Raw genomic sequence first — 144,179 nt, forward strand, 5'->3', positions numbered from 1 at the left:
CTCAATAGTGTGATCAAGAATGGTCTACCACCCAAAGGATATCCAGCCAACTTGACACAACTGTGGAAAGCTTTGGAGTCAACATGGGCCAGCATCCTTGTGGAACACTTGACACCTTGTAGAATCCATGCCCCGACCAATTGAGTCTGTTCTGAGGCCAAGAAAGGGGGTGCAACTCCATATTAGGAAGCTGTTCCTAATGTTTTTTACACTCAGTGTATTTTTCAGAGTCTTCCTGGATTTGCAATTGAGAGGCATGCAATTATGGGCTCCCGAGTGGCGCAGCAGTCTAAGGCACTGCATCTCGGTGCTTGAGGCGTCACTACAGACACCCTGGTTTGATTCCAGGCTGTATCACAACCGGCCGTGATTGTGAGTCCCATAGGGCGGCGCACACAAATGGCCCAGCGTCATCGGGGTTTGGCTGGCGTAGGCCGTCATTATAAATAAGAATGTTTCTTAACTGACTTGCCTAGTTAAATAAAGGTTTGTGATTGTAAGTAACAACATATTTTTTGTGAAATTATCTCATTGATACCAGCGCATCATTTGTACCCAAATTGTTTTGAATTAAACATTAAACATAAACAATTAGCCCTTACTGTCTAACCATGTCCAAGTGGCAAAATGGTCAATTTAATTCATCTGTAGAAAGAAAGTGGCTGAAACCTTGACATGGCACAGTGTGTAGACTATGTAAGATAAAACAGTGTTCGGCCACAACCTCATTCATCACCACTCTTTCCTCTCACTCCTCCTCCTTCTCCTCGAGAGTCCCACCATGGAATGATGGAGGGGGATGTCAATCGTGCTTCTGTCCCTCATTAGCGACAGGCCCTTTCTCTGTGGTGTGACAGACAGCTTGTTACACTCAACCTGAGGCTGAGGCTCGTTAACACGGCCTTCCTGGAATACACAGACATAATGAAAGAACCTGGCAACACATCTCACTTAGTCTATTAGCCTCTCAGTTTCCTCTCTGGGAAACTGCTCAGGGCCTCCTTTCAGACCAGGGCCAAACAAAGACCCCTCGTTCTTAAATGCCAGACAGCCCCACGGATGGACAGCTGGGTAGGAAATGTCACACCGTGTGCGGAATGCCCATTATCAGACAGTCATTTGTTCTCTCTGGCTCTCCACCCTCCACCCCCCACTCCATCAATCCCTGTGTCCCCCCCCCCCCCCCCCGCTTTACAACCTGATATGGAATTGACAAATCAAGTCCTGTGTCTGTGACAGAATATAATCAACTAGAAAGTGCATGGGATCCAAGTCCTCCAGCACCCATTCTGCTCAATCTAATTGGTTTTCGGCATCAAAGGTGTCACTCAACGAGAGACTACCCTTTTTTAGGCACTCTTCTCCCTCATTATGGCCCTGGGTCTGAGTCCCATTTACAGGGGGACCATCAGTTCTCCATACAGTGGGAAATCAAATTGGGAGGGGAAGGTTATAATTAGTAATTTCATTTGACGGAGCATTTCTGTCTCCATTTAATCCTTGACACCCCAGGCCACTTTTCTCACAGTCTCCGGTTGTCTCGATCTATGTGACCGCCACACCTGGCCTCATGGCACATGGCAGTGACATCACGTCATGGCTCCTCCAGAGGGTTGGGTGGGTGCTCAGCTCGCTCTATATTCATAGACAACCTCCATATGGACAATAGATACTCTGTTGCTTAAGAGTAGTAATGGTAAAAGCACATACATTAGTGTGTTTGATGTCATGGAACGCAATTTCAATGCATTAATATAACGTAATTTCAGATATATGATCATGTTCTCAGAGGCTTCAGGATTGGAGTTGTAGATTCAGGTCTGTGGGACAAAGACAAAAGACCCTACCCCCACTGAGTGAAGCCACAAAAGGCATGAAACAAATTAGTCCAACATTTTTTATTTGTCTTCTCAACATTTGAACTTGGTTCAAGCACTCCACAAGCAGCGAAAATAAATTCCATAAGAGTAATTTGCATTTTCAATTTACAACCCACCCACTAGCCATTGTCAGGTCAATAATATATATATAAACAGTATCTTTGGATATCACATCAGTATATAACTGAAAAATCTACCATAAGGCTTTTGGAGGATAAGCCTTATGACATGTTAGGAAAGGTCTTGAGGTTAAAGAATCATGAGCCATTTTTTTAATAGCATGTCACAAGGATCTATTGTAAGAAGCAGAAATAATATGAGATGTTGAAGATCAGTACATTATGTCTAGGTATGTGTAGTGGCAATAACATCACTATCAATTTCAAGCAAATAAAGAGAAACCGAATTGCAGGCTTACCAATGACTGAATATATTAGGGACTCACTCAGAACTTTTACATAGTATTGCAAATGGCAGCATAAAATATACTGTAACAACTTTAGAAAGATACAGTAAATTCCAAAGAATGATGGAAGGCATTCTGGAATGAAGAGACTAAACACAGCAAGCCCTGTTGTAAACAGGGTTTGACACCCAAGGTTCCATCGCTTCCATCCATTCGTCCCCTGCTGCTAGACTGAGGCACAGAAATCGCCCAACTGACAAATGGGGTATGAGAGAAAGGGAAGGGAGACACAATCAGTTGCTTTTTCAAGGGTAGCCTAAAACTACACTAGACCGAGGAAGAAAGGTGGGATTCAGTAGTCTCTGAGTTTCACAAGCCCTCTGGAAATAAGAAGGAGATAACGTCATACTGTTTTTATTTTGGCACCAAATTGAAGAGGTCCATTTATGGTTAGTGTAATGTGTATGTCAAGGTTATTAGTAAACCGAAATTGAAACTAAAAAGAAAACAAATCATGAAAAAACTATTTTGTAAACTGAAATAAAATAATGAACACACCCGTTTTGAAAAACAAACTATACTGAAACTCTGACTCCAAAACGAACTTTAAAAAAAAAAAAAAAAATTCTGAATGTGGTTTTCAAGCTTGTGAAGCTGGAGGGTAAATGCTGCCAGGAGAAGACGATGTTTCGAACAAATAGATGACGATGTTTCGATGTTCCCACCGTTATGGGGTATTTTTCAGCAGGGCACTGTGGAAGGTCTCCAGACCACCTGAGTTTTACCAAGAGAAAAGGGGTACATTAAACTGATTACATGGTCCGGAAGGTACTCTGTGGCCCTTAAATACAAACATAAACCCATACAAACACTACCCAGTTCATGTTTATGCCATGCTTACTGTAAATTCAGCTAATTTAGCCATCATCTTGTAAATATTTTTGCCAACTTACCTTCACCTTGTGCAGAGCTAGGGTTTGGAAGCACATGCCAGTGGAATCAGATTCTGTACCACCTACAACAAAACACACAACACACTATTTAACAACCCCACTAATTGTATTGATCTTTATTAGACTGGCTAGCTTTGCACACCTAACATGGTCATTTCAATATTGTCAGCTTGCTGTTAGCTAGCGTCACTAAATTGGCAGCAAGATTGCTAGCCAGCTGAGAACCAACTAAACAACCATAGATTTATACATACTCATCATTGCTACCAACACACAGAGAGTGAGTACGCTATATCGACAATTCTATTTTTAGTAACGGAGTGTTTTCCAGACAAGGGTGGAATAGATGGCTATCCGATTGAGCTACTCTTATTTGCTAACATTAGCTTAGCTGCTGAAGGTACCAGTCTAGCAGTGACTACCATGGCATAGGTCAAAATTGATTGACAGTGTGTATCCAAAATATAGCTTGTTAGCTATATGATTTAGCTGATGGCATTTAGAGTTCTATACAGGACTGTAACGCTAGCTAATTTACCTAGTCCAGCTAAGGTAGCTAATGTTATGTTCTGTCTAATAGAGAATCTTTCGTTTTGATGTGAAAGGAAAAAAACAATGGTATCGCATCACTTGTATAGATTCCCCATCAGATCAGCCTGAAAATCCCGCTGATAACATTTGGTCACTGTAAACATAATTCTTAATAGCCGCAAGCCATTGGCAGCATCGGGGTAAATCTCTGGTAGGTAGAACGGTGAAAGAAAACTCATTTTCACGCTTGTTCGTAATCAACACAGCCAGACACAGAACACCACATGGACATGAAGACAAATGTTAGTGAAAACAAATGTTTTCAAAAAAATTGTGTCTAGAGAAGTTCTGAGATTACTGAGTGTTGGTCGCCAGCATCCAAATTATGGGCACGCCCCATCTAGCTAGCAGGGTGGTATCTGCATGCGTTATGAGTGCCGGACCCTGTGGTTCACTATGAGCAGCCTAATACACAGGAGGTCGACACTTCTCGATTCGACCAGTGAAATGTAAATGGGCTCGTTCTATCTTGTGTTTTGGATAATTTTTATGACAAAAGTAATGTTGTTAATATAGCCATGACTATATGCCGTGGCAGAGCCAGGCTCGTTAATGTTTTAACCCTATCCCAAACCTTAACTTAAAAACACTTCGAAATGTGACGTTTGGATAAACGTGGATATGCGGCAGAATCTGAAGTATAATTGGGAGATTTTGGTGCTATATTTGTGCTTTAATGTAACACATACACATACATATTGTTTTAAGGGCTAATATCTTAGTCATCTGCTGATTTGAAAAAGGCTTTTCCATGGTAAGATCCTGGTGGGTCATATGGCCTACTGGACAGGATTTATGTGAGTGATGGAGCGGAGAGAAATTCACACATCACATAACCTATTGGAGGGTCCAAATTGCATGATGCATCACTCTGGGCCTAGGGTCAGTTGTCACTGCTAGCCAGGTCCTGGTGAAAGGCCAAACATCCTTCCTCCTTCCGGCTCCATCCCTCAGTTTGACCATCTCTCTGTCCAGCGAAACGAAAGCTCTCTCTTTCTCACACACACACACGCTACTGTATGAATGGAAACAAAGACATACCTTTTGGAGAGGAATTAGGACTGTGATCCATCATGTGACCATAATAACCGTACTCCTCCCCAACTTTCACAAGGTCAATAGCTGAATTCCCATTGTGGAATGCATGCAGATAAAGGCATACACTTTTAATGAATGAATCAATAAGCATTCTATAAGGGCTCAATTAAATCTGTTTCGTGGAAGTATAGCGCGATTCAAATGTAAAGGTAATTTCCAATTGAGCCGACATGTGCCGTGTTTACTGTGAATGCAGTTTATGCGAACATGGGAACATTGCCTTTAAATTTCAATTGCGCTATAGAGCAGATCTTATGAGATACGGATTGAATCGAGCCCTAAAATATCTCATATCAAAATGTATTTGGCACGCAACAGAATACAAATCAAAGACAACATACTGTATATCAAATAAAAAATTTGCTAAGCCATGTTTTCATAGTTTTTACATTTTTTATTTATTTTTTATTGGAGGTTAAAATCCCCCCAAAAGGAACTTCCTGCTCTCCTGTTGTTGGATGTTTCCCCCAGGAAGCAACAGGAAGCAGAGTGTATTATGGGACATGAATGTGCCTGTGTGCTCAGTACTGTAGCTCTATCTATCCGAGGCACCACCTGCTGTTTCTGTGCCTGTTTTCATTCAGTCTGTCATTCACAGTACAAGATATACAACATCAATAAATAAATAAATAAATAACCAGGGAATAAGTTCATTAAAATAATCATTTTACAAACTAGAAAAAGAGACTTTGTGTGTGTGTGTGTTATTGTAGATGTAGTGATTCAAATGGAAATCTAAAATCTTGACACTCTGACACATTCTTTTTTAAAGATCTTTTTCCATCTTCAGCGTTTTCCTGGTTCTGATTCTAGAGGCTCACAGCTGGACTTTTGTTATCTGCTGTTTCATTACATGTTTCATTTCCTTTTCTCATTACTGGGGGACTTGCAGTACACACTGATCGCAAATCAAAAGGCAGAATCTTTAAGATGTCAAATCCAATTCAAAGCTTGATTTATTTTATACAATAAAGAGATTCCAATCCCAAACCAGTGTGTCCAAAATGGCACCCTATTCTCTATAACATAAGTTCACAAATATAGTACATTTTATATGGAATAGTGTGTCATGTCAGAGCTGTTGACAGTTAAGAAGCTCCCCAGGAAAGATAACCCTGATGTGTCGATCTACCATCAACTAGCAGAGAAAGATGACAATAGGGTCTGTGTATAGGGAGGTCAGAGACCTAGCCGTGTGCTGCCAGGACAACAACCTCTCCCTCAACGTGATCAAGACAAAGGAGATGATTGTGGACTACAGGAAAAGGAGGACAGAGCACGCCCCCATTCTCATTGACGGGGCTGTAGTGGAGCAGGTTGAGAGCTTCAAGTTCCTTGGTGTCCACATCACCAAACTATCATGGTCCAAGCACACCAAGACATGAAGAGGGCACGACAAAACCTATTACCCCACAGGAGACTGAAAAGATTTGGCATGTGTCCTCAGATCCTCAAAAAGTTCTACAGCTGCACTATCGAGAGCATCCTGACTGGTTGCATCACTGCCTGGTATGGCAACTGCTCGGCCTCCGCAAGGCACTACAGAGGGTAGTGTGTACGGCCCAGTACATCACCGGGGCCAAGCTTCCTGCCATCCAGGACCTCTATACCAGGTGTCAGAGGAAGGCCCTAAAAATTGTCAGACTCCAGCCACCTTAGTCATAGACTGTTCTCTATGCTACCGCATAGCAAGCGGTACCGGAGTGCCAAGTCTAGGTCCAAGAGGCTTCTCAACAGCTTATACCCCCAAACCATTAGACTCCTGAACAGCTAATCAAATGGCTACCCAGACTATTTTCATTGCCCCCCTCTTTTAAGCTGGTTGTTGGTTAAGGGCTTGTAAGTTAGCGTTTCACTGTAAGGTCTACACCTGACTCTGGCTGGAAGCACTTTTGCTCTGTTAAGCACATAAGCCATTTAGTGGGTGTGAAATTGTGCTGCTTAGAAATAGTGCCATAAAGTCCAACTCTATGCCATGATCACAAATCAGCAAGGACTGAAACCAACCGGTGGTTTTATCAGGCATCCACTGTATATTGTAATTCCAAATAGTTTCCTTTTTTTATACTGCACATGTTTACATAATAACAAAGTCAGTTGGCTATATAGGTCAACCAAATATTCTACTTTAACCATTGTAAACGTACCGTGCTGTGTATACTGCAATTTCTTATACATTGTGTGTTGTTGGGTCAACCCTTGTCAGAGTGATATGATCTTACAGTGTATGGGTGGCTGTGGCCCCAACTGTGGCTGACTCTCAGTTGCCTGGTGAGTTACGCTGTGTGTGTGCATGCATGCCTTCATTCAGTACGTGCATGTGTGTATGCGTGCCTTCGTACAGTGTGTGTGTGTATGTGCATGTGTGCCTTTGTACAGTGTGTGTATGTGCATGTGTGCCTTTGTACAGTTCATGCATGTGCGCGTGGGCCTGGGTGTGTGTCAGCTGCTGTCCCACTGCGGAACACCCTCCAGAGACTGAGTGGCTGATGGTTGCTGTCCACATTCTGAACAGGCACCCACCTGACCTGAGCTGCCAATCCTCAGGGCATGAGTCCTGTTGACATGCTAACATGGCAGGCATGTAAGCAATGGCTCTAATATCCACACTAGCATAGCTATTAGAATGCATGTCCTGTGCTTCATTCTAGTTGGTAAGATAGTATAGATTTAACCTGTGATAGAAAAATTACATATTTACCTGGCTTATTTAATATTAATGGTTAACAATTAATAATTGACTAATAATAAGACATTTCTGTCTTGTTAGTGTCTGTATTTTCATGGGCTCCACTCTAGTTCCCCATCACAAACCCCGGACCGGACCAAATCTGAACCAATCATAGACGTCTATGTTTCACAAGTTTGGGCAGCACAGTTCAGTAGAGCACATTAGAGGACAGTACAGTAAAGACAAGTAGAGTATAGATAAGTATAGTAGTGTCTACTGTACAGTAGAGTGGTGTAGAGTTGAGTACTCCAACTCTACTGTATTCTACTGAGCTCGACTGTGTTGTACATTGTGTACCTATTTAGGATACAATGCCATGAATAGAATAACGTTCATAATTATGCATTTCTGTGTAGTACATATCAGGAACCCATAAGGAAATTCCGTTACCACAATTCTGTTACCAGGTGTAAATCCACTTCACTTAATGTAGTTCAATAACCAAAATAAATGTTTTAAAACTCAAGCTGTCATGTTATAGCGGACATCTTTCTGCAGAATTCTTTCAATCTTAATTCGGAGTAGACACTTCAGAGTTTTTGTAAACAAACAGAGGGAGATTTTACAAAAATTATTTTACCAAACTTTGCATCTCCACTGTTCTTCCAGTCAATGTGTTTTGTAGAATGTTCAGTGTACATTTTTTAAAAGTAGTCATTGAAATCAAACCATACAATTCTATGCACAAAGTTTAAATATGTTTTGTTTGTTTCACGCTATACTTCCATCTCAGCGCAATTCCGGGAACCATGGAATTGCCCTTCTTCCTAGACACCTGCACATTGTCACATTTTGCCACAGGGACTTCACAGGACCTGACAAAAGGGAATTGTGTTTTTCACATGTGGGTTTTCACATGTAGCATGTTTTTTTCACATATATATTTCTATACATTAATTTTTGTTTCCTACATAAAGGGCAGAGCTGTGATAGCTGTGTTTAAGGGATGGCATCTTGAGATGTAGGATGTGGGCTAAATTCTCAAGTGGTCTCAAACCTAAAAGAAGTCACATAGGTTGAGAGACAATATGGTGTATATAACAATGTATGGCCACATGATTATAAATGCTATGCAAACCACACAAGTTATATCATCTATAGATTCCTCTACAGTTTTGACCAGACTATCAATGTGCCAAACATGCATGAAGCCTTGCCTATTTTTGTTGGACATGCTGATTTAAAGAACCACATCTCTACAACCTTGCACATACATACTATAAAAGAGCATTCACCAATTGATTGTTCACTGTAGTTTGCTATGGAATGAATAAGTAAATGGCAGCTTCCAACCAAAAGAACAGAGCCTTTAAATGAACTAGGCAAACAGTGCCCCCTGTTGGAGAGGATGCCTCAGAGCAGAGCCACAGTGAGAGAACTGTCAGAAGAGGTTTGGGATTTTTGGATAATGCCTTTGGTCTCTACTTCTGCTAGACAAAATATAACAATTATGTAATCATGCTAAATAAGCATATTCAACGTCTAAACGGTCAAGAAACCAGTTTAGCCTACTATCTGATTTCTCTTAGAAATTCGATTGATAAAACAATGTATTATTATTGTTTTTACACTAGGCCTACAGGAGGATACCGTCCAAATAATGTTACTGTTTTTGTGCAAAATTAGGAATTAAGTATCTAGGTATGACCAGTTTAGTATGTAGGCATCACCAGTGGTCCTCTGTAGCTCAGTTGGTAGAGCATAACGCTTGCAACGACAAGATAGAGGGTTTGAATCCCGGGACCACCCACACGTAAAATGTCTTATGACCAAGTCGCTTTGGATAAAAGCGTCTGCTAAATGGCATATATTATTACCAGAGGAATGATAGAACGAAACCCACAGTAGTGTATGTGCTCTACAACAGACTGTAGGTGGCAGTGCAGAACACAAATTGAGCGACAGTCATTCACTATGGCTTATATATTTTTTTAAAGGATACAAAATCAAACCAAATTATTTGCAACGACAAAACACATGAATTAATGAAATTATTTTCCCCATTCATTTGATTAATTACTTTCTATTATCACTGAGTGGAATAAGAACTGGAACATCTAAAAGGGAACTAGAGACTCAGTTAAAGGTAGCTATCTTCTAAATAACATCTGTCTATCACAGTGTGGTGGAAGTATAGATGGTAAACAAGTTCAGGTGATTAACTCAGTCGAAAATGTCCCCAAAATACCCATTTTAGTTGTGTGGCGTGAGTCACTAATGGCTGGATGACTGAACCGTCAAATCCTGTCTGCTCTGTAGATGGAGCTTTCACAGGCATATAAATAGAATCCATTCTAATTCTATGGACAGAACTTTCTTCTTGGCTTGAACAAAGCTACATAGGCTACCAAATACCACTGTATCGTGCATGGCTTACCTAGGCGTAGCTATTTATGGTTGAACATGCAAATACTGGAATGAAACTGTAAATGATACACAAAGCCAAGGGTCAGTGGTTTTCATGAGCAGTGTGCAGTCAGTCATAAGTCTTTCCCTGTCTCCCTCAGACTCAGCCCCTACTAGACAGCTACTCTTACATTTTCAGACATCGGCTCATGAATTTTGGACAGTAATTAAGTTGCTCTATTTCCCCCCATTGTGTCATCCGAATGAAAAGCCCATGGAAGTTGCTTTAGGGCAAGAAGTGCGTTGTAAAGTAGACTGATGGAGGGAGGGAAGACTGGGGGATAAAAAGAGATGCAGCTTGCAGTATGAATTAAGGTTAGGCCAAGTCAAATACTCGGTTGAGATGCACTATATATACTAAAGTATGTAGACACCCCTTCAAATGAGTGGATTTGGCTATTTCCACCACACCCGTTGCTGAAAGGTGTATAAAATTGAGGACACAGCCATGCAATCTCCATAAACAAATATTGGAAGTAGAATGGCATAACTGAAGAGCGGATTCACTTTCAACGTGGCACCGTCATAGGATGTCACCTTTCCAACAAGTCAGTTTGTCAAATTTCTGCCCTGCTAGAGCTGCCCTGATCAACTAAATGCTGTTATTGTGAAGTGGAAACATCTAGGAGCATAAGCGGCTTAGCCACGAAGTGGTAGGCCACACAAGCTCATAGAACGGGACTGGCGAGTGCTGAAGCGCGTAGCGCGTAAAAATAGTCTCCTCGGTTGCAACACTCACTACCGAGTTCCAAACTGCCTCTGGAAGCAAAGTCAGCACAAGAACTGTTCGTCAGGAGCTTCATGAAATGGGTTTCCATGACCGAGCAGCCTAAGATCACCATGCGCAATGCCAAGTGTCGGCTGGAGTGGTGTAAAACTTGCTGCCATTGGACTCTGGAGCAGTGGAAACACGTTCTCTGGAGTGATGAATCACGCTTCACCAACTGGCAGTCCCACGGACGAATCTGGGTTTGGCGGATGCCAGGAGAATGTGATCTGCCCCAATGCATTGTGCCAACTGTAATGTTTGGTGGAGGAGGAATAATGGTCTGTGGCTCTTGTTCATGGTTCAGGCTAGGCACCTTAGTTCCAGTGAAGGGAAATTTTAACGCTATAGTATACAATGACATTCTAGACGATTCTGTGCTTCCAACTATGTGGAAGGGCCTTTCCTGCCCCTGTGCACAAAGCAAGGTCCATACAGAAATGGTTTGTCGAGATCGGTGTGGAAGAACTTGACTGGACTGCACAGAGCTCTGACCTCAACCCCATCGAACACCTTTGGGATGAATTGGAATGCCGACTACGAGCCAGGTCTAATCTCCCAACATCAGTGCCCGACCTCACTAATGCTCTTGTGGCTGAATGGCAGCAAGTCCGCGCAGCAATGTTCCAACATCTAGTGGAAAGCCTTCCCAGAAGAGTGGAGGTTGTTATAGCAGCAAAGGGGGGACCAACTCCATAATAATGCCCATGATTTTGGAATGAGATGTTCGATAAGCATGTGTCCACATACTTTTGGTCATGTAGTGTATCCTGGCTACTGAGCAGAAGAAATGCACATTTTTACATTTGACATTTTAGTTATTTAGCAGATGCTCTTATCCAGAGCGACTTACAGTAGTGAATGCACACATTTTGATACTTTCTTTTGTACTAGAAGCAACTTTGAAGCAACTTTATTAGTTAGTGTAACTATACCAGTTAGCAGTAGTGTAAAGTACTTAAGTAAAAATACTTTAAAGTACTACTTAGTAAGTCGTTTTTGGGGGTATCTGTACTTTTTACTCCCTACATTTTCCCTGACAAACAAAAGTACTCGTTACATTTTGAATGCTTAGCAGGACAGGAAAATGGTCAAATTCACAAACTTATTTTTCTTTATTTAACTAGGCAAGTCAATTAAGAACAAGTTCTTATTTTCAATGACGGCCTAGGAACAGTGGGCTAACTGCCTTGTTCAGGGGCAGAAAGACAGATTTTTACCTTGTCAGCTTGGGGATTTGATCTTGCAACCTTCCGGATACTAGTCCAATTGCTCTAACCACTGGGCTACCTGCCGCCCCGAGAGAACACAGGTCATCCCTACTGCCGCTGGCCTGGCGCACTCACTAAACACACATGCATCTTTTGTTAATAATGTCGGAGTGTGTCGGAGTGTGTCGGAGTGTGCCCTGGCTATCCATACATTTTAAAAACAAGAACGGTGCCGTCTGCTCTGCTTAATATAAGGACTTTTAACTGATGTATACTTTCTTTTACTTTTGATATTAAGGTATATTTTAGCAATTACATTTACTTTTGATACTTAAGTATATTTAAAACCAAATACTTTTAGACTTTTGTTCCAGTAGTATTTTACTGGTTGACTTTCACTTTTACTTGAGTAACTTTCTATTAAGGTAACTATACTTTTACTCAAGTATGACAATTGGATACTTTTTCCACCACTGCCAGTTAGTAGCTACAGTATGATGATGCTAGTAACAGACTTAGTCCAATATCAGTACTGCATCTTCATTTTGTCAGTATGCATATCAAGGAGGCAGGTATGGACATGCTATAGTTCATCTCACACTACCTCATCTAACAAGTCCATGAAAGCCTCAATACCACATGCACACTCTTGTGACAGGAAACAATAATTAAGCAAGCTAATTAGGTAACATGTAAATGTGCTCATGGTGGATAGTGATGCGCAGAGAGTGAGAGAGAGATCCTAAACATTCAAACTTGGTACTGACGACATACAAATTGTGAACACACACACACAGCCTTTAAAAGACAGGGAGCTGTTGTCATGGTAACGGAGGGAAAACACACTCCAGTCAGTCCACACACTACCGTGAGAGAGAGAGCCAGGCAGCCTTTGAGAGACACAGGCAGACTACTGCCGTCTGCCTGCCTGCAGGGTCAGAGTAGAATTTGTGATGATTTGACAAGAGCGCCACATTTGCAGTACATAGCACCCCTGTCGTTTACGTTTGACACCCAGCTGTCAGAAACAATCTCATGTTGCCTGACCTAAGGAACATCATCTACTGTCTACACTACAGATGTGTGACGTTCCGGCTAATGTGCCTTCCACTTAACTACTTCTCTCATTACCATTCTCACGTCACAGTTACCATGTAAGAGGGCTGGTGTGGCTGTTTTGAAACAACGGTCTTAAGTATATGAACGATGTCTCTACCGTCTTTTTTTATTAACTTGAAACACAATAAATCTGTGGGGTACACGTGTACAGGAGGACTGTTTATTGTACACAGGGATAGAAATGAAAGGAAAAATGTAATCTCTATAAACAGATTGATGGTGAAATGTGTTCTACAGGGAGCAGACCTGGGTTCAAATAGTAGGTCCTATTTGTTTTCTTTTAAATACTTTAGCTGTGCTTGATTGAGCTTGTCTAGCGCAATGGAACCAATGGAATAATCCCAAAAGTGCAAACCCAAACTCATCTGGCACTCCAGGCAGACTCACACTTTTTAAAAAAGAAAACCAAAACTATTTGAACCCAGGTCTGATTCATGGATGGCTGCACAGTTTCAGAGGAGCAGTCTGTCTGTTAGAGCCTACTGTGCCAAATGACCCTAGAACAAGGCACTAAGAACTGAACACTGAGCACTGCCATCACGTCCCAGTGTCACTCTGATGTCATTACAAACATACAACCACCTAGTATAGGTTGCAAAAAGGTTTTCCCAGCAATTGTGGTTGGAAGATTCCCAGAATCAGGAAGAAATAGTCAGGAAATCCTCCAAATATAATTTCTAGAAAACCTTAAAATTCAGGGAAAGTCAATGGAATTGTTTTACTCTAAAATCACCACATACAGTGAGCTCCAAAAGTATTGGGACAGTGACACGTTGTTTTGGCTCTGTACTCCAGCACTTCTGAAATGATACAATGACTATGAGGTTAATGTGCAGACCGTCAGCTTTAATTTGAGGTTATTTTCATCCATATCGGTTGAACCGTTTAGAAATTACACCACTTTTTGTACAAAAGTATTGGGCCAAATTCACTAATGTGTATTAAAATATTAAACAGTTTTGTATTTGGCCCCATAATCATAGCACGCACTGACTACATCAAGCTTGTGACTCTACACATTAGTTGGATGCATTTGCTGTTTGTTTTGGTTGTGTTTCAGGTTATTTTGTGCCCAATAGAAATTAATGGTAAATAGTGTATTTTAGGAGTCACTTTTATTGTAAATAAGAATAGAATATGTTTCTGAACACTTCTACATTAATGCGGAAGCTACCATGATTACAGATAATCTTGAATGAATTGAGAATAATGATGAGTGAGAAAGTTAGAGGCATAAATATAATTTCACATCCAAAGTGCTGGAGTACTGAGCCAAAACAACAACAAATGTGTCACTGTCTCAATACTTTTGGAGCTCACTGTACATCACCTTTCTACAAACACTGAGGCTGCACTGAGCAGGTATAGACCATTCAAGAAATACAACTGCTGGACATACAAAGGGCTCAATTCTATTGAACCAGGCCTACATCGTAGATTATCACATGTAGACTATCCAGTAGGTTGTAGACAAAGATAGAGACTGTAAGGTTGCATTAAATTCCAGCCCAAGCAGTCCAGAATGGACAAACCTACACCTCAACCCTATGTATCGTGTGGTGGTAATCACAGCAGGAAATACAAGCATCCAGAGTCATACATGAAATAGAATGATCAGGAGATGGTGCTGTAACAAGGTTCTCAAAGTGTCTATACTTCTTTGACTTGTTTCCGGATAAAACTGGTTTGATTCAACACAAACTGCAGTAAGTGTCGAAGGACCTCTCATCCTCGTTCGGTACCCTGTCTTGTTATGTCAAACACGTTACTGTTGCCAAAACCTGATTTACCAGCTTCATTACATTACATTACCTTCAACAGCGACATGTTTGTAAAAAAAAATAAAAATCTTCCTCTAGTTTCACATTTTCTCATGCCATCTGTTGAAATCACCAGGGGAAAGGAAAAAAAAGTTGTAAATGAACAAGTTTTCACGTGTTGATGGGGAAAGTGGCACAATTTTTAATTATACCTGGACGGGCGCTAATTCCAAATACTTAATATAACAAATGGCAAATGGGCTCTTGCCGGTTCCCTTGGTAATTGGGACTCTGTGTTCTTAGCATCTGCTACATTCATTAACGTTGCAACGAGCCCAGTTACAATATGTTCTTTATTTGTTCAAATTGATTCCCCTGAGTTTTGGGGAAAGGTGGGAAAACTGCTGTTGGTGGTGGTGATGTAAAACCAACCTGGTGCCTGGAGCACTTCATTAGGGGCTTAGTTAGCTTAGCTCCTCCCTGGCTGGCTAATGCCTATGGTACCAACACCACAGATAGCCCTGGGTTAAAATACTATTAGAAATCTTTCAAATACTTTGAGCATTTGCTATAGCATGCCTGGAGTGCAAGATGGGCGGGGTTTGCACTTTTGGGACTACTCTATTGAGCCATTAAGTCAGATAAGCTCAATCCAGCACATTTCAATTATTTGAAATGATTTCAAATAGTATTTGAACCCAGGTGTGGACCCCAGAACAGAACCAACATGATTGGATTCAACCCACACTCCCCAGTCTTCTGCTTTTACTTCATGCTCTTTGGGCAATGATGTTGCATGTTCTCTAATTACTAAAGGTGAGGACATGTGGATAGTCACATGTGAATATAACTAATAACAAACCTATCCAAAGAGTAAAAAGGAGAGGGGTAGTCTGTCTATATTTCACTTGCTCTACCATACACATACTGGCTTGTATGCAAGCTCACAGACACACACACACACTCACTCAGCGACACCTGGGATAATTACCCTGGTCTTTGGTACAGAGTATCCATGTATCTGCCAATCATATTCCCACTAATGGCCTCCACCACTCCCATACTCAAGAGTCTGTGCCTTTATTGAAATTAATTTCAGCTTACCTTTTCTTTCTCATCTCTTTTAAAAGAGGATTTCACAGAAATGCCTGCTGTCCTCCCACACAAAATATCTTCTCCCCCATCACTCTTTACAATGGGAAATAACGGTTCAGAGGTAGGGTTTTGAAATGAACGGCTAACATTAGATAAACACATTCACATGAGTTTGTGTGTATGTGAGAGAAATAGTGAGAGAGATATGGAGAAAGAAAGGGACGGAAAGAGAGGGAAGCGAGGAGGGAGCAGCATTAACCGCGCACGCGCACGCGCTTAGTACGATAGATGTGTTTTGAGATGTGTTTTGAGAGCTGTTTGTTTTTTTAGTACAAAGCCTCTGACTGTTTAGACATTTTGCCAATGAGCTTCTTCCAACACAAAAATATTAATGATACACTTGTTAATAACTGTCTAGATATACACTTTTACAAAGAAAACAGGCTTTTGTTGTCCGCATCTCTAATATTCATGAGGCTTGATTTCATTGTTTTCTAACATCCAGTCTGATTACCGTATTGGTTTTGTTCATAGAATGACAACGGCCGTATAGAATTAAAACATTTAATTATGAAGTTCCCTGCATTAAACGTGAGTCATGATTTTGTAAACATAGTAGTATTAGCTTCGCTATTTCTTGGCATGAATACGATTTAGCCCGATCGCATATGTCTGAAATGGCTTGACCCTATCAATGAGCAGTAGTCTCCTTTTGTCTAATTCAGTCTATGCTCCCAGCAGTGTCGGTTACCATGCACCACCAAGCCTCGTAGATGTGTTGTCTTACGTGTTACAACGTAGGCTCGCTGACTTTCTGTGCAAACTGAGGTGTTAAGTACATCATGCACTTGCATTGGTCAAATTCATCTCATTAACAAAACTCTAAATGGACACAACTGCCAAACAAAGAAAAAAAGAGCTGTAAAAGACACGCAGGCCAGGAATAATAAGTTATCCCTCCTGGATGGTGTTATAGACAAAAAGGAAGTATCCGTGATTGATCAAGCTGTTTGAGATGTGGAGAGATCAAACCTGTCTGTCCGTATGTCTGTTTTGTTCGTCTACAAGGCCCTATATCTGCGAACACATGTTCCATCACTCACCCAGCTGTGTAGCCTAGAGATGTTTGTGTCGAGACCGATGTCTTTCGATTCACATGGCGTTACTCTACACCCACACATTGTCAATGTAGCAGCACTTTATTGATAAACAAGAACTTAGTTTGGTCATTAAATGATCTGTGGGCGTGTCGCTGTACTGAAGACAGCCTTGGTAAAAAAAAAACTTCAGGAGTGCCCTACTGTGGCTCCTTTAAAAACAAAACAAATACCCTTCTCTTCTGTCTCTGTGGCGGGCGGTGGTGGAGCCAGGCAGTTTTAGACACTTGAAGCCAAACGCCCTTTTGTTATTTACTGCAGCTATTTTCATTCTACACTTGCTCGCCTGATGCTGGAGTGGTAAAATAGCAGTAATTGCTGGATCGTTTGCAGGTTGTTTAGCTTTTGCGCCACGCCAGATGAGAACCGCTAATGAGCACAGCTTCCAGCAGCAATTAGTGAAGCAGTCGTGTACATCACAGATGATTTGTAATTAATCAGATACATCTCATACTGTATATGTGTTTGTGTGCCGGCTGTTTGAAGGGCGGTGGGTTACAGAACGGAGGGGAGGGAGGAAGGTGGTGAGATGGGCACGTGTTCCATTGAGGAGAATTTACATGATACATAACCGTGTGCGTCTCACCTAAGGGTTAGGTTTCTGTTGTCTTAGACCCAGTGCGGTTTTGATCACATGGGCTCGAAGTACTTTCATCAATAGCTCCATCTATGAATTTGAGAGCGGTTACATTTTCCCAAGCCCCTTGCCTTTGGCTGGGGCTGCCGTTTAGCTGAGATACAAACTCAGGATTGTGACTTTAAGTGGACAGACCAGTGGAGGAGAAACAATACATCATATGATATCAGAGTGACTGAGGCTCATGGACGGTAGTCATGACCGATGCATGTGTTACTGCTGTGAGTGACACCTGAGAGACCATCAGATCAGACAGCTTTCTCTCTCCACTGCACACCTCCTCTATCTTACGTTGCTAGAGTAGACACAGTAGCAGCCAGTGGCCTAACAACACCATTAGAAAATCTCTGTCAGGATACTGCACCTGATTGTTACTATTACAGGTTGCCATGGCAACAGGACCAACCACAAGGGCAACATCCAATCAACAAAGGACAAGCAGACCCTGACTCATGGTCCAGCTGCCAACCCATTCATTTGGCTGGTTTATCACAGTAAATATCCTCTCTACCGCAACTTGCATTTACGTTACTACATGCTTCAGTTCAATGTGTCTGGATCAGTTGGTTGATTGTTTCTCGACTAAAAATGACAGACACAATACAATGCAACATTTTTGTAACTATATGGTTTAGGAAAGATCAGAGAAAAGACAGTGTATTACTTCTTGCAACCTTTCTAAAAGGAACCCTTTGCTAGCATTATAAATGGCTTAAATTATAAAAGCTCTGTAGAGACCTCCTCCCTCCAGTGCACAGGAGTTCAATTAGCAGGTTTGAAACTGTAGATTGATATAGCGTGTCCCATAGGGGTCTATTATCAAGTTTGCTGGCCCATGCACTGATGGCGGCTTCCACGCACCCACCACCAACACCCCTCCTGTAGCCACACCCAGGCAGCATAGCATCCAATTAATGTTCTCAGTAGCTCTGGGCAGAGTGCGTCTGCCTGCCTGTTGGGGCCTGGCCTCAGCGAACAAGAGGGGTGACAACAGGGTCATTAGCCGCCTGCGACTATGCAGTCACAGAAAAGACCCGTTAGGGGACAGTAGCAGTCCTTTAAAATCCCTAATGAACACAAGCCAGTGCGTTGGCAGTCCCTCCCCTGCCTTCTCCAACCCAATTTAAGTTGTTTGTGGGAGACACAAAATAATTAAAGGTGCACTTTGTTGTTTTTTATTTGGGTTGAATGGGGGCTGCCTCTGCACTCACTGTTGCAATATGTTTTGTGCTGTTTGCTATTCAATTCCCCTCTTAAGTATCAAAAATAGGCTTCTAGCATTCACTGCCTTCCATTATGAAAGCTGGAGAGTTTGTTGTTATTCCTCGTGTGAGAGAGAGGTGCAATTATTTACATTTACACCAATCACATTTCATCATACACTTGTTTATGGTGGGGGATAAACAAGGCATAATGTTTATAAATATCTATGTAGAAGTAGGATGCGATAGCAATATTCTTATGTTTTACAACTGTCATTCAGTAAACAGTGATGAGTGTGTAGTTCGGAAGCAAGATGATATGTGTGCTGTTTTACTTCATTTTTTTACCCCGTTTTCCTGGTATCCAATTGGTAGTCTTGTCTCATCGCTGCAACTCCCGTACGGACTCGAGAGAGGCGAAGGTCGAGATCCGTGCATCCTCCAAAACACAACCCAACCAAGCCGCGCTGCGGGACATCCCCGCCGGCCAAACCCTCCCCTAACCCAGACGATGCTGGGCCAATTGTGCGCCACCCGTGGGTTTCCCGGTCGCGGCCGGTTGTGATAGAGCCTGGACTCGAACCCAGAATCTCTAGTGTCACAGCTAGCACTGCGATGCAGTGCCTTAGACCACTGCGCCACTCGGGAGGGCCTATGTGCTGTTTTTAACGGCACTGTCAGCTGTCAGGAAACGGCAGGTTGCTTTCTACACTCATTTTGAATCTGGGACTTCTGTACATTTACCTTAATTAAGGTTGAGAGTGCTCCCTTAATTTGTTAAATTGTGGTAATATTATTCACATATCTCAAAGTAAGAGGAACATTTTGAATCTTGTTAATTTTGTGTACCACTATCCAATCTCTCAACCAACGTCTGCACATGTAATAGCAATGAGTTATAACAAGTTTTATGATCGTTTTGAACAGATCTGTGTTTTTTTTTACATGACGGAAATGTCACCCTTAATGTAATATTTTTTACACATTTCTGTGCTCAGAAAAAGCTACATTAGCCACATATCCACTTTGTAGCTGAGCAATGTACCAGTGTTAATGAAACCAAAGTATAAGTTTCAACATCCCTTGTTCTATTCTTACCGCCACCAATTTAACTCCACAATAACACGTTAACGTCCTTAGTCGTGTGGATCAAACCGGTTTGCGCCATAATAATAAACAGTGTCTGTGTTTGAGTATGCCGTTTTACTACTGATCTTATTAAGAGAGATATGTGGCATCAGCCATGGATGGAGGAGAAATTCATTGTTGTGGTTCATCTCAGAGAAGGATTCCCAGCGCAGCAAATGAAGTCAGCCAACAGTTCCAAACAGGCACATATGTGACTGGGCTGGAAGGATATGCACCATACGGAAGCATCAGGCTTCTAGTCCCACACAAGTCACAAGAGCACACTAAAGCTGTCTCATTTTTTGGTGGTTGATGTTGAGCATTAGTCTGCTACAAAAGTAGTGTTATCTTCATGGGACCATGATCTGAGATGGAGAATACACGGATATCGCGTATTGTGTTCCTCACTACTGTGCTGCCCTTTGCTTCTTGTGTGAATTGATGACAAAAAGTAAACAAACTTCACCCAAAACATTTTTCCTACAACATGGCATCAAGTGCTGTGACATTTTTACACCTACATGCATGTATCGCATTGTGATTTGAAAATCACCCAGGGTAGGAATAACAATGGCAGACAGTGATAACTTACAAACAGGAACTGTTTGCGCTGTTACCACCAATGTGTCATAACAGATAATGTGTCTTCACCATAGGGATTTAAAGTAGAGCCAAAATGTAGCCATATAAGGAGGATACAATACTGTACAGTACATACCATGCAGGCTAAAGTCATTTCAACATCAGCCTTGCAATAACAGGGTATCGCCGAAGGAGGCAAACGCTGATTACCTCTGACTTTCTCCACTGTTGTCATCTTATAGTAATCCGAGCCTGTGAATGGCAGTTGCTGTATTGGGTATTGTAGTTGTAATATATTTCTGGGTCCAGATCTTAGCTACCTTCCTGTCCATGGGTTACCTACCCCATGCCATGGTTCTAATCAGTATGTGTTAATTAAATACATTGGCAGATTTCCAAAATTAGTAAGGGGGCTGATGTATACTTTCAACTAATCTACTAACAACCTTGAAATGTTGGCATCGTCTACAATGATGGCATAAACTTTCCAATAGATTTTCGCAGCAGCAGACTGGCTACAGATGTAGGATCTTAATTTGAGCCAGTTTTCTACAGCATGAAAATAAACCAGCAGCAACAGGAAATGTGAATTATTATGTGGATTATAATTAATGGACTTGTTTTGTAGGGGTTGATACATTTTTCATAAGGGCAAATCAAGTCTGACATTTTAAAGTGGAAATTACAAACTTTAGAAGCCTTTTTAAACTTCAAATACACTTCAAGTTTTCATTTCCTGCTGTGCAGGAAAATTCTCAGCAACAAAATACTGATCGAATTAGGATCCTACATCTGTACATGTCTTCTCTCCTCCGATGTACAATGTAGAGATTACCTTGTCAATTCTGACCATGCTTATTAATGAGAGAGCCAAGTTAATTGCGGAGTGAGAGGAGTGTAGTCCTACTGCTACAGAACACTGAAAAAAAAGGAGGCGCTTAACTGAAAACTGTCATACCTGACAAGCCATAATAATTTCTTCTCCTTTTCTACATGCTTCCAAAACTCTCTCCTGGTTATTATATAAATTGCAATTAGGAGTCATCATGACATGCAAGAGGGGGTCTTGACCTGTAATATCTCATACTTAGAGAGGCCTTATTATCCTCTGAGAGGTGCTTTGACAAATGTTGGTGATTGACATCGCATTTGGTTCCTGTGTGACATGCAAAGATAATCTTTTGACTCTGATCTACTGTAATTTAGACATATTTGAAAAAAAATTATTTTCCGGATTTATGAGTGGAATAATTTTGGTTCCCTTTGTTGGGCTAATTACAGAGACTTTTGGAGTCAAACATGAAATGATGTACAGTCATTTCAAAGGTTACCCACCTTTGAAATGGAAACATGTTGTTTACTTGGATAAAACTAAATGATATATTGTTTAATGTCCACGAAATGTATAAAAACCAATGAGCAAAGACGGGAAAATAGAACTGAACTACACAAAATTATAGATAAATAACAAACTTTATTCACCAGACAAACAGAAAGAACAACGATCCTTTTCTGTTTGGCAGAGGTTAATATGGCCGAAAATAACACACAGCTATAACTAGAAACAGATTAGAAACGTCCATCTCTTGAAATAGGTACGATTGCTCTGTGTAAAGTGCAAGGGCTGAAAAACATTGAACATAACAGCAGATCGCTGGTCTCTTTTACTATCTTCTGGCGTAATCTATTTCAATAAGGGGATCCATAAATATAATCCAAATGCATTTGTGATTATGAAGCTGAAGAAATTATTATTTCATCTTTCCATTAGATCAGGGTACACTTAGAAAAAAGGATTCCAAAATGTTTTTTTTTGGCGTTGTCCCCTTTTAGGTTCCAGGTAGAACCCTTTCCAACAGAGGGTTCTACATGGAACACAAAAGGGTTCTACCTGAAACAAAAAAGGGTTATCCTATGGAACTTAAAATGGTACTTCAAAGGGTTATCCTATGGGGACAGCCGAAGAACCCTTTAAGAGTGTAGGTAGACATTTTCTTTGGACATTTGCATGTAAGAAGGGACACCAGGGTCAGCATCATGTACAGATATAGGGTCTTAATTTGAGCCAGTTTGCTACAGCAGGAAAATAATCCTACAGCAACAGGAAATGTTGATTATAATAAATGGACATTATTTGTAGGGGTTGATACATTTGTCTCTAGGTCAAATCAAGTCTGACATTTTAATGTGTAAATTACAAACTTTTTAAACCTTGAATACACTATGTTTACATTTCCTGCTGTGCAGGAAAATTCTCAGCAACAAAATAGTGATCAAATTAAGATCCTACATCTGAGCAGTGAGTCAACTTTAGCGACCTGTTGATTGAAATATTTACACAGGTATGCATGAGATCAATATGTTTTCTAGCTAACTGTTCCCTGTTTTCCCTTTTTTGTGAACAATTTTTGTTAAACATATAAATAGATGCTGGGATTCAAACAGACAATAGACTTTACAGGCAACAGACTTTACAGATTTATACACTGACAGAATATATTTCCATCAAAAAGAAGACAGTCTCACACCGTATCAGCCTTCCATACAAACACACAGAAACACATCTTCTAAAAGGATTCATAATGGTTCTCTCCTATTTTTTCCAAAGGCTTAAAATAATCTGAGTAATTTGCTGCCACTGTCAGGAGCAGGCCTGGAAGGATGGAACCCACCCACCCATCCATCCACCCACCCACTCATCTATCCATCCATCTCAATGAGAGTCCAGCAGGGCTTTCATATGACATATTTCACGTATTAAATTTGACATGATGGTGGAAACAGGACTTTGTAACAGGACTTTGTCTTCTGTTATATACTGTACGGTGTATACTTTAGTTAGTTAGATCTCCTTATGTTATATATTATTATGCATTATATAAGCTATTAAATAATGTAATGCTACAAATTTCTATACAGCTTGACCATGAAAATGGGTTGAGGTTCAAACTGTGACTGTGGATACAGCGCATATACCTAGATTCTATCAACATATTGATTGCACTACACAATCAATATTGATTGCACTAGGGTAATACACACGACCACTGCTACTCTAACTTCCGCGATGCATACAAAGCCCTCCCTTCGGCAAATCCGACTACGACACCATCTTGCTCCAACCGTCTTATAGGCAGAAACTCAAACAGGATGTACCAGTGATTAGAACCATTCAACGCTGGTCTGACCAATCGGAATCCACGCTTCAAGATTGTTTTGATCACGCGGACTGGGATATGTTCTGGTCAGCCTCAGAGAATAACATCGATCTATACGCTGACTCTGAGAGTGAATTTATAAGGAAGTGCATTGGAGATGTTGTACCCACTGTGACTATTAAAACCTACCCTAACCAGAAACCGTGGATGGATGGCGACATTCGCACAAAACTGAAAGAACGAACCAGTGCATTTAACCATGGAAAGAGGTCTGGGAATATGGCTGAATATAAACAGTGTAGTTATTCCCTCCGCAAGGCAATCAAACAAGCAAAATGCCGGTACAGGGACAAAGTGGAGTTGCAATTCAATGACTCAGACACGAGACATATATGGCAGAGTCTACAGGAAATCAGACTACAAAAAGAAAACCAGCCAATTCACAGACACCGTTTCCAGACAAACTAAACGGACACCGCTTCCAGACAAACTAAACACCTTCTTTATCCGCTTTGAGGATTATACAGTGCCATCGTCGCGGCCCGCTAACAAGAACTGCACCCCACCCCTCTCCGTGGCCGACGTGAGTAAAACATTTAAACGTGTTAACCCTCGCAAGGCTGCTGGCCCAGACGGCATCCCTAGCCGGCGTCCTCAGAGCATGCGCACATGTGTTTACGGACATATTCAATCTCTCCCTATCCCATTCTGCTGTCCCCACATGCTTCAAGATGGCCACCATTGTTCCTGTACCCAGAAGGCAAAGATAACCGTTCAAAATTACTATCGCCCCATAGCACTCACTTCTGTCATCATGAAGTTCTTTGAGAGACTAGTCAAGGATCATATCACCTCCACCTTACCGGCCACCCTAGACCCACTTCAGTTTGCATACCGCCCTAACAGGTCCACAGATGATGCAATCACCATCACACTGGACACTTCCCTATCGCATCTGGACAAGAGGAATACCTATGTAAGAATGCTGTTCATTGACTACAGCTCAGCATTCAACACCATAGTACCCTCCAAGCTCATCATCAAGCTGGAGGCCCTGGGCCTCAACCCCACCCTGTGCAATTGGGTCCTGGACTTTCTGACGGGCCGCCCCCAGGTGGTGAATGTAGAAAACAACATCTCCACCTCTCTGACCCTCAACACTGTGGCCCCACAAGGGTGCGTGCTCAGCCCCCTCCTGTACTCCCTGTTCACCCACAACTGTGTGGCCATGCACGCCTCCAACTCAATCATCAAGTTTGCAGACGACACAACAGTATTGGGCTTGATTACCAACAACGACGAGACAGCCTACGGGGAGGAGGTGAGGGCACTCAGAGTGTGGTGTCAGGAAAACAACCTCTCACTCAACGTCAACAAAACAGATGATCGTTGACTTCAGGAAACAGCAGAGGGAGCAACCCTCTATCCACATCGAAGGGACAGCAGTGGAGAAAGTGAAAGTTAAGTTCCTCGGTGTAGACATCAACGACAAACTGAAATAGTCCACCCACACAGACATTGTGGTGAAGAAGGCGCAACAGTGCCTCTTCAACCTCAGGAGGCTGAAGCAATTTGGCTCGTCACACAAAACGACTAACTTTTACAGATCCACAGCAACTGCTCCACCCTCAACCACAAGGCTCTCCAGTAGGGCTGGGCGTTATACTGTAGTTTACTATACACCAGTATTGATGCACAGACCGGTTTGGGTTTTTACTTTACCTTCTATAACGGTATTTGAATGTTTTGTTTGTTAAATGTGATACGCTGTGTGTAACGTCCATTTTTATATTTTACTACCCTACTTGATCCATCCTTCTCCTCTCTCTCTATCTCTCTCTCCATGCCGCTTTCCACACAGACCTAGTCCCACCCTGTCACTCAAGAAGCGCATTTGTTGTTGCTTGACCACGAGACACTTTCGTTCAGTCTGCATGGTCAATGCAGCACATCCAACAATGTTGATGACATAGATGTTGTTCCCAATTTGATCTTAATATAAATCCACAAGCGTTCTATAATTACAATATTAGTTTGTGTTTCTTACATCTACAGCCACTAATGCTAATCGCTAGTTAGCTAATAAAAGTACTGAGTCAGAGCCAAAAGGTAGCATGTTGTTTGTGCAACAGTATCTTCTAAATCAAAAGAGTAATAGGCGAAGCATGAATATGTTGGCTGCATGAATAAAGATGTAATTTTAGGGTCCCCTAGGAAACACTGAACATCACTTTGGTTCCTACCCTGTCACAATAACTCGTTCATGGCATTTTCATTCGTTGTCATGTCAAACAACACTGTGTTCAAAGTGCCCACTATTATTTATATTCTAACTATAGAAATTAGAATAAAGATTCTATTTCCATGACTCCAAAAGTTAACCCAAGTGTTTGATCTAAATCGCAATTGCAACATTTGGTTAAAAATAAGGCCTAGGGGCCTCCCGGATGGCGCAGTGGTCTAGGGCACTGCATCGCAGCGCTAGCTGTGCCACCAGAGACTCTGGGTTCGCGCCCAGGCTCTGTTGCAGCCGGCCGCAACCGGGAGGTCCGTGGGGCGACGTACAATTGGCCTAGCGTCGTCCGGGTTAGGGAGGGTTTGGCCGGTAGGAATATCCTTGTCTCATCGCGCACCAGCGACTCCTGTGGCGGGCCGGGCGCAGTGCGCGCTAACCAAGGTCGCCAGGTGCACGGTGTTTCCTCCGACACATTGGTGCGGCTGGCTTCCGGGTTGGAGGCGCGCTGTGTTAAGAAGCAGTGCGGCTTGGTTAGGTTGTGTTTCGGGGGACGCATGGCTTTCGACCTTCGTCTCTCCCGAGCCCGTACGGGAGTCGTAGCGATGAGACAAGATAGTAATTACTATATTACTATAATTAATAAATTTAAAAAAATAAATAAGGCCTAGTATTTTCCCCCCATATCGTGGCAGTGTGGAAAGGATCTCAAATGAGTGCAGGAAATGCAGAAATTGATGGAAATGCAGGAAATTATTTTAGGTTGAAGTTGAATTGAACAGTATAAAACAATCAGAATGGAGAATATATGTGATGCCACCCTAGGGTCACGCACTACTCATAAAGCAAATTTAGAACTTTTATTAATCAAAAACATAAAATACCGTCAAACCGTCAACAATTTGAAAAATACCATATGATATGATATTTTGGCCATATCGCCCAGCATTGTGCAGACCCTCTCCAGAGGGTGGTGCGGTCTGCACAAGGCATCACCGGGGGCAAACCACCTGCCCTCCATGACACCTACAGCACCCGATGTCACAGGAAGGCAAAAAACATGAAAGACAACAACCACCCAAGCCACGGCCTGTTCACACCGCTACCATCCAGAAGGCGAGGTCAGTACAGGTGCATCAAGGCTGGGACTGAGAGACTGAAGAACAGCTTCTATCTCAATGCCATCAGACTGCTAAACAGCAATCACTAACTCAGAGAGGCTGCTGCCTACATGGAGACCCAATCACTAGCCACTTTAACAAATTGATCACTAGTCACTTTAAACAATGCCACTTTAAATAATGCTACTTTAATAATGTTTACATATCTTACATTACTCAAATCATATGCACAGTCGTGGCCAAAAGTTGAGAATGACACAAATATTAATTTTCACAAAGTCTGCTGCCTCAGTTTGTATGATGGCAATTTGCATATACTCCAGAATGTTATGAAGAGTGATCAGATTAATTGCGATTAATTGCAAAGTCCCTCTTTGCCATGCAAATGAACTGAATCTCCAAAAAACATTTCCACTGTATTTCAGCCCTGCCACAAAAGGACCAGCTGACATGTCAGTGATTCTCTCGATAACACAGGTGTGTGTTGACGGGGACAAGGCTGGAGATCACTCTGTCATGCTGATTGAGTTCGAATAACAGACTGGAATCTTCAAAAGAAGGGTTGTGCTTGGAATCATTGTTCTTCCTCTGTCAACCATGGTTACCTGCAAGGAAACACGTGCCGTCATCATTGCTTTGCACAAAAAGGGCTTCACAGGCAAGGATATTGCTGCCAGTAAGATTGCACCTAAATCAACCATTTATTGGATCATCAAGAACTTCAAGGAGAGTGGTTCAATTGTTGTGAAGAAGGCTTCAGGGCACCCAAGAAAGTCCAGCAAGCACCAGGACTGTGTCCTAAAGTTTATTCAGCTGCGGGATCGGGGCACCACCAGTACAGAGTTTGCTCAGGAATGGCAGCAGGCAGGTGTGAGTGCATCTGCACGCACAGTGAGGCAAAGACTTTTGGAGGATGGCCTGGGGTCAAGAAGGGCAGCAAGAAGCCACTTCTCTCCAGGAAAAACATTAGGGACAGACTGATATTCTGCAAAAGGTACAGGGATTGGACTGCTGAGGACTGGGGTAAATTCATTTTCTCTGATGAATCCCCTTTCCGATTGTTTGGGGCATCCGGAAAAAAGCTTGTCCAGAGAAGACAATGTGAGCGCTACCATCAGTCCTGTGTCATGCCAACAGTAAAGCATCCTCAGACAATTCATGTGTGGGGTTGCTTCACAGCCAAGGGAGTGGGCTCACTCACAATTTTGCCTAAGAACACAGCCATGAATAAAGAATGGTACCAACACATCCTCAGAGAGCAACTTCTCCCAACCATCCAGAAACAGTTTGGTGACGAACAATGCCTTTTCCAGCATGATGGAGCACCTTGCCATAAGGCAAAAGTGAAAACTAAGTGGCTCGGGGAACAAAACATTGATATTTTGGGTCCATGGCCATAAGTTTCCATGGGAAACTCCCCAGACCTTAATCCCATTGAGAACTTGTGGTCAATCCTCAAGAGGCGGGTGGACAAAAAAATTATAATTCTGACAAACTCCAAGCATTGATCAGTCAGGATGTGGCCCAGAAGTTAATTGACAGCATGCCAGGGCGGATTGCAGAGGTCTTGAAAAAGAAGGGTCAACACTGCAAATATTGACTCTGCATCAACTTCATGTAATTGTCAATAAAAGCCTTTGACACTTATGAAATGCTTGTAATTATACTTCAGTATTCCATAGTAACATCTGACAAAAATATCTGAAGACCTCTAGGCAGCAGACTTTGTGAAAATTAATATTTGTCTCATTCTCAAAACTTTTGGCCACAACTGTATATACTGTATTTTATACCATGTATCGCACCTTGCCTATGCCGCTCGGCCATCGCTCATCCATATATTTATATGTACATATTCTCATTCACCCCTTTTAGATTTGTGTGTATTAAGTAGTTGTTGGGGAATTGTTAGATTACTTGCTAGATATTAACGCTCTGTCGGAACCAGAAGCACAAGCATTTCGCTACACTCGCATTAACATCTGCTAACCATGTGTATGTGACCAATACAATTGGATTTGATTTAAGTGTGAGAATTATACCTTGACATTCAGGGGGGGTCTCAATTTTTTTCACAGGACCTCCTATGGGTGCACATCTTTTATGGGCTGAATAGAAAGGGACATCTGTTACAAAACACCAAAAAGTGTAATGACATTCGGCAATTATCATTGGGTCTCCAGTCTACACTCTTGAATTAATTGATGCGTCTTCCTGACCCACTTGTCATCTCCCCAGCCACATGAATAATACAAAAAAGTAAAAAACATGACACAGAGGTGGGGAGGTTTGTTTCATTTGGTATAAGCTTTTAATTGTTTTATTTTACCACTGTAGCCATACAGATTGCATTTTAAACATATAGGAGAATGATTAAATGTGCATTATTTAGAGACCCGATAGAGCTACACAAAAAAATTGGGAATTAAGTAAATCTATCTGTTGTGATTTCTTTATGCCTTAATCAGGTACGGTACGAGCTGTCCCCAAAATACCTCAAACTGATATGTTGTAAAAGCAGATATCTGCTGTTGTAAATGTATTGCAGCTGAAGCATTCATGTGTACAAGGTTGAAGCGTAGGAGGAAAAGCATCAGCTGTCCTCTCGCTCTCCTAGCAACCACTCGTCTTGAGCACTCCCAGCCTGTTACCAACATGCCAGCACACATGCTGTTCTAGGAACACTGTTTAGCAAACCCACAGAATGTATTACTTACTCTTCTTGGAACACTGTTTAGCAAACCCACAGAATGTATTACTTACTCTTCTTGGAACACTGTTTAGCAAACCCACAGAATGTATTACTCTTCTAAGAATACTGTTTAGCAAACCCACAGAATGTATTACTTACTCTTCTTGGAACACTGTTTAGCAAACCCACAGAATGTAATACTCTTCTAAGAATACTGTTTAGCAAACCCACAGAATGTATTACTTACTCTTCTTGGAACACTGTTTAGCAAACCCACAGAATGTATTACTTACTCTTCTTGGAACACTGTTTAGCAAACCCACAGAATGTATTACTTACTCTTCTTGGAACACTGTTTAGCAAACCCACAGAATGTATTACTCTTCTAAGAATACTGTTTAGCAAACCCACAGTATAAAAATAAATAATGTCACACACTCTAGCCTTTACAGTATATGCTCCCAACAATTGAATGGGTAAACATAATAACCAATGTTTCGGCAACAGTGTCATCTTCAGGGTTGAAACCCACAGTATAACATGATATAACTAACAACTGTCTTTTTTATTTTGTAATTGCACAAATCACAGAAATGGTGTAAAACATGATAGACCTACCGGTAGATGAAATTTCACAGGAAAGATTGAACACTGTAGGCCTAATCTGTCATGGCTAATTATAGTTGCAGCATCCAATGTATTATATAAATATATATATATATATTTACTATAATGCTGTTAACTGAGATCAGTTTCCCCCTCTACAATCACTCATATAGGAACAGCAAGGACCATCTACAGGTGTTGTTGCAGACTGAACAGGTCAGAGGTTTGGTATTTTACGTAAATCTTTGCAGCAATAAGTAAATCTTACGTTTGGTATGGTTACTAGAGACAGGTTACTTCAGCCTCCTGTTGCGCCTTCTTCACCACGCTGTCTGTGTGACGGGACCATTTCAGGTTATCAGGGATGTGCACGCCGAGGAACTTGAAGATTTTGATGATAAATTACGTCATCCAATTCGTATGCTATTGTACAGATAGGATAAGACATATGATAGTCTACTACTATACATCTTAATTCGTATGATATTATACGACCGCTATTCCATTCCTGATATACCCTAATGCAACGCAATGTATCATACTAATGCCATGTACAAAAATGGATGGAATTCTGTTCGCCATATGTCTTTTTTACGCAGTGTTGACCCACTACTGGTTGGACAAGTGTGTCTAACGCAGATTGGGGAGAGCCTCTCTCTCATCAGAGATCACATTTATTTGGGGATATAACCTTTTCATTCAAAACATGAGAAACATTATTTCAGGTGATAATAAAACATGCTTTGTTTAGTTACTTTTTCCTCAACTTGTTTGTCTTACTTCCTAGCTTACTTCCTTCCCAACTCAAGCTAGTTTACACAGAGCAGCTAACGTTAGCTAGCTAGCTGAAAGCTAGGCTGAACCCACTGGGGACACACTGGTTGAATCAACGTTGTTTCCAATTCATTTCAATGAAATGGCGTTGCACCAACATGGACTAGTTAAATTGACGTCTGTGCCCAGTGGGAAGTTACTGTAGCCACACCTAATAATTACCATCACAATAAACTTTTCAGAATTAAAACCATATGCTACAGTCATATAATATAATTGTCTTGACATCCAAAGTTGTATTATTCAACATTATTATTAGAAATAGTAGCCTACTCATTTATAGTAGGCTACATTCTGTGGTTTGGTAGCCTAACTTTCTCTTCTATTGATGGACTCTGGCCAGATGGAAGACAATGCAGAGTTTGGAAAAATTCTAAGTATGCTGCATCCGTTTCGCAATGGAGCCTCGGACCAAGGGGGAGCAGCGATGCCACTCTGTTGCCGAAATTGATGACATCTGGCGCAATGCAACAGACTGCAAAGTTGGGATGCGAATGGGACATTAAATACCAAATTTACGTACCAATTGAAACGTAATGCCCTGGGACCAGGTTGGTTGAATTGCTCTTCTGATCACTTGAGCCTACTTTTTTAAACGTATACAATTAGGTTTAGGGTGTGTTCGTAAATTCAATCTGGAGAGAGTTCTGGGCGTTCCTCTATTCAGAACGTTGTCAGATTGTCCGTTCGTAAATGCAGTGTTTCGCTCTCTGAGCGCACACTGGACGCTCTGGCCAAGGAGTAGGGTTGATCCGAGCGTTCTGACCTCACAACAGAAGTCAAGCACCCAAGCTAACTGGCTAATGTTGGCTAGCTACTTCCAGACACAAATGAGAGTACACCTCACTCTGTCCATTTTACTCCGCCTAGCAGAGCTGGTTAGGCTGTTTTCATGTTATCTAGAGCATTGGTGACTAACTGTGTAGCTGGCAACAATTTAATTACACCTTTTCCCAGACGTTTAATGATACCGGCCATATTCTGTGGTTGAGCGTTCGTAAATTCGTCAGCAATACTGCGCTCAGGCACACTCAGACGAGAGTGCTCTGAAATCGGAGTAGATTGCCAGTTCGAATTTACGAACGCACACTCAATTAGCCATACTTTGAATCTTGAGCTTTTTGGTGAATTCCTAAACGAGGTTGTCCAATTGCCTTATCCATAAAATGTACTTCTGTATTTGTCTCTAACAGAATGGAAGTCTATTTGGTGGGAAATTATAATTTAATTGAGTCAATATTTCGAATGTTTGGCAGGATAGCCCAGTGGTACCCAAGCTTAATAAACTTTCGATAAGAAAGCATGAGGGGTAGGCCTACCCTCAATTTCGCTTCTCGTCACCGCTCAGCTGTCCATTCTTCCTCCCGTCACCCTGTCTCAATGATGAGAGCTATTGCCACGTTAACGTCCTAGTAGGAACTACGTAACTCAAAACATGTATGACTTGCTAACTGGTGGAACAACGCAAGTGTACCACCAGTTAGCAAGTAGGACATTCAGAGTTCCGACTAGCACATGAACGCCGCATAACATCAGCCATCCAGGCTGGAGGCGGGCTCTGATTACATCCGAACGTTCAAACGTAACTGACGTATATGGCTTCATCATTATCGTATTTCACCGTTCAAAATATGTTATTTTTCAAAATTTCTTTGGTTTCTATCATTCGTTTTATTAGGCTAATAATCTCTCGTCATAATTTTCATTCATGACACGATCGGAGATTTGAAGTTGTGGTTTGATATTCAAAACAGGCGGCTGTTTTGCGGTTAGACAAGTAGATTTACTCACCTACAGTATGTCGAGTCGGTATTGTTTTGACTCCCGAGAGATTAATATGAGTGCTCCGCCGGTGATCCGACCGCCGAGTCCCCTGTCCTCGGTGTCCAATGGCATCTCTTTCCAGATCCAGATCGGGCTGAGCCGCGAGCCCGTTCTGTTGGACTCTGTCGACTTCAGTCTCGCTCAAGTCCGGGAGATGGCATGTTACATCGTGGACCAGAAGGTAACTACAGTATATCCTATCACTTCTGTAATCCCATCCTTATGATTTAATTCGTTTAAATTAAGCACAGATATAGTTCTTAGTGATTTATAAACTTTTGCACACGTTTGCATTCGGGTATTCAGTTTACTGTATGGCGTGACACAATCCATATGGGATTAATAATTAGGCTATGTCTGACCCATACAGTAAATGAGGTCTGAACTAAACATTTTCAATCGCTGTCGGTTCCATTTTGATGTTGCACGCAATTAGCAACTCAGAAAAGTCCTTGATGTCACATTCAATAATTTGTGCCAACAAGCAGGACAACAGTTCTATAAATTACTGTATTTATTGACAATGGAAAGATGTAGGCCTAACAAATATCGTATCATGTAGAGAAAGGAAAAGTTCAACATAAACTAATGAAATAGAGAATCCACATATTTAATAAAGTTGTAGTTGATCACTTATCAACAACATGGAAACTACACCACCTCCTTTCCCTATAATCATTAGGCCTGTAGCCTATACTGTGTATGCATGACCATCTATAAAAAATAAAAACGGATGTTTTATTGGCACACACTAGATAGGTGCAGTGAAATTTGTTGTTTTACAGGGTCAGCCATAGTAGTAAGTGCCTTGATCAAGGGCACATCGACAGATTTTTCGAACTAGCGACTTTTTGGTTACTGGCCGAACGCTCTAACCCTTAGGCTGTGGCTGGTGGCCTAGAGGCAGGTAGCGTATCAGTTAGGATAGTTGGGCCAGTTACCGAAAGGTCGCTGGTTTGAATCCCCAAGCCAACTAGGTGAAAAATCTGTCTGTTCCCTTGAGCAAGGCACTAAACCCTAATTGCGCTTGTAAGTTGGTCTGAATAGGAGTGTCTGCTAAATAACTAAAATGTATTTGCAAAATGTAAGTCTTAGGTAATATTATTAACCCCTTTTATATCTAAACATAAACCTGTCTTCTTTACCATTCCGTCTTCCTTATACTGAATTTTGTTCATAACTGAAAGGGGCAAGGGGTAAAAAACACAGTACATTAAAACCAAAATGTAAAATTATATCTCAGACAGTTTTATGTAGGCTTACATATGTTGTAACTTCATAGTTTCATTTGGGGATAACATCTTTATAGTCTCACTTCATTTGTTTATTTCCGTTTCAACATGATCATGTTTCCACAGGCCCCCCCAGGTTATTCTAATTGGTATTATACGTTTTGGGTGATACATACAAAGTGCCAGGGTTGTACTTCTGTCATCCTCTGAACAGTAGGAATACTGGCATGATACTAGATAGCAGAAACGCCTTCTGTCCCAGGGTTATTGGTGTGTGAGGGTAAATGAGATTGTTCTTAATTAAGTAACGAACAGCTCCTATATGAACTACAGGTATAGGAGGCTATACCTCAACACCTTGTAGACACATTTTATCACAGAGAGAGGATATCTTGTGCATAGCTGCTCAGAACACTTAACACTTTAAATAGTACAAAGTGAAATCTTTAATTTGTGTGTGGGTGTGTTTGTTTGCGTATATGCTGTGTAAAGTGAGAAAGCTATACTGTGAGGATGACGAGAAAATTAGTTTGATTTATACAGCAGCATATCCTGGATGGAATGAGTCAACTTGATAGAAGTTAGGATTTGTCCCTAAACCTTATGATAAAGTGGCTAGAATTAGATTAGTCATCTAATTGCAACTTTACTGAAAGCTAGTTTGGCATGATGATTGCACTTTCTAGGCTAAATTAACTCTTTGAATATGCAGTAGTTACATCACGTTTGACAGCTTCAATGTCCAATCAAAGTGTAGAGTACTACTCAGAGTTCTCTGGGTCTTCTTTGCCAACATAGAGGAGTATGGTGTGCTGATTAGAATTCCTGTTTTAGATCAAAGTCAGCGGCGGCCAGCCCATTAAGGCATTAGTAACGGCGCCCCAATTGTGATTGGTCAACAAAAAACACTTGTGATTGGTCCTGATATTTTTTTCTTTGTATATATAATCACTACCATTAAAAAGTATGGGGTCACTTAGAAATGTCCTCGTTTTTGAATGAAAAGCAATTTTTTTGTCCATTTAAAATAACATCAAATTGATCAGAAATACAGTGTAGACATTGTTAATGTTGTAAATTACTATTGTAGCTGGAATATCTACATAGGCGTACAGGCCCATTATCAGCAACCATCACTCCTGTGTTCCAATGGCACATTGTCATTTTAAAAGTTTATCATTTTAAAAGACTAATTGATCATGAGTAAACCCTTTGGCAATTATGTTAGCACAGCTGAAAACTTTTGTGTTACTTAAAGAAGCAATAAAACTGGCCTTCTTTAGAAGTATCTGGAGCATCAGCATTTGTGGGTTCGATTACAGGCTCAAAATGGCCAGACTGGTGTTTGTCAGCTGCCAGTTGAGGACTTGTGAGGCATCTGTTTCTCAAACTAGACCCTCTAATGTGCTTGTCCTCTTCCTCAGTTGTGCACCGGAGCATCCCACTCCCACTAAGTTGATTGTGCCTTTAAACAGCTTGGAAAATTCCAGAAAATTATGTCATGGCTTTAGAAGCTTCTGATAGGCTAATTGACATCATTTGAGTCAATTGGAGGTGTACCTGTGGATGTATTTCAAGGCCTACCTTCAAACCCAGTGCCTATTTGCTTGACATCATGGGAAAATCAAAAGAAATCTGCCAAGACCTTAGAAAACACATTGTAGACCTCGACAAGTCTGGTTCATCCTTGGGAGCACGCCTGAAGGTACCACGCTCATCTGTATAAACAATAGTACGCAAGTATAAACACCATGGGACCACACAGCCATCATACCGCTCAGGAAGGGGACGCATTCTGTCTCCTAAAGATGAACATGCTTTGGTATGAAAAGTGCAAATCAATCCCAGAACAACTGCAAAGGACCATGTGAAGCTGCTGGAGGAAATGGGTACAAAAGTATCTATATCCACAATTAAACGAGTCCTATATCGACATAACCTGAAAGGCCGCTCAGCAAGGAAGAAGCCACTGCTCCAAAACTGCAATAAAAAATCCAGACTACGGTTTGCAACTGCACATGGGGACAAAGATCGTACTTTTTGGAGAAATATCTTCTGGTCTGATGAAACAAAAATAGAACTGTTTGGCCATAATGACCATCGTTATGTTTGGAGGAAAAAGGGGGAGGCTTGCAAGCCAAAGAACACCATCCCAACCGTGAAGCATGGTGGTGGAGGCATCATGTTGTGGGGGTGCTTTGCTGCAGGAGAGACTGGTTTCACTTCACAAAATAGATGGCATCATGAGGCAGGAAAATTATGTGGATATACTGAAGCAACATCTCAAGACATCAGTCAGGAAGTTAAAGCTTGGTCACAAATGGGTCTTCTAAATGGACATCACAAAGCCCTGACGTCAATCCTATAGAAAATTTGTGGGCAGAACTGAAAAAGCATGTGCGAGCAAGGAGAAACATTTGACCCAAGTTAAACAATTTAAAGGCAATGCAACCAAATTCTAATTGAATGTATGTACACTTCTGACCCACTGGGAATGTGATGAAAGAAATAAATTCTGAAATAAATCATTCTCTCTACTATTATTCTGACATATCACATTCTTAAAATAAAGTGGTGATCCTAACTGACCTAAGACGGGGAATCTTTACTAGGATTAAATGTCAGGAATTGTTTAACTGAGTTTAAATGTATTTGGCTAAGGTGTATGTAAACTTCTGACTTCAACTGTAGATATTCCATAAATGTCGTTTCCAGCTACAATAGTAATTTACAGCATTAACTATGTCTACACTGTATTTCTGAGCGGTAGTGTACGTACAGTCACTGTGGGGACGACGTCATCGACGCACTTATTGATGAAGCCAGTGACTGATGTGGTGTACTCCTCAATGCCATTGGAAAAATCCCGGAACATATTCAAATGTCTGTGCTAGCAAACAGTCTTGTAGCTTAGCATCTGCTTCATCTGACCACATTTTTTATTGACCGAGTCACTGGTGCTTCCTGCTTTAGTTTTTGCTTGTAATCAGGAAACAGGAGGATAGAATTATGGTCAGATTTGCAAAATGGAGGGCGAGGGAGAGCTTTGTATGCGTCTCTGTGTGTGGAGTAAAGGTGGTCTAGAGATTTTATCCCTTTGGTTGCACATTTAACATGCTGGTAGAAATGAGGTAAAACTGATTTAAGTTTCCCTGGATTAATGTCCACAGCCGCTAGGAGCGCCGCCTCTGGATGAGCGTTTTCCTGTTTGCTTATGGCCGTATACAGCTCATTGAGTGTGGCTTTAGTGCCAGCATCGGTTTGGTATTGGTATTCATTTTGGGGTATTTTATTAGGATCCCCATTAGCTGTTGCAAAAGCAGCAGCTACTCTTCCTGGGGTCCACACGAAACATGAAACATAATGACATAATACAGACAAGAACAGCTCAAGGACAGAACTACATACATTTATAAAAAGGCACATGTAGCCTACATATCAATGCATACACACAAACTATCTAATAGGTCAAATAGGGGAGAGGCGTTGTGCCGTGAGGTGTTGCTTTATCTGTTTTTTGAAACCAGGTTTGCTGTTTATTTGAGCAATATGAGATGGAATGAAGTTCCATGCAATAAGGGCTCTATATAATACTGTACGTTTTCTTGAATTTGTTCTGGATTTGGGGACTGTGAAAAGACCCCTGGTGGCATGTCAGGTGAGATATGTGTGTTTGTCAGAGCTGTGTGTAAGTTGACTATGCAAACAATTTGGTATTTTCAACACAATGTTTCTTATAAAAAGAAGTGATGCAGTCAGTCTCTCCTCAACTCTTAGCCAAGAGAGACTGGCATGGATAGTATTAATATCAGCCCTCTGATTACAATGAAGAGCAGAACGTGCCGCTCTGTTCTGGGCCAGCTGCAGCTTAACTAGGTCTTTCCTTGCAGCGCTGGACCACACGACTGGACAATAATCAAGATTAGACAACTAGAGCCTGCAGAAATTGCTTTTTGGAGTGTGGTGTCAAAAAAAGCAGAGCGTCTCTTTATTACGGACAGACCTCTCCCCATCTTTATAACCATTGAATCTATATGTTTAGACCATGACAGTTTACAATCTAAGGTAACGCCAAGTAATTTAGTCTCCTCAACTTGTTCAACAGCCACAACCTTCATTACCAGATTCAGCTGAGGTCTAGAACTTAAGGAAGGATTTGTACCAAATACAAAGCTCTTTTAGAGATGTTCAGGACCAGTTTATTCCTGGCTGTCACAGGTCAGGGTTTCTTCCTGGAGTGTACTACCTGTGGTTGCCACTGGAGAGCACCCTTGGGTTTCCTATAGTATCCAGGTGACCCTAATTGGACTTATTGGGATCACCTGCTGGATGACTATTTTGGTTCCTCTGTGGACTGGGCCAGTTGCTCAGGTCTCATGTTTTGTTCAGTGTTCTCATGTGCCCTTGCTTTGTTGTTTTGTAATGAAGACCTTAAGTAAATATTCTGGATTTACCCTTACCTCTGCCTGCTGTGTTTCTCTGCGCCTGGGTCCAAGTTCGTACTAGCACTATTGTCACACTGGCCACCCATTCCAGAACAGACTGCAACTCTTTGTTAAGGGTTTCAGTGACTTCATTAGCTGTGGTTGCTGATGCGTATACGGTTGAATCATCATCATACATGGACGCACATGCTGTGTTTAATGCCAGTGGCAGCTCATTGGTTAAAAATAGAAAAGAGTTGAGGGCCCAGAGAGTTGCCTTGCGATACACCACAATTTACATGTTTGACATTAGAGAAGCTTCCATTAGAGAAGCTTCCATTAAAGAAAACCCTTTGATTACTATTAGATAGATAGCTCTGAATCCACGATATGGCAGAGGTTGAAAAGCAATAACACAAGTTTTTTCAACAACAGGTTATGGTCAATAATATCAAAGGCTGCACTGAAATCTAACAGTACAGCTCTCACAATCTTCTTATTATCAATTTCTTTCAACCAATCATCAGTCATTTGTGTCAGTGCAGTACATGTTGAGTGCCCTTCTCTATAAGCATGCTGAAAGTCTGTTGTTAATTTGTTTACAGAGAAATAGCATTGTATTTGGTCAAACACAATTTTTTCCAACAGTTTGCTAAGAGCTGGCAGCAAGCTTATAGGTCTGCTGTTAAAACCAGTAAAGACTGCTTTACGACTCTTGGGTAGCGGACTTACTTTGGCTTACCTCCAGGGAGGTAAATAGTCAGCTACGAAGAAAATAGAAGAAAACTCTCTTGGTAAATAGTGTGGTCTACAGCTTATCATGAGATTCTCTACCTCAGGTGAGCAAAACCTCGAGACTTCCTTAGATATCGTGCACCAGCTGTTGTTTACATATATACATAGACCTCCACCCCATGTCTTACCAGAGGCTACTGTTCTATCCTGCCGATACAGTGTATAACCCGCCAGCTGTATGTTATTCATGTCGTCGTTCAGCCACGACTCAGTGAAACATAAGATATTACAGTTTTTAATGTCCTGTTGGTAGGATATGCGTGCTTGTAGTTCGTCTATTTTATTATCCAGTGATTGTACTTTGGCTAATAGGACCGATGGTAAAGGAAAATTACCCACTCGCCGCCGGATCCTCACAAGGCACCCTGACCTTCGTCCTCAATATCGGCCTTGTCGGGTGTCTGGAGTAAATCCCTCTCATCCGACTCTTTAAAGAAAACATCTTCTTTCAATATGAGGTGAGTAATCGCTGTGCTGATTTATAGCAGCTCTTTTAGGTCATAAGAGACGGTGGGCAGAAACATTATGTACAAAATAAGTTGCGAAAAAACACACACAATAGCACAATTGGTTAGAGTCTGTAAAATGGCAGCCATTCTCCCCAGCGCCATTTTCAAACAAGAATACGACCCCTACCTTGTCACAACACAACTGATTGGCTCAAACTCATTAAGAAGGAAATAAATTCCACAAATTAACTTTTAACAAGGCACACCTGTTAATTGAAACGCATTCCAGTTGACTACCTCATGAATATGGTTGAGAGAATGCTAAGAGTGTGCAAGCTGTCATCATGGCAAAGGGTGGCTACTTTGAAGAATCTCAAATATAAAATATATTTAGATTTGTTTAACAGTTTTTTTTGGTTACTACATGATTTCATATGTGTTATTTTATAGTTTTGATGTCTTCACTACCAATCTCCCGAGGGGTCTAAGGCCCTGCTTCTTAGTGCAAGAGACGTCACTACAGTCCCTGGTTCGAATCCAGGTTGTATCCCATCCGGCCGTGATTGGGAGTCCCATAGGGCGGTGCACAATTGGCCCAGGTTTGGCCAGGGACTTGGCCGTAGGTGGACTTTCCAACAAGACAATGACCCGAAACATACCTCAAGATCCACACAGAAATGGTTCTGTGACAACAAAATCAATGTTCTGCCATGGCCATCTCAGTCGCCGGACCTCAATCGAAAACCTGTGGGCTGAGTGGAAGAGGGCAATTGATAAGCGCAAACCCAAGAATGTGAAGGATCTTGAAAGGATCTGCATAGAGGAATGGTCCAAAATTCCTCCAAATGTGTTCCTTAACCTTGTCAAACATTACAGGAAATGCTGTTATCCTTGCGGTTGCACTAAGTACCAAATGAGGAGTGACAATAATTAAGAAACCTTGATTTTGGTTATATTTATTTTGTATTAAATAATTGTATGATTTTGGTTGGTTCCATTTAAACATTAATAAAGTACAGTATTTCTCACATGTTGGTATTTTGAGTTTATCTCTAATTATATTGTTTATATTTTTTAAAGTATTGTTTGTGCATTGCCAGTCAGGGGTACCAGTAATTTTGGAGCCCACTGTATATATATTGTGCATAACATTTTGACTGGTACTGTACATAGTGTGTATATATATGTGTGTGTGTGTGTGTAATATATATATATATATATATATATATAATTAATGGATTATGTTTTAAATTCTCATTAAAGTGTGGTAAATGTGTATATTTTCTAAACAAGCTGTTCAATAATTTACTAATCACTACATATTCGTCGCTGGCTCCAGGTCATCTATAAGTCTATGCTAGGTAAAGCCCTGCCTTATCTCAGCTCACTGGTCACCATAGCAACACCCACCTGTAGCACGCGCTCCAGCAGGTATATTTCACTGGTCACCCCCAAAGCCAACACTTCCTTTGGCCGCCTTTCCTTCCAGTTCTCTGCTGCCAATGACTGGAACGAATTGCAAAAATCACTGAAGCTGGAGCCTTCTATCTCCTTCTCTAACTTTAAGCATCAGCTGTCAGAGCAGTTTAACGATCACTGTACCTGTACACAGCCAATCTGTAAATAGCACACTCAACTACCTCATCCCCATATTGTTACTTATCCTCTTGCTTTTTTGCACCCCAGTATCTCTACTTGCACATCTATCACTCCAGTGTTAATGCTAAATTGTAATTATTTCACCACAATGGCCTATTTATTGCCTTACCTCCCTACTCTTCTACATTTGCACACACTGTACATAGATGTTTCTATTGTGTTATTGGCTGTATGTTTGTTTATGTGTAACTCTGTGTTGTTTTTGTCGCTCTGCTTTATCTTGGCCAGGTCGCAGTTGTAAATGAGAACTCGTTCTCAACTGGCCTACCTGGTTTAATAAACGTGAAATAAAAAATAAATAAATCTGCCCCTCAGTGACTGCCAGCAGCAGCAGTTCCGCTTCCACGAACATTGATGGGATTGTTTTTCCAGCTATTTCACTAGGAGGAGGAACTGTCCTTCGACTCTTGTTGGTGTGAATTATATAATATATATACACTAGCTAGAACCTTTTCATCGCTGATCTGGTAGGACAAAAAAGCATGACGGTGGCTTATCCCCCCGTGTTTTTCATCATGTTCTACTGCAGGTGACAGGGCGACATGTTGTGTTGACTAAAACAGCATTACACCGGTGTATCACAAAGCATGATCAAATTAATTAGCCAGCTGCAGTAATACATTGAGAAATAGTTTAGTTGATTTGTTTGGGTCAAATTAACCAGTTATCTACCTTTTGATAAGCAACTAGCATGCCAAATTTCAAGTCTTTTAAAACTAATATCTGACTAACGTTAACTCGAAAATATGAAGTTATTTCAAAATGAACATTAACTGGCTAGCGCATCATGCTTTGTGACATGTTAGCTAGCTATACCCAGTTAGATAATGTGTTTTCACTTATTGTGTCTGAATGCTTGTTGTGTTCTCCCTTTTACGATCGTTCGTGAGCTGGCTGCATGTTCTAAATAGTAGAATCTAATCTGTTCAAAACAGTGCCAGTATGTGCAGCAGTTGTCATTCGGTTTTTGACATACAAAAGTGAAATAGGTGTATTTATACTGTTCAATTGCACAGATCACTTCATATATCTTCTTAAAGAAACTGCCTGTAGTTTGAAAACTTGGAATCATATTTCTGTCATGCTGCTTTGTTGACTCCAACCACCTCGCGCCCCCGGGTATTCAGCCAATCAGCGGCCGCCACAGACCAATTTATAGAGGATCTTACTGTGGCAAAGAGAGAATTAGATCATCAAAGGGCAATGATGACATTGTTAGCCATGTCCTATGAGGAGTTCCTGGAAAGGGTCTTATTATAGAACATAGATGGATGTCTCTGTCTGATGCTGATACTGTCAAACTGTGCCTTTTCAATTATGTACAGTGATAATTACAGGTACGCAATTACATGCTGAACAAAGATTTAGGGTAGTTATCTGTTGTTAAACAAATCGATACAACATGCAGGTATATGTGCGCATAGTAGATAGATAGTCGTGTCATCCTCCATTTGACATTCAAGTCCTGATCCAAATAAGATCTTGCAACCATGAACCAGCATAACCATAACTATTGACATGTACAGTATGTATGAGTTTTGAACAGTCCTTTAATACATTTGCCTGATTTTGGACAATGACACGAGGACGGGCGGCTGTGTGCAGTCAACCCCTTGACATCTTTATCACTTCTTCAACCACAGTCCTGGTTCCCATCAAAATGCTGTTTTATAGATCTAACAGACTGTGAACAGGCCATCTCATTGGAATCCATTAGAGCCAAGCGTTATAAGGACTAATTAAAAGCATGGCGCCTTTGTTTGAAGTTTTACCACCTTTTTGCATTACCACTCTTTACCGCTCTTTTCTTTCAAGTGTCCTTATTAATCAGTTGGAAACACTTTGGTTTGTCACAGAGTGCTAACCTCCTTGTTCAGTCAGTGTCAGTCCATAAGTAGAGCTGTGACGTGAGCAGGGTTAGGATCACTTATGGCGCTTTTCCACTGTAGGGCCGTGCCCTGCCGGACCGTGAATATCACGCTTCCTATTTATTTTCCATTTGCTCATGGCCAGCTTGATTCCTTGAACCAAGTGAGATATTCAGTGATAGCTCCCCTGGCTGAGCCATAGGCTACACATCCATCCCACAAGTCCTTCAACCAACCGCATCCTTCCACCACCATTTCTTCTTCTTCTTCATACCAATCCTTTCTTTATTTCGTCACCCACTATAAAGTTGAATCATATTCAAGACTGGGATGCTTTCATACATTCATAGTGTCGTGGATACAGATGACTGCTGAGAAACAGACATAATGTATGTGATATATATATATGAAGATATAGATGGTAAATTATATATCATGATAATAACCAGTTATATTTCCTTTTTTCGCCATGGCTGTGTACGGTATATGTTTGGATAGTTCTGAAGGTTTATCCCATGTGTTTTTACAAATGACAAACATTAGACAAACATGATCAAGTTATAGTTTACTGTACGTCTCCCCAAGGTATTAAAAATGAATTAGCGGATATTAAATTCTGTGGTCAGCTCCCCAACGTTTGCCTCCTAGTTATAGAATGGTGCCCCAGTTGCTTGGCAACTGATTATGATTGCCCGTGAAGTATCCATTTGAGTGCCATTATCCTGACGAGAGCCATGTGTGGTAGGGTCACGTACTAACACGCACGCACTCACGCACGCACGCACGCACACACATACCCCCCCCCCCCTTGGGCAGAACAGCAGATGAATGCTGTACAATGTGCATAGGCCATTGTGGTGCAGCTGTTTTGGAAAGCATTCAGAGCACCATGCACCTTCATTAGCATAAGATAAATGTTGTAGAGGATCACCATTCCCTTTCAGGATCATGGCCCTTTTCTGCCCCAGCACTCCGTGTGCTCTCTCCTTAGTGTCAGCACCATAAAAAACATCTTTGGTCTCATCTGCTAATCAACTAGTAGGATGTATAAACCTATAAGGTCGACTTTGTCCAAAAATAGATGTACCAATCCCGGATTGCCCCTTTAAAAGAGTTGCTATCAGAGATGCAAGAGTCACCCTCATTACAGAGCATTGTACTGATCCTCACCACAGAGAACAGGTAGAGATAGACAACAAAAGAATCTGCCTCTGCCTGTTAATTACTTTAGTGATTAAGTAAACACTGCACAGCTCAATTATTGAAATGACAAAAAATTTGCTGTGGTTTCTGTCGGTGTTAACGTGGTGAGCTGAAAGGTTAGCTCATTATGATGTCTGTGGAAAGCAAAAGCTCTGAAAACACAATTATCTTTTCCTACGTGGCAACGATGTTGCCACTGCTGCCATTCCAAATATAAATACAGTGCGATGCTGTGAATGTTTTCTCACAAACAACATCCTCGTAAAAAATCAAAAGTGAAGTTTTCATGTTTGCAAAAGTCAAGCGCTGTAAACAAACACGAATCAAGGTGAAACCTCTTTTAGATTAGAAAAATAGGTAGAAAACATTGCTAATTGGAAATACAATTTTTTTTAAAATATGTAATACTTTTTTTATTCATGTGTTTCTTGTGTTGTGGTGGTAAACCCTCTTTTGTACTACATGTTAGGTGTTAGTACAACTAGATTATGTATAATAACTAGGGTTGCACATTTTGTGGAAAATTCAGAAGTGGAAACTTTCCGTGGGAATTAACAGGAATATATGCACATTAATATTAATACCATTTAAATGTAGATGTTTTTTGCATATATATACAGTATATATATATTTACCATATCATATGGAGACAGAAACATAAACCTTTTACCTTATCATAAGTAAACACAATTGCAAATGATTAAATCCTTCCAATATAAATAAAACAATTTAGTTATGAATTAAACTTTAATTAAATGAGTTGACTCTTCACATGGATTAATTCACTGAACGACAAAAGAAAGGGAATTTTGAATGATCCCCAATGATCCATCGCATCTCCCCAAAAATCTGTAAAATGATAGTCTAGAAACTAAAGCTTTTGTTGTCTTCCTCTTCACTGTCACTTTCCAACCTTGTTGAGGATGGCTCGTTGTCAGGCTCAAAAAGCCAGAAATTTTTCAACCCTTGTATTGGTCAGCCTGTTGCGTGCTTTGGTGTGTGTGTCCCCAAACAAGGACCAGTTGCACTCGGAGGCGGCTGATGTTGGTGGGATTTGGAGGATGATGGAGGTAACAGGGGAAAGAGCCTCAGATCCACAAAGTCCCTTCCACCAGGTGGCTGATGAGATATGTTGGCACGACTGCCATATTGCATCTCCATCCCAAAGCCCTTGCTTGGATTTGTACTTCGCCAGACTGCCAAGAACCTTGCCCTCATCCAGGGCAAGGTGGCGAGACATGGTAGTGATGACACCATAGGCCTTGTTGATTTCTGCAACAGACAGGATGCTCTTGCCAGCATACTTGGGGTCCAACAGGTATGCTGCGGCGTGTATGGGCTTCAGGCAGAAGTCTTCACGCTTTTTAATGTATTTCAGAACTGTTGTTTCCTCTGCCTGGAGCAACAGTGAAGTGGGCAGGGCAGTACGGATTTCTTCTCTTACATCTGCAAGCAGAGTCTGAACATCAGACAGGATGGCATTGTCTCCCTCAATCCGTGCAATGGCTATTGTTATAGGTTTCAGGAGTTTCAGGCTGCTTACCACTCCCTCCCAAAATACATCATCCAGGATCCTCTTGATGGGGCTGTCCATATCGGCAGACTGTGATATGGCAATTTTTTTGGAGAGACTCCTTCCCCTCCAGGAGACTGTCAAACATGATGACAACACCACCCCAACGGGTGTTGCTGGGCAGCGGGTGTTCAATGTGGTGCTCTTATTCTTCTCACTTTGCTTGGTGAGGTAGATTGCTGCTATAACCTAACCATTTCCTTGGCTCTCTTGTTGAGTGTATCCATTGTTTTCAGTGGCATGATGTCCTTGAGTAGCAGATTCAATGCATGAGCAGCACAGCCAATGGGTGTGATGTGAGGGTAGGACTCCTCCACTTTAGAACAAGCAGCCTTCATGTTTGCAGCATTGTCTGTCACCAGTGCAAATACCTTCTGTGGTCCAAGGTCATTGATGACTGCATTCAGCTCATCTGCAATGTAAAGACCGGTGTGTCTGTGCTCTTGTAGAATACTGGTTGAATGGTGGAGATTATGTAGTTAATTATTCCTTGCCCACGAACATTCGACCACCCATCAGAGATGATTGCAATATAGTCTGCTTTCTCTATGATTTGCTTGACCTTCACTTCAACTCTGTTGAACTCTGCATCCAGCAAATGAGTAGATAAAGCATGTCTGGTTGGAGGGGTGTATGCTGTGCGAAGAACATTCAGAAATCTTGTTTGATACACATTGCCTGTGAGCATCAGAGATGAACCAGTTGCATACACAGCTTGAGCAAGACATTCATCAGCATTTCTCTGACTACGTTCCTCCATTGAGTCAAAAAAAAACTTCTGATTCCAGGAGGACCATGAGCTGTTGCTATCGATAAGGTGTTTGATTCATAATTTTCACCTTGAATAGAGAGGGACTTTTGTCAGAGGTTGCTTGTTGTGAGCGCTGAGGGAACTTTATGCACTTGGCCAGATGATTCTGCATTTTTGTTGCATTCTTCACAAATGATTTGGCACAGTATTTGCAAATGTACACAGGTTTTCCTTCTACGTTAGCTGCAGTGAAATGTCTCCACACATCAGATAGTGCCCGTGGCATTTTCTTGTAAAGATTAGAAAAAAATTCGTAAAAAAAACTCCTTTGTAAGATTAACTCCTTTGTAAGATAAAAAAAAAATGAAACATGTATGGAAACAGGTGAATTAACACTCCTCAGTTAGCAGGCTCAAGCAAGCTAAAACCCACATGGTAGCAAAAACTAACTAGCAGAAATTGTTAACAAGTTAGAAATGATTTAAACACACTTTGCTGTAGGCTGCTATTTACTAGTTAACAAAAATCATGTGTGTCATGTAAATATATTCACCCCACCCAGTATTGTAATTAAATCTTACCAGAACGCATGTAGTCCTTGGCTCAGACAGTGTAGTAGTGTGGGCTCAATAGCATCTCATTAGTGTGCAAGATCTTGAGAATCAGCTGGTCACGTGATAGAAGAGTGCACTGCACTGTGCATGCAGAGGGTTGCAATTCCATTGAATTGGGGATAGTTTAACCAAAATATGCCACAAGACCTGGAATCGCCTTATGTGTATACCACAAAAAAGGTTCACTGTTAAAAGCTAACTTTTTTGATGAATTTAAATTCCCGGGCTTAACTTCCCATGGAAGAATTCTGGAAATTTACCGGAAAGTTTACGACCCTTTGCAACCATAAAAATAACGTCAATAGTTTTATAACACTCTAATCACTTCCTTGATATTTTCTAAAGATCACCACATTTAGTAAAATGTAATGGTATATAATTGTCTTGTTATTCAAAACTATACTACAATGTCAGTGATCTCTGTGCATATTTCCGGTTGATCATGAATATGACATTCTGTGAGAAGGAAGGCACTATAATTCTTCACCATTCTCACAATCAGTGGTGTGTATTCATGGATGCCAAGGGCCAGGCTTCACCCCAAAAACTGAACAATAAAAAAATGAAATAACTTATTTAGTCTCTCTGTGTTTCATAATCTTCTTTCAATTTGCAAGGCTCAAAGTATCTCACCGGAGAAAACATCAGAGCGAGCAAAACAGTGCCCCGCTGTCTCTGAAGGCCATCTATCTGATGCTGACTTGTTCAAAAGAGTATGACATTTTTGCCGCCTGTAGCATTGAATGCAAGAGAAGCCAGCGAGCATCTGGCCTCCCTTGATTAAAAAAGTAACATTATCGCCAATCAGCATTGAGCTAAACTGAGTGAGCTCAACAGTGAATGGTTCTGGTGCACCAAAAGAAAGTGTCAAGGGAAGCCAGTTTGGATTTGGCGTCACTCCTATCAAATCGCATCGAGAGCATACATCATTGACAGAAACAACTTGAATTGTTGCATCTCGTTGTGTTGTTGTCCTCCATTGGCTAGCTAAAATTGCCCCTTTCTTAAATTGGCCATGGATGGAGATAGGGATTTGGACTTGTGGCAAGCATTTTAGCCAGGTAGCCTAGGACAACAAAACATAAAAGTGTGTACTGTATGACAGAGTGATTGACCGTTTCGTCAACATGAAAGAGAGGAGGATGGCATTGGCGTTTCTCTACAAGTAGGGTGAGTCAACATGTTTTTTCTACTTGCACGAACACACAGACACAGACACACACACACACACAGACAGAAATCAGAAACATGGACAGCCACATCAGATTTAGCTTACGTTGATTGGACTAAATAGTTTTTGGTATCTTTTCATTGTATTAGACTAAGCATAGGTGATTTGATGTTGAAATGTTGATGTTGAAATGGTGCTGGAATAGTGCAGGCAGCTCCTGTTTTCTTTGCGACTAGCGGTAACTCTCCGTGGTTCTAAGTCAGTAGTTTTTTAGTGTTCCTAAATTGTCAGAAACATTAACACGATTTTAGGTCATGGCTGTAGGTCATGTACAGTTGAAGTCAAAGTTTACATACACTTAGGTTGGAGTCATTAAAACTTGTTTTTTAACCACTCCACAAATTTCTTGTTAACAAACTATAGTTTTGGCAAGTCGGTTAGGACATCCATTTTGTGCATGACACAAGTAATTTTCCCAACAATTGTTTACAGACCAGATTATTTCACTTATAATTCACTGTATATTCCAGTGGGTCAGAGGTTTACACACACTAAGTTGACTGTGCCTTCAAACAGCTTGGAAAATTCCAGAAAATGATGTCATGGCTTTAGAAGCTTCTGATAGGCTAATTGGAGGTGTACCTGTGGATGTATTTCAAGGCCTACCTTCAAACTCAGTGCCTATTTGCTTGACATCATGGGAAAATCAAAAGAAATCAGCAAAGACCTCAGAAGAAAAATTGTAGACTTCTACAAGTCTGGTTCATCCTTGGGAGCAATTTCCAAACGCCTGAAGGTACCACGTTCATCTGTACAAACAATAGTGCGCTAGTATAAACACCATGGGACCACGCAGCCGTCATACCACTCAGGAAGGAGACGCGTTCGGTCTCCTAGAGATGAACGTACTTTGTTGCGAAAGATGCAAATCAATCCCAGAACATCCGCAAAGGACCTTTTGAAGATGCTGGAGGAAACGTGTACAAAACAGTAAAACGAGTCCTATATCGACATAACCTGAAAGGCCGCTCAGCAAGGAAGAATCCACCGCTCCAAAACCGCCATAAAAAAGCCAGACTACAATTTGCAACTGCACATGGGGACAAAGATCGTACCTTTTGGAGAAATGTCCTCTGGTCTGATGAAACAAAAATATGACTGTTTGGCCATAATGACCATTGTTATGTTTGGAGGAAAAAGGGGGATGCTTGCAAGCCGAAAAACACCATCCAAACCGTGAAGCACAGGGGTGGCAGCATCATGTTGTGGGGGTGCTTTGCTGCAGGAGGGACTGGTGCACTTCACAAAATAGATGGCATCATGAGGCAGGAAAATAATGTGGGCATATTGAAGCAACATCTCAAGACATCAGTCAGGAAGTTAAAGCTTGGTCGCAAATGGGTCTTCCAAATGGAGACCCCAAGCATACTTACAAAGTTGTGGCAAAATGGCTTAAGGACAACAAAGTCAAGGTATTGGACTGGCCATCACAAAGCCCTGACCTCAATCCTATAGAAAATGTGTGGGCAGAACTGAAAAACCGTGTGCGAGCATGGAGGCCTACAAACCTGACTCAGTTACACCAGCTCTGCCAGGAGGAATGGGCCAAAATTCACCCAACTTATTGTGGGAAGCTTGTGGAAGGCTACCCGAAACGTTTGACCCAAGTTAAACAATTTAGAGGCAATGCAACCAAATACTAATTGAGTGTATGTAATTTCTGACCCACTGGCAATGTGATGAAATAAATAAAAGCTGAAATAAACCATTTTCTCTACTATTATTCTGACATTTCACTTTCTTAAAATAAGGTGGTGATCCTAACTGACCTAAGACATGGCATTTTTACTAGGATTAAATGTCAGGAATTGTGAAAAACTGAGTTGAAATGTATTTGGCTAAGGTGTATGTAAACATCCGACTTCAACTGTAACTGTTACATGCAATATTTTTTGTGGACTTTACTGGACAGAGGTTGTTCTCTAGTTTTGTGATAAACAGAGTTGCGGTTGAATTTATTCTGCCACTGTGTCTTCTTATTGTCTCGGCCTATAAATCACGGTCACAAGGTATATGAACGAACAGTTTATAGAGCAAACAATGCAATTATCTCAACACAATTATCTTTTCTGGCTTCCCCAGTGATTTTTACCCACGTACCACAACTGCTCACAACACACCCTATGAGCCCTGGTCAAAAGTAGAACACTATATAGGTAATAGGTTGCAATTTGGGACGCATCCAAAGGTTACAGTACAGAACTTTTTTATACAAACCTTCTTCACAGTTAGAACTTAAACGTCCCTCTCTCTGTGGCCACCATTTTTAATTAGCACACTGTGGACTAGAGCCTACCAGAGCCAGTGTAGAGTAGAGTTACTGCGAGACTGCACTGGGGTGGTGTGGGCATGCCAGCAGTACTCAAAGAGCTGCAAAATAGTTTCTAATAAAGTGTGAACATACAGCAATTAAGGTAACGATGAGAAACTTAACAGTCCTAAAATAAAATTATAATTAAATATAGTGCACAAGTCAAATTATTGAAAAAGAGCCTATTCTCTTTGTCGACTCTAGGTGTGAGAGTGAGAGCTGGTCAAGAATACAGTACATTAGAGTACAGTAAATGTCAGATTCAGGTGTTAAACATCTCAAATGCTTGTTAATGAGTAGAGTATACTGCATAAGATCAGTTTCGTATGCATACAGTATACGTACTTGTTTAGCTAAGTGAGTGAGCACTCCATACCATGGTTATTCCCTGTAAACTGAGGTGCAAGTACAGTATGGTAACAGTTAGGAATTTGAGTTACAGTGAAACACGTTAATTGATTTTGTTCCAGTAATTAGTATTCACAAACAATTATTTACTTTCTTTACTGGCCATGAACGCCCACCCATTATACCCCATGGTACCAATTATTTCCCAGCTCATTAATAGAAGAATCATTTCTAGCTTTCATACGAGACATTCTCTTTTAATGCATGCGTCCAATTCTAGGGTTGTAAAACTTTACCAAAATCCACAGGTTTTCCAGAAATCCTGGTTGGAGGATTCTGGATTTCCTGCTTATTCCCTCCTGATTCCAGGAATCCTCCAACTGGGATTTCTGGAAAACCTAGGAATTTTGGGAAGGTTACCGGAATGTTGCAACTCTATTCAATACACCAGTATCCCTGACACTTTCAATAAATCGCATCCATTATTTTGCAAGTTAGCAATATGAACTGTGGTAGGGTTAGTCTAGACTAGAGCCTTCGGCTTACAATTGTGTGTTTTGTGAGCATTTAACTGTACTGTATACCGTTCTGAAGGCTACAAGAATAGCAATAGCTGCAGCAAAAGCTCTTCTATGGCCGTGTGTGTGTGCGTGCGTGCGTGCGTGCGTGCGTGCGTGCGTGTGTGTGTGCGCAGAGTGAGGCAAAAAAACAAAAGCATGGTCGTCTAACAGTATTGACCAGTGGTTGTCTGTCACACCACAGCCAGCTACAGCCAGCCTGCAGAATGCACTGTGAGAAACAGTTTGGAGTGGTAGACATGTGAGAAACCGGTGCTCATACCACGCAGGGATAATACCCTGGCTGGAGACTAGAGGCTCATTGACAGAAATGCACAATTTTGGTTTTACTATAACAGCAGAAGTATGCTGCATGGTTATGGGCCTAGAGCAGATGTAGCCTGCATGGATAGGGGCCTAGAGCAGAAGTAGGCTGCATGGATATGGGTCTAGAGCAGAAGTAGGCTGCATGGATATGGGCCTAGAGCAGAAGTAGGCTGCATGGATATGGGCCTAGAGCAGAAGTAGGCTGTATGGATATGGGCCTAGAGCAGATGTAGGCTGCATGGATATGGGCCTAGAGCAGAAGTAGGCTGCATGGATATGGGCCTAGAGCAGAAGTAGGCTGCATGGATAGGGGCCTAGAGCAGAAGTAGGCTGCATGGATATGGGCCTAGAGCAGATGTAGGCTGCATGGAGGTTGTCTGCTAATTATTTACGTAAAATGTTCTGTTTGCTTTGAGTGTTCATGCGAAGTGGTGACTTAGGGTTTGAATAATCCAGATTAATAAAGCAAAACTTATTCTTAACAAAGTGTATTAGTTTACTCTTGGAACATAATGTTACTGAACTTAGTTTTTTATCAAAATTAAGCTTGAATTTCCTCTGTGAATTCTGCTACTTTTTTCACAAGTCAATGTGACTTTAGGCATGGTCCAAGCAGTGTAATTTAAAAACGAATTTCCCATCACCTCACAATATTTTTGTACAGCACTGTTCTGGCTACACACTAATTGAAGCAAAACACAATTTCAAGGTTGACCTTTTTGTGTGGATAAGATGTTTAAAAATGTATATGAAGAAACATAATACAATTTTCCTGTTAATGTGTGGTTAGCCTTGGAATTCATCTTTCATAGTTTTTAATTCCTCATGCATTCAACACTAAATGTAGTTGATGAATTTATGAAAACAACAAATTCACATCCCCACTAGCAACAAAGGACCAGAATATTCTTCTCTCAGTCCACCTCTGACAGTATACCGTTGTTTTACTACTGGAGCGTTTTGGTACCCTGATCCTCGCCATAAAGCATGTGTGAAATGCAAACAAACCCTGTCTGAAACGAATCCTGGACCTGCATGAGAAGTGGGTCCAACATCCAGGACCAGAGTACCATGTATTGTGACGCTGATCGCGTGGAACCTTTTTGCCTGTTGTAAAGAATCTAGCTCGCTAACATCATGTAGAATGTGTGTCTTGCTAATCGCACCCTGAAACGGTTATTTTCAGGTCTTGTGAAAGCAAAATGTATTCGGTAGAATTCTCACAAACGCTCCAGGAAACCGAACCAGGGTACCGAATTTCAAATGTGAAAACGCCCTAAGACACTTGTTGTTCAGCTGTAGCTGCTCGTGCTACTGATGTTTTTACATGTTTCTCTGTTCATGTAATTTTATCAGGCACATACGTATTACATTTTAAAATAAAGTTACCTGGCCATGAGAATACTTGCACTTTGAACTCGACGGAGACACTTATAGTATGGGGTCACTCAGACAGGGGTCACTCAGTCAGGAATCACTGACAATGTAGACCTTTACAGTGTCGATGCTGCAGCCATCAGGGTGAAAGCAAAGAAGAGGTTGATGTTCCAGAATGGAAGGAAGGAAGGGCACCACAACGAGATTGTAGTGTATAGCGTAGGCGTGAAAGGACAGAACAGCAGTTACAGCTGTATCGGGGATTCACACAGGCTGAAGCGCTTTCAGAGGCTATTTCCCCCTCAGCCAACAGACCAAGCCACAGCTGCTTCTAGCAGTGTTAAAAGCAGTAACTTGTTACACCATCCATGACACAACGTCAGCTAGCTACGACACTGACTGTGCCTATTGTTTGAGGGAAAAGATGGCCTTCAAATTGATGTTCTTTGTACATCGCACTTATCCATAAAAAACATATACATGTATTGCAGGAAAATAAGTGTTGAAAGGCCATCTTAGTTGAAAGTGCCTCATCAGTCTCCCCCGAGAGGCAATATAACTAGTAACTAATGCCTATGGAATTCCTGTGCTTTTAAAGTAGCATATCTTCCCCATAGGGGGGTAAATGACAAGGATCAGCGTCTCTCTGCTTTTCTGGTGCTGGAAATGACATTCAGCAGATATATGTGCATCCATTGTGTCAAGTAAATGAATAGCGTTCAATCAGGAAAAAAGCCTTGGGTTCCGCTGCCATGACAACCCTACTGTTACATTGGGGCTGCTGTCATGGTGACCTAAGAGTCAGTACCACATTTAGGCCTATGTCTGTATATGTTTTTGTACAGACCTCATTAGAGGCTGACAAGGCAGAAATCTACTGCTATTAACTAGGTCGAGAATATTGAGATATACCTGTTCCTGGAGCTGTTTGAATTTCAACTTGACCAACATATTACTGCATTGCTATTAAGGTGTATCATTCAACACAGGATTCAGTTGGAATGCTCCATACACCAAGATAATATTAGATTTATAGTACAATTGTGAGATGTTTTGCTTAATTTTTTTTTTTTTACAATCAGTTCAAACTAATAATATGTCATCCATGTTTTGATTACAAACTACAATCAATAAATAGGAATTAGAGCTGAGCCTTCTCAATGTCAATAAAAATACAGATCCACAACACTCTGACAACCTTTCCTCCTGCAATAATTATTCCATTAGTCCTACTGAGTGTTAGTGTTCATTTGCTGTCAGACACAGCGTCATGTGTGATCTGTATTGACTGAATGGAGCAGAGCAAAGGCTCATGGGGATTTAGAGCATGTGACTTAACAGATCAATTACTGTCTCATTTATTAGTGGATGGAGTCATTGCTGACAGACTATTACAGAGCTAAGCTAGCAAAACTACATGAGGCCTGCACTGCAATACATCAGCTTTGATAGAGCTATGTTCATTTTCATGCCACTTGAAGTTTGTTTTCTTTTTGCCTTAGACAATATTTGGTAGGGATTATCATTGCTCATTCTCATAGATTTGTAAAAAATGTGTTAGGTCTTCTCCTCCTCTAGCTGTTTCTATTGCTTTCTTATCCTCAGGTGCTACCTTTTGTAAAACCAGGAATTATCTCTGAGTTATTACAATAATAATATTATACAAATCAATTCAGTGTTACTAACGAGTTCTAATTTGATTAACAGACGAAAAATGACAATGTCAAACGTGTGGTGTGTGTGTGTGTGCGCACAGCTGCGGGAAGTTGCAGAATTTGTATTTTATTTTTTTATTTTTTATTTTTTAAGTATTGCACTGGTCCTTTACTAGTCCTGTATTAGCAGACCGGTATAGCCGTCTGTAGCGTGGGCAATTTCTTTCTTTCTTCTTCTGCACCCCCTCCCTGCCCCAACCATTTTCTGGCGTGTGTGTGTGATGTGAGCTTAACTAGATGGTGAAATAGTGGGATTGGCTACATGTTGTTGTAACCAAGCTCAGCAGAGTAGATCAATAGCGGGTGAAGCACAGCAGTGGTTCCCTCACCATAGTACACAGGTCAGTCAATATGTTGCTCTTTTCTTTGACATTGGATTGATAAGGGGGATGTTATTCCTGAAACTGTTTAGTAACCACGTACATCATTTTTAGACGTATAGTGCAAGTTAGGGCTGGGCGATTTGGCCCAGAATATCATATCACAATATTTTTTGAATGTTTGACTGTATGACATATTTGAAGGCAATTTTACACTACCGTTCAAAAGTTTAGGGTCACTTAGAAATGTCCTTGTTTTTGAAAGAAAAACCAATTTTTTGTCGATTTTAAAATAACATCAAATTGATCAGAAATACAGTGTAGACATTGTTAATGTTGTAAATGACTATTGTTGCTGGAAACGGCAGATTTAAAAAAATATATATATGAATATCTACATAGGCGTACAGAGGCCCATTATCAGCAACCATCACTCCTGTGTTCCAATGGCACGTTGTGTTAGCTAATCCAAGTTTATAATTTTAAAAGGCTAATTGATCATTAGAAAACCCTTTTGCAATTATGTTAGCACATCTGAAAACTGTTGTTCTGATTAAAGAAGCAATAAAACTGGCCTTCTTTAGACTAGTTGAGTATCTGGAGCATCAGCATTTGTGGGTTTGACTACAGGCTCAAAATGGCCAGAAACAAAGAGCTTTCTTCTGAAACTCGTCAGTCTATTCTTGTTCTGATAAATGAAGGCTATTCCATGTGAGAAATTGCCAAGAAACTGAAGATCTCGTACAACGCTGTGTACTACTCCCTTCACAGTATAGCGCAAACTGGCCCTAACCAGAATAGAAAGAGGAATGGGAGGCCTTTTAATGGACAAAAAATGTGCTTTTCTTTCAAAAACAAGGAAATGTCTAAGTGACCCCAAACTTTTGAACGGTAGGTTATGTTTTTGAATAATAAAAACTCTAAATATGCTTCATTAGTAGTGGGGCGCTTTTCTGTTTTCTGATTTGTTTTATACTATTCAATTACATTTCAAACCCGGTTTATAATTGTTTTTGGGGGTGGTGGCATTTTCATCAATTTCGGAATCTCCTGCACACTGTTATCATTTCCACACAGAGCCACATTTGTTTTTTGTCTTTGTATGCCTTAATTTAGTCAAAAAGTTACTTTTTCTTTATCAGAATAATTCTTCTCCTATATGACCATGTATTTTCAACATGATATCATAGGAAAACGTCATCATGGCACGTTATTGCAAAAAGGGTAAATGGTCCCTTGTAGCTGACATTTTTCTTAATACAGTCAATGAGAAAAGATGTGTCACAGGGTTGATGTATTTCTAATTTATCTCATGTCTGTCATTCATTCTCTACCTCCTCTTTATCTCCTCATTCTCTTCTTTCTCCCCGTTATTTCACCCTCTCTACACTCTCCCCCTCCCTCACCCTTTCTGTCTCTCTCACCCCCTCCCTCACTATCCCCCTTCTCTCTCCCTCCTTCTTTCCCTCCCTCCACCTCCTCTCTTCTCTCTCCCTCTCCCTCTACTCTCTCCCCATTCCTCCTTTACCCTCTCCCCTCCTTACTCTCTCAGCCATCCCTCCTTGACCCTCTCCCCTCTTTCCCCTTTCTCCCCCTCCCTCACTATCCCCCTTCTCTCTCCCTTCCCCTTTCCCTCCCTCCACCTCCTCTCATCTCTCTCTCTCTCTCTCCCTCTGCTCTCTCCCCATTCCTCCTTCACCCTCTCCCCCTCCCTACTGTCTCTCAGCCATCCCTCCTTCACCCTCTCACCTCTTTCCCCTTTCTCCCCCTTGATACTCTCTCCATTTTCTCTCTCTCCTCCCTCCTCATCCTCTCTTCCACAGACAGGTTGACAGATAGGCAGGCACAGACAGGCTGACAGGCAGGCTGACAGACACAGACAGTTTCAAGTCAATCAACAACAAAAAAAGATCAATATCCTCTTCAGTATTAATTCAAGAATTCATAAAAAGGCTCTTAGTTTCTAGAACTGTAAGACCATTGTGTCCAATCGAGGGCAAAAATGCTTTGGGTTGGTTGACTTCAAATTTTATATGTCGGGTTCCCCGGTCACTCATATGTAAAATCTGTGAAGATTAAACCTTTTTAAACCTTCAAAACCAGCCCTATTACCCAAAATTAAGTCACTTCCTGTAATCGCAGGAAGCTGAAATTCAATGTACTGTAGGTCCTCCCGGGGACACTCTTTAATGAGTTTCAAGCCTTTACGTTAAGAATTGACTGTTCCACAAAAGATGGAAGACGACATCGAATGTTCCTGAGTGGCCTAGTTACAGTTTTGACTAAAATCGGCTTGAAAATCTATGGCAAGACTTGAAAATGGCTGTCTAGCAATGATCAACAATCAACAGACCGAGCTTGAAGAATGTTTTAAAGTATAATGGGCAAATATTGTACAATCCAGGTGTGCAAAGCTCTTAGAGACTTACCCAGAAAGACTCACAGCTGTAATCGCCTCCAAAGGTGCTTCTACAATGTATTGACTTAGGGGTGCAAATACTTATGTCAATTAGATTTCTGTATTTCATTTTCAAGAAATCTGCTTAATTTCTAAAAACATGTCTTCACTTTGTCATTATAGGGTATTGTGGATAGATGGGTGAGGGGAAAAAAAGATGTAATCAATGTCTGAATTCAAGCTGTAACACAACAAAATGTGGGATAAGTCAAGGGGTATGGATGCTTTCTGAAGGCAGTGTATGTTAGCAAATGTTGTATGCAAAAATACAATTAAACATCACACAAAATGTATAAACATATTACAAGTGGAACAGGCCAACCATGATTCAACTTATCAAATCTAATGAGTTGATAATCAAGTGTGATATTGCTGGGTTGGAATAGAAGTCTGCTCTCCCAGTAAATCAGGGATCAGTGGAGCAAGGTTGGCAACATTTCACCTGAAATGATGCTTTAGTAATAACAGCATACTTGTTACTACTCAATTATCTATTGTTGTTTAGACTAAGAAGTCTAATCTTTACATATGAGTTAGCTTATTTGTACATTTTGAAGTCATGAAGTGTTGATTATTTGAATTGAAGCGTTTGAACTTGTTGTTAAACTATTATTCAAAATGAACTAGTGTTGATGTTGATCAATCACATATCACAGTCCTGCAATAAAGAGGGGAAGGGGTTCTGTCTCTGTGCCTGTGTTGTATTCTCAAATGAACATTTGTAAGATCTCCAATCTGTTTTATTTGATTGTCACGCTCTCTGTGTATCAGCTACGTGAATCCATTTAGCAGCTTATCACATGGCAGGCATCGCCAATACAGCCATAGGCCTACAGCATGATGGAATTACTGGCCTTATGGTCATCTGAGGCAGACAATAGCTAAACTCACATATTGTTTACATGTTGAGCTGAATGTTCTCAATTTAAAATGATACCAGTAGACAATGTATATGAGGCAAACCATATACCAGATGTTGCTGACATTAAAATGGTTCAGTGGCAATTCAACCCTTGTAATTTAGGTACGGCATACAAATAAGGAGATGACAATTAGGCTGCAAGAGCATTACAGGTAACTCTTTGAGGTTCATTTTATTTTAGTTAGTTCGTTTTAGAAATGTTGCTTGCTAAATGATTGCAGTTGTTTCCATATATAGACAGTACATGCTTCTATGTAGTATCACTGACCCTGGATAAGCTAGCGACTGGTCTAACACAGCTAACCTTTTAGTTCAGTAATATGCTGTTTTTATTAACATTTATTTGGCTTTATAATTGTGAGAGAACTCGCTCGTAAAAAATATTGATATGGCCAGCATTGTAGACCATTTCTCCCCTGTTGCTGACGCTTTAGTTCATCTTAACCTTATAAAATGTTATGTCACCAGTGCTTGTTTTATTCACATTTTTATTCCTCATGCACCGTTGCTCCTACGTCACTAATCCGGTGATCACCTTTGGAGCTCCGGCCAAGCAAGGCATTTGATTGGTTTGATGTGTTGCGAGGCGTAACTGATTTACAACGGGTTCCCGACCCCTCTTTAGCTGATTTCTGCCATGGAACTTGCAACGAGGCTTCCCTAACCCTAACCCTTTATGTCCACATCCCGGCTCAAACCTAAACCTCAACCCTATCCCTAGCTTCATGTCCACATCCCGGCTCAACCCTAAACCTCAACCCTATCCCTAACCCTAGCTTCATAGCAACTCCTGGCTCAACCCTAAACCTCAACCTTAACCCTAGCTTCATGTCCACATCCCGGCTCAAACCTAAACCTCAACCCTATCCCTAACCCTAGCTTCATATCAACTCCCGGCTCAACCCTAAACCTCAACCCTAACCCTAGCTTCGTATCAACTCCTGGCTCAACCCTAAACCTCAACCCTATCCCTAACCCTAGCTTCGTATCAACTCCTGGCTCAAACCTAAACCTCAACCCTAGCTTCGTATAAACTCCCGGCTCAACCCTAAACCTAGCCTTAACCCTATCCCTAACCCTAGCTTCATATCAACTCCCGGCTCAACCCTAAACCTCAACCCTATCCCTAAACCTAGCTTCATATCAACTCCCGGCTCAACCCTAAACCTAAACCTCAACCCTATCCCTAACCCTAGCTTCGTATCAACTCCCGGCTCAACCCTAAACCTAGCCTTAACCCTATCCCTAACCCTAGCTTCATATCAACTCCCGGCTCAAACCTAAACCTCAACCCTATCCCTAACCCTAGCTTCGTATCAACTCCCGGCTCAACCCTAAACCTAGCCTTAACCCTATCCCTAACCCTAGCTTCATATCAACTCCTGGCTCAACCCTAAACCTAGCCTTAACCCTATCCCTAACCCTAGCTTCATATCAACTACCGGCTCAACCCTAAACCTAGCATCAATCCTATCCCTAACCCTAGTTTCATATCAACTCCCTGCTCAACCCTAAACCTAGCCTTAACCCTATCCCTAACCCTAGCTTCATATCAACTCCTGGCTCAACCCTAAACCTAGCGTCAATCCTATCCCTAACCCTAGTTTCATATCAACTCCTGGCTCAACCCTAAACCTAGCGCCACCCTATCCCTAACCCTAGCTTCATATCAACTCCTGGCTCAACCCTAAACCTAGCGCCACCCTATCCCTAACCCTAGTTTCATTTCCACATCCCGGCTCAAAATCATTTTGTGATCTAATCGCCCCCTATTGATGCAATGTATTCACTTAGGCATCAACCCTGTGACACTCATCTTTTCCCATTTACTGGAATTTATTGACATAAGATTAATTTGATTGATGCTTATCTTTTCCCATTGACTGCGATGTATTGAGATAAAATCAGCTATTGTGACATTTAACCTTTTTAATTAAACGTGCCAGGATCACGTTTTCAGGCTGATAATTGGCAGTTCATAATTTCACCACAAGGGCAGTGTGCAGATTTCTAGGGTCCTTTTGGCACCTACTCTGCTTGTTCGAGTTTTATCTTTCAATTATTACATTTAACAAAGCAAACATTGGAATACTGTTATGTAAGGTATAAAAAGAATCCAAACCGGTATAGCAAAACACATTTTACCGCCCAGCCCTGGCATTGTGCTTGTTGACATAAAGCACACCATACTTTGACCTCAGACTTTACTTAGATTAGTGAAACGGAGAGTTAAAAATCCAATGATGTTCTACAACAGAACATGGTGAAACAGACCATTCTTCTTTTACTGTTTCTAAATAGCATGGGTGCAACGTGACAGAATGTGCTGCTCTATCCGATATGTTTCTATCTGAAACATTCTGAATGTTTAACCTCACTAAATACACCACAGGTTTGTTTTGTATCTTTGCTCTGGGCTGTTTTCTAGTATCCTGGGTTTTTAATTTAATTAAGCACAATACATGTTCTAACTCCATTAAAATAGAGTAATGGGCCCCTAGTCTGCATCTGTTAATGTGGGCTCTTTTGCAACGAACTGTGTTGCCTGTTTGGTTAAACACCTACCTTACATTTACCAGAGAAGAACAATTGTCAAGTCTGTTTGTAGGCTATAGGCTTCTGCATCTTGGTAAAGACTGTACAGTTTAAGTCGGAAGTTTACATACACCTTAGCCAAATACATTTCAACTCAGTTTTTCACAATACCTGACATTTTATCCTAGTAGAAATTCCCTGTCTTAGGTACGTTAGGATCACCAATTTATTTTAAGAATTTGAAATGTCAGAATAATAGTAGAGAGAATGATTTATTTCAGCATTTATTTATTTCATCACATTCCCAGTGGGTCAGAAGTTTACATACACTTAATTAGTATTTGCTAGCATTGCCTTTAAATTGTTTAACTTGAGTCAAACGTTTTGGGTAGCCTTCCACAAGTTTCCCACAATAAGTTGGGTGAATTTTGGCCCATTCCTCCTGACAGAGCTGGTGTAACTGAGTCAGGTTTGTAGGCCTCCTTGCTCGCACACACTTTTTCAGTTCCGCCCACAAAATTTCTATAGGATTGAGGTCAGGGCTTTGTGATGGCCACTCCAATACCTTGACTTTGTTGTCCTTAAGCAATTTTGCCAGAACTTTGGAAGTATGCTTGGGGTCATTGTCCATTTGGAAGACCCATTTGCGACCAAGCTTTCTTCCTGACTGATGTCTTGAGATGTTGCTTCAATATATCCACATAATTTCCCCTCCCTCATGATGCCATGTATTTTGTGAAGTGCACCAGTCCCTCCTGCAGCAAAGCACCCCCACAACATGATGCTGCCACCCCCGTGCTTCACGGTTGGGATGGTGTTCTTCAGCTTGCAAGCCTCCCCCTTTTCCTCCAAACATAACAATGGTCATTATGGCCAAACAGTTCTATTTTTGTTTCATCAGGCCAGAGGACATTTCTCCAAAAGGTACGATCTTTGTCCCAATGTGCAGTTGCAAACCGTAGTCTGGCTTTTTTATGGAGGTTTTGGTGCAGTGGCTTCTACCTTGCTGGGCGGCCTTTCAGGTTATGTCGATATAGGACTTGTTTTCCTGTGGATATAGATACCTTTGTACCTGTTTCCTCCAGCATATTCACAAGGTCCTTTGCGGTTGTTCTGGGATTGATTTGCACTTTTCGCACCAAAGTACGTTCCTCTCTAGGAGACAGAGTCTCTCTAGTCTCCTTCCTGAGCAGTATGACGACTGCGTGGTCCCATGGTGTTTATACTTGCGTACTATTGTTTGTAGAGATGAACGTGGTACCTTCAGGCGTTTGGAAATTGCTCCCAAGGATGAACCAGACTTGTGGAAGTCTACAATTTATTTTCTGAGGTCTGGTCTGATAACTTTTGATTTTCCCATGATGTCAAACAAAGAGGCACTGAGTTTGAAGGTAGGCCTTGAAATACATCCACATCCAATTGACAAAAAAAGAAGGTTCTAAATCCATGACATAATTTTCTTGAATTTTCCAAGCTGTTGAAAGGCACAGTCAACTTAGTGTATGTAAACTTCTGACCCACTGGAATTGTGATACAGTGAATTATAAGTGAAATAATCTGTCTTTAAACAATTGTTGGGAAAATTACTTGTGTCATGCACAAAGTAGACGTCCTAACCAACTTGCCAAAACTATAGTTTGTTAACAATACATTTGTGGAGTGATTGAAAAATTAGTTTTAATGACCCCAACCTAAGTGTATGTAAACTTCCGACTTCAACTGTATATAACATTTAAGCTGTAAAATAAGACAGCATAAGTGCTATTAACAGTCTGCATCATTATGGGGCTCCTTAATCAGCATCATAGCACCAATGCAATTCCATTTGAAGAGGCATATTACTTTGCTGTAACTTATATTGTTACTGAATGGGGCTGTGATGAACAGCTTTGTAAATATCTCTGAAGCTGATCCTTTGGAGCTATATTATCAATGGGCAGTTGGGTATCAGTACAGTGTCATCATTTGTGAAAGGTTGAACCCTGGGCTCTGTAAATTGAATTTCGAGACAACATCATTGTTTCTCTAAATGTTATTAGGTTAATCTGCCCTAGTCTGCTGTGTGAGATGCCTCCAGAAGGGTCTCTATGGAGACAGATTTCTTCTTGTGTTGCCTGAAAAAAAATGCAGAGAAGGACATCTTTAATTTGACTATTAAGATATTGTTTTAAATTGTCTGAAAGGAAATGATCGTACATTTCGTTCCACTTAATCAACAAGCAATAGAACAATAAATCTGTTTTGGACAGAACTATAGTCAACCAATCAAGATAACCAATCAAATGTTAACCAATGCCTGCTACTCTTTTGTTCTCTCCCACACAGTTACCTGAGTGTGGCTTCTATGGAATGTATGATAAGATCCTGCTGTTCCGCCATGTCCCAGACTCAGAGAACATCCTCCAGCTGGTGAAATGTGCTACAGACATCACAGAGGGAGACCTGGTCGAGGTGGTGTTATCAGGTAAGATCAGTACTCACTACATGTTACACACTACCTGGTTGAGATGGTGCGATCAGGTTAAACCAGTGCTCACTACACACTACATGTTACACACTACCTGTTTGAGGTGGTGCTATCAGGAAAAACCAGTGCTCACTTCACACTACATGTTACACACTACACACTACCTGGTTGAGGTAAGGTAAGGTAAGGTAAGACTATAGTACACACTAGAACAGGGCTGTGTTTGTTAGGCATCAAACAGAAGAAAATAAACTGCAATGGGGAGGAACTACCCAAACTTGTCCAATAAGAAACATTAATTGTGGTTTTCTGTTGCAAAATGTTTCAAAACATTTTGTTACGGCTGCCATGATTGAAAACGACCCAGGGCCTCCTTAGGTCACACATGGCACAATGTCTTTCTCTGGATTGAGGTGTTTCTATCCATGCCCTACGCATTTGAATATGTAACGTGCTCCTGTTTGAAGGTGAGTTCTGTTCACCTGTGTTCTGTTTCCATATAGTCTACTCTCTGTTTGCATATGTCGTATACATTCATATGACCTTTTTCCACACAGTGTTTTAATGCAATAGAACATAGGCCTATTGCATTCAGTGCTTCTCTTCAGCAGTTTTTTCTGTTAGTTATGTAGCCAATAAAATATACCATTTGATATAGGGAAGAGGGGTGAACTCTCCTATGAACCCTTGATTTTGAATAATAGCAGGAAGTGGAAGATTCCTTTTGTTTTTGTTCTAAATGCAGAACGTGTTCAAGCTTCATACAGATTGTGAACAGAGTACAAAGCATCTCCATAATAGCAGCTTGAAAAGGAGGAGAGAGATACAATGTTACCCAGCGTAATGGACTAATCAGACGACACAATGATAATAGTGAGGACGTAATGTTACATTTCATAGTCTCTAAATGGCATAAGCGTGTATATTTTCTTTGTGCTTAGCTAATAGCTACTGTATGGTTAATTTTACTCAGTCATCACAACAGACAAGAACATGGATAACTGGCTGCATGACAAATACAGAGCTAGAGGGCATGTTGGTGTCTAGCTGATATAGCCAGCTACAAAAGATCATTCATTCAGATAATATCTTAAAACCACCATAGGGTTAGCTGCCAATCAGAAACACCAACACACAAGTCAGGATCTGGAAATTTGGAACTATGCCAATATGCAAATTAACCAATTACTGTAAGTTCTATCTTAGATGCCCATCTCTTGTGAAGTAATAAAGCATTTATTAAAATAACCAAATAGTAAGTTGTCACACAAATCTTTAATCATCTTTGTGTATTGAACCAGTGATGTCGCTCTGCTTTGTTTTGGCAGTTTTCTTTCCCCCTCCAGTTGTGTGGCTGCTGCACCCGGCAAAAAATCAGGGGTGTGCTTATCCTAGCCCAGGAGTAGGAAGTGATCGAAGTATCGCGTTTGACACTGCTAAAGTGTTTTTACAAACGCTTGGCAGGCTTTCTCTTCCCCCTCTGTGTGTTACAGTATGGCAGGTAATTTAGTTGTGGCTGTGGTACAGAGACAGGGGGAGATATTGGGTAGATTGACACCTCCACTACCCCCTGGCTGCATCCCTCGCTGGGAAGGAGAGGGCTCAGGTGATTTAGTGATTTACATGCCCAGATGAACACATTCTCATGACACTTTTTAATGACACACTCGACAGCTGAGAGAGCAGTGAGCACAGAGTAAAAGTAACACAGGAAGAACCGTACAACTGTCAGAAAGAAGCAGTGAAGGCTAGACTGTCTGTGATTATTAATTGTGATCATTCCCACTGTGCGGCTGCTCTGAACAAAATGTGTCCTCTGTTGACTGTGGTGTGTAAATTGTTGTCTAGTTCTGTTACTGTTTCAGCATCAGAGGCTGCGCGAAGTGAATCATAACAGAGAACTGCATGGATTCTAATGTGTGGCTATTGTGTTACATTACAAGAGGTCACATGTTGTAAAGGTTCACATGGGTATGTCTTACTGCACAGATGCCGCTAACACTGTCTGTGTCTGTCTGTCTGTGGTATTATTTTGTACTACTCTCGTTGTTCATCTCAGCTTATGCTAGCACTCACATTTGAGGTAGAAGATCAAAACAAGTTATAACCTTGTTCTGTTCTTGACTCTTGATAAGCTGAGGAAGTATGAGTGGAGAGAGCATCATGCTAACATAGAGCAGCTACTATAGGAGGTTCACCACAGGGGCAAAATGCCATAACACTTGTGGTCCACTGAACTCATCAATAAAATCATCAATTCCCTTCACAGAAAGAAAAATGGTAATGGTTGGTAAATGAACATTACGGTGTGTTACACTATCCCAGAGAGTTGTTTTCACCAGCCAGTCTTCCTGTCAAAGATCTCACGATTTGTCTTTCCTCGTTTGATCTTTTTCGACTTCTGGAGCAACGTAATGAGTGTGAAGGTGGATGGGATGCCAAGAACACTTTTGCTGTTACCAGCATGAGGGTGTGAACAACGTCAATTTGTTACGCTGGAGCAGGATGGATGCTACTTGATGCAAAACGGGTGTGCACCCCAATCTGTAAACAGAAAAATGGGAGTGAGGAAGAAGGCAACTTTAACTCTATCCAATGATTTGTACACTGAACCGGTTTGTACACTGAAATGTAATACTCTAACACCATTTGCCATTGTTAAACAGTAAAATGATCAATACCGTGCCGTGCTGGAATGCAGATATACTGTGTATCATGTGAGCTGTCTTTACCACCGCAGTGTATCTTTATATTCATCAGTGTTTGTTTTCTTTTAGTGTTTAAAGTTGTGTAGCGGTAAAAGCAGAACTCAGCAAGCGGAAATGTCACTAGAACCACTTATTAGACATAGGTGTTTATTTGGATTAAGCCTACCTAGGTACCACATTCACATCCACACACTCATCTTCTGAAATAGGTCATGACAGTTACAGGTTGTTCAACTTACAACCATAGTTTTGCTTTTAAACAAAAGGCAAAACAATCATTTGAATAAATGTAACTCATTTACCAAGCAGAATGGCTAATCAGAATGTATTCAGCGTGCTGAGACAAGAATGTTGGTGGGAAGATGTGTGAGTTTGATGAGGCAGTCTCATGCTGAGCTCTCCACTCTATCCCATTTGCCCAATGCAGCCTAACAGCGTCAGCCAAAAACCACAACTCTAACTGCAGCAAAAAGCCCAAAAACCTCAAAATATACAAATACTGTACCAGCCAGTGGCCAATCATTTTTTGTATTCTACATTCATTGTAAACATGGTGCCACTACACTACTTCACTAATGGGTCACTATTCACAGAATACAACTCAGCTATTGAGTACTGATTACATCTGGGGAATGTGAGGAACTGTTGAAATTGAGCCATTGACTATTGTTGTTGACCTGTTCTAGCCTCTGCAACAGTGGAGGACTTCCAGATCCGTCCCCATGCCTTGTTTGTCCACTCCTACCGGGCCCCTGCCTTCTGTGACCACTGTGGAGAGATGCTGTGGGGCCTGGTGAGACAGGGCCTCAAGTGTGAAGGTAGGTACTGTACAGTAGGAGCCCTGGACTGCATCTCGAATGGCACCCTATTCCTTATATAGTGCACTACTTTTGACCAGAGCTCTGGTCAAAAGTAGTGCACTTTGTAGTGTAATAGGGTTCAATTTGGGATTTCTTTAAGTTCCAGCCACTCCAACACTGTTAAGGAACTCTGTAAGAGAGAATTAGGGTACATGGGATACAGGCCACCCAGGTGTACTCTAGTCTGAAGAGGTCTCCTCAGGGTTCATGATGAGCAGCAAAGCCCCTGCTTGAGAACAATGTGTCTTCTGTCAGGCTGAAGTGGTAGTTGGAAAGGAGTTGGATAGGTAGTGCATAGAGTGGATGGAAACAGACACAATAGCCTAGCATGTATAAAAGTTAGCAAGTACTTCTGTCTGACTGGAATGGTGGCCAGCTCATGAAGGAAACTCTCCCAAAGTTTCAACAATCCATGAATGACTTGGTCCATCAGATGATTCCTACTTAGTTCCATAAAAACAGTCTCTCACCAGTTTGATGCAAGTATAAAAATGACCACATTACACGTGAACTCACCTTTGCTCTGAAAACCGTCTGTTTTTCGCTGAAGGTTGTGGTCTGAACTATCACAAGCGCTGTGCGTTTAAAATCCCAAATAACTGCAGTGGTATCCGCAAGCGGAGGTTGTCCAATGTCTCTCTGACCGGCTTGACCACCCTGACCACCACGCGGTCCAATGAGCCTTCACCTTTCACCTCCGACGAGGCCTTACTGGTGAGTTTACCCCTGGTTACTGTTGGTCATCAGGAAGAGCCACTCACACATGTCCAAGCTCACACGGGCACGACAGCAGATACACACACACACACACACACACACACACACACACACACACACACACACACACACACACACACACACACACACACACACACACACACACACACACACACACACACACACACACACACACACCACAGATTACTACATGCCCTATGCATTCCCAACCTCCCAATGACAAATTGTTGGATTACAATGAGAGTCATGTTCCTACTATAAAGGACTTGATGTGATTCTGCAAGGCCTGTTGCTTGTTGTGTTCGTGATGAATTCTGTAGGAGCAGCTCTTTACTCAAGCAGCAGTCAGTCATGTGTGTGAATATCTGTTAAATTTAACTCTGAACTCTCTGCTCCCTGTGTGTGTCCCTGTCCTCTCCTCGCTGCATGCTCAGTCTTCTGTCAATTCCGGCATGGAGGTAGGTACCCCAATACCCTGTCCCCATTTACTCCTGTATTAAACCCAGCCATCACCTACTGCAGTGTCAATACGCCTATTCTCACCAGAAGCACTCTTTCTCTGTTTTTCCCTAAAGTGTCATATGCCCAAATAAGACAAAGAAGACAAAGAAAGGGGATTGAATAATATAATTGTAGTTTACGTAGTTGTTGCTTGTCATCTGTTACCTCCATGCCTACCATGTGCCTTGCCCTGCTACCCTCCGCAGCAGAAGGCACAGTCAGACATCTTTCCCGGCAGAGAGAGAAGGTCCTCTTCCTACACCGGCCGGCCCATAGAGTTAGACAAAATCCTCCTGTCCAAAGTCAAGGTGCCTCATACCTTCGTCGTCCACTCCTACACACGCCCCACCGTCTGCCAGCACTGCAAGAAGCTACTCAAGGGCCTGTTCCGTCAAGGCCTGCAATGCAAAGGTACAGTAGGGCCTGGAGAGAGAGACTTGAGATCATGAGAGGTTGACTGGTGGTGGAGGAGGTGGTGATGCTGTAATACTGTGTGACTCACTTGTGGGCTTTTAGCAGCTCAATATTTTCAGGTGGTATTATTTTGGGATATGTCGAGACTTGGTTGTCACAGAGTTGGCAAAGCTAACAGATTTTCAGATGTTTCTCCCTCAAGCTTTATTTGTGACATCTTGAATAACGATTGTGGTCTGATTTTTAGATAGCCCTGTAACTGTATAATTACATGGTAATCACAAATGCAGCAACAGTGTTGTTACTACCGTAGAGATTCCATAATTCACAGATACTCTGTACTGTAATTCTATGGTTACTACAGTGTAGACAAGCAGTCATGTTGCTTTTATTTCTTTTGCGGCCAAAAACATTTGTCCCTGAAATGATGGCTGGGGGGGAAAAACATTTCTTTAGCAGCCGTTGTTCGTGTATGTGTAGAGCTGTACTGTATATATACGACAGAACAGGGTGTAATAGTATCATATGAGAGACGGTTCATTAGGTACTCTAGCTGACAGATAACATGTTGTTTTTAGTCACAGTGCTATTATACAGGTTTCATGTGGATGTGCCAGCTATCTCTCTCTCCTTTATCTCTTTCCCTCCCCTCTTGCACACTCTCTGTCTCTCTCTCTCTCACACACACACTCTCACACTCTCTCTGTTTCTCTCTCACGGTTACAGATTGCAAATTCAACTGTCATAAACGATGTGCGCCCAAAGTGCCAAACAACTGCCTTGGAGAAGTGTCTAAAAATGGAGGCAAGTCTCACTTTAGATAGTCATTATTTTGCTTTAAGTGTGGCAGATCTTTCCAATTAAGTGGTAGTCCATCTCATACATTTTTTACAGAAATGTCATAGGATTGAGATGTTTTTCTTTCAATTCTGCAGCATTTACTTCAGTTGTCAAAGACTGTAGAACGTCAATCAAATAGAATACCAGCTGAATTCTTGGAAGTACCAGAATGTTCCTTGTAAATATTGACCAAATTATGACTGTGAAATAACTTCACTGTTTTATTTTTAAATCTCTTCTACTCTACCATTCTGATATTATTAGTATTTTCCTCTTTTGGTTCCTTCTTCTTTCTTCTTTAAAAAACAGGTATTCTTTGGCATACTTCATTTTCAACTTTTTCCTAATTCCTTGTGTGTGTTTCCACTTGCTCCTCCTCCTCCAGAACTACTGAGCCCAGGGGCGGAGTCTGATTTGGTGATGGGGCAGGGTTGTGACGACCACGACAGTGACAGGAACAGTGGTCTCATGGATGACATGGAGGAGGCCATGGTGACTGACTCTGGCCTGCTGGAGGCTGGCCAAGGGGAAATGGGAGAGCTCCACGACCCAGAGGACGACTCCAACAGGGCTATAAGGTGATTGACTGGGCCTAGGACTAGGTTTAGGACAGATGGACACCCCAATGGTCATAGTTCCTCTTACAATATCTACTCTAGCATACTGCTTAGAATGAAGCAATGTATTGGGAATTAGTATGATGGTATGGGCATTGGAAAGTACCTTACTCTCAGGAGTGGTAGGATAATCATCTATCCTCAACCACAACTCTAACCCTAGCTTCAACCACATCCTGGTTCAACCCTAGCCTCAACCACAACTCTAACCCTATCTTCAACCACATCCCGGTTCAACCCTAGCCTCAACCACAACTCTAACCCTAGCTTCATGTCCACATCCCGGTTCAACCCTAGCCTCAACCACAATTTTAACCCTTGCTTCATGTTTACATCCCGGTTCAACCCTAACCTTAGCCTCAATCACAACCCTAACCCTTGGTTCATGTCCACATCCCGGTTCTATCCTTACCTTCGCTTCATGTCCACATCCCGGTTCTATCCTTACCTTCGCTTCATGTCCACATCCCGGTTCTATCCTTACCTTCGCTTCATGTCCACACCACGGCTTAACCATAACCATAACCAATGTTCCCTCTAAGCTGCGCGCAGTAGCCCCGTGACTGCCGTGCAACTCCCCGGGACTTCCGATCAGAAGAGATGTCAGTCCGCAGAGAGAAGCACGAGATTGAAGTTCACTCAACTTTTTAGAGCAGTGGTAACCAACCGGTCGTTTGCGATCGACTTGTCGATCTCCAAACATTTCTGTAAAAATGACAACTATAAAACATTTTTTTTTTTTTGTCTCGGGCTGTCAGTGGTAGGTGCACCCAATTCAGCTGCCCTACGCACCGGGTAGGCGGGCCCGGAGACAAAATCAGGTGCACTATAGGCCTACCGCTGGCCAATCGGATGGTTCAGATTACCGTGTTTGCAGTAACGTAGCAGGCATAAAAGAAAGCTACAGAAAAGTTGATACTATGAGATTTCAAAACGTTTAAAACCATGACTAGACTGTCAACGAATACAGCAAAGAGATGCTGTTTTTATGACTGCGTTCATGTTTAAGTTCTTACTCAGCCATGTCAACACTTTGTATTCAACACTTTTATAAACCATAAAATACGTGTTCTTCCTATTTCCACTCAGCGCTACAACAAGCAGTAATGAATGAGTAGGAAAGTGTATCGATTGGTTTGCATTGTTATTATAAATGGCTTGGGTCTTTTTTAATATTGAGGAATATTTCACTTTCACTTTTCATAGGAGTAACAACATGAATTTGTACATGAGGCAGAAATAATGAGGTGCGACTCGAGTTTCACTATCAGCTGGAAGACACTGACATTTTTGGTCAGTGTCAGTGGAGGGAAATGAGAGCGGAGGGATGTTGAAAGACGCACCCTCAGTCTGCTGCTGCTCATCAGCCCAGTAAAATAAAAATAAAAAGCTAATTATTTACATTTTCACTCACTCCGCTGTGCCTCACAAGTAATACAACAACGGATCTATTACCGGTGTGATCATATAGCCTACCTCAAATTTTGAAATACATTTAAAAAAATGTCCCGAACAACAATGCATTGGCAGGGCAATTCAAGCAAAGCCAATATGCCCTGGTAATATATTGGGCCTATAGCATACTGCACAAACCTCATTGCTACAGTACTGTTTTTAATTGGTTAATGTTGCATAGGCTTACGTTTATTAAGTAATGTAAATAAAATAAAAAAATTGAGCAGTAGCTCTCGTCTTGCATTTTGACTCAGAAAGTGATCTTGACTCTTTACTGTGATAATTGTGATCGAATCAACACAATATTAGCCACTTTCAATGCAACATACCGAAACAAAACAAACAATGCAAGAGATTTTGTTGTAGGCAGAACGCATCAGAGTAGGAATTTATTGCATTGACATACATGACTCATACTCTATGCAGACCGGTGTGACATAACCAATCAGAGCTGCAGTAGGCCTATATGCAAATAAACCATTGCCATATATGGATCTGCACCATTTACTTTGAGCTGGACTGTGTTTACAGCATGAGCGGTCGTGAGTAGATGCGCTTGTTTGGAGATAAAAGCAAGAGCTGCATGTAGCCACGTGTACACATTTTGTTAATATCTTTTGCTAGTTAGTGAGTTATCAGCCCAGTTATAGATAATTTGTAGTCAGCAGTAGGGGAGTGATTGCTTCCTACAATAGCACAAAATATGTACATTTCTAGACATCTTTGAAAAGCGAGTGAGGTAAAGAGCTTTTTTTTGTCTTAAATGAGCAGTGTTGTATTTTGAGACAAGCTTGAATAATTTAACCGTTACTTAACTAGGCAAGCCAGTTAAGAACAAATTATTATTTTACAATGACGGCCTACCCCGGCCAAACCCTCCCCAAACCCGGACGAAGCTGGACCAGTTGTGTGGCGCCCTATAGGACTCCCGATCACAGCCGGTTGTGATACAGCCCGGGATCGAACCAGGGTCTGTAGTGACGCCTTTAGCACTGAGATGCAGTACCTTAGACCGCTGCGCCACTCGGGAGCCCAAGTTCCCCTTTAATCCCAAGCTCCCGAGTGTTAAGTAGCCAATAGTCAGAGGGTAGCATCATTTGTCTGATTCTCTGTAATAATGGGAATAAAAATGCATTTTATTTTATAAAGCGGTTTCTTGCATCAAACAACACAACAACATGTTCAGTCACCTCTTTGTCTGAAGGACAAGTGGATGAACAGTTTAATCTCAAACCCTGCATGTTTTTTTCAATGTAGGCCTACATTGAACACCACACATTGGCTGCTACTGTAGGCTGAATGATAGAACAGCCATTTCCATGTTAAAATGTTGTCACGCTGGTATAAAGGATTTGGAGACAGGCGCAGGAATACACAATAGGGGTTTTTAATACTCCCAAAACAAACACGTATACAAAAACACTGGGCTGTACCCAAACAAAAGAGCGAGGGTAAACCTCGTTGAATGACACGGGACGACACCCGTAATACACAATATATAAAGCATGCAGCATAACAGCTGCACCAACACATAGGTATTCACACCACCAACGGACATGGGAACAATAACCGACAAAGACAGAGGGAACAGAGGGCACATATATAACATACTAATCAGGGGAAATGGGAACCAGGTGTGTGTAATCAGGCAAGACAGTCCGGGGTTGATGATAATGAATCCCGTTCAGTGAAGCCTAGAAAGCCGGTGACATAGACCTCCGGAACTGGTGAACAGAATGAGCAGCAGTACCGGGGGGATCCGTGACAAATGTTATGTGATGCATTTTCTCCATTGTTTTTTTATGGTAGGCCACTCTGGTAGGTCCTACATTATGATCAAATAGCCACAGTAGCCTACTTGGCCGCTGATAAAACTGTAACTTAAAGCGGGTACAGCCTCAGTGTTCACAGTTAAACTGTAACCTAAAGCAGGTACAGCCTCAGTGTTCACAGTTAAACTGTAACCTAAAGCAGGTACAGCCTCAGTGATCACAGTAAACGCACAGTTTGTGCTTATCAGACCTGAAATTTGCTCAGTGCTGAATTTTTTTTAGGGAACATTGGCCATAACCCTACCTGAGTCCTAATGTTAAGAAAAGCATTCACACTGCCAGAGTTTTATGTTTGACTCCCTTCATTCCAAAGCCCATCTACTAGCAACAATATCCCGCTGATGCGAGTGGTCCAGTCAGTCAAACACACCAAGAGGAAAAGCAGTAATGTCATGAAGGAAGGTTGGCTAGTGCACTTCACCAGTAAAGACACTCTGGTAAGTCTGATTGTCTTCATGTATTTTTGTCACATCAACTAATCAATCTGCTGTAGAGTGGCAAAATTCCAGGATTTCTGGAAAACCAGAATTTGGGGGAAATGACTGGAATTTTGCAACACTAATCTGACACATTTTATAGACTTGATAATCTTTTCTGTGCTGTTTTTCTTTAATGTCTTGTATGTTTTGTGTATGTGTATTTTGTGAATGTCGATTGAATTTTCCCGCTGTTTGAATGATAGACTTTACTTGTTACAGGGTTATTAAGACAGTGTTATTACTGGGAGCCAACACTGTGGTACTTGTTACAGGGTTATTCACAAGACAGTATTAGTACTGTGAGCCAACGCTGTGGTACTTGTTACAGCAGCGTTTCTTAAAGTATTGGTAGCTACCCAAAGTGGGTTGCGGACCTGTTAAGGGTGGGCGACGTAAATGTATAATTATTTCATTAATTACTGGAATTTATTTGGCCAAGTGCAACTGCGCTCTCTGCTTAGCAGCGGTCTCTGCTCAGTTTGGCAGCTGCGCGAGTGGGAGAGGTAGAGGGAGATGCCCGTGTGCTTCGCAGTTGACCGGATATTTTTTCTGCAGTTTTGTTGAAGATCACTCCGCGACCCACACGCTGCAGCGCTGTCGTTCATGCAACTGACTTATTATTCCCACTCGCCATCACTCACCGCTGTCACGAAATGGACTCATGATAGCCACAAGTTCTGACTGAGCTCAATCACCATGAAACGCAAATACAGTGATGAATTTTTATCTCTTGCATACAAACTTTGAGAAATAACGAGGAGCGCCCACAATGTGTTTTGTGTGGGGAAGTGCTTAGAAATGAGTCTCTCATAACGAACAAATTAATAAAACGACACGACTAAACATCCAGGCACAACATGACGGTAAACCCAGGGAGTTCTTTCAAAAAAGGGCAGAATGCTTCAGGAAACAGTGCTTCGAAAGTGGAAAAGTAAGTCAACTAGCAAGGCATTGTTGTCATTTTATAACAGGTGATGATATGCAGAAATAAGCGAGTACTATCTCTCATGGTAGTAGATGTGAGTTTCTCTTTCAAACAATCCCCTGGCCTTGTAATGTTACATAGCTAACGTTAGCCAAAGCAAGCTAACTAGCTACTGATAGTGCAACCCTTAGAAACAGTACAGATGAAGATTTGTAAAAATATCAGGCCTACTGTACATTTTACTGTAGAAATTATTGAAAACAAGTCTAGGTTGGAACTGTTGCTGTTAAAATACAATAATAATTGTTATTCTTAACTGGAATAAAACTGATTGAAGCAAGATGCTTTTTGAGGCAAACACTCACAGTTCTGGGTTGCTCATCTACAGCAGGAAGCAATCTCCTGCCTGACTGAGAAAGCAGTAGATGTTCTGATCCAGTTTGGCACCACATACCTATGCAAGTCAGGGTTCTCAAGTACAGAAACAGTGTCAATGCTGAGCATGACCTCATGTTGCACTATCAAAAACTGAGCCCAGAATAGGCATGCTTGTTGAAAACTTCAACCAGCCACACACCTCATTAGGATTGTGTGTTTTCTGGTCTACATCTGTGTGATGTGATCAATCAGTTTATTCCAGTTCAGAATTAAAAAAAATGTATTTTAACAGCAACAGTTCCAACCTAGACTTTCTATCAACAATAATTTATACAGTAAGATGTACAGTAGGCCAGAATTTATCTGTACTGTTACTTAGGGATGCACGATCAAAAAGCCTGCGTGTGTGTGTGTGTTCTGTTATACATCTGTGGGATGTGATCAATCTGTTTATTCCAGTTCAGAATGAAATTAGTTATTGTATTTTAACAGCAACAGTTTCAACCTAGACAGGTATATAAGTGTTTTTAATGGGGAAAAATAAACATGAAAATATATTTATGGGTATTTCATAGTTATTTGTTTTTGTCTATATTGCTTTTTTTTTAGGCATAAAGGCAATGAAATGTACCGATATTTACGTATAGTTGCATACTTTCCTAAGCTTGGATCCTAGGAAACCACAGAATTTCTCTTTTGGGTCCCAGTCTGAAAAAGTTTAAGAACCCCTATGTTACAGGGTTATTAAGATTACTGTGAGCCAACACTGTGTTACTTGTTACAGGGTTATTAAGACAGTGTTATTACTGTGAGCCAACACTGTTACTTGTTACAGGGTTATTAAGACAGTGTTATTACTGGGAGCCAACACTGTGGTACTTGTTACAGGGTTATTAAGACAGTGTTATTACTGTGAGCCAACACTGTTACTTGTTACAGGGTTATTAAGACAGTGTTATTACTGGGAGCCAACACTGTGGTACTTGTTACAGGGTTATTCACAAGACAGTATTTGTACTGTGAGCCAACACTGTGTTACTGTAGGTCTATAGAGTACTGCACAGTATGTGCCAACCAACAGCCCATGTTTAATACATGCTCCATTAGTGTGTGTGATTGTTAGATAAATAATGACCAGTAAAGTGTCAAATTCAGTTGTAGTACAAGAACACGGGCACCTCTCAAATCTGTTGTTCATGCTCCCAGGTGATTTTATTGATACAAAGTTTCGACCATTTGGTCTTCACCAGGCATCCATGTTTTTCACGGGTTTACCTGTAACTCTAGTTCCTCTGCAAAAAAAGTTCCTCCAATCTGCTATGGGCACTGACCTACGGCATAATAGATGCTTATGAGTAGATGGGAACCCCCAGAGATGGAACACACCATGAACATATGGAATGTTGTCCCAGTCTGTGACAGCGGTAGTTAACAACGCTCTCGATCTGTTTCCACTACAGAGGAAAAGACACTACTGGAGACTGGACAGCAAATGCATCACGCTTTTCCAGAATGACACAGGAAGCAAATACTACAAGGTTGGAAATCAACTGTTTTGAAATCGATCAATTGAAATTGTATGTTGTATAGATTATTATGGGTAAGGAGTGAATGAAATTCAAGAACTGAAGTTTATGCAACCAAATTTACTGTCATTTAGGGTATGAATAAGACAAGGTTAACATGCACAAGCGCATGCAGTTTTACACTGTACTCCCTACAGATAAGCAGGTTGCAATCACTTTGTCATATAAACATTGATGGAGAATTGATTTACGTTTATAATGTCATTTGTAGTGGCAAGAAATAGGCAGCCTGTACCATCAACACATTGATCAGATTGAAATATAAGTACTCTGACCACTACTGTTAAGTGTCTACATCAATCAGTCACATTTATTTCAAAAAGCCCTTTTTACAACCGCTGTTGTCACGAAGCTCTTTACAGTAACTTGACCTAGACCTCAAACAGCAAGGAGCAATACTACCTCTGCTGTGTGGCAGGAAATTCCATTGTCAGAGGTGTTGTCTCTGGACCCAGCCAAGACCTTCAACCTGCTGTCTGAGGGCTCCAACGCCCACTGCTTTGAGATCGCTACAGCCAGTCTGGTCTACTACGTAGGGGAGAACCTGGCGAGGCCGGAGGGCCCGGGGAGCATGTCGGTCCACGGCAGTATGCTGGTCAGTGGGGTCGGGCCGGACGTGGCCCGTATGTGGGAGATCGCCATCCAGCACGCCCTCATGCCCGCAATCTCAAAAGGACTGTCGCACGGGTCACGCCACGGTGGCCACAGTACGTATAAGCAGAATGAATTGACTAGATTCTGGGATAGATTAAAGCTAATAGAAATGAATGGATTTGAATGGAAGCAACCTTGTCTTACTCAGCACTAGGGTTGCAAAATTATGGTAACTTTCTCAAAAAAACTGGATTTCCGCAAAGACTGGTAATTTTGAGAAAGTTCCCCAAATTTGGCAAACCTACTCAGCACTAGGGAGGAACACTCTCAAGGTAGTATGGAATACTCTTAAAGATATGATTAACATCTCTCACACCACAGATGATGTTTCCATCAGCATTTCAGTGTCCAACTGCCAGATTCAAGAGAACGTGGTAAGTAGGATTTGGTCTTACATTATTTGAACGAGCCTTTGGATTTATTTTAATTTTCACTCAGATTTAGTGTGTATAATATTGCAGTAATGGAAGATACATTTATAGTCACATTGGCTCCACATCTAGTTCATGTCTGCTCCTCGTGCATAGTTAGATTTCTGAGTTGAGATCATCCCCTAAGTAGCTCAAATGGTGATTATTTTGATTACCCACTCAGCGAAGCAGTTGCCATAGCTACTGTCAATAATTAGTCACAGTACCACTGGTTATAATTGTATTTCTGGGAAAGTCTTCCAGACGTGTATGGGATTAGTGGGTATTAAGTTGCCAGATGAGAAGAGATAAAAGTGATTGTAGACAAATATTTCTGACAGTATACATTTGAAGCTTTCATTTAAACCATTGACTGAATTTTTACACCTACAGGATATCAGCTCAGTGTATCAGATATTCCCGGATGAAGTCCTAGGATCGGGGCAATTTGGGATAGTTTATGGAGGTGATGCATTTGTACCACCTTGTCACACCGATAACCTGTAAAAAAAAAAAAAAAAAAGAAAAGAAAAAGAAGAGGGACACATCCTTGATATCAATTCTCTCCTGATCTTATCCTAGCAAAATATTTGCATGACCAAGGAGGTGTGTTTTGTATTGAGTCATACATATAGTGCATTGCTATTAATCAGATTAAATGTAATCTTTTTAAAAAGTATTTGAGATAATCATTAATTATAAGAAGTCACACCTGTATAAACATGTAACTTGGCTTTGATTTCTCCATAATATAATGTCTCCATACTACAGGAAAGCACCGAAAAACTGGCCGGGATGTAGCAATTAAGATCATTGACAAGTTACGCTTCCCCACCAAGCAGGAGAGCCAGCTACGCAATGAAGTCGCCATCCTTCAGGTAAACACACATCAGCACGCATGTGTGCTCCTATGAAACATTTTTATTAGAAACATTACTATTTTTATCAGATGTTGCCAGACACAGGTTATGTTGAGCACATGACAAAACAACACCTAAAGACAAAAATAGAGCGAGGCTCTTGATATTTTGTCAGTACGTAGATAATGTAAATAATGAGGTAGTTATCATGACATCACAGTGGGTGTTTGGAGAACTTGTCAAGCTCTCGGCCTGCTGCCTTTAAAAGGTTCCTGTGTTTCCTTACTAGAACCTGCATCACCCTGGGGTAGTCAACCTGGAGTGCATGTTTGAGACGCCGGAGCGCGTCTTCGTTGTCATGGAGAAGCTCCATGGAGACATGCTGGAGATGATCCTGTCCAGTGAGAAGGGGAGGCTGCCTGAACGCATCACCAAATTCTTTGTCTCACAGGTAAGCCTGGCTGACAAGTGTTGTTGCTTGCAGACAATGGACACTCGTGCAGTAGCAGTGACACATACTGTATACAAACACAGTCAGTGAAGTGCGGCAGGTAGCCTAGCAGTTAAGAGCGTTGGGCCAATAACTGAAAGGTCGCTGATTCTAATCCCAGAGTGAAAAATGTGTTGATGTGCCCTTGAGCAAGGCACTTAACCACAATTGCTCCTGTAAATTGCTCTGGATAAATGACTATAATGTATGTGGCTTACAGGAATGCTGAACTTCTTATGGCTGCAGGGGCAGTATTGAGTAGCTTGGATGAAAGGTGCCCAGAGTAAACGGCCTGCTCCTCAGTCATAGCTGCTAATATATGCCTATTATTATTAGTATTGGATAGAAAACACTCTGAAGTTTGTCAAATTGTTTGAATTATGTCTGTGAGTATAAAGGAACTCATATGGCAGGCAAAAACCTGAGAAAAATCCAAACAGGAAGTGGAAATTCTGAGGCTAGTCAATTTTCAACCAAGATCCTATTGAAATCACAGCGAGATATGGATGAGTTTGCACTTCCTACGGCTTCCACTAGATGTCAACAGTCTGTAGAACCTTGTCTGATGCCTCTACTGTGAAGGGGGGCCGAATGAGAGGGGAATTAGTCAGGTCTGCCATGACCTGACCATTCTTTGACCATGCGCGTTCACATGAGAGGGAGCTCTGTTCCATCACTCATCTGAAGTCAATGTAATTCTCCGGTTGGAACGTTATTCAAGATTTATGTTAAAAAAAACATTCTAAAGATTGATTCAATACATCGTTTGACATGTTTCTACGGACTGTTACGGAACTTTTGGACATTTCGTCAGGTTTTAGTGAACGCGCTTCCCTGACGTTGGATTTGTTTACCAAACACGCTACAAAAATAGCTATTTGGACATAAATGATGGACATTACCGAACAAAACGAACATTTCTTGTGGGAGTCCTGGGAGTGCATTCCGACGAAGATCAGCAAAGGTAAGTGAAGATTTATAATGCTTTTTATGAGTTTTGTTGACTGCACAATTTGGCGGGTAACTGTATGGCTTGCTTTTGTGGCTGAACGCTGTTTTCAGATTATTGAATATTGTGTTTTGCCGTAAAGCTTTTTGAAATCTGACACAGCGGTTGCATTAAGAACAAGTGTATCTTTAATTCTATGTAAAACATGTATCTTTCATCAAAGTTTATGATGAGTATTTCTGTTATTTGACGTGGCTCTCTGCAATTTCTCAGGATATTTTGGAGGCATTTCTGAACATGGCGCCAATGTATACTGAGGTTTTTGGATATAAATATGAACTTAATCGAACAAGACATATATGTATTGTGTAACATGAAGTCCTATGAGTGTCATCTGATGAAGATCATCAAAGGTTAGTGATACATTTTATCTCTATTTCTGCCTTTAGTGACTCCTCTCTTTGGCTGGAAAAATGGCTGAATTTTTCTGTGAGTTGGTGGTGACCTAACATAATCGTTTGTGGTGCTTTCGCTGAAAAGCCTATTTGAAATCGGACACTTTGGTGGGATTAACAACAAGATTACTTTTAAAATGGTATAAGATAAATGTATGTTTGAGGAATTTTAATTATGAGATTTCTGTTGTTTGAATTTGGCGCCCTGCACTTTCACTGGCTGTTGTCATATCATCTCGTTAACGGGATTGCAGCCATAAGAAGTCAATGTATTTTTCTGATGATAATATGTGTTTAATCATGTGTTGTTGCACATTTAATTATGATATGTAATGTATATATTTGTATTCATGTTTTGTGGTATATAATTGCAAATTACCAGATTATATTTTTTCTTTTTTATAATCCCTTATATATAAAAAAAAAAAAATAACAAGCCAAATAAATAATTTAGTTTCACCTCTTTTTTTAGATTCTTCAGGCTCTTCATCATCTCCACTTCAAGAACATCGTCCACTGTGACCTCAAACCAGAGAACGTCTTACTGGCGTCTTCTGACGCTTTTCCACAAGTAAGAAAACCTCCAGCTCAGCCTCCAAACAAGCCAAAACAGAAACATCAATTTCACAGACATAAACAGACGTAATCTCTCCTCTAAGATAAAGTGGCTGATTATGGCTACTGCACGCTCAGTGCCTCTACAGTGTTCTATCCTCTTGATTTTAATGATACACTTCCAATGATGGTCCCCTTCTCTCCATAGTCCTGTACTGTACTGTACTGTATCCTCCCTGCCAGGCGGAAATTGACTATGAGTCACTGCCCTTTAGGAATTTCCAGGCATCTGATGGGTATTAAAAAATATATGACATTTGTGTTATTTACAGCAAATATTTTCTGAAAAGGAAGGAGTCAGTTCTTGTATATCTGTTGTTCATTTCCCAAAATATGCTCTGCCAACATCACTGGCATCATCACACTGCTAAGAACTGCCATCTTGTGCAGTCTTGCCGAAGTCACTGTTTTGGTAACCTTCTGATGACATTCTGTAGCAACAGTAAATCGGATGTAGACCATATCATGTCCATGTCAAACAGACAGTGATAATTTGCCTTTTGCGTAAACCTTGCCAGCTGATCATTATAATGTCTGGAACAAACTGTGTAGGTGGATAAAATACAGGATGTTATGAATTAGCTTTCTGTAACAAGTACAAGTTTGGCTAGACAACTACAGTACTGTTCCTCTAGTATGGAACCTAGGATTACTACCGTGTTTGAGTGAATACTGTGGCAGCGTAAGATTGACTAGCGGGAGGTTGTGTTGTAGTCGACCTTCAAACATGGCCGTGTCTCAAACTGCACCTTATTCCAAATAGAGTGGGGACGCACCTCATTTGAGGCGCACCTTATCTGTGTCTCAGGTGAAGTTGTGCGACTTTGGCTTTGCCCGCATCATTGGAGAGAAGTCTTTCCGTCGGTCAGTGGTGGGCACTCCGGCCTACCTGGCCCCTGAGGTCCTAAGGAACAAAGGCTACAACCGCTCCCTGGACATGTGGTCTGTGGGGGTCATCATCTACGTCAGCCTCAGCGGTACCTTCCCATTCAACGAGGACGAGGACATTCACGACCAGATCCAGAACGCTGACTTCATGTACCCACCCAACCCCTGGAAGAAGGTGTCCCAGGAAGGTGGGTGTCTGTCGAGCAGCAATGACTCATGCATTACTGTGATAACTGCATTACTGTACACTAACATTTTATATAGTTGTATGAGAGAGAGAGAAAGAGAGAGACTCTTTGACTTTTTGTCTTTCTTTAATGAAACATTCTCATTTCATTAAAACCTCACCCCCCAAAAACAAAAAACAAAAATATCTCCTGTACTGCATACCATACTCACCTTACAAAACAACACCACACATCACAATGACCAAAAACCTCGCCACTTCTACAACCGTATATCCAAGCCATCTTCCCCAGCTGTACAGACGCACCCCCCCCAACACACCATATCTCCTGAAACATCTCCACACTGTTTATCATTTTATAGAACTCAAATTCCACCCTAAGGCATGAAGAGACCATCCCATTAAATAGTAAAGGGTCTGTTATCCCTCCACCTTTGACCCTGTTCCTCCTTGTTAGCCAAATAGCCAACTTTGCCTGAGCAAACAGAAAATTCAACAAAACACATTTGGCCTTCTCCTTATTTGAATACCAGTATCTCATTATAAACATCGCGACAGTAAAACCCACCCCTAAACCTCTCACACAGATATTAATGGCATTAACCTGGCTCACACAGAAAACACATGAATCACAGTTTCACTCATAACACAGAAAGGACATCCCTGTCCAACTCCCGGTTTAAACCTGTGCCACCCAGCTGTTAATGGCCAGGGCTCCATGTAGAACCCTCCACTGGAGGTCCCCTGACCTCTTTGGTACTGGGGGTTTGTAGAGCTCCCTCCATCTAAAACCCACCATACTCTCCACCCCACATACCCCCTGCCACTGATGTGCCTTCACTCCTGTTAGGCTGCTAATGTTCCTTACCTTAATGCAGAGGTTGTAGAGGACTTTATCTCCCACCCCCTCAAATTCCCCCAGGTTCGGAGTGTTAAAATCTAACAAGTCCTCCAGACCCCCTTGCCAGTCCCCAGTCTCTGCCGTCACCTGCAGTGCCGGAAACATTGGTGGCCCCTCCCCCTTTAGCCGCTCAAACACCCCCCCCCCCTTACCGGCTTAAACAGTGCCTCCTGGACCTCCTCCAGGAATCTCTCCAGCAGCCTAAGAGACTTTATTCTTGTTTGTTGTGCCAGGACTTCCGGGGTTTTCCACCCCTCCTCTCCCAGCAGTCGCAGGTCACCCAGCCTTGGTAAACCCGCTGCCATCAGTTGCCTCTGCAGGGTGGCCGACTGAACCAATCTCAAAGGGATGGCTGGGTTGTGGAAGATAGGCTCCTCCCATACCCACAGCCCAGGCTCCACACCCTCTTCTCGTGTGAGCCTTAATAGCTCCCAGGCCCTCAGCACTGCAGAGTAAAAGTCTGAGAGACCTGCTGTACTCAGCCTTTCCAGCTCCATGAGGAACAGCTGCCAGTCCAACCCTAATCCGCCAGCTCTCCTCAGCAGCGCGCATGCTGGTTCCCTCCAGCCGTCATCAGTATGGTACAGCAGTCTCTGTGCTGCCTTTAGTCGGAATGTAGCCACCCTGCTCTCCAGTTCCACCAGGCCCTGTCCTTCTTCATGGACGGACATGTACACTACCGTTCAGAAGTTTGGGGTCACTTAGAAATGTCCTTGTTTTTGAAAGGAAAGCAAAAAAAATTGTCCGTTAAAATAACATCAAATTGATCAGAAATACAGTGTAGACATTGTTAATGTTGTAAATGACTTTTGTAGCTGGAAACAGCAGATTTTTTTAAATGGAATATCTACATAGGCGTACAGAAGCCCATTATCAGCAACCATCACTCCTGTGTTCCAATGGCACGCTGTGTTAGCTATCCAAGTTTATCATTTTAAACGGCTAATTGATCATGAGAAAACCCTTTTGCAATTATGTTAGCACAGCTGAAAACTATTGTGCTGATTAAAGAAGCAACTGGCCTTCTTTAGACTAGTTGAGTATCTGAAGCAACAACATTTGTGGGTTCGATTACAGGGTCAAAATGTCCAGAAACAAAGAACTTTCTTCTGAAACTCGTCGGTCTATTCTTGTTCTGAGAAATTAAGGCTATTCCATGCGAGCAATTGCAAAGAAACTGACGATCTCGTACACCGCTGTGTACTACTCCCTTCACAGAACAGTGCAAACTGGCTCTAACCAGAATAGAAAGAGGAGTGGGAGGCCCTGGTGCACAACTGAGCAAGAGGACAAGTACATTAGAGTGTCAAGTTTGAGAAACAGGCCTCACAAGTCCTCAACTGGCAGCTTCATTAAATAGTACCCACAAAACACCAGTCTCAACGTCAACAGTGAAGAGGCGACTCCGGTATGCTGGCCTTCTAGGCAGAGTTCCTCGGTCCAGTGTCTGTGTTCTTATGTCCATCTTAATCTTTTATTTTTATTGGCAAGTCTGAGATATGGCTTTTTCTTTGCAACTCGCCTCTTCACTGTTGACTTTGAGACTTGTGTTTTGCGGAGGCATAAAAGCCAAGGCTCTTATGTCCCAAATCCCCACACTCAAAGCACCGTAGACTATCTGTGCTGGCAAACCATGCGTTGAGGCACTCCCCATGACTCACTTTAAAATGCACATTTAACTGTTGCTCATTGTTATTCAGAAACATGAGAACTTGCCTTCAGAACGAAACAACATGCTTAGCGGCATCTGCCTGAAAACCTGCAGACAGTACACGAAACCCGCTAGCAAACTTACCAAACCGTCTCAGTTCTTTCCGGGTTTTGATCATCCGTAATAAACGGAGACAAATTAGCGATTACCACTCTAGTGGAAGGACTCGACAGGGGAGAAATCGGCACCAACACATTCCTTACAAATATTCCGCTAGCAATCAGCCTACCCACCAAATTCACTCTTTTCATGAACACGACCACAGCTTTGTTCATTCTAGTTACGGAATGTATAAATTCAGCTCTTACCTGTTCACCGATGGCGAGCAGAACCTCTTCCACCTTAATTCCATTCTCAGGAACACACCTGAATCCATGCCGTCACAACAGCGTCTCCTTTGCGTTAGGCTGCGAAGCCATCGCGCACACCACACCTTCCAAACCACAGGAAACTAAAACTCTGTCCTCTTTCTCCCTAACTTTGAAAAAACAAACAGTGTGTAAACTAACAGTGTGTAAACTGTGTTAGCCCTCCACCATAGAAAATACAAAAGAGAGAGAGTGTGTGAGAGAGAGAGAGAGAGTGTGTGTGAGAGAGAGAGTGTGTGTGTGTGTGAGAGAAAGATAATAAATTCTTGTTGCTGCCTATTCATGTGCATAATGCCAAGTGATCCCTGGTACTATAGAGGAGGGCCTCAAGGTCAAGAATCCCAACTGGGGCTCAGAGAGCCATGACCCCTGAAATAATCTTAACATGATGTTTGCTTTGCTCATTAGCCCTTACATGGCTCTGAAAGGGGCCTGCGCTAAATCCTCCAGGTTTCCCACCATGAGTTATCCTCTGACAGCCTGCTTTGTTGTTCTAGCAATTGACCTCATTAATAACTTGCTGCAAGTCAAGATGAGGAAGCGCTACAGCGTGGACAAGTCTCTCAGCCATCCGTGGTTACAGGTAAACCTTACTCTGAACTAAACTAGACATTTAACAGACATTATTACAGATATGGAAACAAGTCTCTAAGCCATCCGTGGCTACAGGTAAGCTACCCCTCATCTCTAAATGAGAGATTTAAAAGACAATGTAGCAAATAAAAAAGGTACTGTATATATCACAAAGGAGTAAGAAGAGTTAATACATTTGGACAAGTCTCTCAGCAAGTGGTTACACATATGCCCTACAGGAAGAGAGATGTGAGAAAGGAGTTTGTCCTCCAACAGCTGCAAAAAGTCGCATTTAAAACCCAATTGACACAATCACATGAAAACAATTGATGCCGTAGGCTAATGCTAACTACTGTGCCCCTCTGCTAATGATGTCCTTCTCAGGACTACCAAATGTGGCTGGATCTGCGCAGCCTAGAGTGGAAGATGCACCAGCGCTACATCACGCACGAGAGCGATGACACCCGCTGGGAACGCCACGCCGAGCAGCACGGCCTGACGTACCCTGCCCACCTGGTCAACCCGCATGCCGATGTCAGCGAGGGGGTGGAGCCTGAGTCGGAGGAGGCGGACACCATGACGGCCCTCAGCATCAGGGTCAATAGTGTAAACGCTGGGCTGCTGCCCCATTAAGAGTCGGCATGCTGCTGCCGCCCCCTTAAGAGCCTGCTCACTCCCTCCACAACACACCACAGCACAACGGACTGACTGACCCCTCCACTGCCAGCCAGGAACCATGAGCTCGAAACCCTACCTTTAAACTAACTGCCTAACGAACAAAGATTCTAATTTCCAATAGTCTGTATATCAGTCAACCAGGTGTATTGCCTTACTGCTTAATGTAAGTGAATCTAATTACTAATACTGTAATACTCTGGGTATGAGGGATCATCCAGGTGTACTGCATGTTAAGTCAACAGCAGCAACCAATCACTTCAAAAAGCATTTTTCATGATGATGTGACACTGCTTCTTGAATGTCCAATATCTTGAAAACTTGACTGCTGACATCCAAAACATTTTGGGACTAGTTTTTGATAGTTTTTGAGTGGATTTCCACTTGAAGTCAACAGCAGCAACCAATCCCCCCAAAAAGCCAAATGATTTAGTCAAAACTAAATTATGTGATTGGGTGCAACCCAACGAGAGAGCTCAGGACAAACCTGTGCTACTCAGTGAGAACGGATATTATTATCATTACTACTATTACTAGTATTATTACTAAAGTATGATAAAAATGGACAGAAAACCAGTAAAGCTGGATGGTGGAAAGACAAAGACCAAGTGGGGGGTGATACCCCATTGTAGGCTGGAAGTGTGTGGAGACAGAATCCTGAGGCCTGGATACAGAGAAACAGTGAAGGTAGAATACCTGTAAGCATCTGACCTCATCAACAGCTAGCTGCTTTTCTAGTCTAGTGTTGAAACTGTTCATGATGTGATGCTGAATGTTGAATCGTATGTGGCTACTGTACAGTATGCTTGTGCTCTTTGCGCAATTGCAACCAGCCTTTAATGCATTATTGCCTGCAGGGAAGAAATTATTTTCTCTGGCTACATATTTAAATAAAGATGTTTCAAAGCAGATATGTAAGTGTTTACTAACTCAGATTTTTTTTAAATTATGTGTGAGTTTGCGTTAGTATACACCCTCTTATTGATCGCCTAATGCCTTATATTCTGCCCTACATTTTGAGGACACTGGCCACGAGTTTTTAAGAACATTGTTAACAAATTGCAAGTTATTTTAAACTTGTCACCCATACTCACTATGCATCTTCATCCGTAGTTTAGGGGGACTGCATGAAGAATGAGAATGAGAGAATCATGGAGAAAGATGAGGAAATAAGACACCCCCCCACACACACACACACACACACTCAAACTGGAAAGAGAAAGTCAGGCTAAAGGTGAGACAAAACCATATGTACATTATCTGAATGGCGCTGATGTAAGCAAAGCCATTATTCACTTAGAGATCCATGTTGAGATTGCGTTTTTCTGATTGAGAGGGAGGACAATCAAAATTGGATGGTTGATTTGATGTATAGACAAAGGCCTAGGTCGGTTGGGTGATTAATTTGAGAGGACTGATTCATAATCACGTTAAAAAGCGAGTTATGTTATTTTTGTATTATTTTAAGTATTTAAGTTATCAATTTCATACTGTAGAGGCAAAGGCAAAGAACACGTAGGTGGTTTATACAGGCACATTTAGAAGTTACACGCACTGTTGAATGTACAACCATTTCTATTCTACCAGGAGATGGCGCTCAATACAAAATGTTTCCCGTTTTAGCCAATGGATCAGTGTTCATGTATACCTATTATGTGTTTATTTGGACAACAAGGACCACAAGAAAAACATACAAAATTAAGAAATACACCAAATGAAAACAAATATGTGTTGCTATTAGCCACATGCATTCTATGCATGACAAAAACAATATTATATTTTGACAAAACAAGTACCGGCCTTGTGACTTAGCTCCTGATTTGCGTACCATGGCATACTATTGTAGGCTATACTCAAATAGCCAACTGCAAAAAATAAGAACGGCAGTGAATACTTAAAGTAAAATAATTTCCAAACACTACGCCATGTAGCCTATATTTCTATCGAAACAGCATTATTAACTCAACAAGAGCGAAGTGCATCCTTCTTACGTGCAGTAATATTAGTCTACTGAAACTACCATAAACTTAAATTACCAAATTCATTTGAGAGTATGATAACCATGCAGCGCAATTCATTTGCTTTATTTCATATTTCTGTTGAACATAAACGAATGCAGTAGGCAGGCTGTGTGCACTTCCCCCGCATATTTGTCCAAATAGCGGAAGAGGTTTCACACCTTGCCATCTGAAAGCTATAGATGCATGATTAGATTAAAGATTTGCAAATCATCATTAGCTATGTGGCCTATCGAGAGAGAAAAAGGCAGCAGCCCTCTTCTCTTTATAAGATAAGGTTGGCTTTTGAACGCATTAATAATTAGGATCATTGACTTATTAAGAACATTATTACAAACATATCACAAATAGCCTATATCCAATAAGAGCCCGTGAAAATACAGCAATACATATTTGGAAAGGCAGGATATTCACTTGTTATAGCTGTAGGCTATAGCCTACTTTGGGTGTGCACTATGCACGATTTCGCTTGTATAACCCAACGTAAATTACAATTTAGTCTCAGCAGTGCTTGACTTGGACTGAAATAGGTTCCGGTACTCATTTTGGGTGCTGTTACTGTTTATATTTAGGTGCAGGAGCGCCACACTACTTTTGAGCTAATATTCTATAAGAGGAACAGGAGCTCTAGCAGTAGAAAATGTGAGGTGCCGGTACTCAGCTCCGGTGAGCTCCTGCCGAAGTCAAGCACTGGTCTCCCGAGGATTTAATTAAACGCCGAAATGTTCAATATGACATTTTTTATTGTACTAGTCTGCTATGGTTCTTATTAGCAACTGTATTATTGTTAGTGTTATTATTTCTAAATAATAATAATGTAACTGATTGTATTTATTATTATTATTAGTCTACATTATTATTAACAATGTTATTTTTGTTGCTGTTATTAGAATACGATTATTGTTATTTAAATATCCTAATATTCATACTATTATTTTTAAATACGATTTACTAATACACAAATTCCCTACATTAACAATTATAACATGATAATTATATTTCTATGGCGGGAAAAAGCCACAAATAAACAATAATTGTAATATTGTGTCATATTCTAGTCTTAATCACAGCGCGCGCGCAAACCAAATAAAAGAGAACCAAACAGACATCTCAATAATGATAATCAAATCAAACCGGAAAAGTGTAAAAAAATAAAAAAATAATAATATTTAAACGATGCAAAGGATGGAAACAATTTATAGGCCCTACTAGTGACTGAAAATGTCACGTCGAATAGCCCTCATCTGTAATGGCCCCGTGTCTGCAAAAATACATAAATCAATCAAATTCACATAAAAGTCATGTATTAGCTTAATCTGCATATTCTCTTTGCACTGCAGAGGTTTGTCACATTTTATTCAAAATAGAAGAGAGCTGTCGACAACGTTTATTTTCTAGCGGGTTGTATGATGGATTTGCAGCAGAAGAAATGTAGTCGATATGCTAATGAGTAATCACAAGTTCTACCGATGATAAACCATATGTTCTGTTTCCAGAGAAAACATGGGATTGTTGCCTTAGTAACTCGTTTATTCATCCTGTCACTGTTGGCACAAATAATTCTACCAAAAGGAAAACAAATGTAAGAACAGTTTACCACATCTAAATTATTTAGTACTTCTGTTAGACGACAATAAAGAAAACAGACAAATACTCCTACTCCACCCAATTCCATGTTTGCACACAGAAAACAACAAAATAAAAGACTCTACATGCATAAAGTAAATTAATAGCCACAAAACGTCATTATCATCAAATGTGGAATTGTTCAAATAAAACATCCATTTGCAAGACGAGGAGGGCATGTCCATTTTGAGAACATAGCCTACCAACCAAACGACACTACTTCATGTAGGCTAGGCTACACTAAACTACAGCAGGTGGTCTGCCTTTCTCTCCCTGCACCGTTTAGTGATGGCTTTGATTCCTCCTCTGATATTGATTTTGTGTCAGGACTGTTTTCCTTTCCATGTCGGTCCCAAAGGATCATTTGAAAAGAGTTTCTCAACTTTGAATATAGAATGCTTGGTGACCATTAATGCGTCCGTTGGTGTTTATTTGACACAACAACACACGTACATTTATAGATCTGTTGTTTCCCTATGAGCGCGGGACTATAGCGCCTGGGCTCATAAGCCCAGGCGGACGAAGCGAACCCATTAGCGCGCGGAATAGTGTGGTGTTGAGTAGATGGCAGGTTGCGGTCTCAAGAATGTACACCTGCAGTTGTACTCTGCCCTCCGTCACTCTGCAAATCCAAACACATTCTTTACAACAACCGTAGCTGCACTGGCCAGTGAGCAACGACAGCATGATACAATTTTTCTAGCGAAACTAACTCCGCTATAAACAGACCTTTAACACACACAAACATTGCCTACAGATCACAGAGAACAAATATATTTATTTAGCCTAATGAAAGTTTTTTCATCTTCTTTCTTTTCGTTTGTAGGCCTAATTCATGTCAACAACTTGCACCTAGACATACATAAAGTGAGCTCCAGAAGTATTGAGCCAGTGACAAATGTTTTGTTGTTTTGGCTCTGTACTCCAGCACTTTATATTTGAAATGATACAATGACTATGAGGTTAAAGTGCAGATGGTCAGCTTTAATTTGAGGGATTTTCATCCAAATTGGGTGAACCATTTTGAAGTTACAGTATGTTTTGTACATAGTCCCGCCCCCCAAATTTTAGGGACCAAAAGTATTGGGACAAATTCAACTATGTGTATTAAAGTAGTCAAAAGTTTAGTATTGATCCATATTCCTAGCATGCAATGATTACATAAAGCTTGTGACTACAAACTTGTTGGATGCATTTGCTGTTTGCTTTGGCCCAATAGAAATAAATGGTAAAAAATGTATTGTGTCATTTTCGAGTCACTTTTATTGTAAATAAGAATATAATATGTTTCTAAACACTTCTACATTAATGTGGATGCTACCATGATTGCAGATCGTCCGGAAGGAATCGTGAATAATGATGAATGAGAAAGTTACAGACTCACAAATATCATACCCCCAAGACATGCTAACCTCTCACCATTACAATAACGGGAGGTTAGATACTTTTGGTGGGGTAACAAACAGAGCCAAAACAACAAAAAATCTGTCACTGTCCCAATACTTTTGGAGCTCACTGTATGCCTATTGTATGATTGTATGCCTATTGTACGATTGTAGGCCTGTGCTATTAGCCTCTGTCATAGATTGCATCTGTTGATGTCTGCTATACAGTTATTTACTCTATGTAATTTAGATATAGGCTCTAAAACAGTCAGCTGGTGGGCCGAATTATTTCCTTTTCACTTGAATCAGAACGGTGCATAGATTTGAACAAATTTAAAGTCAACCCCGTTCTCTGCATTAAGTGGCGCAGAGGTTTAAGGCACTGCATCTAGAGGCGTCACTACAGACCCTGGTTTGATTCCAGGCTGTATCACAACCAGCCGTGATTGGGAGTCCCATAGGGCAGCGCACAATTGGCCCAGTGTCGTCCGGGTTTGGCCGGGGTGGGCCGTCATTGTAAATAAGAAATTGTTCTTAATTAACTGGCTTGCCTAGTTAAATAAAGGTTAAAGAAATAAATTAAGCTTTTATTATACCCATCGGCATATAATTTCCTGAAAATGCCTACATTTGATAGGGATCTGTCTTTATACATAATACACTCATTGCCACTTTATTGGGAAACAAAAATAGGTTTTAATCTGTTTGCATTTGAAATATTAAGTACAATATGATAACACACATTCTTGCATGGAATAGGCCTATTTATTTATTTGTCTGCAGAAGAGGAAATACATTTTAATATAAGTTTCACAAATTAAACATAATATTCCAATAACTATATAGCCCTAGATGTTGCTAGGTTGTGCACAAGGAATGTATAAAATACATATCTAAAGTATTATAGCCATTGGGTTCCAATTGAAACCAGAAATAGCTCAACTAAAGAACCTGACATTGAGACAAATTGAATGAATAACCTTACAAATCACACACTCCACATGGGATGTTCTCAATCAAAATATATTACATCAATTAAACATTCCATTCATTCCAATTATTCAACAGAATAAACTAAATAAAATGACTCCTTCAATGGCCCTGAATCCATTTACTATCTCAATGCTTGTGTAATTTATGCCCTATTTCTGGAAAAAGAGTGCCAAATAGTTTTTAATCTAATAACGACAATTAGTTATTAGAATTAGTAGATCTTCTTAGAATACACAGATGGAATACCTAATGCCATTAGATGGAGCCTGAGGTTTGTTAAATGGGGTTGGGTAAGGGGAGGGGCACACAGTCCACAACGGCACATTTTATTTAAGCTGAACCTTGCACCTTGCTTCACACCCACTGAGAAGCCCTTCAGATGTTGGAGTTGGAGGGCTGAAGTCTTTGTTCCACATCCTGGTCAGCCCTCTGTCCCGACAGCTAGGCTGCCAAATGATTGTTGGAGTGTCTACTCTCTTTAATATTTCAGCAATATTGCCATCCCCTTAGTCAAAACTTAAACTTAAAAACAATAAATGTATCCTCTGGATGCCCCCACAGGGAACAGTTCAAGTTCTACAAATTAGGATAGCTAAATATTATGATAACCTTTTCCGTCTTAATTTGCAGTGGAGTCTGAACACATGCTAGGATCAACATCAATTACTGTGCAACGTTTCAAGTGCATGGTTCATGGAAGTGTCAGGGAGTTAGCGGTGCGGAATGCAGGGTCCCGGGATAGGGGCTGGGATGGGATCAACCTTGCTGCACCGCACTGTGCCAGAGAGCATCATGGGAACTTATTTAGGCCAAACACAAATGTGCTGTTGTCTGTATCCACTGCAGGCTATTGTCTTTGTGCGGGTAGAGAAAATCTGAAGTCATGAAGCAATTTTCCTGTCAATTCATCTTGAGACAGATTCACATACGCATGTTCACAGGCTTTCTCTCCCGTCTCCCTCAAGGTCTGTTTGCCTGGGATTTCACACTTTGCCTGTTTATGCTCATATGATTGTTTGTTATGTTACTGCTAGCTGTTTGGTAACAGAGTAGTTAAGAGGCTCACATAGAATTTCCGTGCTGATCGCTCAACGTTCACTCTGCTGCAAAATGTCTCTGTGTCTGACTCTGACTAGGAGAGAGAGAGAGATAGGCCTATAGATAAAAAGGCCTGATTATTCCACGTACTCTCCTAGAAGTTGTTGGACTAAGTTATTCTGGGTCATCACTTCTCTCTCTCCGGCTGCCAGTGCAGAGCCACCCGGCGAGCGAGAAGCCCCTCTGTCTGAAAGGTAATAGTTGGCATCAATGGGCACACCCTGCCTTGCACGCAAGGGGCCAGGAGCAGAAGTGATCGAGCAGGGAAGCATTTCCCTTTTTGCCCCCACCAACAACGTCCACCACCACTACAGCAAACTCTGTGCAGTTACACCACCAACACTGCAACGTTCCTGTGTGTTTGCGTTGAGAGTGGTTTGCCAGACTGACCAAGCGAGTGGGTGCATTGTGCTGGGATTTAGGGAGACAGGCATTGGATGCCTAGCTGCTGAGTCTCTGCTTGTTCTTGGGCAATATGGTGGAGATTAGTGGGATTACAGGCTTGGCAGGGGGAGTCAGGTTTAGGGTTTTAACAAACCTTCCTCTCTGGCTATCCATCGACACAGCAGGTCAATGTTAGTGTTCCTCTATGCCACACGGGTCTACCCGGGTCTTCCCTTAGTGCTGTCTGTTGATCATGCTTCCTCTCCAAGGCATGTTATTCTTCTAATTAGCAATTAAGAGGAATGTAAACATTGGTCTTAACTCTAACTGGGCTGGGCCTGCTCATGTTAAGATGCGTACTTAGCACTCTGAGCAGCTTTCTTTGTGTCACTGACGTGCCGTTTCTGTCTGTCAGTCCACCCACTCTATCTCCTGCTCAGTCAGTCAATGGTTATATCATGGAACTATTTTATTCAGAGGAATTATCCGTCTGCGTGCCAGTTGCTGGGAATGTAGGTCAGATACTGGTTTGGTTTCACAGACACTAGAATGTTGATGAGAGCTGGACCTGGGTGAATTTGTCTGAAGGAAAAAAAAACATACAATCAGCTTATCATGTACAGTAGTACAGTTTATGTTTTTTCATATGTTCATGTAACATTTGAACATGTCTCTTTTATAGAAGAGAGTTTATGAGAATAATCTGTAGAATCCAAAGTTAAATGAAAATATGTCGTATCCTGTGTAGAATAAGAATGCTTTGAAAATACAAAATAACATATCCATTTTATTTTCCGGACATTCTTTTTGCTCTTGAGTGTTAGTGTAGATTCTCCCTACCCACTGAGCTTGACAGGCTTTTGACTGACCTGTGTGTGATTACCTAAATAATATGGAGGAACTCCTTTGTGTCTCAGACTTGAGATGAATACGAATATGTTTATGACTGCCTAGGAATTTCCCCCCTAAAAAGTTTGACATTAATATTAGAACGTTTATTTGATTCCTTAAATAGTTTTTCAATAACAGCTATCCCACTGGGTGCACCACTTCATTTTAAAATGGAGAACTGGGTAATATTTGGTAGATACGTTGATCAATGAGATTCCAAACTATTTTCACCCACTTAAAAAGACAGACAAAAGTTGTTGAATTCCCAATGTGTTATCACTATGCTTTCAATCGTCTAAAAGCACAATCAAATTCCAATGGAAAATCAATGTCAGATCTTTGGTTTAGTTGTCACATAAATGTGCTATCACTACACTTTCAGCATTTTAAAAGGACACCAAAGTTGAAATGGGAATACAATGTGAGATATTTTGTTTGTTTTTACAACAACTTAATGTGTCACTATGCTTGATCTAACAGCGCAACTAAATGGCCTGGATTGCAGTTAGTTGAGATTACATTAAAGTACATGGTGCAAGTGATCAATGTCGTTTGAGATTCTGTGCAGATTATTATAGCAATTGTAAAGATTTCCACAGACCGGGGTCCCTGAACATGCACGTTTTCTATGATTACATAAGAAGACATTTATTGTTACAGTAACCTCAAAATGTGGCCCTGGATGTGTTACTCATTTTAAGGTTGATCAAATACTGTCACATTAGTTTGTAAGATAACCTTAACATTAGGCTGTTTACTGTCTTACAAAAGTAACATTGAATTGTGTTTGGTTGACAACACAACCAAATATCAACTTTTGATGTAGATGTATGTTCTGCTTGGATAGCTCCATCTGTGCCACTGAGTCTGGCTTTAATTCCAGTTTGTCTACAAATGAATCATTCATATGTTGGATTCACGTCTCTATTTCAACCAAAATCTCAATTAAAGAATAAGACTAAATTGAATCAAATTAAACTTCAAATTAACTTTTAAATACAGTTTGATTTGATTTAATCATATTGTTTAACTTTTATTTATGGTTGAGATGGAGACGTGAATCCAACATATTTATTAATTAACTTGTAGATTCCATTTAAAATCAACCAGAGCTTGAATCCCTAGGCCTGTATGTATTGTCAGTTTTTTAGTTGAATCCTGGGCTGAATTGAAACAATAGCTGTTGATGACTTCCCAAATGCTATATAGACCTAAATAGCATAATTGATTGTACATGATTGATAAAGGATGGTTACATTTCATTTGCTCTGTTGAACCTGTCCTTTGGATAGCAACTTGGATAGCAACTGACTTGACTGACTTGGATAGCAACAGTCTATTAAGTGGAGATTTCTCAACAATTATTCTCACGATAGCACATTGGTAATAGTCAGTGACATATCAAAGCTAAGCAGGGCTTGGTTAAAATCCTGGATGGGACACCGAAGTGATAGCTTGTAGATAGATCAACTCTTCAGTAGGAGGTGCTGCCAATCCTATTGTTAATTTTTCTTATGGTGAGTATTACGTTGAAAATCTGACATTGTTTCAAAGGTACAAATTCAAAATATTTTATACTAGGTTTGTCTAGGTTGAAAATTGGTTACGATCAGGGTTGGGTAGCTTCCTTTCTAAATGTAATCCATTACAGTTACTAGTTACCTGTCCAAAATTTTAATCAGTAACGTAACTTTTGGATTACCAAAACTCAGTAACATAATCTGATTACATTCAGTTACTTTTAGATTACTTTCCCCATAAGTGGCATTAGAAGAAGACAAAAATGTTTGTTACCAATTGAACAACATTTATTGTATGATAAGTCAATGTTATAGTTTACATAGCTGGCCATATATGGATGTTAAATGTTACTTTATGGGTTGGTTATGTAGGCTTCTTCTAACCCATCACTTTCTACTACATATAATAATACGATTAAATTATATCTTTACATTAAAACCCAAAGTCTATCAGAATTCCAGTCATTCCAATAAATGTTATACCCCTTGATTTTCAAGAATAGGATTTGGAAATATGGAAGTATAGATTAGCCAAATTGTTTTACCTGAGCATAACCCCAAACTAAGGACCGTTTAGCCAGCCCTACTCTGTTGATTATGATTTTGTTGTCATGGAGGACTGATTGGTCCTCATTGATTCGAGTTTGAAAATATAATACTGCGCTCAAAATGCTGCGCTCATGGAATGGATTGCTTTGAGCGCTACTGAAAAGTGCTATTTACATGTGAAAAATGACTGCCATATGCTGCATTTGCTATAGGCCAATTGTTTACCTTTTTTTTAGTGACACTTTAATATCTTGATAATATGCAGCTGTTTTAAAGGGCAAATCCACAGATGAAACATAACAAAACGGCCACCCCGCCTCTGTTTTGGTCAAAAGCTGAGGAATGGGCCTGGAGAAATGTAACCACTCTCAGATTAATAGACAGAGCTATGGATGCAAGGACTGACCATCCATGATATCAACATGATTGTTTATGAGGCTATATTATGAGGCTAAACAATGTTTATTTACATTTACAATGTAAAAAAACATTGGAGTAAAACAAGCTTATATTTCAATACGTCAAGAATCAATGGATATATATATATATATCAATGGAAGAATCAATGGATATATATCAATATAAGAATCAATGGATATATATATATATACATACATACACGTACATACATACATACAGTACCAGTCAAAAGTTTCCTTAATGTGTTTGAGCCAATCAGTTGTGTTGTGACAAGGTAGGGGTGGTATACAGAAGATAGCCCTATTTGGTAACAGACCAAGTCCATATTATGGCAAGAACAGCTCAAATAAGCAAAGAGAAACGACAGTCCATCATAACTTTAAGACACGAAGGTCAGTCAATCTGGAAAATGTCAAGAACTTTGAAAGTTTCTTCAACTGCAGTCGCAAAAACGATCAAGCGCTATGATGAAACTGGCTCTCATGAAGACCGCCACAGGAAAGGAAGACCCAGAGTTACCTCTGCTGCAGAGGAAGTTCATTAGAGTTACCAACCTCAGAAATTGCAACCCAAATAAATGCTTCATCAACTGTTCAGAGGAGACTGCATGAATCAGGCCTTTATGGTTGAATTGCTGCAAAGAAACCACTACTAAAGGACACCAATAAGAAGAAGAGACTTGCTTGGGCCAAGAAACACGAGCAATGGACATTAGACCGGTGGAAATCTGTCCAAATTTGAGATTTTTGGTTCCAACCGCTGGGTCTTTGTGAGATGCAAAGTAGGTGAACGGATGATCTCTGCATGTGTGGTTCACACCATGAAGCATGGAGGAGGAGGTGTGATGGTATGGGGGGGTGCTTTGCTGGTGACACTGTCTGTGATTTATTTAGAATTCAAGGCACTCTTAACCAGCATGGCTACCACAGCATTCTGCAGCGATATGCCATCCCATCTGGTTTGCGCTTAGTGTGACTATCATTTGTTTTTCAATAGGACAATGACCCAACACACCTCCAGGCTGTGTAAGGGCTATTTGACGAAGAAGGAGAGTGATGGAGTGCTGCATCAGATGACCTGGCCACGACAATCACCCGACCTCAAACCAATTGAGATGGTTCGGGATGAGTTGGACCGCAGAGTGAAGGAAAAGCATCCAACAAGTACTCAGCATATGTGAGAACTCTTAAATCTCAAATATATTTTGATTTATTTAACACGTTTTTGATTCCATATGTGTTATTTCATAGTTTTGATGTCTTCACTATTATTCTACAATGTAGAAAATAGTAAAAATTAAGAAAAACCCTTGAATGAGTAGGTGTGTCCAAATTTTTGACTGGTACTGTATATATAATTTATTAGTCAAAAAATGACTGTAGCCTACAAAAGCCTATTCCTGCTCCTATCCGCAATCCATCAAACACATTTGGTGTGTCATCATAGTGGTCTCTGACTTGTGGTCAAATTCGCTCAGGTGGAACAAACATAAACTTGCATCTTTTTTCAATGCTGATTTGAATGTCATTGAGAAAACAGATTTTTTTCCCGCAAACATCCTTTCTGAATTCAAAAGTAATCCTCCAAGTAATCATCTAGTTTTTCAAAAGTATCTGTAATCTGATTACAATATTTTTGCTGGTAATGTAACGGATTACAGTTGCCGGGTTTTTGTTACTCCCCAACCCTGGTCACGATGATGACATAATCCTGTGGTTGAAATTTTACCCTCAAAACAAAAGTGTATTACTTTTTTCAAAGCCAATGTATTTTCCACATAGATTCCATGTCACAATACATTGAAAAATGATATTGAAACAACATTGATTTAAGCAGTTTGTACCTAGTGGAATGTTTATTTTACACTATAGTGTATATATACAGCGAGCTGTCAAGTAATGCATAGACTCCAAACACAAGACTCACAATAACATTTCCTAAAAAGGATGTAACATTTTCTCCTAAACCAGCTTCTTCCAAAACCTTTAAACTGTATCATTTAGATGGCAAGTAAAACACCATCAAAGTAATTGTTTCTATGTAAAAAGCAATGGGGGGGGAAAAACATTTTTTTTTAAAGAAAGTTCTTCTCATCCTAATTTAATTCCCTTAATTAATTCCATCTTACTTTTAATGTCCTTTAAAAAGAGATATAGGGAGAGAGTGAGAGAGAGAGAATACGAAAATGAGTGGCCGGGTCATAATGAAGGGTATGTTCAGCGGTTGATTTAAAGAATTAGGAATTGTGCAAGCATCCCTCCAGTTCGCTAGGATTTTTTAATGAGTAAATATTAACAGTAATGGCATGCAATTTTCCCGGTCCTACTCACCTTGCTCTCTCTGTTATTCACCACGGTGACACCAGTGGTGTATGCTGAAGCCGTGCATAACGTCACCTTGGTAACCATAATCATAAAAGACCCCTAAGTGAGAAAGAGAAAATTAGAGTCCAGAGCTTTAATAAGGGCCCCTATGACAAACCAATGTTCTAAAGGCATGAAATGAGAGTTACTTTCATATGAGCAACATCATCTCAATCAGAGTGAGGGAGATTGGATAACTGTCCATTACAGAGACCCCAGGATAGCTTCAATTTGAACAGGAACTAAAAGAAAAATAATAAAGTCCCTTGATTGGTTTCTCTATCACGTGTCCTTTGGATGAAGAGGTTTCGGGGTAAAATACCTGTTAGGCATGCAACAAACTTGTATAGTTCTGAATGATAATCTCAATGTTCAGTATATGATGGATTTTGTAATGTTCTACTTTCTCCACTTTCTGACTGAGAGAGTATTACTTTGACCTAAATCAGAGAGAGAAGAAAATTCTCACAACATTTTAGAGGTGTTGAGAGCAAGTGGATTTTGTGATTTAATCTTAGATTCTATCACCTCTAATGTGTAAATGTTCGATATGAAAGACATATTGCAGTCTCACAACTTGTAATTCTACATATATGTAAAACATTTTTTTTCCTAATGTCATCCAAGACTGATTTCATTGGGATTCCTCTTTCTGATTAAATAAATATATATATTGACGGCTGGCCCAACTCAAGGTGTCATTAAAAAATAATCCTCCACTGTTACAATATTTTCACATGACCCTCCCCTTGTACTGTAAAATAAATTGCATGCCCCCCCCCCCCCCCCCCTTAGAATTAACTCAAAATAATGTTTACGGCCACACGTCATAATAACTGTATCAATCCTGTGTTTATAGACATGGATATCGACTTTGCCACTTCAGCATGCTTTTGTGGCACGGGTGATGTCACGCAGGGCTATGGGCCAGAAGGTTGAGGGTTCGCTGACCACCATGGACGAGCTCACTCGCACTGGCTGTTTCATTATTATACGATCAGAGCCAATTGTAGTCAATGATCAACTATGGGGAAATATTTTGATGCCATATTTATAATTATATAAAATATATGCATCGAATTTTCCACCAACAGGTTTCTGTGCCAATGCACCAGAAAACCAATAAACAAAGCATACCGACTTCGGGCATTTCATTATCATGGTTTACGTTTTCAACACCACAATAAATAGACTATGTCAATCTTGACAAATAGAATATACATACCTCCCTACCTTGTAGACTTGCCCAGTATCGAAGACTTGGCTAGACAATCTCCGAATGTCATTCAACATTGGTGTTTTGTAACAGATGTCTCTTTCCATTCATCAAATGGCCGCTGCACAGTTTGGATTGATTGATTTCTTTTATACATATACGGTGCCTTCAGAAGGTATTCACACCCCTTGAGTTATTTCACATTTTGTTGTGTTACAGCCTGAATTTAAAATTGATTAAATGTTTTTATTTCCTCACCCATCTACACACATTACCCCATAATGCCAAAGTGAAAACATGTTTTTAGAAATTTTTGCAAATGTATTGAAAATGAAATGCAGATAAAGATCCCCCCTGAGTCAATACTTTGTAGAAGCAACTTTGGCAGCTGTGAGTCTCTAAGAGTTTTCCACACCTGGATTGTGCAACATTTGCCCATTTATTATTTTCAAATTTCTTCAAGCGCTGTCAAATTGGTTCCGGATCATTGCTAGACACCCATTTTAAGTCAACTGTAACTCGGCCACTCAGGAACATTCACTGTCTTCTTGGTAAGCAACTCCAGTGTAGATTTGGCCTTGTGTTTTAGGTTATTGTCCTGCTGAAAGCTGAATTCATCTCCCAGTGTCAGGTGGTAAGGAGACTGAACCAGGTTTTCCTCTAGGATTTTACCTGTGCTGAGCGCCATTCCGTTTATTTTTTATCCTGAAAAACTCCCCAGTCCTTAATGTTTACAAGCATACCCATAACACGATGCAGCCACCATGCTTGAAAATATGGAGAGTGATACTCAGTAATGTGTTGTATTGGGCACAAAATAATCTGAAACAAAACCAAAACAGACAGTAAATGCATCCAACAAGTTTGTATAGTCACAAGCTTGATGCAATCATTGTGTGCTTGGAATATGGGACCAAATAAACCTTTGACTACACATATAAGTGAATTTGTCCCGATACATTTGGTCCCCTAAAACGGGGGGACTTGGTAGAAAAGTGCTGTAATTTCTAAATGTTTCACCCGATATGGATGAAAATACCCTCAAATTAAAGCTGACAGTCTGCACTTTAACCTCATCATCATTGTATCATTTCAAATCCAAAGTTGCTGTAGTACAGAGCCAAAACAACAACAAAAATGCACTGTCCCAATACTTTTGGAGCTCACTGCAAGTGGCCACATTATTTTAGGATGACTTAGTAGAATGATGATCTGCAACTGACAGCGCATCTCAGTATCAGACGTAAAAATACAGCCAGACTGGCCTGCTACTGTGCTTTCACAAACTGTTCAGAGTAGACCCACAACTGATTCAAATGGAATGAAACATTCATATCACAGGGCTTCTGTACCAGTATTCAAATAAAATGTTCACTGCAGCCTAGAGTAGAATTATATACTCACTTATGCAAACAATAATGCAATTATTCATTGCATTGTGGTGTTGCAGACTAGTGTAGGTAGGATAATTATTTTGTCTCTAAACGAGACCAATAGGGGAGCTTTTTGAGCTGGACAAACGATCCACCTACCACTATTGTCACTATGACTGGTGGATAGAGGGCAGGATAGACAGTTAGACTGGTAGACTATATTGACCTGTGGTATAGTTAAAGTTAACATGTGGAAAAGTGTATTGCATAATGGATGTACCAAAACACCTTCACATAGGGGAGGTGCATGAAGCAGATGAGGGAATTTGGCTAGGATGGAAGAAATTATATAGTAAAACCTGCAAAAGAGTGAATGTAAACCAGGGGGAAAAACGCACTACCCTCTCCTGTGCCCCCCAAAAAATACACACAACCCTCCCCAAAGCAAAAGAAAAGAGTTTGACAACCCTCCCCTATTTTGGAACCCTCCTCCAGGATCTGTCCCTTACTGGTTGTAGTGTCCTTTACCATCCATGTGGATTACTGTATATACTGTAGGAGAGGATAGACGCCTGGATCAAGGTTACTGGAGTATCTATGTGTACTTCTGCGGGGGGCCAATAGGGGGCACTATACACTGCACACTCTACTACCCCAAAATCTACCTTACAGTGTCAAGAACACTGGGGTAGAGGCTCCTGTCCACGAGGTAGGGGACTAACTAATCTCCAACTTCCATTTAACCTTCACCCAAGGCTATTACAGCAGAATACTTTCCAAGTGTATTTCCAAATACATTACAATATTCAACTACTTGTATTTTCAAAATGTTTTTGACAGTAATTGAAACACCCTTAATAGCATTTGAAACCAGGTCTGGTTGTAAATGCAATATAACATCCTGTAGGTTGCATGTGGGTGAGTTCCTACAGATGATCTGTGGCTGGCCGGCATACATTACATTACATTACTGACATACATTACATTACTGACTTACATTACATTACATTACTGACATACATTACATTACTGACATACATTACATTACATTACTGACATACATTACATTGCATTACTGACATACATTGCATTACTGACATACATTACATTACTGACATACATTAAATTACATCACTGACATACATTACATTGCATTACTGACATACATTACTGACATACATTACATTACTGACATACATTACATTACTGACATACATTACATTACATTACTGACATACATTGCAATACATTACTGACATACATTACATTACTGACATACATTGCATTACTGACATACATTACATTACTGACATACATTACATTACATTACTGACATACATTACATTACATTACTGACATACATTACATTACAGACATACATTGCAATACATTACTGACATACATTACATTACTGACATACATTGCATTACTGACATACATTACATTACATTACTGACATACATTACTGACATACATTACATTACATTACTGACATACATTACATTACATTACTGACTGACATACATTACTGACATACATTACCATTACTGACATACATTACCATTACTGACATACATTACCATTACTGACATACATTACATTACATTACTGACTTACATTACATTACTGACATACATTACATTACTGACTTACATTACATTACTGACATACATTACATTACTGACATACATTACTGACATACATTACATTACATTATACATTACATTACTGACATACATTACATTACTGACATACATTACATTACTGACATACATTACTGATATACATTACATTACATTACTGACATACATTACATTACATTACTGACAAACATTACATTACATTACTGACATACATTACATTACATTACTGACATACATTACATTGCATTAGTGACATACATTACATTACTGACATACATTACATTACTGACATACATTACATTACATTATACATTACATTACTGACATACATTACATTACTGACATACATTACATTACTGACATACATTACTGATATACATTACATTACATTACTGACATACATTACATTACTGACATACATTACATTACTGACAAACATTACATTACATTACTGACATACATTACATTACATGACTTACATTACATTACATTACTGACATACATTACATTACTGACATACATTACTGACATACATTACATTACTGACATACATTACATTATACATTACATTACTGACATACATTACATTACTGACATACATTACATTACTGACATACATTACTGACATACATTACATTACATTACTGACATACATTACATTACTGACATACATTACATTACTGACATACATTACATTACATTACTGACAAACATTACATTACATTACTGACATACATTACATTACATTACTGACATACATTACATTGCATTACTGACATACATTACATTACTGACATACATTACATTACTGACATACATTACATTACTGACATACATTACATTACATTACTGACATACATTACATTACATTACTGACATACATTACATTACTGACATACATTACATTACATTACTGACATACATTGCAATACATTACTGACATACATTACATTACTGACATACATTACATTACTGACATACATTACATTACATTACTGACTTACATTACATTACATTACTGACATACATTGCATTACATTACTGACATACATTACATTACTGACATACATTACATTACTGACTTACATTACATTACATTACTGACATACATTACATTACTGACATACATTGCAATACATTACTGACATACATTACATTACTGACATACATTACATTACTGACATGCATTACATTACTGACTTACATTGCAATACATTACTGACATACATTACATTACTGACATACATTACATTGCATTACATTACTGACATAAATTACATTACTGACATGCATTACATTACTGACATACATTACATTACATTACTGACATACATTGCAATACATTACTGACATACATTACATTACTGACATACATTACATTGCATTACTGACATACATTACATTACATTACTGACATACATTACATTACTGACATACATTACATTAATAACATACATTACATTACTGACATACATTACATTACTAACATACATTACATTACATTACTGACTTACATTACATTACTGACATACATTACATTACATTACTGACATACATTACATTACTGACATACATTACATTACTGACATACATTGCATTACTGACATACATTACATTACATTTCTGACTTACATTACATTACATTACTGACATACATTACATTACATTACTGACATACATTACATTACTGACATACATTACATTACTGACATACATTATATTACTGACTTACATTACATTACATTACATTACTGACATACATTGCATTACATTACTGACATACATTACATTACTGACATACATTACATTACATTACTGACATACATTACATTACTGACATACATTACATTACTGACATACATTGCATTACTGACATACATTACATTACATTACTGACTTACATTACATTACATTACTGACATACATTACATTACTGACATACATTACATTACTGACATACATTGCAATACTGACATACATTACATTACATTACTGACTTACATTACATTACATTACTGACATACATTACATTACTGACATACATTATATTACTGACTTACATTACATTACATTACATTACTGACATACATTACATTACTGACATACATTACATTACTGACATACATTACATTACTGACATACAATACATTACTAACATACATTACATTACTGACATACATTACATTGCATTACATTACTGACATACATTACATTACTGACATGCATTACATTACTGACATACATTACATTACATTACTGACATACATTACATTACATTACTGACATACATTACATTACTGACATACATTACATTAATAACATACATTACATTACTGACATACATTACATTACTAACATACATTACATTACATTACTGACTTACATTACATTACATTACTGACATACATTACATTACATTACTAACATACATTACATTACATTACTGACATACATTACATTACATTACTGACATACATTACATTACATTACTAACATACATTACATTACATTACTGACATACATTACATTACATTACTGACATACATTACATTACTGACATACATTACATTACTGACATACATTGCATTACTGACATACATTACATTACATTACTGACTTACATTACATTACATTACTGACATACATTACATTACATTACTGACATACATTACATTACTGACATACATTATATTACTGACTTACATTACATTACATTACATTACTGACATACATTGCATTACATTACTGACATACATTACATTACTGACATACATTACATTACTGACATACATTACATTACTGACATACATTGCATTACTGACATACATTACATTACATTACTGACTTACATTACATTACATTACTGACATACATTACATTACTGACATACATTACATTACTGACATACATTGCATTACTGACATACATTACATTACATTACATTACTGACTTACATTACATTACATTACTGACATACATTACATTACTGACATACATTACATTACTGACATACATTATATTACTGACTTACATTACATTACATTACATTACATTACATTACATTACTGACATACATTACATTACATTACATTACTGACATACATTACATTACTCTGGTGGGAGCTAAAGCTACAGAGTTACAGTTTGTACTACTCATTCTATTCTTGTTATGTACTGGATTACCGTTCTGTATTTTATGTTCAGGAGAAAAGTTTAAAAAAGAAAATGAATTAAGGACAATGTAATTGGCCAAAGTAATTGTCCTCAGACTATTTACATGAAACACATTCTTTTTCAACCAAGTGTCACACATAGTTTGCCTAGCTGACATTACTCCTGCCTAGAGGAATCTAATTAGACAGTCACATGAAGTAAGCCTCTGTGTTCCTCATTTAAAGCAGTGTCACATGGCTCAGAAAAATACATTATTTGGGCTCTGTGACTTAAGGGCTTTGTGACTGTTTCAACACCTCGAACACCTTTTCAAATGACTGCTTCGACAACCTCCCTGTAGTAGTTTCCCAGTTTGATTCGAAGTGACCTGGGTTATATTCCGATGGACTCTTATTAGTCTGTAAATATTTATTTGATAGTTGTGGGTATGATTTGCCTACTGTAATGATAATGGTATAGGAATATTTCACATGATTGCCAGTTTAGTCTCTGCATCTTTAAATAATGAACCAAGTACGCTATATTTGACATTACCTAACATCAAATCATTGTAGACATTACAGGTTTTGCTCATGTATCTTTGAATAATAAATATATTTGACCTGAGCATAACATCAAATATTTTAGCTATTTTATTCACCTAAGAGAAATGTGCAGCCATATTCTCCCCAGCTGACTGAGCTAGAGGTGAACGGACACTGCTGCTGGCAACTGGACTGGATTTCACCTGCTATGTCATCTATACGCCCGACTGTTTACAAATATTCTGATCCAAGGCATGTTGACTTGGTCATGGTTGTTTATACCAGTGGTCCAACAGTATTAATCAACAGACAGCAGAGGTATTTGAAGAGACTGGTTCCCTGGCTAGAGAAGATAAATAACACTCTGGTGGCCCACGATGAGTTCAGCCTGAGGAGAGAAGAGAGAGAGAAAGGGCAGGGGAGACAGAACGAGAAGGAGAGAGAATGAGAGGGAGAGGGGGGAGACAGAGAGAGAGAGAGACAGAAAGAAAGAGTCGTGTAGGAGCTGGCTGTTCCTCTGCCTCATAACCACTGATAACCTCGACCTTGGGGCGTAAGAAGTAATTCTGGGATAACAGAACTCCTCGCCATGCAGTAGGAAACGAGCCTAGACCTATTCTAGTTTAGCTAGCAGCTGTAATGGTTAGCCTAGAGCTACTATAGTTCAGCTAACAGCTGTAATGGTTAGCCTAGAGCTACTATAGTTCATCTAGCAGCTGTAATGTTTAGCCTAGACCAACTCCTTGTTCATCTAGCAGCTGTAATGGTTAACCTAGACCTACTCTAGTTCAGCTAGCAGCTGTAATGGTTAACCTAGACCTACTCCAGTTCAGCTAGCAGCTGTAATGGTTAGCCTAGACCAACTCCTTGTTCATCTAGCAGCTGTAATGGTTAACCTAGACCTACTCTAGTTCATCTAGCAGCTGTAATGGTTAACCTAGACCTACTCCAGTTCAGCTAGCAGCTGTAATGGTTAGCCTAGACCTACTCTAGTTCAGCTAGCAGCTGTAATGGTTAGCCTAGACCAACTCCTTGTTCATCTAGCAGCTGTAATGGTTAGCCTAGACCTACTCTAGTTCATCTAGCAGCTGTAATGGTTAGCCTAGACCTACTCTAGTTCATCTAGCAGCTGTAATGGTTAGCCTAGACCTACTCTAGTTCAGCTAGCAGCTGTAATGGTTAGCCTAGACCTACTCTAGTTCAGCTAGCAGCTGTAATGGTTAACCTAGACCTACTTCAGTTCAGCTAGCAGCTGTAATGGTTAGCCTAGACCTACTCTAGTTCAGCTAGCAGCTGTAATGGTTAGCCTAGACCTACTCTAGTTCAGCTAGCAGCTGTAATGGTTAACCTAGACCTACTCTAGTTCATCTAGCAGCTGTAATGGTTAACCTAGACCTACTCCAGTTCAGCTAGCAGCTGTAATGGTTAGCCTAGACCAACTCCTTGTTCATCTAGCAGCTGTAATGGTTAGCCTAGACCTACTCTAGTTCATCTAGCAGCTGTAATGGTTAACCTAGACCTACTCTAGTTCATCTAGCAGCTGTAATGGTTAGCCTAGACCTACTCTAGTTCAGCTAGCAGCTGTAATGGTTAGCCTAGACCTACTCTAGTTCAGCTAGCAGCTGTAATGGTTAACCTAGACCTACTTCAGTTCAGCTAGCAGCTGTAATGGTTAGCCTAGACCTACTCTAGTTCATCTAGCAGCTGTAATGGTTAACCTAGACCTATTGTAGTACAGCTAGAACTGCACCGAGAGGAGAGCTGGTTAGAAGGAGGTAGTAGATAGAGTCTTGCAAGATAGAATTATTGTTATTCCAAGTGTTGTGATCTAAACAGGTATTGTATGTGGCCGAAATTTGCACTGTGAGAGGAGGGTAGTAATCCAATCTCAGTCTTGTAAGGGGCTATTTAATGATTGGAGTATGTAGTCTGAACATCATAATATTACACTGGCCCTTTGTCTGTGCTTTCTGTGCGAATCAGTGCTAATCAAAGAGTCCATTTTCTACTTGAGGTAGATTGGTAAATTATTACACATTCACCAAATGTGTGTCACAACGAGCGCCAAAACTACCATGCAATCACATCACACTGTATCTGAAGTATGTAAAAAACTGAAATGGGGCTTTTGATTTATTTCGTAATAAAAGGTGGAACGGAATGATGCTGTGAGAAATATTGTATTTATGCATAAGATATACTGCCTAAACAGATTCAAGAAGGGCTAAAGAAGTTGTTACATTAGATAGTCACTGATTGTGCATACACAAATGTGCCAATACTAAATCTGAGAAAATGTTGTTCATTATTATCATTCATTCTTCTAACTACTTGGAATATCTGACCACTTTGATATTTGTTGTGAGAAGGGGGGGAAATCTTTTTACATGTTTAAAATATGAATAGCTCTCAACGATATGCTCAATATAAATAGATGGGTCGGTGCTTTTCTGTGGATATTTGTCATTATCTGAAGATTTGACGATTAATGCAAAGTAATTCTATTCATAGATTTATTCATAGCTTTCTCTCTTTCCACTGCTTGCATAATGAAATAAGGTGGAGGGTCATTACATTGTCTAGTGGAAGTCTACACACCCCTTGCGGTCTTCACATTTTGCGGTCTTCACATTTTGCTGCCTTGAAATTCAATCCAGAAAAGGGATTACATTAGATTTTTTTCTTACAGATCTACACGACCTACTCCACATTTTCAAAGTGACATTTTCCACGCACAAACAACATTTGTGTAAAGGTAATGAAGTAATCTATCGAAGCCCAGAGAAAGTGGACATAATTGAGAGCAATGGATGGTCGACAGTCCAATTTATCTCGAACATAATGACAGTTTGCAGCCAATGTCTAGAGGAATGACTCTAACAGCTAGAGTACAAAGGCCAGAATTGGCACAAGCAATTTCCTTGATAATACATGCCTCTATTTACAAAATACAAAATACAAACACTAAACATATTGTTCTAATGGGCATATTGAATTATGTTTAATCATATACATTCCTTTGTACCTTCAGTCCCTTGTGTTTTTCTTGCTGGCACTTCTTTGAGAAAAGCAGGTGGGAGAAGCTAGTGAGAAAAGAGTGATGAACACTACAGTGACACTGGCAATGTTTCTAATACTTCAAGACGCAAGGATGACGCCGTAACAGCTGGTTGACGTACCGCACTAGACTGTTTCTCACCATCCTTTTAAATTAACTTGAGAGTGAACGCCTTGTAAGGTGATGCCATTGTTCCCTCCGCTGTACTAATCTACCAGGTACTGTTTGTGTTTGTGTTCCAATGAATCTGACATAGCCCATTTTGGTGGGCCAACAGGTATTTATGGTTTACCATCAAACTACATGGGCCCACTGACTGGTGTGTGTTTGTACTCTGGGAAAGGACCTTCTCCCCCCCGGGGGCCGAGCCATGCCAATCGGGCTGTTGTTCCTAACCCTGGGAATCCACGTCCACATTGTGTACATGGTAAGAAAGGTAATCCGCACGGATGGTCTCTGTGAATCATGGACATATTGAAAGTCCCAGCCCTCTCATTATCCTCGACCACAGTCCCCTTAGAGGAGGGGGGGTGAGGGGGGGATGGGGGCGGGGGGCGACCTGCGATGCCTTAGCAAACCCCAGATACAGCCAGGGCGCTCATTACCAATCTGTTGGCAGGGTCCCTGTGCGGCCCGAATGCCTCAGCTGGTCAGGTAAAGGGGGTCAGATCCTTTCTCCGCCTCAACACAATGTACTGCAGAAGGCTCCACAGTGCACTGAAACAGCATGCCTTTCAGACGAGCTGCAGGTGTCACAGCCCTCCAAGCCCCCCATCACCACCAACCCCCCCTCACCTCCCTCACCTCCCCTGCTTCCATTTGCTGTCAAGCAACATGGAATAACATAGTGGAAAAACGGAGGGAAAGTGAAATAATGGTGGGGCAAGTGTTTGCCTGATCTCCCCCCACATATTCCCTCATGAACTGCAATTTAAGGTGACTGATATGGGTGGGAGAGTCGGTGTACCAAACCACACTCTCCCAATTCGGATCCCACCCTTTTGTAGATTAATAGAGAATTTAATGTAATTAAATCAGATGGTAAAGTACTAGAATAGATTGTTGGATCAGATATAATGCATGTGTCTTGTATGACACTCAGCAGATGTTTATTTAGTGTGTGAGAGGAATTCATTTAAAACATGTAGAGCTGCTTTACCTGTTGGCTAATTTTGTTTTGTGCTCCTCGGAAGACAAGGCTTGTGCCCAAATGGCAGCCTATTCCCTGGTCAAAACTAACGCACTATATAGGAAACCTGGCCAAAAGTAGTGCACTAAATCAGGAATAGGGTGCCATTTGTGTCACATCAAAGGTCTGCGAAAATCTATTAAAAGCAGAAAACAATGTGACATGATATAACACATTATCACTCTCCTTCTATGTTGACGCTTTCAGCCAAGAACATAAAGTATCACCTGTTTAATTTTAGTTAGCTATTTGCTTGTTTTGATGCAGTGTGTGTGTATGTGTGTGCACTGTCGAGCTGTGTTCTCAATGCTCTGATTAGTGACTGCATGGAGGGAAAACACATCTGCATGTTATTATCACACGTCACAGTAATTCCCTCTCTGATTTCCAGAGACACAGCGAATGTAAATTCAGACAATGGGTGCCATCAATAATAAATACACTAGTGCCTGTTTTAATCAACTATTTGTATTGAGATGAGAGCAGAAATAGTTTGTAATTGAGGAGCATTTGGTAAAAACACGATTAAAAAAATACCAGCAAAGGGAGATTAATAATTTCAGTATTCAACTCTCATTCCAATGTCAAATCAAAGTCTATTGGTCGCGGACACCGTTTTTCAGATGTTATCACAGGTGCAGCGACTTGCTTATGTTTCTAGCTCCAACAATGCAGCAATATCTAACAATACAATAACAATACACACATAATATCAGAAAGAAATATCTGAATGCGCAATGTCAGAGTCTGGATTCTAAATATATATGTATGTATATATGTATGTGGGTGTATATATGTGTTTGTATGGTGTGTATAAAAATATATATATATATTGTGTGTGTGTATGAATGGTGTGTATTGACAGTATGGATATTGTGTACAGCAGTAATTATATAGGATGAGCCATGAATAGAATACAGTATATACATGTGAAGTTGGTAAAACAGTATGTAAACATTATTAAAGTGACCAGTGTTCAATGACTATGTACATAGGGCAGCAGTCTCTAATGTGCATGTTAGAGTACCGGGTGGTAGCCGGCTAGAACAGTGAGTAAGGTTCTGGGCAGGGTACTGGGCGAAGGCCTGCTAGTGATGACTGTTTAACTGTCTGGTTGCCTGGAGATAGAAGCTGTTCATCAGTCTCTTGGTCCCAGTGAGATGGAAAGTATGAAAGATAATAGAAAACCACTATTCTATTCCTATTTATGTATTAGAATCCACATCACTGGTTTTCACAAGCACTGAGAGCGAGACAAGCATGCCCAGATTCACATTCACGTCTCACCCTACCAGAGGTTGTTTTGAATGAGCGTTCATTTGAGAAGCTGGAGAGTCATGTTTGTTTCCAAACACGGTGCATTGTGAGGGTGATACCTGACACCAGCATGCCACCTGAGCAAATACAGAGGGAGGGAGGAAGGCCCAGCTGCTGATCTGTCTTCTCCTGTCTACCTGACTGGTCACACACACACCTGGCTGGTCACACACACCTCAACGAGCCTCAGCCCCTGTCTGTCACAGCAGTCACACTGGCTGTCTGATGGGAGTGGGCAAGTCAGATGCTTTCCCACGGCCCCCCTGACGCTATGCCGTGCTGCCACTGGCCTGCACTCCACTCAACATGGGATTTTATTCCCAGGACAGCTTCCACCTTAGACCTGGGTTCAGACAGTATTTGACATCAGGCGAACATCAGAGATTGAGGATCAACCGAGGTCCTGATTGACTCTGGGAAGTCCTCAGTAGTCAATAAGTCTCAAAAAGATTGGATCCGAAGAGTAGGCGTACTAGCTAAAGGGTGATAACTCCGGAGTTAGCCTGCCAGGTGCTGTTAACCTGAAGTCTGATACTATCGTGGCCATCTAATCATCCCCCAATTTAGAACTGGCTGATTCAGCCCTCACCTCTCCACTGGCACATACACCCCAGGTCGTTGTTTTAAAAGAGAATGTGTTGTCGTCAATCAACTTACCTGGTGAGACTAAAGGTCAAATAAATCACATTTTGGGCATCTAGATGGACAGCCTGCCCATGGGGTATTACCTTTTGTTGAAACACCAAGAGGTCATCTGTTGGACACCTATTCCCCAAAAAAATATTTGGATTGAAAATTGGTTATTAATTATATATTGATGCTGATTTTTTGTATCAGTTTACAGTTTATTTGACACTAGCTAGAAAAATATATTACGGTTGTTTGAAGAGGATCTTTAATTAGCAAAAAAAATTACATTCATTCTTTCATGTTGCATGAAACGTTGTCGAGCTCATGTAGGGAATTACGGCTATGTGGAAGTGTATCTTATTGTGAGAAAGCTACATTAAGTATACAACAAGTGCTTGAGGAAATTCATTGATTGACAGATGGCTGTCACATTATATGAGAATGATAAGTGACTCTATTCTGAGAGACAACTTCCTCTTGACAGTGACCCAACCTTTGACCCTTGACCTGACTCTTGTTCCTCCGCTGGTTCACAAGGGCCATTCTCCACAGGTGCAGGACAAAGAGCAAGACAAGGGAGGTACTAAGTGGCCACAGATTTATTGTTATCTCCCTAAACTACATCCTAAAGCCGAGGTGAAGAGGCAGACATGTAGCTCTTGGGACTGGTATAGTTTGTGCTGCTGTCTTGTGGCCTTCCCTTGGACATCAGTATGACTGGGGAACAGAAGACTGGACATGGGAGGGAATAGGGCATGGGCGCCTGACTTTGTCTGAAAGTGGGGGTGGGGGAGTCTGGGGGACCTCCCCCACAAAAACATTGCTATTTGGAAAATGGGGGTGCAGCTGCTCCATTTGCTCCATTGCTCAGGCGGCTATGGACTTGGGGACAGACTGGGAAACAGGGAGAGAAGTAGAAGTATGAGATAATCAATCCTCTGTACTCCATTCATCTCTCAAAGATGACTCTCGACTACCTGGCTTTGATTAATGGAAAATTCTGGTATCTTATAGTTATAGAAAATCAACCTTTTTCTTAGTAAGTAAATAAACTGTTGACGTTATGGTGAGTTATATTTGTGATGTTCAGATCATTTAATTATCACTTAGTTAAATAACAGTAATCCAAAGATGCACTTTTGATATCATATCAAAAATGTAACTTGGTCCTAGTAAGTAAATCAATCACTGACATTATAATGAGTTATATTTGTTATGTTCAGATGACTTAATTATCACTTAGCTACAAAACAGTTATAAAAAAAAACGCTAAATGTGAAAACGCTGATTTAATTTTTTTCTAAGTGTTCCTAAACTAATAATGTGCACCAGCCCACTCTTCGTTTTATAAATGCTATTTTTCGGATTGTAATTACATGGTAAATAAATAGCCACAATATTACCTTTGGACCAACCTTGAATTAAATCAAAGGTATTTACTGCTCCACAACGTTGATCATTACTAAATAGCATTTGATCAGGGGGACTGCCCATTCAAAAGTGGACTGCAACCCCCCCCCCCCCCCACAAACTCATATAGGGCGTGAGTATAATAAATAAATAATCACAATAATTTCATTCTTCCCAGTCCAACTTGATTGTTCACTTCCTTCCTGTTGGTGTATAATGATTAATAGCAGCTTAGCCCTGGAAGGAGGGCCCTCTTTCTCTTTACATGAGAGCTGCTGGAGAAGGAATTAATATGCTTTCTCTCCACTCAGCCAGAGCAGCACAGTGCGTGGTAGAGGAACGGCATGATTACGGTATGCTATCAACAAAATTTGTTGTTTCATTTGAGCATATCCCCCAGCATGCTGGAAGCAACATAACAACTCTGCTTTTGTTTACCGAATGCTTCATTATGTGGAGACAAGCTTGAGGTTCCAAACACCTGCTACTACCCAAATCACATATTCAATTATTATGCTTGTTTAAGATTATCCAAATATTTTGTCCACTTACCATGAACAAAAACAGTACTAAAGTGATTACAGGGCTGCTGTGGAGTCAAGTTTCTTTCTGCCGGAGTGCAGCAGGGCTCAGACAGGAGAGAAGGCAGCAGCATGGAAGGGAGGAAATTGACTCACGTATTCTCAGAGGTCATCCAGATAGGTCAAGGGTCGCGAACTGTGGTCATTATTCACCCTCAGAGTACTTTGATGAGTAACATGACCCTTTGTAGACGGGTTTGCAGATAATTGGTCCGAACAAAATGCTGTGATTATGTTAAGCCTCGTTGCCAGGGATGACATTTTGATAGAAACTCTTTCGGTGAGGAAGTGAACTACAGTACTTGTATTAAGTACTTACTTAATATTACTTTTCAAATCAATCAGGGAACATTAATAATATGTCATGTAAAACCACTGCCTGCCCCTATCAGAAGGCTCATTGTTGTCACAGAATTGTGCAAACTGCTTGTAATGAAATTCCATGTTTTTCATTCATTTCACGGCAAGAGATTGTCCTCACCATGTACATGTAGATATAGTGCCCCATTTGCTTGTTGACAAATGAAAAAGTACAGCATGAATAGCGGTCACTTATAGTCAGTAGGTTCCTGTTATTATAAACCTACACTTGTAAAGAACCAAATCTCTTTTTTCGATGGAAAAAATCATTTTAAGTTGAGTGTATTTTTCTTCCGAGGTATAGTGGTTATTTGGTCATTGTGTTGGTGTCAGGCAGTTGACATATTTCTAATACAGGGGTTGGTGGCGCAGGTGAGGCAGCCAGCCAATGCAAAGAGATCTCTAATTCCCTCCTCGGCTGGAGATGGAGTTTTGCCAGCCAGCCCAGCAGCAAGGCCAGGGAGGGGGAGGTGGAAGGGCAGAGTCAAACACACAGAGTCAAGGAAGCTGCTTGTCAACCTCCTTCTTTCATCGAATGGGTGGAGTTAATCAGGAAGGGGAACAGAGACATCATGCCTGGGCCTAGGGTTACTGTACCTCGATGGCAGGAGTTATGTCCCAAATGGCACCCTATTCCCTTCACAGTGCCCTGTGGGCCCTGACCACAGTAGTGCACCCTGTAGGAAATAGGGTGCCGTTTGGGAAGCACCCAGTGTGTTTTCGGTGGCCATTCATTACGCACTAGTGGTGGTGGTAGAGGGACTGTTGAATATGACCAGGGTTGCCTTGTGAGCTTTGACTGACATTGTGCGTGCAGAAATGGGTGTGGGAGGGGTGAGTGGAGGTAGGGGTGCGGCTGGGTAAGAGGGGCAGGTTTGTGATGGGAACTCCACTTAAGATCTGAATTGCCTTCTCCACTCCAATCAGCTTGGTGGAAGTTAAATGAAGTGCCTTTCCTTGTCCTCCCCTTCACACTTCCTCCCCGTCTGCAAAGAGAGACTCCTGCGGGAGTCTGACAGCCGCACAATCACTTGTCCTTTCACCACTGCTCCTATTTTAGCTTAACATAGAACGGCATGCGTTGGTTTTTACACATGCTATAGCAATTAGACCGAGGGGAAATATTTGAAAGAGACAAAGCCAGCGTCTTGGATTTAGCCATGCAGGTGTTTCAGAATCAGGAGGACAGGCTAGGATAAAATGTGGGAAACATTTATCTGTTTTGTCTATTCTAGCTCTGTCAATCATAACAGACTATGAAACTGGTTAATTAGACAAGAGTAAGGTGTAATATGGGTTGTACCCCCACTCTGGGTTGTAATTCTGGGTTCAAACTCACGGTTCTATCCCCGTTCAGCATCCTAATTCTCAGTTCTAACCCCACTCTACTCTTTCTATTCAACATATTTCACATGGAAGATGCGTATGTTGTTTGTGAACAACCATACCCCCACTAATCACTCTATAACTGTGTGTATATCAATTATGGAGTAGTCATAAACTAGAGGCAGATAAACATTATGCCAGATAATGTCTCGGACTTAAATAAACAATCAGAGAAAATAATTGGTTTGTGTGGAGAGTTCTTCTCTGTGACTTGTTGTTCTGTTAGATTACAGGAATCTCATTCCCCATTATAAGATATGGAGAGAAAAAAAAACGTTCAATTAATTAAGCAAATGTTCACTCACACATGAACATTGTACAATAACATGTAAATACATTGGTGGGCACAATAGATAACTTGTGCAATATGAGTGTAAGAACACGAGGAGCCTGGGTGAAGTATTTGTTTAAAAGAATAGAGGAATGGGAAAAAAAAAAACTGATGCAGCAATTAGGAGCCTATTGCTGCAGCAGTGGAGACATGACAGGAGTGGATGACAGTGGCTTTCACCCTCACACCCCCTTGTCTCGTACATGAGTCCCTTAACAATCCCTGTCAGGAACACTCTTTGAGAAGTGCTTGCACTAGACAATGGCTCTTCACCCTTATTTTGTGCTCTAAGTAGTACTGCAGAATGCTGGAAGGAGCTGAAAACAGGCCGTAATGTGAGAAAGACGGGCAGCCATTGTGGAAAGTGTGAAAACCAGAAGGACCCTTTTCAGAGACTCGCCTGAAAGTGCTATGAAGACCTTTAGTCCTTTGCTCTCCCTGAATCCCCAATTAGACAAACATTAACATCAATTAAGCCTTTATACGACACAGGTTCCATATAATTACCTTAATGGGTTGACGCTTTCTTTAGCGGCAATTTCTTAAACAAACTTGAGCCTTTGTGTGACGGGCTAAGAAAATGTTCAGCAGGGAGTATTTGCTTTTGTCAGGCTTTCTAAAGAGCTAGCTGAATTGTTCTATTTAACAACAAACACCTTCAGAGAGGACCCTCGAGCAGCCCCAGTTCCCACCACATCACACTGCACTCTTCCAAGCCGATTATCCATCCCCGCAAGACACATGTAGTGAGGGCTAGGATACAAAAGGTCTCAGTGAGTCTGGCCAAGGCTATGCATGGAGGCAGACAGGGCCCAGAGAGAGAAAGAGCGAGAGCTTTCTAGTTAATGTTCAAAAAGAGCCAGATCCACTCCCTGCCCAAGAAACAAAATTAGAGGGGAGAATTAGAGAAACAGGATCTGGTTTATAAACAAGGCAAATCCTCTACTGGTAAATTGTAAAGGAGCCATCACTAATTAAACAAGGACCGGCTGCTTCCATTCCTCTCCTCCTGCCCCTGTTCTGACACCTCTCTCCTCTGGCATCTGCACCAAGGCCTCTTCTTTTACTTACACAGCAAAGCACAGCCACAGGGCCCCAACATACAAAGCACTGACTGGTTGTTGTTTACACATGAAAATGAAATTATTTGACTTTTAGTTGTATATTCTTTCTGGTTTTTCAAGAAAATCTGATTGGATTCTTCATTGAGCAAGCATTAATAGACTTCTAACATTTCTCTTGAGGAAGATATCACTTCAACTTCAAAACTATTTACATATACTGAGTATAAAAAACATTAAGAACACCTGCTATTTTGATGATATAGACTGACCAGGTGAATCCAGGTGAAAACTAGGATCCCTTAGTGATGTCACCTTTTAAATCCACTTCAATCCCTGTAGATGAAGGGGAGGAGACAGATTAAAGAAGGATTTTTAAGCCTGTAGACAATTGAGACATGGGTTGTATATGTATGCCATTCAGAGGGTGAATGGGCAAGGCAAAAGATTTAAGTGCCTTTGAACGGGGTATGGTAGTAGGTGCCAGGCACGTGGGTTTGTGTCAAGAATTGCAACGCTGCTGGGTTTTTCACGCTTAACAGTTTCCTGTGTGTATCAAGATTGATCCACCACCCGAAGGACATCCAGACAACTTGATACAACCTTGGGAAGCATTGGAGTCAACATGGGCCAGCATCCCTGTGGAACGCTTTTGACACCTTGAAGAGTACATTGAGGCTTTTCATGTACAGATTCTAATAAAGAGAGAAAGACCTTCCTACCACAGAACCGAGAGTAGCATTGACTCTGTAGTCATAGCCTTCCTTTTTTCAAAGTTTATTCCATGCGCTACTACATCAGTTGGTAATGATTAACACATAACAGTAAACCACTAGTATTTACAATTTCTCTTGTAAAATCAAAGTGGACCTAAAATTGCTTTGTGGGCCAACAGAACAATATTAGAACTGACCATCAGAGACAGAATGAACTCTAGGGGGCAGTAGCTCTTCAAGACCATGCTGAATTTCTGCCTATTATAGGCCCAGCCGTGGCCAGACTACCATACCACTACCAGAGCTGTAGCAAGCCAGGCCATCAAACCTCAGGGCCCCATTGGCTTGTCAGTTGTTCTAATGAAGTGTTTGTGTGCTCAGGGCAACAGGTGCCTGGCTGTATGATTTGGAATAGGCATGGGAAGATAGATCGAGAGGGATAGATGTCTTCTACCTGTAAAAACTATCAGCTTGATCATACGTAGAGTTTAAAGTCCCACTCCAGCTATTTCTGAACTTTTCCAGTCTAAAAAATATATTCCAAGTATAAATACAGTGAAGTACACATGCTTAAGGGTCAACAAAATATGTTTTGAGCAAAATCTTGTTTTTTTTACACAATTGCGAAATTCAAGGTTTTGGCAATTCAAGGAGTTGGTCTGATGGCGCTCTCTGATGTCACCCCCCCCCCCCCCCCCTTGCGGAACAATAGAGGAGTAATTGAGGACAAAAGAGGAAAGACCCACACCCCCACTTGTGCCATGTCAGAGGACACCTGGACCACCTATTGAGATGTGACTTTTGTTAAGTCAATCAGGTGATAAATGAGGTTCTAGGCTGGAGTGGGTCTTAAATGCAAACGGTTATGATGAATGTGATAATACATTGTTGACTTGACTCGGGCTGACTGCAAAGGAGCTAGCCAGCTTATTTTATATACTGTATATTACATGGAGGAAAGAGTACATCTTTCACAGGGATCCTGTCTCACTCTCTAAAACAAGAGAGTGGAGGCAGATCCATGAATGTTGGGGTAGTGGATCAGAAGTAAACTAGTAGGTTTGTTTTTATAAGGTGCCATTAAAACGTTTTACTGCAGTGGGCTAAATCAGGGTCACACAGAGTGTTTCTTGGTCTTAAACAAGGCTACTTTGAAACCCAAGTATGCACCTCACACACATGGTTCTGGGCTTAAAAAGAGAAGACACCTGTACCATGTCAGATATAGAGATTAAATGTATTACATTTTGAGTTTGCAACCCAATATTACACTTTATATACATCACAGAAGACTGAAATATAACAAAACCGTTTGACATAGAAACACCAGATTTTTGTTAAAAATATAATAATGTTTATGAACGATGAAAAATATGAATAACATTCCACCCATGAGGCCACTAGGTCTGCAGGAAAGGCTACAACATGTTAATATGTGTAGCTCCAAAATAACCAATTATGATGTGCGCAGCGGCTACATACTGGTCCTATTAATGACAAGATACAGTACTTCAATTAATACTACAACACAAACCTTCAGATTTTCAATTATACTGAGGTGACATTTTTACATTCATGGTTTCACCTCAAATTCTAAAAGACAAATTCCTAGATCAAACAAGAAGCAACATTTGTGAGATGAATATGTTAATGCTGAAATCTGCACAAGGGAAAATAGCGCCACTGTTCGCCCCCAGCACATTTGTTATTGTTTTTGTTTTGTTGACGAAACAGAGGAGAGGAGCATCCAGCATCGTGGTAAAAAAAACATTTGCAGTACATTGCTGTTCTATTGTGACTGCAATTATGTGCAAAAAAAAACTTTGTCCGTTGTTTGCGGTAACTTCTTTGTTGTTGTAATATCGCAAACAGACGTGGCACTTTCGCCATTACGGATTCCAGCTTTAAAAGCAGATATGTTCAGTATAACCGTTCGGTATTTTGATTACAACTCTATAAGCCCAGAGGGGGAGCTGCATGGAGGCTGGGCCTAATCTTCAGAGTGCATGGCTTGTGTGTCTTTATTTTCACTTTCGTGTGGTTATGTTGTCAGCTTTAGCCATCATTGATGGATTAAAACAAATGTTTAATCTTCCAAAAGCACTCTTGGGCAAAACAAATATCTTGTGGTTTAGGGACGATGTAAACGGATTCATAAAATCACTTCCTCGTGGCAAGTGATTCATGAAATCCCCTTATAAGAGTCTTAGTCCTCAGGGTGAACGATGTATAGCTGAGAAAACCAGCCAGGTCACCCGTGATACAAGTCAGTATTAAACGTCCATCCATGTCTGAGGACGTCAGGAGATGATATTGAAACTGGCCACTAGGGGCAACAGTGAGCTCTGTTACCAGAGCATCTGCCTCTGGTACCAAAGGTTGCCTGTTCGAATCCAGCGATGGAAAGTTGTTTTTGAGATTTATTTTAAGCCTATCCCAAACCTTTACCCCTTCGGAGTTAATGCCTAACTTTAAACACTTTGAAATTTGACGTTTGCAACAACTTAGAAATGTGACATTTGAGAAACATGGATGAGCGTCTAATTCTGACAGTGATGAATGAAATATCATAACCATTTAAGATTCTAATAAACAAAAGGATACAATTATCAATTACCTCAAAATGAGTTCATTTATGTCTTTCTATTGAGTTCCAATGGAATTATATATAAAAAGTATATCAAACTGGCATATCTAAAATAAATATAACTTGCTTTCAAAATACCAGAGCCCTGAGTAATGTACATTGATTATGTTTAATATGACTTATGCCTCCTTAGACGCAGCTGGATATTTACCAACACAATTCCAGGTAAGTACCTTGTTGAAGGACTGAAAATTGCTGAGAGAGAGAGAGAGAGAATTTAGCACTAACAACTCTGTTTACATTTGGCCTTCTCAGTCTCTTGATGAGGTTGATGAGGAATATTTATAGAGCCTCTTTGATTTTCTGGAGGTGACATGTTATTCACTTTAGTCAACATATGCCTGTTGAAAACATGATTTATTTTTTTAACCTTTATTTAACTAGGCAAGTCAGTTAAGAACAAATTCTTATTTTCAATGACAGCCTAGGAACAGTGGGTTAACTGCCTTGTTCAGGGGCAGAACGACAGATTTTTACCTTGTCAGCTCGGGGATTCAATCTTGCAACCTTTCGGTTGCTAGTCCGACGATCTAACCACAAGGCTACCCTGCCGCCCCATATGATGGGTGATATAAATATAGCAAGTCACCTCAACAAAGAGGGAATCTAGCTTACTTTTAAAGAGTTTGAGAACAACAACAATTCAACAAACAACCATTAAAAAATACAAAATAATCCATGCAAATCTCCATATTATCATCCATTTATTTTAGAAACTGAAATAACGGTGTATATGGATGATGTCGATGTACACTACTGTACATTAATGAAGACCTTATATTGACTTGCTTGTGATTGTTTGTGTCCCTATAGCAGCTGCATGGCCATTTATTGTGACCACTCTTAGTATGGTACTGTTAAAAGCATCAATATGTTTATCCTATATTCTACTTCTTTCTATTTGATCACCAACAAACAATTGTAAAACTGCAGCCTACAGCCCTGCAGTAAATATAATATCTGCAACTGTATATCCCAAGCATACATCATTTACTGGGAAGCAAATGTACTTACTAACTGGTCTGAAATGAATCATAACTGGATTTGACGTGCCCTTTGATCTAATTAGTTAGAAGTCAATTAGAATGAATGCCGTTGTAAGATATTTCCCCATGTAATCAACACGTTGCCTAGATAATTCTATCTTGAGAATAATTAGCTACAGTAGTTGACTATCTTTATCTAATGGATTTGCCTGGCTGTTTTTTGCTGTGCTGGTGGGACCATGAGGATTGGAGCTGTTTCCACCCGAACAGGGAAGAGTCTTGATCTAGCCACATTAATGAAGTAATGCTACAGCAAAGTAGCAACGTTGGTGCAACCACTGCATCACAGCTTGTCCAGACTCAATCATTTTATGTAGACATTATGTTGCCATAGTGATATTTTCAGATCATAGAAATGGATACCTAAAATAACATGGATAAAAAAATGACAAAGTTGTGCTTTTTAAAAAAAAGTTCTAGTCTTAATATTATAGGAACATGACCATGTAATGTATGGGTGGTACTTCACATTTCAAAATGGAATAAAGGTATTAACATGGTAAAAGCGGAAACTAGAAACATAAATGTTCTATATGGAAAAAAGAAGGGGACATCTTAGTTCTAGTAGAAGTAAGAACAGTAATAATGCAGTAATGAAAGTTGGGACATTATTCTAAAACAAAATAATCTTGTGTCTCTGATCTGAACCCCATCCAGAGAAGTAGAGTTAGAACAGAAAACTGAACTAACTCCTAAAAGTCACTCGCTAAGGCTAATCCCTTTCCACTTGTAATCTGCAACATGCCTCACAAATGTTTCACAGCGATTTCATCTTGAAGAATAATGCCACTTGTGTTCAGGTTAGAAGTAGTGCCTGAGATTGGAATTACATGGGGATGAAACAATCCTTGTTCTGTGCCCCCCCCCCCCCCCCCCTCCGGCGATAACATGCCAGTGGAGCAAGTTACTGAAGCTACTTAACGACTTAAAAAGACTTAATGAATTCATCAAAAAGATAAGTTAATTGTGGAAGAGAACTGATATTTTATAGAAATACAAAGAAGGGGACTGTCTTCCATAATCCAAGATGTTATTTCCTCTTATGAGGGTATTTTGGGGATATCAATCAATCAATCAATCAATTAAATGTATTTATAAAGCCCTTTTTACATCAGCCGATGTCACAAAGTGCTGTACAGAAACTCAGCCTAACACCCCAAACAGCAAGCAAGGCAGATGTAGAAGCACGGTGGCTAGACGTTTGAATATCTTCAAATCTACGGCAAAAGAACTTCAACTAGTGCAAAATGTTGCATTATTGAAGATGCATTTTGTTCAATCATTTGTGTACCTACATTTTAAAAATAAATATACTGTACAAATGATCAGAAATGGTTCATGGTCAATGTTATTCAAAAATCTTACAACATATTCATACATTTTCTCCCTCATGTGAGGACCAATATTTGAATCGACAGCATTAGGCATTGCTCAAACCAAAACCATGCATCATCTTGTATATGACAAGAACATGATTTATGTTGCTTTCCTCTATCAATAAATGTGTTATTCCTCACAGACATAAATAAAGACTCAGAAAACTGGTTCAAGTTTGATGAGCAAAATAGACACATTAACACAATCTGTCATATCCTTAAATAGTCGCCGCCAGTGATTTGCCAACATAGCCTGGGAGACCAGAGTTTTGCACTGAGACTGACTAGAGCATCATGGTGCCTCCTTCTTAAGGAAGTGTTCAACATGGCACCTTCTCGATCTCCATTCTCACTCTCTCCTCCTCGTCACCTGAACTGTCTGAGGCCTGTCTGTCAATCTGGAGAGAAGAGGAGGGGTGGAAGGAGGATGATATGAAAGAAAACATTCAATTTCTGTTTTGTGCTGTGAGAGGTTGAAGATATAGCACCCCAGTGGTGCTGCCAGCAAAAAGAGAAGAAGGATGCAATGTGGTGTTTTCTGCACATCTATCATCCCTATCCCCACCCTGGAAGGTAACGACAAGCCTCCTTTTCTGCTCCCAAAGAGCAGATTGACTCCACGTGCCCCCCTCGTGAATGAAACCTCAACCCCGAGCAGATGTCAGAGGAGAGGGAGATGCCAGCCAGAGATGGGCCAGGCAGGCCAGAGCCACTGTGGGCCGCTGAGCCACAGAGCAGATCGGGAGGTGTGAGGCTTTGTATCAGACCCAAAGCTAAAGGACCAGGCTCAGCAGGGATTTTAGCACATCCATTTGATGTCTTTAGTCTTCAGGAAAATGGCTGGAGGGAGCTGGTGGAGGAGGGGGGACGATCGTTTTTTTGAGATCCCCACTATCGCAGGTCCATTTACCCTATGTTTACTGATGTACTCCAGGATGTTGGAGTCTGGAGAGTAGTTCAACCGTCATGTCAAAACTATGATCCGTTTTCAGACAGAATCGGGCGTAGTGACTGACTGACTGAGAGATGATGGCTGAGAGTTACTGGGAGGTTAAGAAACCATGGGTTTCTCAAACATGGCTGTATGGAAGGGAGGGAGGGAGAAGCTGAGAGGGCCGATGCTTAATGGTTATAGCCTTGTGAATAAACAACCCTGGGTGCTTATGTATCCCTGTAGAGCAGCTGGCTCGTGCTTCTCCAAACATTCCGCATCGGCCAAAACTTACACCATCTTAGATATCCTTAAGAAAATAAATCCTCAAAGCATTTATTAAAATAGACACAATGTTAATCACTAATGACGCTCTTTATTTATTAAGTATGTGTTACTATCACAACATCCTTGAGGGCTTCAGCCCACTCAAGCTGCTAGGTTTCCTGCAGGGCCGGAATAAAACAAAGACTCTCTCTCTCTCAGCTGTTGGAAGATACCTGCACAAGCTGTGACTGAAAAGAGTTTAAATTTTTGTTTGATTTACTACGACATGATCAAAGTATCAATACATGTTGAAGAGGAATTTAAACACCGTTTTAGAAGGGTCAGATTAGTTAATTTATGTACATTTTAGAATAACAGACTGTTCATTATTACAGAAAAAACGAATAATACATAACTTTAGTACCTGTTTCTCTTATCAGGGCGAGTGAGAAAACACTGACAGACTCTTTGTTGAGTTGAGTTTATTTTATTTTTACAGGGACAGTGCACATTAATCAACGTTGTCTACAATATTTCACCTCCAGTGTATATTTTGAATGGTGCAAGAGCACTAAACTTTACTGAAGCCGTGCGTGTGTGCGTGCATGCGTGCGTGCGTGTGTGTATGTGTGTGTGTGTGTGTCTGAGCCCAGATGAAGAGTAGTAGTAACGTACCACCCGAGGTGATCTTTCCCAGACAATACCTATCCATATCACTTCCCTAGCAATGTGTTGGGAGCACAGATGGTTTAGGATCTACTTCTCTGCCAAGCAGATGGACCTACGATGTACATCAATGGTCACAATTATCACACATACCGATTTAAAAAGCAATACAGGATATCTGAGAATCACAATCATTACTGATACTGGCCATAGTCCAAGCTGGGTGACCTCAATCATTGCAATGTGTATGTTAAGGGTAATTGAGAGGACACGTCAATATATGAGTGCCATTTGATTTTCTAGATATATAGTTGTTCTAGATAGTCCGTCTAGCATCATAGACATTAAAAACAATGTTTTTTATATGTCCCAGTTACAGTACTATTCAAGAAGATGTTGTTTACACATTTTTGGGGGCATAAATCAAGCTCCATTTTAGAAATTGTAGTAAAAAAGAAAGGCAGGCATGACTGCTGGTAATCCGTCTGTTTTCAGTGTTGAGTTTTCAGGGCCATTCTTTCTCTCAGTGAGAAACTCTATCTAAGCCAATTCCATCCGTCAGCGCAACCTTCCTCCATACTAATCCACTTCCCAGGGGAAAAATCTGGAGCAATAGCGAAAAAGAGATTTAGACACCGTTTACTTTGAAAGAGGTTAGCAACAGCATCGCCACCCACAAAAGGTAGAACAACAGTCAAACCACAGCTCCTTTAATTTAATTGCTACACAATACAGAAATAGTTTTCTTACCGCACCGGATATACCAATATATATATATCTTTCTGTTATGTTTGGGTCTCCAGCATCTTCAAGTGTAAACAGCACCCAAAGTCATGTAAACACCGTGGTGTTTTAACAGAGAGTGGCCGGGCTAGGGGATCATTTGACTCTGTTGATGGACAAGCTCCAAATGGGAGAAACCTGAGAGAAATCAGGAGGCTTTGCTTTTCACAATGATACATCACCCTAATAAATGGAAATGTTTTTGACTAGATGGCTTCCTGTGGTCATTTTGAGAATCCTTAAATCATATTTACTTCTGTAATTCTGTCTTTTTTTCCCCAAAGAGGGTAATGTTGTGTAAGAGAGTGATTTTCAGTGCCATAGATCACATCTGTTTTACTCGCCTGTAAGTTATAATGTGATTTAAAGTTTAGAGAAGCGCTTTATAATACCTTCAAAAAAATTGTATACACTGTAGTGATTACATAGGCTGCGTTTACACAGGCAGCCCAATTCTGATCTTTTACCCAATTATTGGTATTTTTCCTTTGTAAATGCAGCCATAGTGACTTATTCTTTACATTTGGTTTCTGGGGTTACTGGCAACACATTTTCATTTTCCAAATCAGCAGCATAACAGACAGCGAACGATTTCAGATGCAACTCAAGTCGAAGTAATTAACAAACCGCCTACTGTTTGCCTTAAATAAAGGAGGCCAAAAATGATATTGACAGCCACAGCCTCTCGCTGGGAAGTGAGAGACAAAAAATGTAATTGTGGTAATGTTTTGATCACGACTTACTGGGAACTGCTCTGAACATGAAAAGGGTTGATGGATTGATGGAGGATTGCAGCAATGCATAAAGATCAAACACCCATTGTTGCTCCACAGAAAACTGGGCCAACTGAATCACCGTTGATCACTTCTCCTCACACAACCTTTCGAGGAACTGCGTAGTACTTTTTCCTAGGTAACGATGATTTAAAGTTATTAATCAAAAGACGATGTGAAAAAGATAACTGTGGATCAATATAGAATATACTTTAATTACCGTAATACATTATTTGGATAGTCCCCAACAGATGATAGATGCTCAAACTATCAAATGCAACTCAGCTATCGGTGACTATCTAAATTAAGTGTTATCTTAATTATTTATTCAGTCAGTCGAATTATGTGGCTCAGTGGTCTGCCTTCCTTTACAGTACTTTAAACCCATACATAGACCTAGCACTTTCGTCTCTGTCCATGTTTAAAGGGTATGTACAGATATAAGATCTTAATTTGAGCCAGTTTGCTAAAGCAGGAAAATAATCATGCAGCAACAGGAAATGTGAATTATTATGTAGATTATAATTAATGGACATTTTTGTCAGGGTTGATACATTTTTCGGAAAAGGAACAATCAAGTCAAAGTGGAAATTACAAACTTCAGAAAACTTTTTAGACCTCAGATACACGACACATTTAAAATGTCATGCATTGCTGTAACCCTGTGATCAAATTAAGCTCCTACATCTGTAGCAGGGTCAGTAGGCTTTCTGCAGTAGCCTCTGAAAGGCAGGCATCTGGCGCTGTGTAATTAGAGCTCTGTAATTACCAGTATGCCATTTCAAATGTCCAGTGAATCCCTGCATTATTATCAAAAAGTAACAACACAGAGAGCCAGTTGCAGAGGTCACTGTGCAATTAAAAGAGAGTGTGAGGACAAGGTTGGCTAAATCAAAGTGCTATTAATGACAGGGACCATAGAAACTTTGCTGATACTTTTTTTGCTCTATTTCAGACTTTTTATCAGCAAAAGTAAAATAGGAGGGCTATACATAAATCAGAGTTAGACTATTCATGAAGGTGTGAAATTACCGAACAGAACATGTAGTCATGGGAAATGAATTAGTTACCCGTGCAACCTGTTAGTTACTCATTAACAATATGACTGAGTTTGGATAACGTACATGGACCATGATTTTTTAAATCATTTTTTCCTGACTGCTCATTGATACCTATTCTAATACTTTGCTATGGTTGTTGTGTACTTTTTAAATGTCTCTTACAGAAAAGGCTCTTACACAAACTAGCTGTCGTAGATGGAAGTTATCTAACATCTAAATGCAGAGAGGTAACTTCCTGAGGGCAGCTAGCTAAAGACTTCCTCTCCAGGGCCTTGGCTGGTTCACCACACCCAGTAGCACCCCACTGTTCTATTATACCCCAGTATTCTCATCCCTACCGTGGGCCTTCCTCTCCCTTTGGAGCCCTTACAACGGAGACCCAGCATGGAAATAGTCCTCTCCTTGGGACCTGAATGTCCAGGACCTCACCAACATTGTCAACGAGAATTTGTTCTCAATGACTTACCTGGCTAAATAAAGGTGAAATACACATTCCTTCCTGTCTGGTTGACATGGGCTGTCATAGGAAAAATGTATTACGAGGAGGACTGGAATGTTGTCACGGCGATGTCACCCCTATCATTCATCAAGCTCAAGACTTATTCTGATTGGTTCATTTTGATTCAGATGATTACTTGAGCTCTCCAGTTGTATTAAACAAAATATCTTAGGACCATATTAGTCTTTCCCCCCATTAATCAATTATAGTTGTTTGTGAGGAAGGGGTGAGGTAGCCAGGTTAGACTACAGGTATGAATGGGAGTGAATGGGTGCAGTGGGAGAGGAAACAAAACGAAAGGAGGGAAAGGAAAGCAACTAGGTATACGGCCTGCAGTGGAAAAGAAAGGAAAGGAAATGAAAGAAAAGGAAGGGAAGGGAAGGAAAGAAAGGGATAGGAACTAGGTATGCTGCCTTCGGAGAGAGGGACTCTGTGGGAAGCTCTGTGAGGAACAGCACTCCTGGTCACCAGATAATGGAGCTTCTGAATCTCTACCATCTGCTGTTTGTTTAATGCACACAGAAGGTCAAATGGCCAGCCACTCTTTTCTTTCTCTACTCTGTCAATGACTCTACGCGGGCGAGGAAGTGGGGAAAATCAATTATTTACTTTTTGTTCTACCTCTACCACGTCATCTTTTTGTGTTTAGCTCAGTATGACTATGAAAACAACTGTCATTGCTTTAGAGGAGTTCACACAGTGAGATAGGAGGTTAGTACTGACTGGCCGACTGACTCATGGTTGTGTGTTGGTTTGAGTTGATTGTTTCGCTCTTGCCTCTCTCCGACAAATCCTATTGTAATCCTCCAACATCAGGGATACAGGGACATCAGTGTGTTCAGAGATGATGCTGTGGAGATTAGTCACTATGTAACTGTGCTGATTTCTGCTCGGTGCTTACTGCCACTTTATGACTGTGCACAGTCGGCTATACTCCACATTCACCAAATCTCCTTTCATAATACTTACGTATTTAGAACAAAGACCGTAGCATGCGATTTACAACCAACATGAGGTCAGTATCTCACCTTATAATCCCAACAAACATTTAAAAAAGTTAAATAACTAAAATGCTATGGAATTTTCCATGCCTCGGTATTCCTCATAAAGTGCGGAGGATACGGGGGAGAGCAATAGGTTAAATGGAGCGGAGAGTGCATAGAGGGACAACAAGTGAAACTAGTAGGCAGTTCGCTGTGCCATATAGATGGATGGAGCTGCGTGCCATATAGCAGTTTAGATTATGTAGCTAAATGTATATTATAGAATACAGATGTAGGATCTTAATTTGATCAGTCTTTTGTCTGTGAGAATTTTCCTCCTAGCAGGAAATGCAAACTTGTAATGTCTTCAAGGTTTAAAAAGACTTCTAAAGTTTTTAATTTCCACTTTAAAATGTCAGACTTGATTTGCCCTAACATAAAATGTATCAACCCCTACAAAAAAAATCCATTCATTATAATCCACATAATAATAAACATTTCCTGTTTCTGCAGGATTATTTTTCTGCTGTAGCAAACTGACTCAAATTAAGATCCTACTCAAATTAAGATGGCGCCGGAGAAGAAGACAGACAGCCGATTGTTTTTTTGTTTGTTTATTTCCGTTGTTTGTAACTTATTTTTTAAACTTATTTTGTACATAATGTTGCCTCTACCATCTCTCATGACCAAAAATAACTTCTAGACATCAGGACTGCAATTACTCATCATGGACCAGCAGAATCCTATTTTTTCCTTTCACGACTCTGACAAGCAAAGAATATACTGCTTCCTCGGGAACGGGCCACGATCCCAGTGATCTGCGTGAAGAGGAGGCGGAGAAAGAGGGGCCGAAGGGCGGGCTGCCTTCTGAATAAACCCCCACTTCCCTCCATTCTGCTAGCAAACGTGCAATATTTGGAGAATAAAATTGACGAGTTACGCGGAAGATTAAACTACCATCGGGACATTAAAAACTGTAACATCTTATGCTTCATGGAGTCGTGGCTGAACAACGACAATATCAACATACAGCTGGCTGGTTACACGATGTCTTACCAGCGGTGTCTGGTAAGACAAGGGGCGGCAGACTATGTATTTTTGTAAATAGCAGCTGGTGCACAATATCTAGTCTCAAGTCTCGAGCTATTGCCCGTCTGAGGTAGAGTATCTCATGATAAGCTGTAGACCACTACCTACAGAGAGAGTTTTCAGGTGTATTCTTTGTAGCTGTTTACATACCATCACAGTCAGAAGCTGGCACTAAGACAGCATTGTCTTAGTACCATCACAGCTCCCTGTCCGAGTCTGTAATACCAACATGTTTTAAGCAGACCACCATAGTGCCTGTGCCCAAGAACACTAAGGTAACCTGTCTAAATGACTACCGACCCGTGGCACTCACGTCTGTAGCCATGAAGTGCTTTGAAAGGCTGGTCATGGCTCACATCAACACCATTATCCCAGTAACCCTAGACACACTCCAATTTGCATACCACCCCAATTGTGGACTACAGGAAAAAGAGGACAGAGCACGCCCCCATTCTCATCGGCGGGTTGCAGTGGAGCAGGTAAGTAAGCAGAAATGCTTACTTACGAGCCCCTAACCAACAACGCAGTTTCAAAAAAATACGGATAAGAATAAGAGATAAAAGTAACAAGTAATTAAAGAGCAGCAGTAAAATAACTATAGCAAGACTATATACAGGGGGGTACCGGTACAGAGTCAATGTGCATGGAAACCGGTTAGTTGAGGTAGTATGTACAGGTAGGTAGAGTTATTAAAGTGACCATGCATAGATGACAACAGATAGTATAGCAGTGGTGTAAAGAATGGGGGGGGGGCAATGCAAATAGTCTGGGTAGCCATTTGAATAGATGTTCAGGAGTCTTATAGCTTGGGGGTAGAAGCTTTTTAGAAGCTTCTTGGACCTAGACTTGGCGCTCCGGTACCGCTGGTAGCAGAGAGATCAGTCTATGACTAGGGTGGCTGAAGTCTTTAACCATTTTTAAGGCCTTCCTCTGATACTGCCTGGTATAGAGGTCCTGGATGGCAGGAAGCTTGGCCCCAGTGATGTACTGGGCAGTTCGCACTACCCTCTGTAGTGCCTTGCGGTTGGAGGCCGAGCAGTTGCCATACCAGGCAGTGATGCAACCAGTCAGGATGCTCTTGATGGTGCAGCTGTAGAACCTTTTGAGGATCTCAGGATCCATGCCAAATCTTTTTAGTTTCCTGAGGGGGAATAGCTTTTGTCGTGCCCTCTTCACGACTGTCTTGGTGTGTTTGGACCATTCTAGTTTGTTGGTGATGTGGACACCATGGAACTTGAAGCTCTCAACCTGCTCCACTACAGCCCCGTCGATGAGAATGGGGGCGTGCTCGGTCCTCCTTTTCCTGTAGTCCACAATCATCTCCTTAGTCTTGGTTACGTTGAGGGATAGGTTGTTGTTCTGGCACCACCCGGTTAGGTCTCGGACCTCCTCCCTATAGGCTGTCTCGTCGTTATCGGTGATCAGGCTGTTGTGTCGTCTGCAAACTTAATGATGGTGTTGGAGTCGTGCCTGGCCATGCAGTTGTGGGTGAACAAGGAGTACAGGAGGGGACTGAGCACGCACCCCTGGAGGGCTCCAGTGTTGAGGATCAGCGTGGCAGATGTGTTGCTACCTACCCTCACCACATGGGGGCGGCCCATCAGGAAGTCCAGGATCCAGTTGCAGAGGGAGGTGTTTAGTCCCAGGATCCTTAGCTTGGTGATGAGCTTTGAGAGTACTATGGTGTTGAACGCTGAGCTGTAGTCAATGAATAGCATTCTCACATAGGTGTTCCTTTTGTCCAGGTGGGAAAGGGCAGTGTGGAGTGCAATAGAGATTGCATCATCTGTGGATCTGTTTGGGCAGCATGCAAATTGGAGTGGGTCTAGGGTTTCTGGGATAATGGTGTTGATGTGAGCCATTACCAGCATTTCAAAGCACTTCATGGCTACGGACGTGAGTGCTACGGGTCTGTAGTCATTTAGGCAGGTTGCCTTGGGCACAGGGACTATGGTGGTCTGCTTGAAACATGTTGGTATTACAGACTCAATCAGGGACATGTTGAAAATGTCAGTGAAGACACCTGCCAGTTGGTCAGCACATGCCCGGAGCACACGTCCTGGTAATCCGTCTGGTTCTGCAGCCTTGTGAATGTTGACCTGTTTAAAGGTCTTACTCACGTCGGCTACGGAGAGCGTGATCACACAGTCATCCTGAACAGCTGATGCTCTCATGCATGCCTCAGTGTTACTTGCCTCGAAGCGAGCATAGAAGTGATTTAGCTCATCTGGTAGGCTTGTGTCACTGGGCAGCTTGCGGCTGTGCTTCCCTTTGTAGTCTGTAATGGTTTGCAAGCCCTGCCACATAAGACGAGCGTCGGAGCCGGTGTAGTTTGATTCAATCTTAGCCCTGTATTGACGCTTTGCCTGTTTGATGGTTCGTCACAGGGCATAGCAGGATTTCTTATAAGCTTCCGGTTTAGAGTCCCGCACCTTGAAAGTGGCAGCTCTACCCTTTAGCTCAGTGTGAATGTTGCCTGTAATCTATGGCTTCTGGTTGGGGTATGTACGTACAGTCACTGTGGGGACGACGTCCTCGATGCACTTATTGATAAAGCCAGTGACTGATGTGGTGTATTCCTCAATGCCATCGGAAGAATGTTCCAATCTGTGATAGCAAAACAGTCCTGTAGTTTAGCATCTGCTTCATCTGACCACTTTTTTATAGACCAAGTCACTGGTGCTTTCTGCTTAAATCTTTGCTTGTAAGCAGGAATCAGGAGGATAGAGTTGTGGTTGGATTTACCAAATGGAGGGCGAGGGAGAGCTTTGTACGCATCTCTGTGTGTGGAGTACAGGTGATCTAGAATTGTTTTCCCTCTGGTTGCACATTTGACATGTTGATAGAAATGAGGTAGAACTGATTTAAGTTTCCCTGCATTAAAGTCTCCGGCCACTAGGAGCGCCGCCTCTGGGTGAGGGGTTTTCTGTTTGCTTATTTCCTTATACAGCTGACTGAGGGCGGTCTTAATGCCAGCATCTGTCTGTGGTGGTAAGTAAACAGCCACTAAAAGTATAGCTAAAAACTCTCTAGGCAAGTAGTGTGGCCTGCAATTTATCACATTATACTCTACTTCAGGCGAGAAAAATCTAGAGACTTCCTTAGATTTCGAGCACCAACTGTTGTTTACAAATATGCACAGACCCCCTCCCCTCGTCTTACCAGAGTGTGCTGTTCTATCTTGCCGGTGCAGCGTATATCCAGCTAGCTGAATATCCATGTCGTCATTCAGCCACGATTCCGTGAAATCGTACCTCATCAAATTTATTGTCCAATTATTGCACTTGGGGAGAAATATTGACGGTATCGGCAGCTTTCCCACTCGCCTTCTGCGGGTCCTCATGAGGCACCCCGCTCTGTGTCCTCTTTACCTGCGTCTCTTCCTCTTGCCAGTAATTGGGATGTTGGCCTTGTCGGGTGTTCAGAGAATGTCCTGTGCGTCCTGCTTGTTGAAGAAAAAATCTTTGTCTAATCCGAGGTGAGTGATCGCTGTCCTGATATCCAGAAGCTCTTTTTTGCAGGAAGATACAGTTTCAGAAACATTATGTACAAAATAAGTTACAAATAACACGAAAAAACCCACATAGTAGCACAATTGGTTGGGCGCCCGTAAAACTGCTGCCATTTCTTCTGGCGCCATTTTCAACCTGAGACATAGTGGACATGGTCTTTAGGGAGGTTTCCTTGCTTCTCTAAGAGGCTTTAATTTACCGTGTGGCCAGTTGCCCTGATACTGCCTGATCTGCTCAATTGTATATGTAAAAATCTATTTGGTAATGCTCACCTGGCTTTGTATGGCCACAAATATACTATTATGTCAAATGTCCAGCTTTGTATTTGATAAATGAATATAGTATTTGAATGTGTTATATTTTGTTGTTTTTATTGTTATTGTTGTTGCTGTTTAGTAGCAGACGGGTTATTTAGGGATGGAAACAATGGGTGTAATTAGTAGTGCACAGGGCAGGGGAGAGGACCAGGCGGTAAGGTAAAGTGGTCCAGGTAGTGGCGTGTATTCAGGGATGCCAAGGAAAGCAATGCAATTTATCTTTCGTTTATCTGTGTTTCATAGTTCTCCTTCAATTCCGAAGAGGCTGAATGTATCTCAAAGGAGAAAGTATCTGAGCGAGCGAAACAGCGCCCTGTCTCTCTATGTGTAGGCCATCTATCTGATGCTGTTTGGTCCAAACGAGTATGACATTGTTGCTGCCCGTAGCATTGAAGGCAAGGCAAGCCAGCGAGCATCTGGCCTCCCTTGATAAAATAGTATAAAAAATGTGCCAATCAGCATTGAGCTAAACTGAGCGAGCTCAACTGTGAGTGGTCCTGGCGCACCAACAAAAAGTGTCAAGGGAAGCCAGGTGTGGCGTCACTCCTATCAAATCCCAATGAGAGCATACGTCATTGACAGAAAAACATGAATTGTTGCATCTCGTTGTGTTGTTGTCCTCCGCTGGCTAGCAACCCAGCTAGCAAAAAAATTCCCTTTCATAAATTACCCATGGATGGAGAAAGGGATTTGGACTTAATTCTCCGTACTGGCCAATGATTATAATGGTGATTCTGATCCAACCATTAATTCATACATTGTTGTGCCCCTGGCTTGAAAGGATGGAAGTTCAATATGTAGCTAGATGTAGGCCTAGAAGGCTAATGTTAATTAAGTAACTCATCTCTTCATTCAAACTCTCAATCATGGACACTCTTGCTGACAGTTATGGCTGCTTCGCGTGATGTATTGTTGTCTCTACCTTCTTGCCCTTTGTGCTGTTGTCTGTGCCCAATAATGTTTGTACCATGTTTTGTGCTGCTACCATGTTGTGCTGCTGCCATGTTGTTGTCATGATGTGTTGCTACCATGCTGTGTTTTCATGTGTTTCTGCCATGCTATGTTGTCGTCTTAGGTCTCTCTGTATGTAGTGTTGTGTTGTATCTCTTGTCATGATGTGTGTTTTGTCTTATATTTTTATTTTATTTTAAAATTTTAATTCCAGTCCCCATCCCCGCAGGAGATGCCTTTTGTCTTCTGGTAGGCCGTCATTGTAAATAAGAATTTGTTCTTAACTGAATTGCCTAGTTAAATAAAATAAATAAAAACACTTTAGAATGTAGGCTAGCGAGCAAGCATCTTAGCCAGGGGGTACTGTACTGTATGACAGAGCGATAGACCGTTTCGTCAACATGAAAGAGAGGAGGATGGCAATTGCTGTAGGGTGAGTCAACATGTTTTTCTGATTTGCACGAACAGGTACGCACACACACACACACACACACACACACACACACACACACACACACACACACACACACACACACACACACACACACACACACACACACACACACACACACACACACACACACACACACACACACACACACACACACACACACACACACACACATGCACACAGAAATCAGAACCATGGACAGCCACATCATATTTAGCTTACATTGATTGGACCAAATCGTTTTTGGTATCTTTTAGTTGTCACTGTATTAGATGAAGCAGAGGTGATTTGATGATGTTGAAACGTTGAAGTTGAAATGGTGCTGGAATAGTGGAGGCAGCTCCTGTTTTCAATTGAGACTTGCGGTAACTCTCTGTGTTTAATAAATCAATAGTTGTTTAGTGGTCCGAAAATGTCGGAAACATTAACTTTCTTGACCATGCTGTAGGTCATGTAACTGTCTGTTACTGTACATTCAATATGCTTTGTGGACTTCACTGGACAGAGGTTGCTATCCGGTTTGTGATAAAACAAAGGTGTGGTTGAATTTATTCTGTGTCTTCTTATTGGCTCGGCCTTTTGGTCAATATATCACCGTCGCAAGGCATGTGAATTAACAGGTTATAGAGCAAAAAAATGCAATTATCACAACACAAAGGTTGTCATATGGGGGGGGGGCTTGGCTTCCCCAGTGATTTACCCACGCACCGCTACTGCGCACAGGGGCAGGGGGGCAGGGGACAGAGCAGGGTCTGGGACACCACAGGACACGCCAGACCTCAACAATAGGTTGACTCTCCAGATAGAAAGCTACTTTAAAGGGTTGATCCCATGAGGTCAGTGGTAGAGGTGAAGAAAGCAGAGGAATCTCCTTTAATGTTGTTAATCAGTCTGGTGTCAGAGAGAGAGAGAGGGAGGGTGGGTAGGTAGAGACAGTCCTTTTTGGGCCAATACCATGACAAATATTATATGAAATCATTTTAAACAGGACATGAAAATAACATCAGTGTTTCAAACCCTATCAAGAATGCTCAAACAAGGAGACTTAAAACCCCTCATTTCAAGACTTTGATGATGAATGTAATTTACCATAGAAATCATGTGTACTGCCAAACTTTGATGAGAGTGCTGGTTCAAGTCAAGTGGTTTTCATATTTTTTTATGTACAGCATTTGAATGAATGAATTCCCCATTCTGGGATTAAAGTGAGAGATTGCAGCAATCTGACTTCTTTGGCAAGGTCTTTACATTGAGTTGGAAGAAACAGCTCGACTAGAGAGAGAAACAGTGTAGCACTTTTCACCGCAGGTAGCAATGTAATGCAGCTGATGATTAATTTTAATTAAACACATTTTGGAAAATGATATTGAATATTTGAACCCCTGGTGTTTTAATTACTTCATTGCCTCTCAGCTTTAACAGTAAAAAGCTTTGGCTGGGTTCATGTATTGGTATATATCCTAAAAAACACAGCTGGAGAACCAAAGGGCTTCGTTCATTTCTATCATTCATTTACTATTAGAATCACACACACCAAGACAAGAAGAAATATATCAATTGAAACCACTGTGAATACTAATTTGCCACCAGACAAAAAAGTGTTAAACTCTCAGTTAATTGCCGACAGCCAACAGTGTACTGTGCAACGCAGCTAGTGCCATGACTGAGGAGGAGGAGGATTCAACATTATTGTTGCGTGTTGAAAACAAAACCCTTTGACTCTGACGGAGCTCCTGCAGGAAATGTGATAATTTCTGTTTGAGATCATGATGAGAGGTTAAGATGGGGTTACCTTGCTTGTTGTAGCTAGCTGGGTTGTACTTAACTATACTGCAGCTCAGGTTACACCTTGATGACAGGAGGCAGGGCCTACTTAGAGAGAACCCCTCCACAACTTAATCATCAGACACTTACTGAAAGTCACATCTCAAGGGCAGGTGACGGGAGGGAAAGAGGCCGGCACTTGAAGCATCTGAATATGGTCATCAAGCACTAATGGCCTGACAAATGGCAGGATTATTGGTTATGTGGAGAGACAAATAGCAGCTACAAGGAGTTTGGGCCTAAACCTCTTGAAGATCTTCCATAAAAACAAGATAATTCCTAACAAGCCATTATCCCGGGCCTTTGTTTAACAGCTTCAGTTCAAACAGTCCAATGGGAGGATTACCCCTGCTTGAGCTGGGCTGAGAGAGATGAATTGATATGTTCCTGTTTGGGTTATAGCAGGTGAGCTCAGCTATGCAGCAGGAGTTTTGGGAAGACCACTGTGACAAGAATCTGAGTGAGTTTGAGTGTTTGGCCTAAAGCTATGGACAAGCAGAGTCACTCAACCATAGAAATGTCTACAGAAGCAATATTAGAATGTCTAATTAATTTCTAATTAATAATACGATAATTTATCAATTTCTGGCATTGAAGTAGTTAGCTTTCTGCAGTATATTTATGGTTAGTCTTCAAATATATCTATGATATATATTATTGTTTAATGAATCAACAATAGAGCATTGTCAATCTCGTAATAAAATAACTGTCTCTTTCAGAACTGATAGCATGATAAAAATATATTTGAAAAAATACACTAGGCCTTGAGAACAGTCTCTTTCCCTCCCTGCTGCACACTGATACACTGACACATATCAGTAGATATTTCCGGAGAGAGACCAGGTCTCACTCCTCTCAGGGGGCCCTGGGGCGATGGGACTGAGGCCTGATAAGATCTTCATACCTGGCTGGAGCTGGAGTAGCAGTCAAGAGTCGACAGGTAGAGAGAGCGATCTATCAGCTCCACTCCGAAGGGAGAGAGGGGGAGAGTCAAAATAGAGGCGAAATATTAGGACCAATTAGACCTATTTGTACTTCAATTTGAGCTTCCATTGAGGTTTGCACTGAGGGGAATTCTGGGCTGTATGGGAAACGTTATACTCTCAACCAAACTTAGCAGATAAAGGCTAGATACAGAGCGATAACCTCGTAAAGGACCATGAGGGCCATAAGGTAGATATAGAAACAGGAATAGGGAAAAACATCCTTATTAAAGACAGCTGTCAGGTACAAACAAAGACGATGGTAATCAAGAAATATGGTTACCTGGATGGCCCACTAAGGAGCATGGATAGCTTCGCCCACTAAGGGGAAATCACAGTACAGATGTAGGATCTTAATTTGACCAGTATTGTCACAGCAAAATAATACTGCAGAAACAGGATATGACGTTTAATCCATAATGTTGCTTGATCAGTGGTTAGGCTATTAGCTGGCCAAAAGTAGGCTACCTGAAAAGTGCAATACTGTTAATATAACCGTGTGTTAATGTGGATTTTCAGTGAGTTCATCTCCATTTCCTGGGGTGCAGGAAAATCCTCATTGACAAAATAGTGATCAAATTATTTACATATTTTTTTAATTTGGCCCTTCTTCTAGATTCATATTGAGCCATGTATTAATAATAACATATCAACCGGAAGGCTATTAGTTATTGCTAAAGTATCGAGCTCAAATTACAGTGGATCACTGTGTTAGGGCATAAACACTGATCAAATAGCATGTTAAATAATTCATATTGTGAACATTCTGATAGACTCAACTCCACTGGGCAAAATACATTTTTGACAGGCTTTTCTTGCAGATGGAGCAATCCGTATTGGCTCAGATACAAACATTAAAACGCCTAGCAAAGAATATTAACCACAAGCCACTATATTATATCTACTGTGTCAGCTATTCTTACCTTCAAAGATCCAGAGACACTGGCAGGCAGTGCAAGCAGAGATTGAACATATTTATCTGTCTGAACAGCCTGTCTTTAATAAATACTACATTATGAATGCAGGGCTCTGTTCTGACTACAGACATGTTACTGTAGCTAGCTGATGAGGGCATGCTACACGCCTATCCTGTATTCCTCTCCAAGTCAGTAATCAGAGCAAGTTCATAGGGAAAGATAATCTTTGGCTCTTTGCATCCTCGCTCTGAGATGGAGATGCAGGCAGCTAGGCCAGGCAATCAGGATCAGGAGAACTACAGTGATTGCTCGGGTTGCACTTGTGAAATCAGGGGCTTGCATGGCCTCATTGGCCTGAGCCTGAAGGAGATGGCAAAGCCAGCTCTCTTTGAGTTTTGCTTTTCAAGCAAATACAGTTAGTGATTGGGTTGCCTGTGTGAGCTAGTGGATGTATGGTGTTTTCCATCCAGAGCTGGTCCTCTGGTGCTGACAGACTCTCATTGTATTTCATGAAAACAGTGATTGGAAGGACTGCCGTCTATGTTTTCTCCAGTTGTAAAAAACAAAACAATAAATACAATACATGTATTTATTTATTTTAGAATGTATTTCCCCTGTTGTTCGACTGCTGTATACATTCATTGTGTTTATCTATTTGCTACTGTACATTTGCAAAATAGATGAATATAAAATGATTTAGTGCCCCCCATTATGATGAATTAAAAAGAAAACCTGCAGAAATGTTCTCAAGTGATCAAGAGAAAGAAGCCACTAAGCATATGAAGAAGAAAAGCCATGTAGTGCAACCATGCACTCAGAATGGAGTTATACTTGCTAATTTAGCCCACCAACGACCAAGCAGCCCTTGATGGGCTGAAATCAGATGCTTAACCAAGCCACTTGGGGATGGCACAGACAAATGTAGAGAGACAGAAGAAAGTGCTTTAGAACTGACGTCTTGTTTTCTTCTGACCTCCAGAAAGCCTTTTCCTGTTTTATACTCCTATGATTCAATTCAATAGGATCATGTGTCCTAAAGAAGGGGCAATTAGTGGATGACACTGAAACGGCCAAGAAAACAAGTTTCAAACACGCCAGAGGACAGCTGTCCAGATATTACACATCTCGGCAAGCAAACTGCTCGCTATTAAATTTTAATGTAAGGCTTTTAAGGGGACGGATTTTGCTTATCAGTGTGATAGGGTCCAAGGGAAAATATTGATATTGATTCAATCATTTTAGATGTAACCGATCCGTTAAGTAATTTCTCCAAGTTCCTGTGTGTCAGTTTAAGTGTCTTGCTGTGGCTGCTGTAGGGCCCCGTGTTCATTTAGAATTCTGCATGGGGAATTTGTGCTTAATGCACAAAGTGTTCCCAATATGATACACTCCCCATCTGTCAGAGAGAAAACACACTTATATTGCCATCCAAGCCCCGAGACCAAAACATTGACTTCAGAGCAAGACAAGGGCGGTCAAAATTATGAAAATGAAGTGCTGTTGGGACCCGTCATGATTGATTGTTTGGGGAAAGTTTATTTCTAAATATTGATTGTTAACCAGCCTGCACGACAGTATTGGTGTTCAGTAGTGTGTCACAGATGAAGGATTATTTCATAAGGCAAAGTGCACTGAATCGCAATACAATCTTAATATTATCTAGGCTCAAGTTATTTTATTATAAAAAGTAATGATAGAAATAAGCACTGCTACTTTGTCTGGCATCTTATTTGTTTGTCTTTTGTCAGTGGTATTTTTCTCAGTGTTCTGTCAGGGGAAATGACAACCTGTGTTCAATGATGTTGATGTTTCCACTACTTAACAGATCCTGTGTATTTCTGATGACAAAAATAATAACATTAGCTCTGATTAACACAATAATGAATGATCTGTCATGAATGGTATACAGTACTCCGTGTTCACGTGTTAGTGGTACATGCCTTCACTGTAGATATACAGTCCTATGATTACAGGTTATTCAATACATTTATTCCAATATTTTGTTCTAAGAATACTGAGACCCCTCTGCTCACATTTATCGATACTTACCTTACTTAGCTTAGGATACTTCAAATGAACATTTACATGACCTTATATGTTGTCAAAATAAAAATCATTCTGTGTCATTGTATCCACGTTACCGTCAACTGTTCAGTATCGTGGATGAAACAGGGAAGTTGAGTGTGTTAAACTTTGAAGTTTTTGTACAAGTCCATCTAATAGGCCACTGTCTGTGCAGCAATGTTCAGAAACACATCGACGAGAGAGGTGTGCAGGCTAATGTGTCCATCTTGCAAAGTACTGCAACTGTCTACTGCTGTAATAGAAGACAGTATGCCTTCAGTCCACAACTGAATTAGACTGGCCAAAATGAGCAGGATGTTGAAAGAATGGGAAGGTTTTGTTACATTCACTTTTAGATCATACGATTTTGATTTAAAGAACGGTGGTTTTAATGCACATTGGTCGATTCAAATCCAATCAGAACTTTT

The 144,179-nt window shown here is 40.8% G+C and overlaps 1 protein-coding gene and 1 long non-coding RNA gene across 3 annotated transcripts; one reads left to right on the plus strand and one right to left on the minus strand.

The window, feature by feature from the left end:
- Positions 1 to 1,883: 1,883 nt before the first annotated feature.
- Positions 1,884 to 32,812, minus strand: LOC139553342 (uncharacterized). Its single transcript, XR_011670635.1, has 3 exons — positions 32,686 to 32,812; positions 3,240 to 3,301; positions 1,884 to 3,060 (listed from the first exon to the last, which is right to left on the minus strand). It is a non-coding gene; the product is annotated as an uncharacterized lncRNA (long non-coding RNA).
- A 101-nt stretch (positions 32,813 to 32,913) lies between these two features.
- prkd1 (protein kinase D1) lies at positions 32,914 to 88,306 on the plus strand. 2 transcript variants are annotated; one of them, XM_071365572.1, is made up of 19 exons: positions 32,914 to 33,371; positions 64,185 to 64,323; positions 67,721 to 67,852; positions 68,445 to 68,608; positions 69,067 to 69,103; positions 69,314 to 69,544; positions 70,274 to 70,351; positions 70,773 to 70,965; positions 74,605 to 74,728; positions 77,534 to 77,611; positions 78,078 to 78,366; positions 78,635 to 78,687; positions 79,117 to 79,189; positions 79,495 to 79,601; positions 79,873 to 80,034; positions 81,950 to 82,048; positions 82,901 to 83,168; positions 86,645 to 86,730; positions 87,105 to 88,306. In XM_071365572.1, exons 1-19 carry the CDS (start codon positions 33,165 to 33,167, stop codon positions 87,351 to 87,353), a joined length of 2,769 nt encoding a protein of 922 aa, XP_071221673.1. In that variant the 5' UTR covers positions 32,914 to 33,164; the 3' UTR covers positions 87,354 to 88,306. The 2 variants fall into 2 exon arrangements, with proteins under 2 accessions (XP_071221673.1, XP_071221672.1); XM_071365571.1 differs by having other exon boundaries at positions 32,915 to 33,371; positions 69,067 to 69,090; positions 69,340 to 69,544.
- The last annotated feature ends 55,873 nt before the right edge of the window (positions 88,307 to 144,179 follow it).

The sequence above is a fragment of the Salvelinus alpinus genome, chromosome 25 (genome assembly GCF_045679555.1).
Source record: "Salvelinus alpinus chromosome 25, SLU_Salpinus.1, whole genome shotgun sequence".
NCBI lineage: Eukaryota > Metazoa > Chordata > Actinopteri > Salmoniformes > Salmonidae > Salvelinus > Salvelinus alpinus.

Excerpts from the sequence above, each read along its gene's own strand:
- prkd1 (XM_071365572.1), top strand. The coding sequence starts at position 33,165 with ATGTCGAGTCGGTATTGTTTTGACTCCCGAGAGATTAATATGAGTGCT. Across the intron at positions 68,609-69,066 it reads CCTCCGACGAGGCCTTACTG|TCTTCTGTCAATTCCGGCAT; the intron begins GTGAGTTTACCC and ends CTGCATGCTCAG. Across the intron at positions 78,367-78,634 it reads GTCACGCCACGGTGGCCACA|ATGATGTTTCCATCAGCATT; the intron begins GTACGTATAAGC and ends CTCACACCACAG.